The sequence below is a fragment of the Jatropha curcas genome, chromosome 10 (assembly GCF_041381405.1).
Source record: "Jatropha curcas cultivar XTBG-Jc1 chromosome 10, XTBG_Jcur_1.0, whole genome shotgun sequence".
In the NCBI taxonomy this organism is placed as follows: domain Eukaryota; kingdom Viridiplantae; phylum Streptophyta; class Magnoliopsida; order Malpighiales; family Euphorbiaceae; genus Jatropha; species Jatropha curcas.
Window position 1 is genome coordinate 7,576,885 of NC_143160.1, and position 118,951 is coordinate 7,695,835.

A 118,951-nucleotide genomic window follows, 5' to 3' on the forward strand; every position below is an offset into this window, starting at 1 on the left:
AGATTAGGATTTAAGCAAGACATGTTATAAGGTGTAGCAAAGGAAGATAATTCAAAGAGGTAATTGAGTTCATTAAATGAAGATAATTCAAGATAATTCTTTTGCCGTGGCGAAGGAAGTCTCATCTGTTCTTGCCTTGCTCAGAAGCTCCCCTAACTTGCAGAAACTTATAATTCAGGTCATTTGAATATTTATTTTCCTTTTTATCTTTTGGTGTCTCATATATTTGAAAGACTTAGGTTGATTTGGTTCCTTTGCTTATATTCTTATTCCAGGTGTTCCAAAGCAATGATGCAAACCTGAATGCCTGTCAATCCATTGAACTTTTAGAAGTTGAAGAACACTCAGAATTTTGCTTGAACCAACTTCAGGAAGTATATCTACAAAGGTTCTATGGCAGTAGGCCCGAAATGGAGTTTGTGAAGTTGCTGTTAGCAAAATTATGCCCACTTAAAAAGATTATATTCAGTTTCCTGCTGAGATGTCTGCTGAAAATCAGATAAGAACTTTGAAGGAGGCTGTTCGATTTCCACGTGCATCGGCAAAGGCATAAGTTATATTTGAAGATCATATTCGTGGGCAAAGCTATGGAATGCGCAAGTCAAGGAGAGCAAATGTTTAAAGTAGAGCTGGAATTGATTTGAGGATTTGTCTAACAAATACAAAATTTTTTTTTTTTTTTTTTTGAGGAGAAAAAAAAGAGAGAAAAGGTGGCAATTCCCTTTCACAAAACGTGGTTTCTCCATTGATCAGATGGCATTAATTTTATGATTTCTTCCTGGACTTCCAAGCATTTAGATCCTCCATAAATCCTCATTTTGATTGACAGTAACTAACCACTTATACATCAATAAGTTCATTGGTTATTTAGTACTCTCTATTTCAAAACTATCTCAAAACAAAACATAAGTCATTTAAAGTTTTTACACAGATTAAGGAATCAATTAATTCTCTTAGATTATAACAAATTTAAGGGTAATTTGACTAAATTATCATTTATCTCAAATCAATAATTAATTGTGAAAGTATTTATTATATCTAATGTAAATAAGAGTAACATTGGAAAAACATAATTTATTTTTTATATGTTAAGATAAAATAATCACCTAAAAATGACTTATATTTTGAGAGTTAAAAAAAATGCAAATATATTATAAAATAGAATATAATATGCGACATCTAGAATGACATAACTCTGGCCAATAGTACTCTCTCAATAAAAATAAAATAAAATATATAATGGAAAATTGGCTCTATATATATATTATCCACAAATAATATAATCTATATAGTTCTTGCTTTGTGAATGTAATAACATCAATGACACAAAGATTATAATTAACAATGAATATATTCAAAATCAAACAAACATTACACTCAGAGATTGAAAATAAAAGAAATGGAAGTATTAATTTGCTTGCTATTCATATACTACTTCCACTACAAGGAAATGAGCGATTATTAATGGAAATTTCCATTAATAATCAAATGAAAGATAATTAAAAACTCAAAAAAGAAAAAAAAAAATAATAAGAGAAAGATAATTAGAGTTACCGATGGATTAATGACCACTTAGTAGTTACGGACCAGCATTCCATCGGTAGATTGCTCTAATTCAGTAGGTAAATTAAATGGTTGGAAAACAGCCAATTAATGTCCGACGGTGTTTCGTTGGCAAATTATTAGTACGTCAGTAATCTGTAAAATTGTTGGGTATATCGAGTATACTACCACGTTAGCTATAAACTAATTCAATGAAATAAAATCATTGGAAACTTGCTTTTTTTCTAACGTTTTCCACATTAATTTTTTTCAGATTTTCATTTGTTGTGAAGTGATGTGGGACAGAAAAAAAAGCAAGCTGCTGATGTGACGTTATTCATTAAAAGAGTAGAAAGTCTATAAATAATGTGGTAGACTGAGTTTACCTAAAAATTTCTCTAGTAATCTGTAGTTTTTTCCATTAATAAAGCAGTTGGCAATTCATCGATACTTGGTCCGTGTTTATTAAGAAGACGCCTGTCCCATCAAAACAGTGTATGAGTCTTGCAATTCATGAAAATAAATAGCTTAACTTTAGTAAATATGTTCAAAATAGAAAAATAAAATTAATGTGACCACAATATTAATCTGTAACGAAATTATTTAGAAGAAAAGAAAAACTTACATACATACTTTAGAGTGCCTATCGACTTATGAACTCTATCCTCCTTCCTAGTATGGGTGTCATGGAATACTCGCCATCTAAGGCTCCCATCCGAACTCTTCATTCAATTTATTAAAACTACTAAAATCCATTAGAAACCTAGCAAAAATAAGGCTATGTTTGATTAATGTAATCAACTATGCAATGGAACAGAGATTATGTTACATCGTTGATTGCCATGTTTGGATGATTTCTTTTTCTCATTCCATAATGTAATGAGTATTATAATTATATTTACCATTGCTTAAAATAATATAGTAGCCACTCCATCAAAAAACTAATGTAATTTACGTTACAGTCGCTGAACAGTTAAATCGTAATTAAACTCCACCTCAAACTAGTTCACTATCACCTCCACCATCACCACCACTACTACCAAGTGGAGATTGTGGTGGTGTTGGTTTTGTAATTACATTACATATTTATAAACAACCATAAAATGAAATGGTGATTATGTTCCATAAATTTTTTCAATTACATGACTAAGCATTATAATGAAATGTTAATTGCATTCCATTGCGATGCATTTTTCATTGTATTAAATCTTTGATTACATTACATCAAAGCCTAAGTGATAAAAATATGGTTATTGAATCTTACTATATACATCTTAATTTCAAAGTGTGTGATGAATTCTCTTGTATGGCACAAGGGACTTGATTTGTTACCTAGATTCTTGCTTTATCGATTCTTAGGCTGCTGAGCAGTAAGGCTGTAAACGAGCTGAGCCAAGCTTTGGTGAGCTCGAGCTCAACTCGATAAGGATGTACTTGAGTTCGAGCTTGGTCCAAGTTCATTTTGAACTCGAAAATCTGAGCTCAAGCTCGAGCTCAACTCGATAACTATAAACAAGACGAGCCGAGCTTGAGCTCAAGCTCAAAATCTACTAACCAAGACGACGTCGTTAGGTTTTAATTGATTTTGGCTTATTGAGCTAGCTTGTGAGCTTGACTCGGCTCGATAAGACTAACTTGGGAGCTCAACTCGTTAATTAAACGAGTTTAATAACTCGACTCGAGCTCAACTACATGAGATTATTGAATGAGTTCGAGCGAGCTTTTATCGAGCCGAGCTTCGAGCAGCTCACCGAGCGGCTTGTCTCGTTTACAGTCCTGCAGACTTATGTATTACTTCAAGGGTTTTTTGAAATTTGATTGCACTTCTTTTAGACATTTTCTTTAATTTATGTTAGTTTTTCTCAACTCTTTACATCATGCACCAAATCCTTGTACTTAGCAGTGACCTTTCCCACGTTATCTTTATATGAGCAACAATTGCCTCCTTTAGAAATTCTTTTTGCATTTGAAAGAAAAAAAGACAGAGTAATAGTTCTACATCAAATTTAACATAAAAAGTATCATGTTAGGAACATCTTTCAGAGTTAACAAGGTATTGATATATTCCAAAACTTAACCATAATCATAGCCAATATTAGTATAGCATATCAATCTCAAACATAATATGTCAACAAGATTTCTCCATTATAATATGGATATGCTTGGAAATGCTTGAAAAAAAATTTATATAAAGACAATATGCTTACTTATTAAGTCTTTTTCTTAATAAGCATAGGGAATTAAACTATTGGAATATAGATAGTTTGATTATTTAGTCTTTGATTATTTGGCCTTGTTTACAATAACATGTAAATTTAATGTGAACAAGTGTCACGCCCGACTCCAATCACTAGAGGAATCGTCCGGTTTGGATCAAGCCAATTCCATCCCATACTGGATTGACAAGACCCGCACGGTTTCGTTCTGCAGGTGAAATGGAAAACTTCCCAAGAGATCACGCATCCTAGGATTTTCGTTAAGCGATCACGCTTAATCCTGGAGTTCTTCCAACTCTCCAAGCCATTCCACCAAAAGGCGCCTATGATGATTAGTTTTTCTCTTTTCGATATATGATTCGATTCGTTCCTATGTGTTGCATGATGAAATTTTGGAAGGAAGAATGAAGGTGCACAAGATGATTAACAATGTTTAGCACTTCATGTTTTGCACTGCATTGAATTAACAAAAGAATGTGCCTATTTATAGGCTTACAAGTGAATCAAAGAATATCTAAAATACTCCTAAAAATCTTCAATCCTAATAACAGAAATATCAAATTCTATGCAGAATATCTGCACTAAATAAAATTGAAATCTCAACAGATTTTTCATAATATTATTTTAAATTAATCCTAACATTCTCTCTTAATTCAAACATAATATTTTTATTACAATAATTAACAATTAAAATTTTAATCTAGCATTTGAAGCACTTCTCTTCAATTAACTTTGTTGAAGCACCTCTCTCCAACTCATCATTTTGATGCACTTCTCACCAAATATTGATGCACTTCTCATCAAACTAGCAATTTTTTTTTTTTTTTTGAAGCACTTCTCTTCAAATATTGATGCACTTCTCATCACTTTCTTTTATTTTGGAGCACATCTCTCCAATGTTCTCCTGGAGCACATCTCTCCAATACTCAAAGAAGAGTTCTTTCCTCTTGCACAAAATTTGATTGATGAGTTCCTTCCTCATGCACAAAATTTGATTGATTTTTATACCTGCGATCTTTTTGAATATGAAGGCAGGTTTTTGCTTTGAATTTTTTGGCTTTTTCTTCGCTATGATTCTTAATTTGAACCATAGTTGGGTTGGATGGCAATGAAGGAATTTTTTTTTCTGTTTCAACATGCTCCCATAAGTTATGAGCTTGTAAATAAGCTTTCATTTTAACAGCCCATAGCTGATAATTTTCAACAACAAAAATTGGAGGGGAAGAAAATGGAATAGTGTTTGTGGCCATTTAAGAGACAGGCTCTGATACCATGATGAAATTTTGGAAGGAAGAATGAAGGTGCACAAGATGATTAACAATGTTTAGCACTTCATGTTTTGCACTGCATTGAATTAACAAAAGAATGTGCCTATTTATAGACTTACAAGTGAATCAAAGAATATCTAAAATACTCCTAAAAATCTTCAATCCTAATAACAGAAATATCAAATTCTATGCAGAATATCTGCACTAAATAAAATTGAAATCTCAACAGATTTTTCATAATATTATTTTGAATTAATCCTAACATTGCATTCCACTACCCATAGCTAGCCTACCATCCTAGAAGCTAGCCAGGAGTTTTGCTCTACCCGCCCTTGTAGGATCGCTTTGCCAGGTTGGGATGTCACAACAAGTCGACTTAGTCACTTGGAACTCCCTTTAATATTATCCTTGGTGGCAACAATGACAACTTTCTAATTCATTCCACCCTCAACGAGGTGCTTTTTGAATATCTTTTGATTTGTCTTAAAACATTCACTAGACGACTCCAACTTAGTATCAACATTCATTAGTATAAAATTTTTCATTAAAGTTATATAAAGCAAATGTAATAATACTCGAGTAATAGAGATATAAGAATTTGATATATAGTTTGTTCTTGACGGCCGTTGTTCACTGGGGCTTCGGTCGTCGGCTCCCCTGTCACCAGGTCACCAACTAGAGGCATTCTAACAGAAGGCACCCAACTAGATGTGAAAGATAGCTAGGATCTATTTGTTGATGTTCGTGAAGGTGGTAAAGGTGGAGTGGATGGTGCGATGAGCGGAATATATGTGCTCGTCCTCCACTAAGATCCTCTATTAGGGTGGGATTTTTCCTTGATCATTGGTTTCATGAAACCTCCCTATAATCATAAACCTGTATATATCCCAACATTTATGTTACTTTATTATGTGTTTGATACAAATATTTAAAATGAAGCACATAATAGAGAATAAGCTATAAAGATAATTGGGTAAACAATATTATTGAGACTTACTCAAATTTATATTAAAAAAGTTAAAAAAGGTAGAGATAGTATTAAATAAAGAACACATTTATGTATAGAAATATACTTCAATCATTCTCATATTTATCAATTATATTAGTTATCTTCTGATTCATCGTTTCACATAGAATATATACACACACACATAAGGATTTTTTTGTTTGCTCTCATCTGAATTAGTAATTTTGAACTTTAGAACCATTAGGATTGTGCAATACTTCTAGCAAATCCTCCTCACTCAACTGTAAATGCGATGTCTACATCATCCTCTTGGAATATAAAATCATCCTAGTGGTGATTACATAAGTTTCAAGAATTTTTAACATATGCCTAGGTAATTCATCCTACCAACATGTGGACTATCATCGACTTTTTTCCCACCAAATTATCTCAGTTGCTAGCATCAAAATAGCGACCAATTTTCTTCATTAAAAATTTTCACTTTTCACACATCTATTACCTTGCATCTCTAATTCATTGATAAATTTTGGTGGAAAACATCCATCAGTAGATGTCGAATCCCTTATTGTGTTCCAAGGGAGCAAAAAAGGGAAGATCTAAAAAAAAGATATAGTTATTGACTGATAGGTATAGAAAATGACAGTATAACCAATTATGGAATATTGGACCACAATCAATTAATAACTTCAATAGTATTGAACTCTTTCACTAGTTTGATTTATAGATTTGAACTGCTACATACTTCATATATAGGTGCAGTTGCTTTAAAAACTCTTGACTTAAACTGCTAGTGGCACTAGAACCAAAAATTTTAGTAGTAGTAGTGTTATTGTTACAAACTGGTGTATGCAAATCTATACCATTTTTTTCTAGTAGTACAACTATTGCTAGTTGATATATACAAATTCGTGCTATTTGGTGAAAAAGGTATGAATTTTCTAGTAGTACAACTAAGCTTTTTTACCGACAATTAGAGTGTGTGCTCACACAAAAAATAAGTGCGTTTAACGTTTTCTTTCATTACTCCTTTAAAACGATGTCATTCCACTATATTTCCAACCTTCTTAGATAAAACCCTAACTTTTCAAAAAATGTGTCATTCATTTCAAGCTCTCTCATAATTTCAAAATCTATTCGTCCTCTTCTTTTTGTTCTCATCAATTCCAAATCCTAGGGACAAACCAGATTGATACTCTTCACACTTTTTGCCCTATAAAACCATGAAACGTAAAACCCACTTCAAGAAAACACCCAAAAACAACACTCAAACTAAAAAAGCCAACAATAATACTCTTAGCCAAATTCTCATCGCGGACAATGAACTTAACGTTGATGCTGTTGGCAGTTATGGACGCATCATATTACTTTGTTATCGGGTCTCAGTTCCAAGCAGTGTGTTAAGCTTCTAGAAAAAGCTAACACGAATTTGAACAACTATGATAATAGTGGCATCTAAATGGCAGCTGAGTATGTCCAACCAAGTTCTATTAAGATAGTGGATCTCAAAGTAGATCGAAAGTATAAGATGATTGAAGATTACTTTGATGGAGGGATCAATAATGAATAATAGGGTAACGATAATTTGGACTATCATCAGCTATTTTCCCACCAAATTATCTCGGTTGCTAGCATCAAATAGCGGTCAATTTTTATCATTAAAATTTTTCACTTTTCACATATATGTTACCTTCCATCTCTTCATTAATAAATTTTGGTGGAAAACATGCAACGATAAACGTCGAATCTCTTATTATGTTCTAGGAGAGCAAAAAAGAAAAGATCTAATAAGAGAAATAATTATTGAGTGATAGGTACAGAAAAATACAGTTGTAACTAATTATGAAATATTGGACCACAATCAATTAATAACTTCGATAGTATTGAAAATGAACTCTTTTACTAGTTTGATTATACATTTGAACCGCTACATACTTCATGTGGGGGTGCAACTGCTTTAAACTCTTGACCTAAACTGCTAGTAGCACCAGAACAAAATTTTCGTAGTTTTAGTGATATTGCTGCCAGTTGGTGTATGCAAATCTATGCTATTTTTTTTTTTTCTAGTAGTACAACTACCAAATTTGTGCTATTTGGTGAAAAATGTGAATTTTCTTGGGGAAATCAAGCTACCCAAAGAAGTTAAGAAATAAAAACAGAGCTTAAACAATAAAATGGAGTTAGTACTGTTATTATTAATGGAATCTTCGATCGATAATTGTCAAATTCTTTGTGGTGAGAAAAGTAGGGGTTTTCACTTTATTTGCTTGTAAACTAATGAATTTGTTTCATTTTGTTTAATTGAATAATTATAATTCATTGGTTAATGTAAGTTGGTTTTGTTTTTTGTTTTTTTTATGAAGCTCTTGTATTCTAAACACTGAGTTATCATATTATCTGAATTAAATAACTATCTTGATTTGACAAGTACAAATAAATTGGTGGTCAAACTATCAATTTTTTTTATCAGCAAAATAATTTTTATTAAATTATATTGTCCAAAAAAAAATTTATTTTATCCAGGTACTATCTCAAGCCATTAGGCTCCCATTTACATCCAAACTAACCTAGATAATTTATGTCACGACCCATTTCCATGGGCCGGACCGGCACTAGGGCCCAGGTAAGCTTAAGGCCCCCGAGGCCCGTAGTAAACCTGAAACACTACAAATTTGCTATCCCAATATAATTTTAAACATTAAGCCCAAATTTATAACATCTTAAACATTTACGAATTTCCCTGCTTACAATACACTATATTTATAATACAGGCTCATAGAATTATTCCATCTAAAATAATACACAACTTAAAAGTATACAAATTCTATAACTGCGGAGTTCACTGACGGATGTCTACATATAAGTATTCGAACATTTATCTATTTAATTGATCAATACTAAAATTAGCGAATTTCTTTTTAACAGTGAAGAGTAGAGTTATAGCTGGGATTTATAAAATGCTACTTCCTGAAAGATTTAAACAAAAGAGATGTGAGTTTATTAATGAATAATAATTATTGCATAACACACGCATTCACACAATTGTATAAATATATCAACCTAGTCATCCGACTAGGTATATGCTCACACAGCCAGTCACACAAATGGCATATCACCAGCACTCACAATCATAAACATCTTCATATAATCACATCACACGGAAATTAGTCGGTGGCGCCACCTGAAACCCCAACGAGCCGTCCTCACACATGGCTCGCCCTCTCATACATGTGCACCAGGAAGCCGATCCCCCATACGGCCAACTGGTCTAATCCTCACTGACCAGTCCTCTCATTGTATTTCCATTCTCTCTTTTCTTTTCCATACCAATAGGAGGCAACCCGGTGGTCTCCATCCAATCTAGATCATCAAGTGCTCACAACAGGAGGCCACCCTGCGGGCTACAATTAAATCTAGATTATCAGGTGCGCAACAAGAAGCCATCCTGTGGTTTTCCACATAATCCATATCATCAGGTGCACACGGGGGCGCCGATCTCCCATTTTCCCGGCCGACGATCAAATATCATATAATATTCGGATCCATATCACAGACCGTCCTCACAAACCAACGGTGGTCCACTTCATCCCAATTCCACACAAACAAAGCATAGCATTATCACAACACAATTAATCAAACATTGCAATCAAATGCAGACATATTAATCAATTAAACATCGTAATGCAATGCACAATTAAACATCCAAAATCAATGCAAATAAATAAATAAATAGTATTAACAATAATAAAATAAATAAATAAATATGTAAATAATTAAATGAGTAATAAAGATAATAAATAATCAGAGCACTCTATTTATTATGTACCAAGTTATAGAATTAATCTAAATGAACTTATTTAATCACGTCATTCATTAAAACTAGTCTAGGTCCTATTGAAATTTCGGCAGCACATCCCCTAAAAATTGGACTATCTACCTGCTCAAATATCACAATATTACTATATATTTATCAAATCAATGCACACAGCCCATCCGCTGGGCAATCAATCAATTTAAAATCCCATCCTCCTTCCAAAATAACAATGTCAACACTCAACCATTAATTTACAACTTACAATAACCTCCAATTATGTTCCAATGATAATACCAATCATTCTTTACTTCATATAATTATAATTAGCTTCCATAGCTAATTGCCAAACAAATGAAAGCTTTAATACATATATAATTATAATCGAATAAAACTTGTATCATTAAGTTAATTTCAATTACTTTCATTTGATAGTTTCGTAGTGTCTAACTATTATAGTACTCTTTATCAAGCTCTCATTTCTTCATCCTTGCTTAAAGATAACAACCACATATTATACCTTTATTAAATTTTAAATTAGCCACTAAGAACAAATGCTTCAATTAAACTAAAATTTAACGAATACATCTACTAAGAAATCCAATTTTTACAACTTAAGATATACCAACTAACTAATTCCTAGCAAGAATTAAATCTACTACTATAAAAATTCCATATCAAGCAATAATCTATATAAATGATTGAAAATAACTGCTGCCATTGCCCAAAGTTTCTCAATTCTTATCAAACTTAGTCATTCGAACCTCTACATCCACAACAAGTTATGAAGAGCGCATTTATTCTAACAATATAAACTTGGGTCAAGCAAAAATCCATGATTTCCTCTAACTAGAAGTTGCCATTATATCAAAGAAATCTTAAGTTATTGATAAAATTCATACATTATATGCTACTTAACCCATTTCCCCTCAAAAACTTAATTTATAACTTCGTTTGCATTATACCACAACAATTATTCAAGCTAAATAGTTAAAATAGCAAGCTGCCATTTCAGGTTTATCAATTCTTTCACCAAAATCTGCATTAAACTAAATAATTTATTCACTTGTATAAGGAATTTCAGTTTATAAATCAATTTAAAGAGTAAATTCAAAGCTTCTAATTATTCACACTCAAACAGTAGCAAATTTAGGGATTTAAACTCTACCCAACTTGATTCATGCATCAAATTTATACTCTTGTTCAAACAATTCACTAAATGTATCAAAGAAGGTTGAAATCCGACTTACCCAGCTGAAAAACGCACTAAATACTGAAATTTTCCCGTTAAAGTGACCGGAAGCAGCTCCCTTGCTCAAAAACCATTTATATCGATGCTAGCTCGATTGGAAGTGAAGGGAACAATGGCTGAAGGAGTTGCACACCGGCTAAGGCAAGTGTCGTCGGAGAAACGAAAGAACAGGGCTGGTTGAGCTACTGTCCCGATGGGAACGCGAAACCGCAGTTCCTTGCGCACTGTGCCAACCGGAACGGGAAGAGAGCGAGCTATAGGAGCTTCGCCGTCGATGAGACGAAGCTAGAGTCAACCGAAGAGAGCTGCAGTCGCCGGAAGATCGAGGAGTGAGTTGCGACATAATTTCCCGATTGAGTCTCCTGCGGTTGCTGTGTTCGCCATAAAAGAAAAGAGAGAGAGGAAGAGAGGCCAGAGCTGCGGTGAGGCGGTAGCGTGGCAAGGAGGCGCTGGTCTCAGGCGGTCGGAAAAACGAGAGGAGGAGAAGGGGAGGGTGGGTCGACGCTGCTGCCCGAAGAAGAAAAGAAAAAGAAAAAAAAAAAAAAAAAGAAAAGAAGGAGAATTCTAAAGCTTCTAGACCATTCCGGTTCGATTCGAACCGGTTTGGTCTAATTCTAATGATTCGGCTCGACTTGCTTGGTTTTCGAGTTTTTCGCTTGGTTTTCGAAAAATCGAATTGGTTTACGGGTCCAGCTTAGCAATAATAAAATACTAACTGGTATAATTTCATTGGTTGAAATAAAAATTTTAGTTTTTAAATGAAAATTCTATGAAATTAAATTTTTGGGTTGTTTCAATTTAAGTAAAAAAAACCTAATCAAAATATCATGTACACCAAATCGGAAACCATAAGAAACTATCCAAAACTCTTAACACAATTAATAACTAAATTGTCACGATAATAAAAAAAATACAAAACTTGCAGCAAAGTGTCTCCACCACCGATCATATTAAAAAAATTGCAGTCCAAAAAATTTACATACTATAACCAAACAGGTAAATCTTCATGAGTTTCAGCTCCCTTTTTAGCCCACAAATCTGCAAAATGAAGATGTTATCCACGTGTATGTAAGAATTGAACCAAATATAAAGATTCACATGTGCTACCAAATCTATTGAACAATAGTCTCCATCTCTAAGGTCCTTTTTCTTTATTTAAAATCTAATACACAACAAATTTTTTTTCTTTATTTAAAATCTAATACAAAACAAATTTTGAATCAGATTTTGATGAAATCGATGAATAATAAATTGAAACGGTATTCGTGATTATTTTATATATATATAGCGAGAGAGAGGAATGAACCTAGACATGGCCACGGTTTCGGAACTGGCGGTTCCGGTTCCAGAAAAGCTGGAACCGGAACCGGCGGTTCCGGTTCCAGAAAAACTGGAACCGGAACCGAACCGAAATGGTCCGGTTCCGGTTCCGGTTCCGAACCGTTCAATTCCGGTTCTGGTTCCGGTTCCGATCCGATTACAAAACCGACGGTTCAGATTGGTTTTCCGGCGAATCGCATAATTTTAAATTTTAAATTTTGGATACCGGTTTAAAAAAAAATTTTATGTGAACATAAAAAATTGAAAAATACAGTTAAAAAATTTTAAAATATGAAGACCGGTTAAAAAAAAATTATTTGAACATAAAAAATTAAAAAATACACCTAAAAAATTTTAAATTTTGAAGATCGGTTTAAAAAAAATTATTTGAACATAAAAAATTAAAAAATACACCTAAAAAATTAAAAAATACTTCAATTAAATTTATTTTTTTAAAGACTTGAATTGTTGAGTGTTGAACATAATGATTTTTTTTAAAAAAATTTTGAACTGAATTTTTTTTTTTAAGTTTGAACAAAATTAAAAAAAAAAAAAAGGGCTTGAACTTTTTTTTTTTTTTTTGTTTAAAAAAAAAATTAAGCTGCCTACGTATCCTCTTGGGGTTTAGAGGAATCAAACCCACGTAGTTCTTACTTACCTTATATCAATTTCACCCCTTTTACCTTAATCGCTATTTGCACCACCGGTTGATGTTCCCGTTGAGGACCCATCGTATAAATTAAATAAATCTTCATTTTCTTTTGGATTTTCTTGGGCTCTTAGTTCAGCTTTGGTCCAATCATCCACGCACGCTTGTGCTTCTAATGAATCGGGTATCATACGAGATCGTGTTTCATCAAGTATGTTACCTCCTTGACTAAAAGCTTGTTCAACCGCAACAGTGGAGACCGGAGCTGCTACAATTTGTTTTGCAAGTAAAGAAAGAATTGGAAAAGTATTTGCGTGACGACTCCACCAATCTAAAATTGGAAAATCTGCATCTGCATAATTATCACCAAACTCAAAAGAAGTTGTTAGATAATTGTCAAATTCAGAAATAGAACTGGATTCCCTTGTTCTTTTTTGTCTTTGCAATAAAACTTGTTGAGCAACATCAACACTACTTACCCTTTGTGTTGAAAATTGTGGAATATTAGATTGAGAAGAAGTAGAAATAGAAGTAGATGAACTAGAAACTTGAACAAATTCATTATATAATTGCATAATATTTTGTTTAACTTCATGCACTAGTACATTTACATTAACATTATCTTCTACATCAAGATTTAATACGTCATAATAAATAGTCAAATAATCACATAAAACATCCATTCTACATCTAGGATTAAATACAATAGCAACAAGATAAAGATGTGGTATATTTTTAAAATAAGATAACCATTTTTTTTTCATTGAAAAAATACAATCTTTTAATAAATCATCATTTTGAAATTCTTGTAGTGCAGTAACAATATTAATACACATAGGTAAAAATAAATTAGATGTGGGATAATAAACCCCACTAAATTTATAGGTAGCATCATTAAAAATTTTTAAAATATCTAAAATTTTTGCACAAATCTCCCAATTTTGTGGATATAAATTAATATCCTCAATATTGTTAGTAACAAAAAAACATAATAATTCTTTATAAGAAAAAGACTCGTTTAGTAATTCATATGTTGAATTCCAACGAGTTGGGACATCCCTTGGAAAACGTTTTGGTCTTTTATTATTTTCTTTATAAAATTTAGCCCAACTTTTCATCACTTGGAGATGTGTCCATAAATATGAAATAGCTTTTTTAATTGGAGAAATAAAAGAATTAAGAATTTTCACACCATCTTGTACACATAAATTTAAAACATGGCATGCACATCTTATATGAAAAAATTTACCACCAATATTTGGTTCACAAATTTTTTTAAGTTCAATAATTGATCTAGTATTTGCAGAAGCATTATCAAATGAAATAGAAAATTTTTTTTTTGTCAACCTATATTCATCTAAAATTGAAATAATTACTCTATAAATATTATTTGCAGTATGTTTATCATCAAAAACACGAAAACCAATAATTCTTTTTTGAATTTTCCAATCATCATCAATCCAATGACATGTAATACCCATATAAGAATGCATTTGCCAATGATCACTCCAAACATCACAACAAATTGAAACACGAATTTTCAATTGAGAAAATAAAAGTTCTAACTCTTTTTTTCCTTTGTTATATAAAGAAATAATAGTTCGTTTTACAGTATTTCTTGGTACTCTTTTAACACAAGGATTTAAAGCTTTTTGACAATAATTATTAAAACCTAATTTTTCACCAAAACTAAAAGATAAATGTTCCATAGAAATCATTTTTGCTAATTCTTCTTTTTGTATTTTTTCAGAATATTTAAATAAAGAAAGGTTAGAAGCGCACCCGGAAATTTGTTGTTGAGACCGATCAACTCCTATTTTTGTTGGATGTTTTGCCTCCAAATGCTTCCAAAATGATCCATAGCCGCCCGCTTGTTTAAATTTATAAGATTTTCCATAATAATTGCAAATTACATCGTACATTTTCTCACCTTTGAATTTTTTTGTGAAATGAATGGAGAATATATCGGAACTTTGTCTTGCTCTTGTAACAATTTTTGCTCGTTGCTCTTGCTTTTCATTTTCTTGAAATTGCTCATTAAATTCGGATTCTTGAGTTGGAATATCCAAATTTTCATTTGGAAAACCTTCAAAATTAAATTGGTCGGGAATCATATCATAGATGTCGTTTGTAGGGATAGATGATTCTCCAATTTTTCCCTTGCCCTTACCCGAATTTGAGTTTCCTCCACTTGCCATTATATGATAATAAAATATAATTTGGAAAATTGAATAAAAAAAATTAGAGAGAATAATTACTTAATAAGAGATATTGTAAAGTAGAGAAGAATAAATGAATAATATAGAGTAGAGTGTAGTATATTGTAGAGAGAGTAAGTAGAGAGTGTAGTATATTGTAGAGAGAGTAATTAGAGAGAGTTGAGATTTTTTTGTAATGAATTTGTAAATAAAATGAGGTATTTATAATAAATCCAAAAATTTATTTTTCCAAAAATACCCTTAAAACTAGCCGTTATATAGCCGTTTATGGCTGTTGGGAGGGGTAATTAAGACATTTCACAACAAAAAAAAATTCAAAAATCCGACAGTTACAACGGCTAGAACCGCCGGTTCGAACCGGTTCGAACCGACGGTTCTAACCGGCCGGAGAACCGGCAGTTCCAGTCCGGTTCTCTGGAACCGCCGGTTCTGGTTCCTCATTTGCAGGAACCGGAACCGAACTGGATTTTTTCGGTTCCAATTCCGGTTCGTCCCGGTTCCGGTTCTCACCGGTTCCGGTTACGGTTCCGGGCCGGTTCGAACCGACGGCGTAATTTGGCCACGCCTAAATGAACCTGCTTTTTATGTTTGACATAAATAACTGTGGTAAAATAAATTAAAGCCGCACGCACTCATTGTCGGCAAATGATATGAGAGCCAAACAAAGTTCACAATTTTAAACGTTGGATATTGGTTGCTGACGTAACCCATGGAGACTGTAGCTTATATATATAGTGGTTATCTTGGCCTTTTAGGGCAGGACATATATTGTATACCATGGAGAGTCCTCTACCATACAGAGTACTTAGAAAAGGTGCTTGGACCCCTGCTGAAGACGACCTTCTCAGAAGCTGCATTCGAATACATGGAGAAGGCGAATGGCATAAAGTCCCTTCAAGAGCTGGTTCTCTCTCTTTGTATCTATATATCTTTTTTTATTTTTGAAAAACAACAATGTATAGCAAATAATTAAGATTAATCAAATTATAGGCATTTAAGTGGAAGTTATATGTATATAATTTTGCAGGTTTAAACAGATGTAGGAAAAGTTGTAGATTAAGGTGGTTAAACTATCTTAAACCAGGTATTAAAAGAGGAGAATTCACATCAGATGAGATTGACCTAATGATCAGGCTTCACAGCCTACTGGGAAACAGGTAACTCAACATCTAACCAGGTTAGGTCATTCTGTCTCATCCTATCTACATGAGTGGGATTCTGCTTCTACTTCTATTTCTTTGATTCTTTGGGCAGATGCCTGTGACATTAGTTTCTTAAGATAATATTTTTTGTCCTCTACTTTTTGTTACCAAAAAAAACTGCTTATGACTTTTAACTAGAGATTATTTTATGTGAATAGAATTGTATTGCTACTAAGTAATTGAATTAAATTTTTGTCTTTTGACAGCTTTTAGATTTTTCTGTTGAAAGGAGTAATTAAATCAGATTATTTCTGGTTTTATTGATGCAGATGGTCACTAATAGCTGGTAGACTACCGGGGAGAACAGCAAATGATGTAAAGAATTTCTGGAACACTCATATGCATAAGAAGCTGAGGCTTAGTGATCCTCATTGTAAGGAAGATGATGTGAAAGACAAAACAGTAAAAATATCATGGCCTCAACCCTGCAAATTCTCAAAAAATATATCATTATTTACTGCAACTGCAAAAGATAAATATCAGCATGAAAATGACAATGATAATGATAATCTTGGCAATGGCAAGGCTTCTGTAACCGTTGCATTTCCACCGTTAGACAGTAAAGATGACATAAATAATCAACCTAACACCACAAACCCTCTTGCAGGAGAAGGTGCCCCCACATTCTTTGAAGGGGAGGGCAGTAGTGACTATGGAAAATGATTGGTGGAGTGACTTTTCTTCTGATGAAGAAATCTGGAATCTTTTCTTCGGTGAAGAACAAGAAGTGATAATCTTTGACAGGATTGAGATATATATGAGAATTATGGGATGTCAAGATTTTGTAGTTTTTGCTGGTGTAGCTTGTAGTAACAACTTTGGTGTTTTTAAGTAAAACTAAGTACGAATATATTTGCAGATTTGGGTGTGGTTTTAGGGTTTGTGTTGGGGTTGGTTTCGTTTTTGTTTTGGTATAATCTGTTTTAGCTGCAAAATTTGCATGGGCTATATCAGTTTTTTTTTTTTTTTTTTAAGTAATGTATGTATTATTCAAGGTATTTTCACCTAACATTCTTAGTTAGGTTGGATTTTATGTGGATAAGACTGATGACTTAGATTTAGTTGCATTTGAATGTTATGTATTTCGTGGATATATTTAAAATTTAATAAAAAAACTTATTTTTTTTTGAAGTAAGTTTAATTATATTTAGAGGGCCTATTGGTTCAGATTTAGTCTTGAACTCTATTAATTAATAAAATAAAATTTCATTTACCATTTGAAAAATAGATACTTTTGTGTTTTATACATATAAATTTCTGTTTAGAATGAAACTCAATTTCATAGTTCTAGAAACAACACCAAATCAAAAAAATTAGAAGTTCTTATCTTACTCATGTTATATGGATATATCATCACTTAGATTTAATTCTAGTGATTAAGGGAGAATATGTATATAAATTAATAAATTTGCTTTTTTTTTTTTATCATGGATTTAACAAAAGGAAAACAATTATTATTATTATATATATATATGCACTACTCTGAAGGCTTGAAGGTTGGAAAAAGTTGAATGAAGACACCCTTGACCCTTTATAAATTATATATTAGTGTTAGACTAAGTTTTTCAGCATATTGTATACATATACAGTATCATTAGGGTTTGGCAAGAAGGGAAAATGATTGATAAAATGTATGCCTTCTTCTTTTTCTAATTGAAATAAATAAGTTTTATTAAAAGAGAAAAACATAATTAAACATCCATTGAGAAAATCTTTTATCATATTCATAAAAATTAATAAAAAAAAAATCAACAAATCAGTTTGATTGATGATTGAGTTTCTTCTCTATAACTCTTGTGATCATATATATAATAAATAAAGAAAGAACGATCTTTATGTCATGAATTTTCTAGTTACGTGGACCATATTTATGTATTTGAAATTTTCTGATTTTTTTCAGATATGATAATTGGTAAATATTACGAGTGACTGCGTATATACACACACATCTCCTTAATTATAATATTAAGGAATTAATTTTTTCTTCTCCCTTTTTCCCCTTTTGTGGTTATCCCAAACTTTCATTACACTCATTTAAATATTTTAATTACAAATAAGTTGTTAATAAAGAGTGCACATGTTATAAGTTTACCGGAAAAGTAATTCCAACAGCTGGTAAACTGTGTACTGATTTGATATAATTTTTACTGAAAATTATTTATAAATATAATCTTTAATATTTGTGCATCGATTATGTAAAATAACAAAACAAATTATTAAGGAGGTCAAGACTTTTAAATTATAACATTTTATTTCTCAAGTAAATAACTAATTTTATGAATATATATATATATATATATAATTGAGCATTGACATTATGATTTTAATCTTCTCCCCTTAACTATCTTTTATTGGGTTCTTTTTCGTTTATTTTGTTTCTAGAGCTGGAGCTTTGATTCTTATTTTGCATTTTTTTTTTTAAAATTGTTAAATTTAATATGTATCTAGTGTAGAATTGATTTGTCTCCATCTGACGTGAAATTTATTTGTCCTTCATTTGAAATTTACTATTTTTTTATAAAAAAATTGGTAATAAATAAAGATCCAAAAATTATAAATACGTAGTCTAAATTTTTCTTGAAAATCAAATTTAATATGGTGGACCCAACTTTTAAAATTAGTTATCCTGTAATTAATAATCATTTATAAAAATTTATAAAGGATCTTAATATATATTAAAAAAATTCATAGTACAAGCATATAATTTATAGTTAATTCTGATGTGAAAGTAAGTTTTGAAGTTATATTTTTAAAGCAATTGATTATGTCTATGGATTTTACAATAAAATTTTAAAAGCATAAATATTAAGTTTTGAAATTAAAAATTAAGGTGAACACTATAAATTCGATTATAAATCATTATATTTTAAATTTGTATTAGATAATACAATTATTATTGATGTGTTTGATTAATTCTATTACTGTTTTGAAAAATTTTTTTGAGTGTAAACCACTGGTATCCGGACCCCATTATTAGAACCGCCTAATTCAGCTTAAGGCTTAGTCATAGTTAATCGCTCCTCCAGGCAGGTGCGTTTGTGGGATCGAACTCGAAATCTCTTTGCACATACCTAGCCTGCGTATTATTGTTTTGATAAACTTGTTTTTATATAGAATCAAGCTTGTAATAAATAAATTCACAAAATTAAGTTTTTAAATTTTTTTTTGTAGATCACAAATAAAATTCAAATTTTAACAATTACAAATTACATAAATTATAAAATAATTTTAGTAAAAAAAAAAGTTGAGTTTTGGATATATTATAACTAACAACGTAGGAGTACATAAAAATTAAATTATAAATATATTATGATCAGCAACACAATAAACTTAAAATATTATTTACATAATAATCTTACAATGTAAATATATATATTTTTTTATTTCATTTTAGAAGCTAAACATTAGCTCAATAATTTTTAAAATTTAATATTTTATTTATTTATGAAAAAGAATATTTGATATTTTTCTTGATGATGAAATTCTCGTTTTGATGTCTTTTAGATTGGCGAAACAAGTTTTTTATGATAATAATAAATATACATAAATAATACAGAATAAGGGATTATCGGATTTATAAATAGCTAGTTATTAGATATTTTTAGATTTAATGACCCACATTTAGGTAATTTAATTATAATAAAAGATAACTATTTTTGTATCTATGTAAAATTTTTCATTTCTATAGAGTGATCTTACCCTACAAAAATATTGTGATTTAGAAATTTCAAAAGTTTTTTTTTTTTTTTTTTTTTTTTTTTTTTTTTTTTTTTTTGTTATAGGCAGAGCATGACAAATTAACTGGTACCATTTATTAATTTTTTACACCAAGGCCGTAACAAACAAAATTATTTTTATACTATTTTGGGGAAAATTATTACTAAATAATATTTGATCCACTTATAGTGTAGCAATTCTCACTTTTCACAAATAATTTTAAATTTATTTTTGTAATATTGCCTGATCATTAGAAGATTAAAATGCTCAAGAAACCATCGATGAGGTTTGCAGTTTCTTGGCAAAATAAATTTCGATTGTTTTTTCCGTTTTTAAGTTAAATGTAAAGGAAATTGTGAAAACCCTTGAGAAACTAGCGGTTAGAAGAATGATCATTTATTTACAGAAAGATTTATTTATTTCCGGTGTATCAATTTATACATGAGATTATATTAAAGATGTGTGAATATACATTTTTCAAAAAAAAAAGGAAAAACCCATCTTAGACATTGCAATAGGGCCTGAATTCTCTTGCTCAAGCCCAACTTCCTACTGCCCAAGTTCAGGTTCTAAATTAGTATATTACACAATGAGGCCATCGTATAACAACTTGGCGCCCTCGCTCATTGTACAAACAAACATAGAACCCAAAAAAAAAAAAAAAAAGCATAACAAATTCGAAGAACCCTAAGTAGCAAAAAGAAAAAAGAAGTTTGAACTTTGAGTTATTACGTACAACTCGGATCGAACTTTATGGGGTAACGTAGTCAGTTAAATGGACGGATGCAGTTCTGAACATCTCGTGATTAAAACCAATAAAAAAAACTTAACAAACTAAACATTTATGGGTAGAGTACTATTCAGTATACAATATTTGAACTTAATTACTATTTAACTATTAAGTATATTTTGAATAATTAATTAATTAATCCGTAATCTTTGGATCCGTTAAATTACTTAATCATTCATCTAAAAGTAAGCCTTTTGTCATTAATTTTTAAGAAAATAATGAAAATGACCCCAATTATTTTTCCCTTGCACTATTCATTGTCCCTCCAAATTTTTTTGCATTGTACACATCAATCGTTAAAACCTCCATAAATATCACTTCACCATTATCAATAAAGGCTAAACACAGATCTTGGCCCATGAACTATCATAAGTTTTCCTATTAACCCCTCTTTTTTTTGAACTTTTTCCTATTGAACCCTCCAATTTTATGCGTGGTGCATACTAAGCTTTTTTTACCAACAATTAAAGTGTGTGCTCACACAAAAAATATGCGCTTTTAACGTTTTCTTTCATTACTCCTTCAAAATGATGTCATTCCACTATATTTCCAACCTTCTTAGATAAAACCCTAACTTTTCAAAAAGGTGTCATTCATTTCAAGCTCTCTCCTAATTTCACAATCTATTCTTCCTCTTCTTTCTGTTCTCATCAATTCCAAATCCTAAGGACAACCAGATTGATACTCTTCACACACTTTTTGCCCCGTAAAACTATGAAACGTAAAACCCACTTCAAGAAAACACCCAAAAGCAACACTCAAACTAAAAAAGCCAACAATAATACTCTTAGCCAAATTCTCATCGCGGACAATGAACTTGACGTTGATGCTGTTGGCAGTTATGGAAGCATCATATTACTTTGTTATCGGTCTCAGTTCCAAGTCGAGTGTTAAGCTTCGAGAAAAAGCTGACACAAATTTGAACCGCTATGATAATAGTGGTTTCTAAATGGCAGTTGAGTATGTCCAGCCAAGTTCTATTAAGTTATAGTGGATCTCAAAGTAGATCGAAAGTACAAGATGATTGAAGATTAATTTGATGGAGGGAGCAATAATGAATAATAGGGTAACGATAATTTGGACTATCATCGGCTATTTTCCCACCAAATTATCTCGATTGCTAGCATCAAATAGCGGTCAATTTTTATCATTAAAAATTTTCACTTTTCACATACATGTTACCTTCCATCTCTTCATTAATAACTTTTGGTGGAAAACATGCAACGATAAACGTCGAATCTCTTATTATGTTCTAGGAGAGCAAAAAAGAAAAGATCTAATAAGAGACATAATTATTGAGTGATAGGTACAGAAAACGACAGTTGTAACTAATTATGAAATATTGGACCACAATCAATTAATAACTTCGATAGTATTGAAAATGAACTCTTTTACTAGTTTGATTATAGATTTGAACCGCTACATACTTCATGTGTGGGTGCAGCGACTTTAAACTCTTGACCTAAACTGCTAGTAGCACCAGAAGAAAAAATTTTAGTAATTGTAGTGATATTGTTGCCAGCTAGTGTATGCGAATCTATGCTATTTTTTTTTCTAGTAGTACAACTACCAAATTTGTGCTATTTGGTGAAAAATGTGAATTTTCTTGGGGAAATCAAGCGACCCAAAAAAGCAAAGAAATAAAAACAGAGCTTAAAACAATAAATGGAGTTACTACTCTTATTATTAATGGAATCTTCGATCGATAATTGTCAAATTCTTTGTGGTGAGAAAAGTAGGGGTTTTCACTTTATTTGCTTGTAAACTAATGAATTTGTTTCATTTTGTTCAATTGAACAATTATAATGATTCATTGGTTAATGTGAGTTGGTTTTGTTTTCTGTTTTTTTTTTTATGAAGCTCTCATATTCTAAAAACTGAGTTATCGCATTATCTGAATTAAATAACTATCTTGATTTGACAAGTACAAATAAATTGATGGTCAAACTATCAATTTTTTTATCAGCAAAATAATTTTTATTAAATTATATTGTCCAGAAAAAATTTATTTTATTCAAGTACTATCTCAAACAATCAGGCCTCCCATTTACATTCAAACTAACCTGAATAACTTAAGTAAAAAAACTTTGGTCAAAATATCATATATACCAAACCGGAAACCATCAGAAACTATCCAAAATTCTTAACATAATTAATAACTAAATTGTCACAATAATAAAAAAAATACAAAACTTGCAATAAAGTGTCTTCACAACCAATCATATTAAAAAAACTGCAGTCCAAAAGATTTACATATTATAACTAAGCAGGAAAATCTTTATGAGCTTCAGCTCCCTTTTTAGCCCACAAATCTACAAAATGATTATGTTATTACATATATGTAAGAATTGAACCAAACATAAAGATCCACACATGCTACCAAATTTATTGAACAATAGTCTCCATCTCTAAGGTCCTTTTCCTTTATTTAAAATCAAATACACAATAGATTTTGAATTAGATTTTGGTGAAACCGATGAATAATGAGGATGTTAAAATCCGTAAGTTTCTTCATACATGAGTTAATAAATGAAAGAATATTAGAGCTCGCGAACACCATGTGGAAGTAAATAGGCCTATCTACACATGGGGTTGTAGGTGAGTAAGTACTATTGAATTTCACTTGCAGAAAAACCAATTAGTTTATGATAGATCCATCACCTATTTAATTATAAATTATTTAGTTGTTTTATTATTATTACATTCAATTCGAGATGCATTCCACAAGAAAAGAATAATTATTTATGATACTGTCTCGAAAACAGTATCAGAAAAAATGACTTTAGTATATAAATCTTTAAATGAAAATATTTAAAAATTGTATGACAATTAATTTATTTCAAACTGAACAGTTGAAAAAAAATAGTACTTTTAAGGGTAATAATCAATATTTTGACTTCTAATTAATGAATTGAGATGGTATTTTATAAATCCGTGTATATATATATATAAAACAGAGAGAGAGAGAGAGAGAGAGAGAGAGAGAGAGAGAGAGAGAGGAATCAACCTATTTTACTTTTATTTTTAACATCAATAACTATGGTAAAACAAATTGAAGCCGCATGCAATCACTTTTGGGGAATGATATGAGAGTCCATGGACCCTATAGCTTATATATATAGTGATTGAATTGGCCTTTTAGAGCAGGATATATATTGTATGCCGATGGAGAGTCCTCTACCAGTCGGAGTACTTAGAAAAGGTGCTTGGACTGCTATTGAAGACCGCTTTCTCAGAAGCTGCATTCAAAGACATGGAGAAGGCCAATGGCACAAAGTCCCTTCAAGGGCTGGTTCTCTCTCTTTCTCTTTTTATCTATATATATATATTTTTTATTTTTGAAAAACATTAATGTATGGCTGCAAATAATTAAGGATAATCAAGTTGTATGAATTTAAATCGAACTTAGTATATATAATATGTAAAATATTGCAGGGTTGAATAGATGCAGCAAAAGTTGTAGATTAAGGTGGTTAAACTATCTTAAACCAGACATTAAAAGAGGAGAATTCACATTAGATGAGATTGACCTAATGTTCAGGCTTCACAACCTACTGGGAAACAGGTAACTCAACATATCTTTGGGCTGATGCTTGTAGCATTAGTTCCTTGAGATAGTTTTTCTTTTCCCTCTACTTTTTGTTACCAAAAAAAATAAAAAATAAAAAATTAAATTAATACTTGTCTATACAGATACAGTCTTGCAGTACTGCTAATGACTGCTAATTAGAAATTATTTTATGTGAATAGAATAGTATTGCTACTAATTATCATGAATTAAATCCGATCAATTCTCGTTTTATTGATGTAGATGGTCACTAATAGCTGGTAGACTACCGGGAAGAACAGCAAATGATGTAAAGAATTTCTGGAACACCCATATGCGCAAGAAGCTGAAGCCTAGTAATCCTTATTGCGAGGAAGACGATGAGAAAGGCAAAACAGTAAAAATAATAAAGCCTCGACCCTGTAAAATCTCAAAAATTATATCTTTATTTACTGCAAACGCAAAAGATAAAGATCACCATCAAAATGACGATGGTAGTAATAGTATTGACTATGGCAAGGCTTCTGTGCCTGTTGCATTTCCACCATTAGATAGTAAAGATGACATAAATAATCAACCTAACACCACAAACCCTCTTGCAGGAGAAGGTGCCCCCACATTCTTTGAAGGGGAGAGCAGTTGTAACTAATGAAAATGATTGGTGGAGTGACTTTTCTTCTGATAAGGAAATCTGGAATCTTTTCTTCAGTAAAGAACAAGAAGTGATAACCTTCGATTTGAAAGTTAAATTTGTATTTACAACTGATTAGGTCATTTTAAAAGTTAAAAATTACTCCATATTGATTGTATTAACTCCTTTTGTGTTTTAGTAAACCTAAGTGGGAATGTATTTGCTTCAGTTTTTTTTCACCTGACATTCTTAGGTTATTGCCTTTGAATGTTAGTTTGATTATATTTACAGAGCCTGTTGGTTCGTCATTAATCCTGAAAAATAAGTACTTTGTGTAATTTTATTTGCCCATAAAAAAATAATTCATACTTATGATTTCATAATTCTAAATACAACACCAAATCAACAGTTCTTGTTTTACCTTTTTTATATGGATACGTGATCACCTAGATTTAATTCTAGTGATTGAGTGAAAAGATGGATATGTGCAATTTTATCCTGGATTTAACAAAAAGAAAAGAATAATTATAATTAAAAATTTAAATAGGTATATGTGTACAGTATAATTTAGTGTTAGGCTTCGTTTTTCAGCAACATTAGGGTTTGGCAAGAAGGGAAAATGACTGATAAAATATATGCCTTCTTTTTCAGCAACATTATTGTTAACTATTTAACCATTATGTTTTGACTAAATAATTAATTCATCCGTAATCTTTCTTTAAATTATTTAATAATTAAGCAATTTCGTCTTTTTGTCTTCCTTATTTATTTATTTTTTTTTTTTTTAAGGAAACGATGAAAATGACCTCAATTATTTTATTATTATTATTTTTCCGTTTCACTATTGATTATGGCCTCCAATTTTTTGCATTGTACCCATCAATCACTAAAACCTCCAAAAATACCAATTCACCATTATCAATAAACCATTCCCATAGCCATGAAATTACCATCACCGAAAACGGAGCTTCACCACCGGTATCATATCCTTCTTTTCCCTTGGATTGATTCTTGGCCATTCTTCAAGAAACAACTAGAGTTTTAAATATTTTGGGATATGACAGCGAATATGCAAGATAATCTAAAGAACGTTGCATTGTCGGCTGAATAAATTTGCATCACCATGGAGTATTTACTGAAACTTAGTTTATCATTTTGTTTAATTTCAGTTTATTTCAACATATAATGATTTCTAATTCTAATTAATTCCTTCTTTTTTGGGTAGATGTTGACAGAAATTGGGGATCCTCAAAATGAGGATTTGAAATTCAAAACTGATTCATTGCTAGAGTTATTGCCATAAAAGCCTTTGTTCATCTAGCTATAGAGATTCAACAATTTTCTGTCTTGAATTTCTGTAATTTTGGTTGCTGGAGAAAGGAAAGAGAGATTGGTTTGAAGAGAAACATTACAGAGCTTTGCTTACCGGCCTCTTCTTGCCACCTTGGGTAAGCACAAGGCACACAGTTAGAGTTAGGATAATGTCAACCCCACAAACCTTTTACATCTAGCTAATTGGTGACTAAATGGAAAGTTCATGGACCTTATATATATTTCCACGGCTTATATTTTATGGGATCTTTTTCATTTCTCACCTGGTTGTACAGGGTAGCATCTATCCATTGGCGTATTGTACACAATGTCTGCTTTTTTAATTTCTCCCACTGCTTTTCTTTCATTTCTTCCGGCTTTGCACTGTCACCTTCAATTGGATCGTACAGAATTTTACAATTGAGGTAGTCCTCCATTCTGAATTTCCACATTAAATAATTCGAATCCGTCAATTTGATCATTGCTCCGTCGTTAGCCATGTCGAATTCTGAATCTGACAAAATTTTATTATTCACGAAATTTACTGTTCACGTGAATAGTAACTTTGTAGAAAACCGACAAAATTTATCAACCAAAGACTCTGATACCAGTTGTTGGGATTCTAACTGATCCCGAGTGGAGCCCGCAGAAAAATACCGGTGGTAAAAGTAAAATAAAATTACTATTACCACATATACCTCCAATAATTTCATATTGGATATTGACGATCGAATCCACTAGAAATAATAACCACGGTAAAAATCAAACAATTACCGTAAATGCCAGATAAAAAATAAGAACACCGAGATTTACGTGGTTCACCCTTCAACTTTTATAGGCTACGTCCATGGGACAAAAACTCCGAATAATTCTTCCACTAAAAATAATAGGTACAAAACAGATTACAAAAATAGTGGTACTCTAAGTGTTTCCCAAAAACACCTCAAAAATTACAATCCTCACTATTTTCTCTATTTCCCAATTTTAGGAACCCTTTCCTAAAATTCTCTACAATTAATTGTGTATTCCTATTCTATTTGTTTTTGTACCTAGTTTAGGAAAATCCTTCTCCTATAAAAGAAGGGGACGCGTCATTAACGTGTCCACCGAATGGATGCGTTAATCACGCGTCCAAAATTTCAACAAAATTTTTTTTCTTTGTTCGGTAGTCTTCTTTGACTGCCAAAACAAAAAGGTGTTGTTTTATTTTCTTCTTTCTTTTTAAATGTGTGTGGGTCCCACATGTTGGAGTGACCCCACAACAAAATATACATATGTGCTCGACCTCCACTAAGATCCTCTATTAGGGTGGGATTTGTCCTTGATCATTAGTTTCATGAAACCTCCCTATAATCATAAACCTATATATATCCCAACATTTATGTTACTTTATTATGTGTTTGATACAGATATTTAAAATGAAGCATACAATAGAGAATAAGCTATAAAGATAATTGGGTAAACAATATTATTGAGACTTACTCAAATTTATATAAAAAAAGTTAAAAAAGGTAGAGATAGTATTAAATAAAGAACACATTTATGCATAGAAATATACTTCAATCATTCTCATATTTATCAATTATATTAGTTATCTTCTGATTCATCGTTTCACATAGAATACACACACACACACACATATGGATTTTCTTGTTTGCTCTCATCTGAATCAGTAATTTTGAACTTTAGAACCATTAGGATTGTGCAATACTTCCAGCAAATCCTCCTCATTCAACTCTAAATGCGATGTCTACATCATCCTTTGGAATGTAGAATCATCCTAGTGGTGATTACATAAGTTTCAAGAATTTTTAACATATGCCTAGGTAATTCATCCTACGAACATTTGGACCATCATCTGACTTTTTTCCCACCAAATTATCTCAGTTGCTGGCATCAAAATAGTGACCAATTTTCTTCATTAAAATTTTTCACTTTTCACACACCTATTACCTTGCATCTCTAATTCATTGATAAATTTTGGAGGAAAACATCCATCAATAGATGTTGAATCCCTTATTGTGTTCCAGGGGAGCAAAAAAGAGAAGATCTAAAAAAAAAAAAGATATAGTTAGTGACTCATAGGTATAGAAAATGACAATTATAACCAATTATGGAATATTGGACCATAATCAATTAATAACTTCGATAATATTGAACTGTTTCGCTAGTTTGATTTATAGATTTGAACTACTACATACTTCCTGTATAGGTGCAGTTGCTTTCAACTCTTGACTTAAACTGCTAGTGGCACCAGAACCAAAAATTTTAGTAGTAGTAGTGTTATTGTTACCAGCTGGTGTATGCAAATCTATACCATTTTTTTCTAGTAGTACAACTATTGCCGGTTCATATATGCAAATTTATTCTATTTGGTGAAAAATGTATAAATTTTCTTAGAGAAATCATTAATTGGGGGGGGGGGGGGGATCAAAAGAAGCGAAGAAATAAAAACCGAGCTTCAAACAATAAAATAGAGTTCGTATTGTTATTATTAACGAAATAGTCGGTCGATAATTGTCAAATTCTCTACGGTGAGAAAAGTAGGGTTTTTCACTTTTATTTGCTTGTAAATTAATGGAATTTGTTTCATTTTGTTTAATTGAACAATTAAAATGACTCTTAGTTAATGTAAATTGGTTTTGTTTTCTGTTTTTCTCTAATAAAGCTTTCATGTTCTAAAAACTGAATTATAGTATTATCTGAATTAAAGAAATGTCTTGATTTGAGAAGCACAAATAAATTGGTGGTCAAATTATCAATTGATGAATGATGAGGATGTTAAAAGTTTATAAGTTTCTTCACACGTGAGTTTATAAATGAAAGAGCATTAGAGCTCACGAAACCATGTTAAAATCTATAGGCTATAAATGCTATTGAATTTCACTGCATAAAACCAATTGGTTTGTGCTAGATCCACCATCTATTTAATTATAAATTATTTAATTATTATATTTGATATGAGATTCATTCCACGAGAAAAGAATAATTATTTATGACATTGTCTCGAAAACAATGTAAAAAAAATAACTTTAGTCTATTACTCTTTAAATGAAAATATTTAAAAATTTTGTGACAATTAATTTATTTCAAACTGAACAATTAAAAAAAATTAGTACTTTAAAGGGTAATAATAATCAATATTTTGACATTTAATTAATAAATTGAGACGGTATTCGTGATTATTTATACAATAATATATAGAGAGAGAGAGAGAGAGAGAGAGAGAGAGAGAGAGAGATATGAGAGCCAAACAAAGTTAACAATTTTAAACGTTGGATATTGGTTGCTGACGTAACCCATGGAGACTATAGCTTATATATATAGTGGTTATCTTGGCCTTTAGGGCAAGACATATATTGTATACCATGAAGAGTCCGCTACCATACAGAGTACTTAGAAAAGGTGCTTGGACCCCTGCTGAAGACGACCTTCTCAGAAGCTGCATTCGAATACATGGAGAAGGCGAATGGCATAAAGTCCCTTCAAGAGCTGGTTCTCTCTCTTTGTATTTGTATATTTTTTTTATTTTTGAAAAACATCAATGTATAGCAAATAATTGAAAACAATCAAATTGTAGGCATTTATGTGGAAGTTATATGCATATAATTTTGCAGGTTTAAACAGATGTAGGAAAAGTTGTAGATTAAGGTGGTTAAACTATCTTAAACCAGATATTAAAAGAGGAGAATTCACATCAGATGAGATTGACCTAATGATCAGGCTTCACAGCCTACTGGGAAACAGGTAACTCAACATCTAACCAGGTTAGGTCATTCTGTCTCATCCTATCTACATGAGTGGGATTCTGCTTCTACTACTATTTTTTTGATTCTTTGAGCAGATGCCTGTGACATTAGTTTCTTAAGATAATATTTTTTTGTCCTCTACTTTTTGTTACCAAAAAAACTGCTTATGACTTTTAACTAGAGATTATTTTATGTGAATAGAATTGTATTGCCACTAAGTAATAGAATTAAATTTTTGTCTTTTGGCAGCTTCTAGATTTTTCTGTTGAAAGGAGTAATTAAATCAGATTATTTCTGGTTTTATTGATGCAGATGGTCACTAATAGCTGGTAGACTACCGGGAAGAACAGCAAATGATGTAAAGAATTTCTGGAACACTCGTATGCATAAGAAGCTGAGGCTTAGTAATTCTCATTGTAAGGAAGATGATGTGAAAGACAAAACAGTAAAAATATCATGGCCTCAACCCTGCAAACTCTCAAAAAATATATCATTATTTACTGCAACTGCAAAAGATAAATATCAGCATGAAAATGACAATGATAATGATAATCTTGGCAATGGCAAGGCTTCTGTGCCCGTTGCATTTCCACCGTTAGACAGTAAAGATGACATAAATAATCAACCTAACACCACAAACCCTCTTGCAGGAGAAGGTGCCTCCACATTCTTTGAAGGGGAGGGCAGTAGTGACTATGGAAAATGATTGGTGGAGTGACTTTTCTTCTGATGAGGAAATCTGGAATCTTTTCTTCGGTGAAGAACAAGAAGTGATAATCTTTGACAGGATTGAGATAGATATGAGAATTATGGCATGTCAATATTTTGTAGTTTGCTGGTGTAGCTTGTAGTAACAACTTTTGTGTTTTTAAGTAAAACTAAGTACGAATATATTTGCAGATTTGGGCATGGTTTTAGGGTTTGTGTTGGGGTTGGTTTCGTTTTTGTTTTGGTATAATCTGTTGCAAAATTTGCATGGGCTATATCTTTTTTTTTTTTTTTTTTGAGTAATGTATGTATTATTCAAGGTTTTTTCACCTAACATTCTTAGTTAGGTTGGATTTTATGTGAATTAAGACTGGTGGTTTGGATTTGTTGCATTTGAATGTTATGTATTTCGTAGATATATTTAAAAATTAATAAAAAAAACTTATTTTTTTTAAAGTAAGTTTAATTATATTTAGGGTGCCTATTGGTTCAGATTTAGTCTTGAACTCTATTAATTAATAAAATAAAATTTTGTTTACCGTTAAAAAAAATAGATACTTTGTGTTTTATATATATAAATGTTCTGTTTAGAATGAAACTCAATTTCATAGTTCTAGAAACAACACCAAATCAAAAAAAAAAATAGAAGATCTTATCTTACTTGTGTTATATGGATATATCATCACTTAGATTTAATTCTAGTGATAAAGTGAGAATAGTTATATAAATTAATAAATTTGCTTTTTTTTTTTATCATGGATTTAACAAAAAGAAAACAATTATTATATATATATATATGCACTACTCTGAAGGCTTGAAGGTTGGAAAAAGTTGAATGAAGACACCCTTGACCCTTTATAAATTATATATTGGTGTTAGACTAAGTTTTTCAGCATATTGTACACATATACAGTATCATTAGGGTTTGGCAAGAAGGGAAAATGATTGATAAAATATATGCCTTCTTCTTTTTTTTATTGAAATAAATAAGTTTATTAAAAGAAAAAAACATAATTAAACATCCATTGAGAAAATCTTTTATCATGTTCATAAAAATTAATATAAAAAAACTCAACAAATCGATTTGATTGATGATTGAGTTTCTTCTCTATAACTCTTGTGATCATATATATAATAAATAAATAAAGAAGGATCTTTATTTCATGAATTTTCTAGTTACGTGGACCATATTTATATATTTGAATTTTTCTGATTTGTTTCAGATATGATAATTGGTAAATGTTATGAGTGACTATATATATATACACACACATCTCCTTAATTATAATATTAAGGAATTAATTTTTTTTCTTCTCCCTTTTTTCCCTTTTATGGTTATCCCAAACTTTCATTACACTCATTTAAATATTTTAATTACAAATAAGTTGTTAATAAAGAGTGCACATGTTATAAGTTTACCGGAAAAGTAATTCCAACAGCTGGTAAACTGTGTACTGATTTGATATAATTTTTACTGAAAACTATTTATAAATATAATTTTAATATTTGTGCATGGATTATGTAAAATAACAAAACAAATTATTAAGGAGGTCAAGACTTTTAAATTATAACATTTTATTTCTCAAGTAAATAACTAATTTTATGAAATATATATATATATATATATAATTGAGCATTGACATTATGATTTTAATCTTCTCCCCTTAACTATCTTTTAATGGGTTCTTTTTCGTATGTTTTGCTTCTAGAGCTGGAGCTTTGATTCTTATTTTGCATTTTTTTTAAATTCTTAAATTTAATATATATATAGTGTAGAATTGATTTGTCTCCATCTGACGTGAAATTTATTTGTCCTTCATTTGAAATTTACTATTTTTTTATAAAAAATTGGTAATAAATAAAAGATCCAAAAATTATAAATACGTAGTCTAAATTTTTCTTGAAAATCAAATTTAATATGGTGGACCCAACTTTAAAAATTAGTTATCCTGTAATTAATAATCATTTATAAAAATTTATAAAGGATCTTAATATATATTAAAAAAATTCATAGTACAAGCATATAATTTATAGATAATTCTGATATGAAAGTAAGTTTTGAAGTTATAATTTTTAAGCAATTGATTATGTCTATGGATTTTACAATAAAATTTTAAAAGCATAAATATTAATTTTTAAAATTAAAAATTAAGATGAACGCTATCAATTCTATTATCAATCATTATATGTTAAATTTGTATTAGATAATACAATTATTATTGATGTGTTTGATTAATCATATTATTGTTTTGAAATTTTTTTTTGAGTGTAAACTACTAGTATCCGGACCCTATTACTAGGATGCCTAATTCGGCTCAATGCTTAATCACAGTTAATCGCCCCTCCATGCAGGTGCGTTTGTGGGATCGAACCCAAAATTTCTTTGCACATGCCTAGCCTGCGTATTATTGTTTTGATAAACTTGTTTTTATATAGAATCAAGCTTGTAATAAATAAATTCACAAAAACTAAGTTTTTGAATTTTTTTTTGTAGATCACAAATAAAATTCAAATTTTAACAATTACAAATTACATAAATTATAAAATAATTTTAGTAAAAAAAAAAAGTTGAGTTATGGATATATTATAACTAACAACGTAGGAGTATATAAAAATTAAATTATAAATATATTATGATCAGCAACACAATAAACTTAAAATATTATTTACATAATACTCTTATAATGTAAATATATATTTTTTATTTCATTTTAGAAGGTAAATATTAGCTCAATAATTTTTTAAATTTAATATTTTATTTATTTATGACAAAGAATATTTGATATTTTTCTTGATAATGAAATTCTCGAATTGATGTCTTTTAGATTGGCAAAACAAGTTTTTTATTATAATAATAAATATACATAAATAATACAGAATAAGGGATTATTGGATTTATAATTAGCAAGTCATTAGATATTTTTAGATTTAATGACCCACATTTAGGTAATTTAATTCTAATAAAAGATAACTACTTTTGTATCTATGTAAAATTTTTCATTTCTATAGAGTGATCTTACCCTACCAAAATATTGTGATTTAGAAATTTCAAAAGTTTTTTTTTTTTTTTGTTATAGGCAGAGCATGACAAATTAACTGGTACCATTTGTTAATTTGTTACACCGAGACCGTAACAAACAAAATTATTTTTATACTATTTTGGGGAAAATTATTACTAAATAATATTTGATCCACTTATAGTGTAGCAATTCTCACTTTTCACAAATAATTTGAAATTTATTTTTGTAATATTGCCTGATCATTAGAAGATTAAAATGCTCAAGAAACCATCGATGAGGTTGGCAGTTTCTTGGCAAACCATCAATGAGGCCATCGTACAACAGCTTCGCGCCCTCGCTCATTGTACAAACAAACATAGAAATATAAATAAGTTTTCCTATTAACCCCTCTTTTTTTTGAACTTTTTCCTATTGAACCCTCCAATTTTTTGCGTGTTGCATACTAAGCTTTTTTAACAACAATTAGAGTATGTGCTCACACAAAAAAATAAGCGCGTTTAACGTTTTCTTTCATTACTCCTTCAAAACGACGTCATTCCACTATATTTCCAACCTTCTTAGATAAAACCCTAACTTTTCAAAAATGTGTCATTCATTTCAAGCTCTCTCCTAATTTCACAATCTATTCGTCCTCTTCTTTTTATTCTCATCAATTCCAAATCCTAGGGACAAACCAGATTGATACTCTTCACACACTTTTTGCCCTATAAAACCATGAAACGTAAAACCCACTTCAAGAAAACACCCCGAAACAACACTCAAACTAAAGAAGCCAACAATAATACTCTTAGCCAAATTCTCATCGCGGACAATGAACTTGACATTGATGCTATTGGCAGTTGTGGACGCATCATATTACTTTGTTATCAGTTCTCAGATCCAAGCCGTGTGTTAAGCTTCTAGAAAAAGCTGACACGAATTTGAACCACTATGATAATAGTGTCGTCTAAATGGCAGTCGAGTATGTCCAGCCAAGTCCTATTAAGTTGTAGTGGATCTCAAAGTAGATCGAAAGTACAAGATGATTGAAGATTAATTTGATGGAGGGAGCAATAATGAATAATAGGGTAACGATAATTTGGACTATCATCGACTATTTTCCCACCAAATTATCTCGATTGCTAGCATCAAATAACGGTCAATTTTTATCATTAAAATTTTTCACTTTTCCCATACATGTTACCTTCCATCTCTTCATTAATAAATTTTGGTGGAAAACATACAACGATAAACGTCGAATCTCTTATTATGTTCTTAGGAGAGCAAAAAAAGAAAAGATCTAATAAGAGACATAATTATTGAGTGATAAGTACAGAAAATGACAGTTGCAACTAATTATGAAATATTGGACCACAACCAATTAATAACTTCGATAGTATTGAAAAGGAACTCTTTTACTAGTTTGATTATAGATTTGAACCGCTACATACTTCATGTGTGGATGCAGCCGCTTTAAACTCTTGACCTAAACTGCTAGTAGCACCAGAACAAAAAATTTTAGTAGTTTTAGTGATAGTACAACTACCAAATTTGTGCTATTTGGTGAAAAACGTGAATTTTCTTGGGGAAATCAAGCTACCCAAAGAAGCTAAGAAATAAAAACAGAGCTTAAAACAATAAAATGGAGTTAGTACTGTTATTATTAATAGAATCTTCCATCGATAATTGTCAAATTCTTTGTGGTGAGAAAAGTAGGGGTTTTCACTTTATTTGCTTGTAAACTAATGAATTTGTTTCATTTTGTTTAATTGAACAATTATAATGATTCATTGGTTAATGTAAGTTGGTTTTGTTTATGTTTTTTATTTTTTTTATATGAAGCTCTCATATCCTAAAAACTGAGTTATTGTATTATCTGAATTAAATAACTATCTTGATTTGACAAGTACAAATAAATTGGTGGTCAAACTATCAATTTTTTTATCAGCAAAATAATTTTTATTAAATTATATTGTTCAGAAAAAATTTATTTTATCCAAGTACTATATCAAGCCATTAAGTCTCTCATTTACATCCAAACTAACTTAGATAACTTAAGTAAAAAAAAAACCTGGTCAAAATATCATGTACACCAAACAAAAAACCTTCAGAAACTATCCAAAACTCTTAACACAATTAATAACTAAATTGTCACAATAATAAATAAAATACAAAACTTGCAGCAAAGTGTCTTCACGATCAATCATATTAAAAAAATTGCAGTCCAAAAGATTTACATATTCTAACCAAGTAGGAAAATCTTCATGAGTTTCAGTTCTCTTTTTAGCCCAGAAATCTGCAAAATGATTATGTTATCTACATATATGTAAGAATTGAACCAAACATAAATATCCACACATGCTACTAAATCTATTGAACAATAGTCTCCATATCTAAGGTCCTTTTTCTTTATTTAAAATCTAATGCACAACAGATTTTGAATCAAATTTTGGTGAAGTGGATGAATAATGAGGATGTTAAAATCCATAAGTTTCTTCATACATGAGTTAATAAATGAAAGAATATTAGAGCTCGCGAACACCATGTTGAAGTAAATAGCCCTATCTACACATGGGGTTATAGGTGAGCAAGTACTATTGAATGTCACTTGCAGAAAAACCAATTAGTTTATGATAGATCCATCACCTATTTTATTATTTAGTTGTTTTATTATTATTACATTCAATTCGAGATGCACTCCACAAGAAAAGAATAATTATGACACTGTCTCGAAAACAGTATCAGAAAAAAATGACTTTAGTATATAAATCTTTAAATGAAAATATTTAAAAATTGTATGACAATTAATTTATTTCAAACTGAACAATTGAAAAAAAAAATAGTACTTTTAAGGGTAATAATCAATATTTTGACTTCTAATTAATGAATTGAGATGGTATTTTTGTGTGTATATATATATATATATATATATATATATATATATATATATATATAAAACAGAGAGAGAGAGAGAGAGAGAGAGAGAGGAATCAACCTATTTTACTTTTATTTTTAACATCAATAAGTATGGTAAAACAAATTAAAGCCGCATGCAATCACTGTTGGGGAATGATATGAGAGTCCATGGACACTATAGCTTATATATATAGTGATTGAATTGGCCTTTTAGAGCAGGATATATATTGTACGCCGATGGAGAGTCCTCTACCAGTCGGATTACTTAGAAAAGGTGCTTGGACTGCTATTGAAGACCGCTTTCTCAGAAGCTGCATTCAAAGACATGGAGAAGGCCAATGGCACAAAGTCCCTTCAAGAGCTGGTTCTCTCTCTTTCTCTTTCTATCTATATATATATATATATATATATATATATTTTTTTTGAAAAACATTAATGTATGGCTGCAAATAATTAAGGATAATCAAGTTGTATGAATTTAAATCGAACTTAGTATATATAATATGTAAAATATTGCAGGGTTTAATAGATGGAGCAAAAGTTGTAGATTAAGGTGGTTAAACTATCTTAAACCAGACATTAAAAGAGGAGAATTCACATTAGATGAGATTGACATAATGTTTAGGCTTCACAACCTACTGGGAAACAGGTAACTCAACATATCTTCTCTGCATGTGTGGGATTCTTCTCCTAGTTCTATTTCTTTGATTCTTTGGGCTGATGCTTGTAGCATTAGTTCCTTGAGATAGTTTTTCTTTTCCCTCTACTTTTTGTTACCAAAATAATAATAATAATAATAATAATAATAATAATAAATTAAATTAATACTTGTCTATACAGATACAGTCTTACAGTACTGCTAATGACTGCTAATTAGAAATTATTTTATGTGAATAGAATAGTATTGCTACTAATTATCATGAATTAAATCCGATCAATTCTCGTTTTATTGATGCAGATGGTCACTAATAGCTGGTAGACTACCGGGAAGAACAGCAAATGATGTAAAGAATTTCTGGAACACCCATATGCGCAAGAAGCTGAAGCCTAGCAATCCTTATTGCGAGGAAGACAACGAGAAAGGCAAAACAGTAAAAATAATAAAGCCTCGACCCTGTAAAATCTCAAAAATTATATCTTTATTTACTGCAACCGCAAAAAATAAAGATCACCATCAAAATGAAAATGGTAGTAATAGTATTGACTATGGCAAGGCTTCTGTGCCTGTTGCATTTCCACCATTAGATAGTAAAGATGACATAAATAATCAACCTAACACCACAAACTGAACGAGTATGAACAGCCTAAGGGCCAACACCAACAGCAAAGCAAAGAAAGAAGAATCGAGAAGCTGCCGCCCTAACCCAAAGCAAAAACCCTAAAAATAAAACACAACATTTCCTATTTATATTAAACCCATATAGCATACCCGTTTCACTTAACCCAAATCCATGTAACAAACCCATCAACCCATATTGTACAGCTGTAATTTTAATTCAGTTACAATAGACAGTATACAATACAGTAGGGCCTAGAGTAAGCAAATACAGCACCCTTGTAAATATAAATAGTACTCATTGTACAAACTTCGGGGAATGAGAAGAGATATACAGTTTCTTCATTTTTGTTTGTTTTCTGTTCATGGTATCAGAGCCTCCTCTGATATTTGAAGTTTTAGAGCTTTCTTCAAGCTTCCTTTCCTGAAATCAATGGCAGAAATTTATGATCAAAACAATGAAAACACAAATGTGCAATCAGAGACTTACAAAGTTTCTGCATCTGAAAATTCAGCTTCAAATCTCATCAATATTTCCTTGAATGGCCGGAATTTCTTATCATGGAACAGATCCATGACCATAGCCTTGAAGGCCAGGGACAAATATGAATTTGTCACTGGTGAAGAACAAGAACCTGCAGCTGGATCTCCATTGAGAAAGAGATGGCAGAGGATCGACAATCTGGTAACATCTTGGATCTTGAACTCTATTTCTAAAGATCTAGTTGAAGCATTTTTGTATTATTCCAGTTCCAAGGATCTTTGGAATGAATTAACTACCAGGTATGGTGAATCAAATGGACCTATGATTTACCAAATAAGGAAAGATATTTCAATAACTGTGCAAGGTAACCAAACAATAGCAAATTACTACACTAAATTGAAAAAACTCTGGGATGAGTTGGCTTGTTTAAGGCCCATTCCCAAGTGCACATGTGGAATTGCAGAAAGGTGTACCTGTGGAGTTGTGAGAGCAGCCTCAGATCTAGATAGAGAGGAGAAACTTATGCAATTCCTCTTAGGACTGAATGATACATATGATAATGTTAAAAATCAAATTCTGCTTATGGATCCATTTCCAAGCATGAGTAAGGCCTATTCAATGGTACTAAGTGTTGAAAAACAGAGGGAGGTGAATACTGCAATCTATGACTCAAGTGAGAATAGCAGCGCAATGTATGTGCAAAAATCAAACTACAATAGTAGAAACACAAGTAATAGCTCCAGATCTAAAGTTGACAAGCACTGTGATCACTGTAATGGAACTGGCCACACTAGAGAGACTTGTTTTAAACTGACTGGTTATCCAGACTGGTTTGTTGAACTCAAAAAGAAAAAGAAAGCTCAAGCACATTTTGGACGAGTAGATGATGAACAATCAATTATTAAATCAGGAGACAATGAGAATGATGTATCCAGAATGGTGAGAATGGAGGTCCAGCGTGCAATCAAGGGCAAGATGCAGTATGATGATAAGGCAGAGGATACACCTGTAGCTAATGCAGTCAGTTTTGCAGGTATTGTTTCTCATTTTCATTATAATGTGCATGATAAGTATGATTTAGTTCCATGGATTGTTGACACTGGTGCAACTGATCATATGACATACATGCATCATCTGTTTCATACATTAACCAAATTACCTAAACCAAGAACAGTGACTTTACCCGACAACTCCACTAGAACTATAACACATGTTGGCAAAGTCATAATGCATGACAGATTGGTATTAAAGGATGTGTTATATATACCAACCTTCAAATGCAATTTATTATCTGCATCAGCCCTTGCAAAGGACAATGCACTATCGGTGAAAACACTACCTAACCACTGTTTGTTACAGGATTTGCAGACTGATGAAGTAGTAGCGATTGGCAAGTTGTTTGGAGGCTTATATTTTCTTGATAAGAAGTGTTTTGTACCCATTCCTACCACTAAAGCTTTACACACTTGTACCAAACATGATGACCATTTGAAACTATTATGGCACCTTAGATTGGGTCATATTTCTATGGCTAGACAAAATCATGTAATAAACTCAGATACAAACAGTGGTTCTTTTGAATGTAATGTTTGCCCCCTTGCAAAGCAACAAAGATTGCCATTTTCTCCAAGCTGCAGTATTGCTAAAGGCATGTTTGATTTAGTACATATTGACCTATGGGGACCCTATCCTATCATTTCTTTGACTGGTGCTAGATACATGATTACTATAGTAGATGACTATAGCAGATACACATGGGCCTACATGTTACCAAATAAACAACAAGTCCACTCAATTCTTGACCATTTTATTAACCTAATAGACACCCAGTTTCATACCAAAATTAAAACAATAAGGACTGATAATGGCACTGAATTTGTAAATCATATAGTAAAGTCATTGTTCCTTTCTAAAGGAATTATACATCAACTATCTTGCCCTTATTCTCCACAGCAAAATGGAAGAGTGGAGAGAAAACATAAAGAAATTTTGAACATTGGAAGAGCCCTCCTATTTCAGGCTAAGTTTCCTAAGCTTTTTTGGTCTGAGATTCTCCTATCTGCTGTTTACCTAACAAATAGAGTGCCATCTGCACTCTTAGAATGGTTAAGCCCTTTTGAAAAACTGCACCAAATACAACCAGACCTTAAACACTTAAGAGTTATTGGCTGCTTGTGTTTTGCAACCAATACTAACCCACACAAAGACAAGTTTGACCCTAGAGCTAAGCCATGTGTATTATTGGGTTATGGGGCTCAACAGAAAGGTTACAAGTTATATGACATGCACTCTAAGCAGATTTTCTACTCCAGGGATGTTGTATTCAAGGAAACTGTTTATCCTTTCCATCACAACACACCTTTTGAGTCATGTACTTTTACGATACCAGACTGTTTAGATAACACCAACCAGGAAACCCCAGAACACACAACCACTATACCTGAAACACCAACACCAACAACACATGACAACATGATTAATCTTGACCAAACAAGACAACAATTTCCAACAGCTGCTGAACCATACATACCAAATAACCAGACAGAACCTACTCAACCTTTACTACCAGAACAATCAATTCAACCACTTAGAAGAAGCACAAGAAATTCAAGACCACCAACTTGGATGACAGATTATATAACCAATTGTGCTAATTCAAATTCCACACATCCCTTACTCAACTCACCCTATTCACATGCATATGCATCTTTTGCATCTAATGTCAACAAAATCCATGAACCTTTATCATATAATCATGCTATTTCTGATGAAAATTGGGTACAAGCAATGCAAACTGAACTCAAAGCTTTAGAAGACAATGGTACCTGGATCTTAACTGAGTTACCTAAAGGGAAGAGGGCCATCGGATGCAAGTGGGTCTACAGAGTCAAATACAAACAAGATGGGACCATAGACAGGTATAAGGCTCGCCTGGTTGCTAAAGGGTTCAATCAAAAACTGGGCATTGATTACAATGACAGTTTTTCTCCTGTTGCTAAAATGGTAACTGTGCGAATCCTATTTGCTCTAGTAGCTAAAAACCAATGGACTCTTCATCAACTTGATATTAACAATGCCTACTTACATGGCTATATTGATGAGGACATCTACATGCAACCTCCAGCTGGTTATTCTAAAGCTTCTAAAGGCCAAGTGTGCAAATTGACCAAGTCACTTTATGGACTTAAGCAGGCTGGCAGAATGTGGAACCAGGAGTTGTCAAACACATTGATCCAGTACGGTTTTCAACAGTCAGTGAATGATCACTGCCTATTTACAAAAGGGGCAGATACTGACTTTCTAGTGCTTATTGTCTATGTGGATGACATTTTAATTGCAGGGCCTAACATTCAACTTATCTGCAACATTAAGGAGTTTCTCCACTCTAAGTTTACCATTAAGGACCTAGGTGATGCCAGATTTTTCTTAGGAATTGAAATCCTACGGTCCCCTGATGGCGTCTACTTATCACAGCAAAAATTTATTCAAGACATGCTGTTAGATTCAAACATACAGCAAACAAAACATGCATCCACGCCATTGGTACAAGGTCAAAAACTTCAAGCAAATATGGGCCCATTACTCACAGAACCAGACAGTTACAGACGTTTAGTGGGGAGATTGCTTTACCTCAGCTTCACTAGACCAGACATTACTTACTCAGTCCAGCAGTTGTCACAACACATGCAAAATCCTTGTCAGGGTCACATGATAGCTGTTTTTCATCTTCTCCGCTACTTAGCTTCCTCCACAGATCTGAAACTGTTCTTCCCCACTTCCTCTACGCTTGATCTTCAAGCATATTGTGATGCTGATTGGGGGGCTTGCCCTGACACTCGACGGTCTCTCACAGGCTATTGTATTTTCATCGGTTCCTCGATCGTGTCATGGAAAACAAAAAAACAACAGGTGGTTAGTCGTTCCTCTGCTGAGGCGGAATACAGAGCCATGGCTAATACAGTGTGTGAAATCATTTGGCTTGACAAAATATTAACAGATTTGCGGGTAAAAATCAAAAAGCCAGTACCTTTATTTTGCGACAACCAAGCAGCACTGCATATTGCCGCCAACCCTGTCTATCACGAACGCACCAAGCATATTGAAATCGACTGCCATCTCACTCGTCACTACATTCAAACAGGCCTTATCGACCCACAGCATCTTCCTTCCGACTCACAACTCGCTGATTTCTTCACCAAACTCTTACCCATCTCTAGATTTCGAATGATGACTGTCAAGTTGGGCTTGGTTTCGTTCCCCCCGCTCCAACTTGAGGGGGGCGTGAACGAGTATGAACAGCCTAAGGGCCAACACCAACAACAAAGCAAAGAAAGAAGAATCGAGAAGCTGCCGCCCTAACCCAAAGCAAAAACCCTAAAAATAAAACACAACATTTCCTATTTATATTAAACCCATATAGCATACCCGTTTCACTTAACCCAAATCCATGTAACAAACCCATCAACCCATATTGTACAGCTGTAATTTTAATTCAGTTACAATAGACAGTATACAATACAGTAGGGCCTAGAGTAAGCAAATACAGCACCCTTGTAAATATAAATAGTACTCATTGTACAAACTTCGGGGAATGAGAAGAGATATACAGTTTCTTCATTTTTGTTTGTTTTCTGTTCACAAACCCTCTTGCAGGAGAAGGTGCCCCCACATTCTTTGAAGGGGAGAGCAGTTGTAACTAATGAAAATGATTGGTGGAGTGACTTTTCTTCTGATAAGGAAATCTGGAATCTTTTCTTCAGTAAAGAACAAGAAGTGATGACCTTTGATTTGATTGAGATGGATATGGAGATTATGGGATGCCAAGATTTTTAACTTTCCTTTTGTAGCTTGTATGAAAGTTAAATTTGTATTTGTTGATTAGGTTATTTTAAAAGTTAAAAATTACTCCATATTGATTGTATTAACTCCTTTTGTATTTTAGTAAACCTAAGTAGGAATGTATTTGCTTCAGTTTTTCTTCACCTTACATTCTTAGGTTAGTTGCCTTTGAATGTTAGTTTGATTATATTTAGAGAGCTTATTGGTTCGTCATTAATCCTAAAAAATAAGTACTTTGTGTAATTTTATTTGCCCATAAAAAATAATCCATACTTATGATTTCATAATTCTAGAAACAACACCAAATCAACAGTTCTTGTTTACTTTTTTTTATATATTTAATTCTAGTGATTGAGTGAATATATATATATATATATATATATATATATATATATATATATATATATATAAATTAATAAATGTGCAATTTTATCCTGGATTTAACAAAAAGAAAACAATAATTTTAATTAGAAATTTAAATATGTATATATGAACAGTATAATTTAGTGTTAGGCTTCGTTTTTCAGCGACATTAGGGTTTGGCAAGAAGGGAAAATGACTGATAAAATATATGCCTTCTTTTTCAGCAACATTAGTGTTAACTATTTAACCATTATGTTTTGACTAAATAATTAATTCATCTGTAATCTTTCTTTAAATTATTTAATCATTCATCTAAAAAAAATAAGCAATTTCGTCTTTTTTTTTTTTTTTTAAGGAAACGATGAAAATGACCTCAATTATTTTTTTATTATTATTTTTCCGTTGCACTATTCATTATGGTCTCCAATTTTTTGCATTGTACCCATCAATCACTGAAACCTCCAAAAATACCAATTCACCATTATCAATAAACCATTACCATAGCCATGAAATTACCATCACCGAACACGGAGCTTCACCACCGGTATCATATCCTTCTTTGCCGTGGATTGATTCTTGGCCATTCTTCAAGAAACAACTGGAGTTTTAAATATTTTGGGATATGACAGCGAATATGCAAGACAATCTAAAGAACGTTGCATTGTCGGCTAAATAAATTTTCATCACCATGGAGTATTTACTGAAACTTAGTTTATCATTTGTTTAATTTCAGTTTATTTCAACATATAATGATTACTAATTCTAATTAATTCCTTCTTTTTTTGGGTAGATGTTAGATTAATTATTTTTGCTGTTTAATTGTTCATGCTAATAAATTGTTTGCGAAGATATTGACAGAAATTGGGGATCCTGAAAATGAGGATTTGAAATTCAAAACAGATTCATTGCTAGAGTTATTGACATAATTAGAGCCTCTGTTGATCTAGCTATAGAGATTAAAAAATTTTCTGACTTCAATTTCTGTAATTTTGGTTGCTGGAGAAAGGAAAGAGAGATTGGTTTGAAGAGAAACATTACAGAGCTTTGCTTACTGGCCTCTTCTTGCCACCTTGGGTAAGCACAAGGCACACAGTTAGAGTTAGGATAATGTCAACCCCACAAACCTTTTACATCTAGCTAATTGGTGACTAAATGGAAAGTTCATGGACCTTATATATATTTCCAAGGCTAATATTTTGTGGGTCCGCCCGAGTGCCTCGTTCAATCCACTAAAGAGATTGGAACACTCGTTGGATTTGAACTTACAGAGAAAACATATTTAATCTATATTTGCTTTTAAAAAAAGAGTCGTTACGTTTTAGTTTAATTTTTAGAAAAAACTTAAGGAATATTTTCAATTTTAACTCTAATTTATTTTTCCAATGAAAAATGCACTAGAACTCGAATCGAGGAGGACCTAGAGACTATATTTTTGGCTCAAGATTAAAGCATGATTTGATGAAATTGATTTCAATTGATCCATTTAATATTATGCATGTACATATAAAGATGTGTGAACAAAATAAATATATTTCATTCATAAAAATAAAGCAATAATTAAATTGAATTAAATTAGAAAATATCAATTCTAGTCCCTTTATGGAGATTTTAGAATGATCACAACTTCCCAAAAGTAATAAAAAATAAAATAAAATAAAAAAGCAAAAGGCGAGAAAGAGGAGAAGATTGTTTTTAGTTAATTTGGTCTTGAAGTTCTACTATTGCTTTTACCTAATCTTTAAATCCCACTTAATGGGGATGTAGCTTTCATGATGGTTAAGGATCGAGAAAAGTATGACTAAAAATTGGAAGGTTAAAATTTGTAGGGATCCATTTTGTTCTCAAATAATCATATAAGTTGTAGAATTGAGCAATCCAATATAAGTTTTACAAAACTCATTAGCTCTTAAATAATGGAAACTTATAGAATGTAGATATTTGAGCTTGTGTATGGATATTATTACACATTAAATATGTTTTATGTAATTATATTTAAATAAAAGTTGATTTTATTTTTATCTTTTTAATAGTATGTAAATAGAGAAAAGTAAATAAATTGTAAAATTAGTAATATATTTAACTAAGCGATTTTCAAATAGCAAAAAATTAGCCTTGAATTTTAACAAAATTTTTAATAGCAAGGGATTTTAAATTAGCAACTGACTTTCATAGAAAAATACATCAGGAAAGGATTTAGACACGGATTTAGCAAGGGATTATGTATCACCAACTGATTTAGGTATGGATTAGCAAAATAAATCAATGGATTAGATACCGTTATTTAGCTTGAAACTAGCAACAGAAATTTCTAAATTAGCAACAGATAGCTAAATCATTGCTAATTTATATAGAAATGATATTTAGATACATAAATGATATGTTGCTAATTTAATATTGGAAACATAATTTCTATATCTAATTAGCGACAGAAAAATCTATTGCTAAACTACGTGTTTCTTGCAGTGATAGGTGTAGAAAATGACAAATATAACTAATTAGATAATATTGGACCACAATATCAATTGATAACTTTGGCAGTATTGAACTGGAACCTTCTTACTATTGATTCTAAACTTGATAGATTGATTAGAGAATTCGAGATATAAGCTAATTGATTGTTAAATCTTTTCAGAATTAAGTTAATAATATATTGAGGCATCAAATATTGATATTCATTTCAACAAATCATGAAAGCTAGTAACTGAAATAAAAAACTTTATAATATTTTTACATTTATATCTATCAAAAGGGGATTGTTGCTTATTGTTTCCTTAGTAACTCTCATTTTATATCCTTTTTCAAAATATTATCAGTTTTATTTCTTTTTAAACATCAAATAGGATTAGAACGTTCAGGATTGGATATCATTGTATGTTTGTAACCATTCTTTTAATTTTAAATTGATTACTTGTTTTCTTGAGAGACGACCTTAGTTAACTCACTCAAAATTTCAATAGCCGCATATATACTTAGGAGCATTGTCTCAAAAGTGTAAGTTGAGAGCGTTAATGAGGTGATGATCATATGTTGATTGCACCTTTCTCTTCAACAACTATAATTTTGATTGTTTGGATTCATATTTTTATGATCATAAAATTTTTGAATGTTCTCGAAGTTCTACTATTACTTTAACCCAATCTTTTGATCCCACTCAATGGTGATGTAGCTTTCTTGATGGTTAAGGATTGAGAAAAGTATGATTAAAAATTGGAAGGTTAAAATTTATGGAGATCCATTTTGTTCTCAAATAATCATATAACTTGTGGAATTGAACAATCCAATATAATTTTTACAAATCTCACTGGCTCTTAAGTAATGGAAACTTGTAGAATATGGATATTTGAGCTCGTATACGAACATTGTTACACATTAAATGTGTTTTATGTAATTATATTTTATTAAAAGTTGATTTTATTTTTGCCTTTTTAATATTATGTAAATAGAGAAAAATAAATAAATTTTAAAAATTAGTAATAGATTTAACAACAGAATTAGCAAGGGATTTTCAAATAACAAAGAATTAGCCATGGATTTTAACAAAATTTCGAATAGCAACAACTTCCTTAGAAAAATATATTAGGAAAGGGATTTTAAATTAGCAATGACTTTCATAGAAAAATATATTAGGTATGTATTAGAAAGAGAAAGCAATGGATTCGATACGGATTGCAACAAAATTGATTCCTAAATGGATGAACTTTTTAGTAGAGATATTGGTTTGAAACTAGCAACGGAATATTCTGTTTCTAAATTGTCAATAGATAGATAAACCATTGCTAATTTGTCTAGAAAGGATTTAATGATATGTTGCTAATTTAAGATTGGAAACATAATTTCTATATCTAATTAGCGACGGAAAAATCTATTACTAAATTGCGTGTTTCTTATAGTGATAGGAGAAGAAAATGACAGCTATAACTAATTGTAGAATATTGGACCACAATATCAATTAATAACTTTGACAGTATTGAAAAGGAACCCTCTTACTATTGATTCAGAATTTGGATTGTTAGGTACTTTCTGTGTAGGTGTAGCTACTTTAAACTCTTGATGCTGCTATTAGCACTAGAGCTAGAAATTTTAGTAGTAATGCTGCAACTACTGCTAGCTGTGTATGCGAATCTATGCTATTTTTTTTAGTAGTACTACTGCTAGATATTGTATACAAATTTGTGCTATTTGGTGAAAGTGTGAATTATTTTTGGGGAAATCATTAATTTTACGACAAAGAAAAGAAAGCTAATAAATAAAATAGGGCTTGAAATCAATAAAACATAATTATTGTTATTATTGATAGAATCTTCTGTCGATAATTGTCAAATTTTTTATAGTGAGAAAAGTTGGGGTTTTTCACTCTATTTGCTTGTAATAAACTAATGGAATTTGTGTCATTTTGTTTAATTGAACAATTACAATGATTCTCAAATAATGATTTTTGTCTTCTGCTTTTCTCTAATGAAGCTCTTATTTTCCAAAAATTGAGTTATCATATTATCTAAATTAAAGAATTGCCTTAATTTGATAAATACAAATAAGCTGGTGGTTAAATTAGCTTGTTTACGAACATTGTTACACATTAAATGTGTTTTATGTAATTATATTTTATTAAAAGTTGATTTTATTTTTGACTTTTTAATATTATGTAAATAGAGAAAAATAAATAAATTTTAAAAATTAGTAATAGATTTAACAAAAGATTTAGCAAGAAATTTTCAAATAACAAAGAATTAGCCATGGATTTTAACAAAATTTCGAATAGCAACGACTTTCATAGAAAAATATATTAGGAAAGGGATTTTAAATTAGCAATGAATTTCATAGAAAAATATGTTAGGTATGTGTTAGTAAGAGAAAGCAATGGATTTGATACGGATTGCAACAAAATTGATTCCCAAATGGATGAACTTTTTAGCAGCGATGTTGGTTTGAAACTAGCAACGGAATATTCCGTTTCTAAATTGGCAATGGATAGCTAAAACATTGCTAATTTGTCTAGAGAGGATATTTAGATACAAAAATGATATGTTGCTAATTTAAGATTGGAAACATAATTTCTATATCTAATTAGCCACGGAAAAATCTATTGCCAAACTGCATGTTTCTTATAGTGATAGGAGAAGAAAATGAAAGCTATCACTAATTATAGAATATTGGACCACAATATCAATTAATAACTTTGACAGTATTGAAAAGGAACCCTCTTACTATTGATTCAGAATTTGGATTGTTAGGTACTTGTGCAGGTGTAGCTACTTTAAACTCTTGACACTACTACTAGCACTAGAACTAGAAATTTTAGTAGTAATGCTGCAACTACTGCTAGCTGGTGTATGCGAATCTATGCTATTTTTTTTAGTAGTACTATTGCTAGATGTTGCATGCAAATTTGTGCTATTTGGTGAAAGCGAGAAGTGTTTTTGGGGAAATCATTAATTTTACGACAAAGAAAAGAAAGCTAATAAATAAAATAGGGCTTGAAATCAATAAAACTTAATTACTGTTATTATTGATAGAATCTTCGGTCGATAATTGTCAAATTTTTTATAGTGAGAAAAGTTGGGGTTTTTCACTATATTTGCTTGTAATAAACTAATGTAATTTGTGTCATTTTGTTTAATTGAACAATTACAATGATTCTCAAATAATGATTTTTGTCTTCTGCTTTTCTCTAATGAAGTTCTTATTTTCCAAAAATTGAGTTATCATATTATCTAAATTAAAGAATTGTCTTGATTTGATAAATACAAATAAGCTGGTGGTTAAATTATCAATAAATGAATGATAAGGGAGTTAAAATCCATAGGTATGGATACATGTGGGTTTATAAGTGAGTGAACAATCAAACTTACAACTACGATGTTAAAATCTATAGGCCTTTATATCCATGAGCTTATAAATGAGTGTCAGATACCACTTGTATAAAAACCAATTGGTTTGTGCTATGTCCACCACCTATTTAATTACAAATCATTTATTTATTTATTCTTACTATGCTGAATGTGAGATTCACTCCATAAGAAAAGATTAGTCATGTATGAGATTGCTTTGAAAAGAATGTTGAAAAAATGACTTTAATATATTAGTCTAAGCCTTCGAAAGAAGTCCTACCTAGAGTTGTAAACGTGTCGAGCTGAGTTCGAATCTGTCAGGCTCAAAACTCGGCTTGAAACTTAATAAGCCTGACAATTTTAAGCTCGAGCTCGATTCGATGCTAGATGCTCGAATAAATTTTATATATATATAAGTTCGATAAAACTTGACGAGCTTTCGAACTTAATATCATTAAATTCAAGTTCCATTCGAGCTAAACTTTTCTAACTTTTTTTGAACCGAACTCGAACAGCTCGGGAGCTGGCTCTATCTCGGTTAATTTATACCCATAGTCCTAACATACCCGATGGCTAATAGTTCAATGAGTGGGTTCAGGTAAGACCATACTGATTTATCTATCTATTCATTACTCTCCAGAGAAAATAGAGCTACCTTACTTAGACGCTAGCTAAGAAGTACTTGTCTGCAGTCTAAGATCAAGGTTTTGTCTACCCGACACTGTTCTAGATACGTAGGAGTGAAGAGCAAACTCTAATTCTGTGCGAGTGTGAGGATTTTCCTCGCGAAGTACAAAAAAAAGTAGTACTTTTAAAGGTAATAATCAATATTTTGACGCACACACAGCCGCACTTGAGCCAAGGGAAGGAATGGGTCTCCCTGAGATTTTGAAAAAAAAAATAAAGAGAACAATTGAGTAATTTCTAAAAATGAAAAAGATAAACCCTATTTAACTTTTGTAACTTCATCACTTTCTTAATTATTGGTCTTCATAGTCGACTAACTCTCAATTTAATAATTGTTGATTTCTCATAATACTTTATAATGTAGGGAGTTTAAGAAATTAATTTTGGGTCATATTGTTCTATTTAATTGCATATTGTATCCAATCAAAAGTAGTATTTAATAAATTAATTAATTTTGCAATAGAAAGCATAAATTTTAAATTGCATCTAATGATAATATTTTTATTATTATAATTATGGAATGATATTTTAAAAGAAAATCATCATTGCAAAAAATCATCAGTATCATCAGTCAATCAAACTATTTAAGTTGTTTAGTTAGCATCACCTGAGCAAGTCATTGTTAAAGAACTTGAATTTGATATAGAAAACATTCCTTCTTATCCAAGATTTGTTACCTAACATAATGAGTTATTACTTGCATAATGTTAAAGATTAGGTACGTCTAGCTTGCTTACTAAAAGTTCCATGAACTGTCAATGGTTCTATGGTGACTTGCAATGAAATATATGTACTTGCAAGTATTGACTATGAAATTATTATAAGTAAGTTTCAATTAACGAAAATAGTCAACGATTATTATAATTCAATTATAACAGTTTACTTTTTTTTTAAAGAATTTTCATCACTTATATTTATGTATATTATTTTTGTAAATTATATATTTTAATTGGCCTTTCTCAATGAAGTTTCTGGCTATGTGACTATATTTATACATAAATATATAAGGAATGAATGTACCTATTTATTTTTTATGTTTAAATTCAATATAAAATTTATTATGACAAAACAAATTAATTAAAGCCGCATGCAAGCAATGTTGGCCAATGATATGAGAGCCAAAATTCATTGGTAATCGTACGCAAGTGGATGTCGTTGGTTCCAAAAAAAAAAAAAACTTAACCGACTGAATCTATTAATCCAACCATGAATCAAATTAATAAAATAAAAATTTTTATTAAAATGATAATATTTTTAACCACAGCTAGAAAAAAATAATGTTTTAAAATTTTCTAGTTTAACTGAATTCCTTCGTGAGTTGGCCATAAACCCTGTATAGAGAAGTATAATTCAATACAAACTTAACCATTTGGAACGCTTGATATTGGTTGGTGAAACAACCCATCAAGTCGAGACTACACCTTTTATATATAGTGGTTGTATTGGCCTTTTAGGGCAGGACGTATATTGTATACCCATGGAGAGTCCTCTAACAGACGGAGTAGTTAGAAAGGGTGCTTGGACTCCTGCTGAAGACGACCTTCTCAGAAGCTGCATTCAAATACATGGAGAAGGCAAATGGCATGAAGTCCCTTCAAAAGCTGGTTCTCTCTCTTTCTCTTTCTATCTCTCTATATATTTTTTATTTTTGAAAAACATTAATGTATGCCAGCAAATAATTAAGGATATCAAGTCGTAGGAATTTAACCGGAAGTTATATGTATAAAATATTGCAGGGTTGAACAGATGCAGGAAAAGTTGTAGATTAAGGTGGTTAAACTATCTTAAACCAGACATTAAAAGAGAAAAATTCACTTCAGATGAGATTGACCTAATGGCCAGGCTTCACAACCTACTGGGAAATAGGTAACTCAAATTTAATATTTGTCTATACAGTCTTATAGTACTACTATTCACTTTTAATCAGAGATTTTTTTTATGTGAATAGAATTGTATTGCTACTAATATTAATATTAAATTTGTCTTTTGACAGCTTTTTAATTTATTGTAGTGTACTTATGAATTAAATCTGACAAATTCACGGTTTATGCAGATGGTCACTAATAGCTGGCAGACTACCAGGAAGAACAGAAAATGATGTAAAGAATTTCTGGAACACCCATATGCGTAAGGAGCTGAAGCCTAGTAATCCTCATTGTGAGGAAGACGACGAGAAAGGCAAGACAGTAAAAATAATAAAGCCTCGACCCTGTAAAATCTCAAAAGATATATCTTTATTTACTGCAACCGCAAAAGATAAAGATCACCGTCAAAATGACAACGGTAGTGATAATAATGACTATGGCAAGGGTTCTGTGCCTGTTGCATTTCCAACATTAGATAATAAATATGATAATGAAATAAATAATAATCGTTCAAACACCACAAACCCTTTTGCAGGAGAAAGTGCCCCCACATTCTTTGAAGGGGAGAGCACCGGTAAGGAAAATGAATGGTGGAGTAAATTTTCTTTTGACGAGGAAACCAGGAATAGTAAATTTTCTTTTGACGAGGAAACCTGGAATTTTTTCTTCAATGAAGAACAGGAATAATCTTTGATGGGATTGAGATGGACATGGGAATTATGGGATTTCCAGATGTTTAACTTTCCTGGTTTAGCTTGTATAAAGTTAAATTTGTATGTATGATTAGGCTATTAGGAGTTAAAGTTACTTTCTTTTTGATTTTAGTAACTACTTCTATGTTTTAGAATAACTTAATCTGGGTGCATTGAAGTCCTATCAATTCGGGTTTAATCCTCGATTATATTAAGTTTTTTTGCTGGACTCTATTAATCAATAAATAAAAATTTATTTGCAGATAAAAAAAAAGCTTTTATATTATATTTTTTTTATTAATTTGAGATTCATTTTCATATTCATAATTTCATAGTTCTAGAAACAACATAAAAACAAATAATTAAGAGTTTTTATTTATTTATATCATATTGATATGTGATCACTTATTAATTGGAGTAGTTGAGTGAGAATATGTATAAAAATTAATTAGTCATATCCCGGAGCATTATGTGGATGAATAGTTATCTTGTTATTTAAAAAAATATTAATAATATCATTAGTTTCATTAATTATTAAAAATGATGTAACTGTTTTATTACTTTGAAACAATACATATTAATGATTTATTAATTATATTAATTTATTATTGAAAAATTGAATAACATGTCATTAATTATATTAATTCTAGCACGTTAAATTAGAAAATAATCAGAATTTTAAAAAAAAAAAATTAATGATGCTAAATAACATCATAATATACTAAGAATATGACTTAAAGGTATATTTTTTTATGATAAAAAGAACTTAAATATGTTTTTTTGGCTTATATATTTTGAATAATTATGAATTTGAAAATAAAAAAAATATTTTTTTTACTAAAATAGATATACGTTTTGAACAACTCAATTTATTAGAGTACTTATAAACGTGTTTAAAAAATTAATTTTATTTTTTTGTCAACTTTAAAAAAAATAGATTATTGCAGAAAACGTGAATTTGAGTTAGTTTTAATAGAACTTTTTATTGAAATAAGTTCGTTTTATTAGATTGAATTCTTGCAGAAAACGTGATTGAATTTGATGTATAAGATTGAATTCACGTCTTTTTGTGATTGAAATAAGTTAGTTTTATTAAAAGATCAACCTTATAAATCGTAACCAACCTTAGCTGGAACTGATTTTAACTTGATAAATTTGATGCTATAACTTAGAAGGCTACAACTAAGAATGACAATAGGATCAAATGAACCAGAAATCAAGAATCGGAGAGCAAACTCAATATGAGAGATAATAAAAGAAGACGACATCATTCGGATTCGAGGTTGAAAAAACAAACAAAGCCCACAAGGCAAACAGAAAAAGGAAATGATAAGAACAATATATTAATACCTTACAATCAAATATCAAATGGTTTGGAAAAGAGAAAAAATAGATAAACAAAACGTGCAATTCAAAATCCACCAAATCCGGTGTTGTTTTGATAACTCTGAGTTTGGTACTATTTTGAGTGATTATAGAGTTTTATTAGCTTTTAGGCTAAATATGGCTGTTAGATGGATTAAAGACAAGCGAATTTATTACTATGCTCATTTCCAAATATGGAATAACGTTACATATTGTTTGCTATCGTATTATGGCAATTAATGAAATAAGTTCATTTTTTTGCTTTCAAAAAAAAAAAAAAAATCCACCCAATCCATATGTGAACTGAAAAAGAAAAAATACTAGTAAAGAACTTTGATGAGATAAAACATTCTAACGGCTAGGGTGGATATGGCCACAGACAAGCCACTGAGCTCATTACAGGTCGAAGTTGGTACTCAATTCGAACAATAAAACCTTCGAGCCTAGCTGAGCTTGCTTGTTCAAGAAATGAGATAATGACTAGGGTTCAGAGAGAAGAGACAAGAAGAGATGAAGAAGAGAGTGGGTGGCGTGAGGTTTTCCATTGATGAAAAAAAAAGAAGATTTAGAAATGGCTTTAAGATTAGGTATTAATTCAATCGTTTTGCTTAACAAAAATTTTGATCCGATGGTGACTGCGTCTTAAATTTTAAATATTTTGAATAAGAAAACAAATTTTACAAAAACCCAATAGTTAGCCAGAATAAAATAAAATGAAAACACTTAATTAAATAGGATTCATGACACTACTTATGAATCAAATTATTAAAAATAAAAAATTTATAAAAATTGCTCGTACTTCATCATTTTTTCCTAATATTTGGTCAAAAATACACTTGTTCAAATAAAATTTTATATTTTCATTGATTTGGTAGATATGATAAAAGTATGGATTTGGTTTTTCTTGTAAAGACATTTCATGCAACTTGGAGAATTAAAAAAGGAGTAAGAAAAATATTTGCTTAGCCTGAGTCTGTGGGTCCATTTGTGGTCTAAACAAATAAGATTCTAAAAAGTGTGATGATATATATATTTTTTTAAGTATATGGTTAAAATATTCTCATTCCAGTAAGATGCTTTTTATTAGTTTGGTGGAACGTTGACCGGGGCTATCTAAAATTTTTGACATTTGAGAAAAATGTACCAACAATGGCCCCACTTATGGACCAGAGTACATTGGCAAAAAAAAACAAACTTCTGTCCCACAGTTATGTGGCGCGATTTGTGCCCTGAATCACTGCTTCAATGATAAAACAAATAAAACTGCAAGCAAACATTCTTGGCAAATAATGATTGGTAACTCGCAAGTGGTTGCCTTGGCAACACGTAAAAACAAACTTAATAATTTGGAGCGTTGGATATCGGTTGGTGACATAACCCACCGAGACTACAGCTTATATGTGTAGTGGTTGTTTGATCTTTTAGGACAGGACATGTATTGTATTGTATACCCATGGGGAGCCCTCCACCAGTTAGAAGAGGTGCTTGGACTCCTGCAGAAGACGACCTTCTCAGAAGCTGCATTCAAAGACATGGAGAAGGCCAATGGCACAAAGTCCCTTCAAGAGCTGGTTCTCTCTCTTTCTCTTTCTATCTATATATATATATTGAAAAACATTAATGTATGCCTGAAAATAATTAAGAATAATCAAGTTGTAGGATTTTAACTCGAAGTTATGTATATATATATAATATGTATAGTATTATTGCAGGGTTGAACAGATGCAGGAAAAGTTGTAGATTAAGGTGGTTAAACTATCTTAAACCAGACATTAAAAGAGGAGAATTCACATCAGACGAGATTGACCTAATGATCAGGCTTCACAACCTACTGGGAAACAGGCAACTCAAATTTAATACTTGTCTATACACTCTCATAGTACTTTTTTTTAGTGGCCGAATGAAGGAAAAAATTTAGCTTTTTCGGGAAACTAGACCCCAGCTATAAGACTACCTATTTGCACCAATCCAGTACTGGACCCGGCTTAAATGGTTGGGATGACTAAAAAATAATTTTACTAATTATATGGAGTAAAAAATAAAATATTTCTTTTTATAGAAACTTTCACACTAAAGATTTTAAATTTTTTTTAATTTGGGGGCCCACAGCCCCTCCCAGACCCCTTGGTCGGTCCCTGCATGCATCCTAATTTTGATAAACTAAATGAAAGAATCTGGAGAATCTCGACATAGATAGAAGAGTAAGAACCTTCTTGAGATAAGATGGTAATTTTTATAGTCATAAATAATTAGCCTAAACAAAATATAATTGATCCTCAATTATTCAAATTTTAGCAAAACCAAGAATTTCCACTGCACTGCCCTTCTCCTTTGCCTTAACCTTTCTTCTTCAATTTGGTAAGAGCAACTGTCTCTTGTCCCATAAATCATACAAAGCTGATGGCAAGTGTTAATCTATAGTGCGATCCTTTCCCGAATCGCTGACAAGGATGCTGCTATCTGTTCATTTGTTTATTTTTCTCTTTTTTCATTTTTCAGTCTTCACCACATCGGACCAATAAAAGCAAGCCCAAACCTGAGAGAGCCAAAGAACAAACCAAAAACACCATCCTACAAAACCAGAATGGGCAGCAAAGAAACCCAAACTGAAGAGTTATGTATACTTCTTCAATATTCGATATCAATTTTCTTTTAACAAATTCTCCCTACTAGGAATTTTGTTCATTAAAGCCTTCCAAGCAAATAAACGCAATATCGATGGGATAAAAGAAGTCCATAGCAATTTCAAGTTAAAAGAGGTAGGGAATCCACCTACTTCATTTTCTTCAGTCAAAGCATGTAACTTTTTTTAACAGAAAAAGTACATTTTTTATCATAGAACCAAATATACAGTCTTATAGTACTACTAATGACTTTTAATTAAATATTATCTTATGTGAATAGAATAGTAATCTACTAATTAAATTTTTTTCTTTTGACAGCTTTTAGATTTTTCTGTTGAAAGAAGTAATTCATTGTAGTGCACTTATGAACTAAATCTGACCAATTCACATTTTATTGAAGCAGATGGTCACTAATAGCTGGCAGACTACCAGGACGAACACCAAATGATGTAAAGAATTTCTGGAACACCCATATGCGTAGGAAGCTGAAGCCTAGTAGTCCTTATTGTAAGGAAGATGATGTGAAAGGCAAAACAGTAAAAATAATAAAGCCTCGACCCCGTAAACTCTCAAACAATACATCTTTATTTACTGCAAATGTTAGTAATAATCTTGACAATGGGAAGGCTTCTGTGCCTGTTGCATTTCCACCATTAGATAATAAGGATGATAATAAAATAAATAATCAATCGAACACCACAAACACTTTTGCAGGAGCAAATGCCCCTACATTCTTTGAAGGGGAGAGCAGTAGTAAGCAAAATGATTGGTGGAGTAACTTTTCTTTTGATGAGGAAATCTTGAATCTTTTCCACAATGAAGAACAAGAATTAATCTATGACGGGATTGAGATGGATATAGGAATTATGGGAAGTCAAGATCTTTAACTTTCCTGGTGTAGCTTGTATATATAGAGTTAAATTTGTAAGTAAAATTCGGTTTTTAGAAGTTAAAGTTACTTTCTTATTGATTGGTTGTAGTAACAGTATAACTGATCACTTAGTCTGGGAGCACGTGGAGCGCCTATTGGCTCGAGTTTAATCCTCGATTATATTAAGTTTTTCTTAAATTTTATTAATCAATAAAATAAAAATTTATTTGCCGATAAAAAATTACTTCTATATTATAATTTTTTTTATTAATTATAGATTTTGTTTAGAATTCATGTTCATAATTCTAGAAACAACACTAAAACAAATAATTAAAAGTATGCATAAAAAAACAAATAATTAAAAGTTTTTATTGTTGTGTGATCACTTAAATTTAATTTGAGTAGTTGACTGAGAATATGTATATAAATTAACTTACTCATATCTATGTGCATTATGCGGATGTACAATTTTATTATTATTTGGAAAGTATTATTTATTAATTATTAAAATGATTAAACGTTTTATTACTTTGAAACAATATAAATTAATGGTTTATTAATTCTATTAATTATTGAAACAAAATTGAATAACATATCATTAATGATATTAATTCTAGCATCATTTTAAATTAGAGAACCTTAAATTAGAAAAGAAACAAAAAAATTTTAAAAAATTTCATGATGCTAAGAATATGGCTTGAAAGTATATTTTCTATGGCAATTGGAACTTGAAATATAGCATCGAGGAAACCCTATTTGTTTCTTATAGAAAAGTTTAGCCAGAAAGAACGTTTCTAAGAAGAGAAATTGGTTGCAATCAACTTTGGAGAGACAACAACAAAATTATGGTTCTCAGAAGGATGCGAAAATAAGGTGAAGAAGCATCCTCAACCGGATTGGAGCAATTAGGAGGAGTTCCCATTTGAGAAAGAAGAAACACTAGAAATTGGAAAAAGATGAAATCGAAAGATGAGAATCTCAGAAAAACTTGTGAACAACAAGCAATTGAAACTAAGTAACCAATCAATCGAAGAGATCTACCAATCGACGAAGAAAATCAAACAAAGAACACCAATTGATCAACCAAAGCACTGGATACTTGGAAAAATCTCATTCTAAGAAAAGAAACTTAGAAATTCCAGTGGAAAAATCAGAATAAAGTTCGAAAAACAGGGAAAAGATTGATAATGGGAACAAGAAATGATCGAAAGTAAAGAACTTTAATGAGATAAAACATTCAACAGCTAGGATGGATATAGCCACAGACAAGCCAGAGAACTCGTTATAGATCGGAGTTGGCACTCGATTCGAACGGTAAAACCTTCGAGCCTACGCTTGATGAAGAAATGAGATAATGATTAGGGCTTCAGAGAGAAGAGTCAAAAAGAGATGAAAAAGAGGGTGGATGGCGTGAGGTTTTCTGTTAATGAAAAAAAAAAACCAGGTTAAAAATGGCTTTCAGATTAGGGTATTAATTCAATGGTTGTGATTGACATAAATTTTAATCTAATAGTAAATGAAGGCGAAAAGACTCTTGTCTTTATTATATTATATCCCCAGCAGGTTAACTGCCTCTTAAGTTATAAATAGTTTACATAAGAAAACAAATTATACAAAAATGAAGAGTTGGCCACAATAAAATAATATGAAAATATTTGTCTAAACCGCTTTTACGACTCTACCTATATATTAAACCAATGAAAATGAAAATTTTTTAAAAATTATTCATATTCTTTTCTTAATATTTGGTTAGAAATATCTTCTCGTTTTAACAAAAATTTTTATTTTTGTAAATTTGATAGAAGGCTATCGTGTCATAAAGCGTGATTTGGTTTTTCATCTAAAGACATTTCGCCGAGGGAGAGGATGCAGGACATATACGTAGGAAAGGAGAGAGAAAAATTTCCTACATATTTACCTCTAAAAATAACAAGGGTATTTAGGACTTTACATTGACAAAAAATATTGTGCCCTCAATGACTACTCCTATGATAAAAGAAATTAGGTTTGACTACTCCTATGATAAAAGAAATTAGGTTTAATGATAGTGGATGCCTTGGCTCCACCCAAAAACAAACTTAACAACTTGGAACGTTGGATATTGGTTGTATGGACCTTTTAGGGCAGGACATTTATTGTATTGTGTACCCATGGGGAGCAAGTTGGAGTTACGGGCAACTATCGGTTCATTTTGAATCGAAATTGAACTGTAATCAAACCGTATTGTAGATAAACTGAAACTGCATCGAAATAGTCGGTTCAAAATTTTGAATCAAAACCTGCGGTTCAACGGTCAGTTAAGGTTTATGTGAATGTTAAAATCTGAATCTGAACCATCTATTAACCGGCAATTTCGATCCGGTTCGAACCAAAAATTTTTTATTTTTATTTTCAAAATAATAATCACTTAGCCTATTTTATATATCTCTTAAAATCTCAATAATATTTTACTCAATAATATACTTTTACTTAAGTTTTTTTTTTTAAATACACTTTACTTTAAAAGTTAAAAATCTAAAAAGTAAAATGGTAAAAAAAGAGAACAATATTTAGTCTAAACTTATATTGTTTTTAACTTTTTTTTTTACCCTTTTAAATTGTTTGCTAAGTTTAAAATTACATTCTTTTGAAGCATTTTTGAAAATTTTCTTATAATTTATTTAATTAATAACATTTAAACAAAATAAAGTGATAACTTATTTAATTATTTTATAAAATTAATTAATTTTATTTTTATATGAGTATGAGCATTCTAAAATTTATTTAAAATAAAATTTCCTAATATTTTTTAAACTCATATTAATATTAAAATTACATTCTTTTGAAGCATTTTTGAAAATTTTCTTATAATTTATTTAATTAATAACATTTAAACAAAATAAAGTGATAACTTATTTAATTATTTTATAAAATTAATTAATTTTATTTTTATATGAGTATGAGCATTCTAAAATTTATTTAAAATAAAATTTCCTAATATTTTTTAAACTCATATTAATATTTTTGAAAGAAAGATGTAATGTTAGAACTAATTTTTTTTACAAAAAAAAACATATATCACTGGAAACCATGATCGGAACCGCATCGGAATCGGACCGAAACCGGCAGTTCAATGGCCGGTTCAAATTCACATTTTAAAAATTTTAAACCATCTGTTTCATGAATCAGAACCGGCGGTTCAATGAACCCGCTATACTTATTCGGAGTAGTTAGAAAAGTTGCAGAAGACGACATTATCAGAACCTGCATTCAAAGACATGGAGAAGGGCAATTAATGGCACAAAGTCCCTTCTTCAAGAGCTGGTTCTCTCTCTTTTTATTTATATATTTCTGAAAAACATTACTGTATGCCTGCAAAAACACCATAAATCCCTTTTCAGGACAAAGTGGGCCCACATTCTTTAAAGGGGGAGCAGTAGCAAGGAAAATGATTAGTGGTGTACCTTTTCTTTTGACGAGGAACCTTTTCTTCAATAAAGAACAAGAACTACTCTTTGATGGGATTGAGGTGGATATGGGAATTCAGGGATGTCAAGATTTTCAACGCTCCATTTAATATAAATAAATTTAAAATATAAAATTTATTTATAAATAAATTATAATAAAATTCATTTGTGAATAAATTTTCATGTTTGGTATCATTAATTTAAAATATATTATTCGATTGACTTCCACATAATTATTTATGCATTTATTAAATTCATAATTTAAAATTTATTTTCATTTGTTTCCTAATGGTTAGTCTATCAATTAGATCCTTTATCCATAGAATAAAGTATCTAGACATTTTTTCTTCATATTTTGATTCTTATAATTTCACAAAAATAAATAATAAATACCAATTATATTTATATTATGTTATACAATTTTTTATATTTTTATTAAAATAAATATATAAACAAAAAATATTAATAATTTAATTTAGGGGTAAATGTATATTTAACTCGAATCTCTCTCCTTAATAGTAAAAAAATGCTAAAAAATATTAAAATAAAAAACAATAATAAGAAAATATTTTTCTAAAAAAATAAAAGTTTTAAATAGTGTTGGTGAAGTTTGATAAAATAAATAAGTTAAATAAGTAAAAAATTAAAAAATTGACTTTGTACAAGTAGAAGGTAATGTTGTCATAAAAACTTGGAATTGCTTAGTTTTATTTCATTTGGAAATTTCACCTATTTTTATGAAATTTGGCATAATTATATTCAATTCTATAGAATCAAATTCCTAAAATTGAAATCTACATTTTTTTATTCCAAACACAAAAATATGGTTTCTAAACAAAGTCCACAAAATTTCTAGTTTAGTTTGTATAAAAATAAATTTGTATGTACAATTGGGTTATTAGAAGTTCAAGTTACTTTCTTGTTGATTTTAGTAAGTACTTTTGTGTTTTAGTATAACTGAGTTAGTCTGGGTGTGTGAAGTCCTATTAGCTCTGGTTTAATCCTTGAAAAGTTAGAGGTAAATTGGGTAAGAGTGTAGAATTCATGAGATGAAAATGTGTGATATAGGTTTACTTAGGTCAACCAAAGCTAAAAGGTTAGTATAGACCAATTAGTTAATTAACTTATCACTCTTATGTCCATTATGGATTTATTATTTAGCCAATGTGGAGAGCTTGAATTGAAACGCAGCAATGGTGAACTCAGGAATAACTGAACTGGGCTCGACCAGCTCTTATACCATATTACAAATTAAAATGGTGGAGGTAAATTGGATAAGAAGTTAGAACCATGAGATGAAATGTGTGATATGCGTTTACTTGGGCTTAGGTCAACCATTTTAACCAATGCTAAAAAATTAATACTAACCAATTAGCTAGCTAGCTTGAAAATGTTAATACTAACCAATTAGTTAGTTAGCTTGTCACTATTATACATATATTGTGGATTTATTATTTAGTCGACGTGGGATTCTTAGCATAAGAATGGCAATTAAACCAAATAAATGAAACAATAATCACACCAATAAGATCCTCCCAAATTTTGTTCAACTCAAAGAAATAATAATCAATAGATTTTGTACCTCGAGTGGTGGTACACAAAAGATGCTAAAGATGGCATACACGAGCATCATCCAGCATTATTTATTCCAAATTAATTTTGCTTCATCGAGATAAAACACAGTCGAAGCGATTAAAGACAAAACAGACTTCAGTAGCCAAGCAACAACCAAATTGTTGCACCTCGTCCATGGTAGATACAAAAGGATCATCCGGTGAAGGCCTTAAAAAATAGAACCGTTGAGAAACTACTATTTGTTTCTTATAGAAACATTTAGCCATAAAGAATGTTTCCAATGAGAAAAATTGGATGTAGTCAACTCTAGGGAGACAACAACATAACTATGGTTCGTAGAAGGATGCCAAAAATAAGGTGAAGAAGCATCCTCGACAGGATTGGAGAAATTAGGAGTACGAGTTCCCATTTGAGAAGGGAGAAATGATTGAAGAATAAAATTAAAAGGATTTCTATTTTGCGTCTTAGATGAAATGAGCGGACTAGAATTCTAGAAATTGGGAAAAGATGAAATCGAGAGATGAGAACCTCAAAAAAACCTGTGAAAAAAAACAATTGAAACTAAGTAACCAATCAATTAAAGAAATCTACCAATCGACGAAGGATATCAAACAAAGAACACCAATCGATCAACCAAAGCACTGGAACTTGGAAAAATCCCTTTTTAGGAAAAGAAACTTAGAAATTCCAGCAGAAGAATCAGAATAAAGATCGAAAAACATAGAAAAGACTGATAAAGGGAACAAGAAATAATCGAAAGTAAAATTTCTCTGGAGAAATCAAAAGATTCTTCGAATAACATAAAAAATTAAAAGAAACCGGAAGAGGAATCTAGAAAGAATAAAATCATCTAAAGAACACAATTACGATGAAAACTAAGAAGAGAGAAAAATGCTTCGATACCATGTTATTAAACAGAATAATTAGAAAAATGAATCTTACTGACTTCATTAATTGAGAATAACACGCGCGCACGTGCGCGCACACACACGCATATATATATATATATATATGTGTTTACAAAGCTAAGCTAAGTAATATGTGTTTACAACTTGTAGCATGTTCTTCTCTTAGCTTGATACAAACAAAGCCCCAAAGGCAACCAGAAAAAGGAAATTATCAAAATACTACATTAATACCTTACAATTAATCAAATAAATTGGGAGATAAAAATAAATAAAATGTTCAATTCAAAATACACCAAATGCATATGTGAGTAGAAAAAAATAGTAAAGAACTTTAATGAGATAATGTCGGATGAAGAGAAAAAGTAGGGATCAGAATCATAGTTCATCATTTCCCTGTCAACTAACCTGTACACACAGTAAAAGTAAAAATCATGTTAGGTGGAACTTTAGGAGTAATTAGAGCCGTAATTAGTGGATAGTTAGAAGCAGTTTGTATATTAAAACAATGTAATCTTTACAGAAAAAAAAGAACAATTTTTCCCTCTGTGAAACATGGTATCAGAGCTGGTGTTTTTCAGTCAGAACTGACTGAACACATTTAGCTCATCACCTACCTTCTGACTTACCTGAAATAACCAAATATCATCATGTCTGATGATAGTGTTCATACCTCGGGTCTCAACGACGAAGACCTGACAAGAATTGCAAACCTGATTAATACCCAAAACCAGAAACAAACCATTTCAGATAACCTCACCATCAATGTCAAATTAAATAGCCAAAATTATGCAATATGGTCACGTATGATGAAAGTAGCTATTGGGGGAAAATCAAAAAAATTGTTAAACCACATCACTGAAGCTGCTACACCTCCATCCGCTGGAGATCCACATTTTGAAAAGTGGGAACAAGAAGATTTGATTGTGTTCTCATGGTTAATTCAGAACATGGAACCACAACTAGCAAACAACTTAACAGAGTATTCCACAGCTAAAGATTTGTGGAATGCTCTTGTTATCACATATAGCAGTGGGAAAGATAAATTACAGATATTTGATCTACATACCAGAGCAAACAGCATGAAACAGGGATCATCAACACTAGAAGAATTCTGGCTCACCATGCAAGGAATATGGGGGGAGATCGATCGCAGGGAGCCTAATCCGATGACATGCTCAACAGATATCGCGACATACAACAAAGTCAAACAAGAACAAAAACTATTTCAATTCTTAAATGGAATAGATCACCTGTATGATCAGATCAAAAGGGAAATCCTCAGATCGGAGCATCTTCCCTCAGCTGAAGCCGCCTACGCCTCTGTTCGGAAAGAAGCCGCCCGATTGAACATCATGGGACCAGCTAACAGAGAATCGCTATCACAGGGCATAGGCGACGGATTTGTCATCATCGGGAAGAAAGAAGCAAGTGAAGCAACTGGTGTAGGACTCGTCGCGCGTGGCCAGCGGCGGTCAGAACCAAGAAACGATGGTTCATCATCCCGTCCAGATAAATCGAGACTCAAGTGCTCTTATTGTGGGATGAGCAAACACACAAAAGATCAATGCTTCGAATTAATTGGCTATCCAGAATGGTGGAACGAGAATCACCGAAACAAGGGCACAAAGACCAGCAAAGCAGCCGCCGCCGTGGGTAACCTAGAGGCTGCCAGCAGCGGTGGCGACAGCAGAGGAGGTCAGAATGAGAGAGGAGCGATGGGGATGGTGGCGGCACAAAATGAAAGGGCAGATGGAACCCTAGAAGGTGAAGGAAAAAGAATGGGGTCATTTAACATAAAACCCCAAGGAAAGTATGAGAAATGCCCCAAATCTTTTGAAAATAATAATAAACAGACAAGAAAAGATAATCGCTGGATTTTTGACTGTGGTGCTACTGATACAATGACTTTTGAGGCGGCTGACATAATAGCACCATTAAAACCAAAAAAAACCCATGTCCAAACTGCAAATGGGAGCACTGCAACCGTAGAAGGAGCAGGATCTGTTGAAATTTCACCGACATTAAAAATATCAAATTGTCTTTATGTTCCCTCATTGTCTCATAAATTGTTGTCGATTAGTCATGTGACAAAGGAATTAAATTGTACTGTACTAATGCATCCTACCTTTTGTATTTTACAGGATATCAGGAGCGGGAAGATTATTGGATGTGGCACTGAGCATCATGGATTGTATTATGTGGATGAAGTGGCCCAACACGGTAATGTAATGCTGGCTCACGGAACTACTGAACGGGAAGCTTGGCTTTGGCACCGACGACTGGGACATCCATCCATAGGTTATTTAAGTCTGTCGTTTGAAGAAATCACTTTATGGTCTTAAACAGTCTCCAAGAGCTTGGTTTGGAAGATTTACAATTGTAATGAAGAAATATGATTTTAAACAAAGTAATTCAGATCATACATTATTCCTTAAGCAAAGGGGTAATCTTATTACTTGTTTAATTATCTACGTTGATGATATGATTATTACAGGAAATGATGATGAAGAAATGTCAAAACTGAGAAGGAACTTATTCACTGAATTCGAAATGAAAGACTTAGGAGCACTGAAGTACTTCCTTGGAATTGAAGTATTGAGATCAACAAGTGGAATTTTTATATGTCAAAAGAAGTATACTCTGGATTTCTTGGCAGAAATAGGAATGGTTGACTGCAAGCCAGCTGACACGCCTATTGCAACAAATCATGGACTTCAGATAGTAGAAGGAGCAGAATCGGTTGATAAAGAAAAGTATCAACGACTAGTTGGAAAATTAATTTATCTTTCACACACTCGACCAGACATAGCATATGCAGTTGGAGTAGTAAGTCAGTTCATGCACAGACCTCAAACTGATCATATGAATGCAGTGTTAAGAATCATCAAGTACTTAAAGGGCACGTCTAGTCAAGGAATTCTGTTTAAACGGAATGGGCACTTGGATATACAAGGTTATACTGATGCAGACTGGGCAGGTAGTCATATTGATCGCAGATCTACTTCAGGCTACTTCACGTTTGTTGGCGGAAACTTAGTCACATGGAGAAGTAAGAAACAGAAAGTTGTAGCATTGTCTAGTGCAGAGGCAGAGTTTCGAGGAATAGCTCGTGGTCTAACTGAAATTCTTTGGCTAAGGAAATTGTTAAGTGAGATTGGTTTTCCTCCATCTGGAGCAAGTAAAATTATGTGTGATAATAGAGCTGCGATCAGCATTTCAGAAAATCCTGTTCAACATGATAGGACCAAGCACGTTGAAATTGATAGACACTTCATCAAAGAAAAACTAGAAGCAGGAATTGTGGAATTGCCGTTTGTTCGATCTGAAGACCAGTTGGCAGATATTTTGACAAAAGCAGTTAATGGAAATTCCTTTCATAACGTATTGAACAAGTTAAGTATTGGAGATCCCACTACTCAACTTGAGGGGGAGTGTCGGATGAAGAGAAAAAGTAGGGATCAGAATCATAGTTCATCATTTCCCTGTCAACTAACCTGTACACACAGTAAAAGTAAAAATCATGTTAGGTGGAACTTTAGGAGTAATTAGAGCCGTAATTAGTGGATAGTTAGAAGCAGTTTGTATATTAAAACAATGTAATCTTTACAGAAAAAAAAGAACAATTTTTCCCTCTGTGAAACAGATAAAACATTCAACAACTAGATATAGTCACGGACAAGCCAGAGAGCTCGTTATAGGTTGGATTTGGCACTCGATTCGAACAGTAAAACCTTCGAGCCTACGTTTGTTGAAGAAATGAGATAATGATTAGAGTTCCAAAGAAAAGAGTCAAAAAGAGATGAAGAAGAGGGTGGGTGGCGTGAGGTTTCCTGTTAATGAAAAAAATGGCTTTAAGATTAGGGTATTGATTCAATAGCTGTGATTAACAAAAATTTGATTAAATTTTAAATAGTTTATAGAATAAAATAAATTATGCAAAACGAAGAGGTTGCTAGAATAAAACAAAATGAAACTGCTTGCGTCTATAACTCTCTATGTTCTAAACTAATGAAAATAAGAATTTTTTAAAAATTATTTCTACTCAATGTGATAAGGGGGATCTTGTTTTTCATCTAAAGACATTTCATGGAGGTAAAAGACAAGGGAAATAAATACAGGGAAGGAGAGAAAACTTTCCTACATATTTACCTCTGAAAAATAACAAGGGTATTTAGGACTTTACATTGACAAAAAAAAAATCTTTTATGCCGCACTTATGTGGCGCAATTTGCTACCTCAAAATCACTACTCCTATGATAAAACAAATTAGGAATGCAAAGCAATCATATTGTTGGCTAATGATATGAGAGCCAAAAGTCATTGATAACTCTAAGGCAAAGAAGGATATAAAACGCGGCCAATGGGGACAGTTAATTCCATTAGTTTTTTTACACTGAATTATTGCTTTCGTGTTTTGCCAGATTTTCTAGATCTCTAGGCAAGTGGATGCCTTGGTTCCACGTAAAAACAAAATTAACAATTTGGAACGTTGGATATTGGTTGTTGACATAACCCATCGAGACTGCACGTAGCTTATATATATAGTGGTTGTACTGGCCTTTTAGGGCAGGACATGTATTGTACCGTATACCCATGGTGAGCCCTCCACCAGTTAGAAAAGGTGCTTGGACTCCTGCTGAAGACGACCTTCTCAGAAGCTGCATTCAAAGACGTGGAGAAGGCCAATGGCACAAAGTCCCTTCAAGAGCTGGTTCTCTCTCTTTGTACTTAAATATTTTTGAAAAACATTAATGTATTCCTGCAAATTATTAAGAATAATTAAGTTGTAGGCATTTTAATGGAAGTTATGCTTACATCATATGTACAATATTGCAGGGTTGAACAGATGCAGGAAAAGTTGTAGATTGAGGTGGTTAAACTATCTTAAACCAGACATTAAAAGAGGAGAATTCACGTCAGATGAGATTGACCTAATGATCAGGCTTCACAACCTACTGGGAAACAGGTAACTCAAATTTAAGACTTGCCTATATAGAATTACTAATGACTTTTAATTAGAGATTAACTCATGTAAATAGAATAGTATTGCTACTAATTTGTTTTTGTCTTTGACAGCTTTTAGATTTTTCTGTTGAAAGAAGTAATTTATTGTAGTGCACTTGTGAATTAAATCTGACCAATCACATTTTATTGATTCAGATGGACACTAATAGCCGGCAGACTACCAGGAAGAACAGCAAATGATGTAAAGAATTTCTGGAACACTCATATGCGCAAGAAACTGAAGCCTAGTAGTCCTCATTGTGAGGAAGATAATGAGAAAGGCAAAACAGTAAAAATAATAAAGCCTCGACCCCATAAACTCTCCAAAAATATATCTTTATTTACTGCAACTGCAAAAGATAAAGATCACCGTCAAAATGACAACGGTAGTAATAATCTTGGCAATGGCAAGGCTTCTGTGCCTGTTGCATTACCAGCATTAGATAATAAACATAACAAAGAAATAAATAATAAATCAAACTCCATAAACCCTTTTGCAGGAGAAAGTGCCCTCACATTCTTGGAAGGGGACAGCAGCAGTAAGGAAAATGATTGGTGGTGTTACTTTTCTTTTGATGAAGAAATCTGGAACCTTTCCTTCAATAAAGAACAAGAATTAATCTTTGATGGGATTGAGATGGATATGGGAGTTATGGGATGTCAAGATCTTTAACTTTCCTGGTTTAGCTTGTATGAAGTTTAATTTGTATGTTCAATTAGGTTATTAGAAGTTCAATTAAGTTACTTTCTTGTTGATTTTAGTAACTATTTTTGTAGCGACTCTCTTTTCCTTCTCCTAAAACATAAAATCTAAAAACTCTTTTTTCACATGATGCCACTGGTGAGCTCTCGCCGATGGTTACTCCTTTCCCCTTTTTGTTTTTTTTTTTTTTTTAAATTGTTCCCAATTTTATATATAGAGATTTGATTTATTATTGAGCAAATATTGAGATTTATTGTTACCCATCTATTGGATTTTGCTATCAGATCTAGTTTTGAATTATTGTTATTACCATTATAGTAATTTTGTCTAGCATTTTTGTTATTTGGATAGTAGAAAAAAATGCAATTCTCATCTCTAGCAAAATAAAAAAATTTGAATGTAATCAGATTAGGCCTGTAGAAAGATCATGGAGTCAAATAGCATCAAGTGGAGAAAGCGCTCACCTATGGCACAAATATTACGTTTTGTCAACTCGATCAGATACTTCAAATCAAAATTGTATTTTTTTATTCTTTGTATAAGTGATTTATTATTAGACTTCCTATAAAAAAATATAGAAATATATTAATTTACATAGTGTATACAATTTCCTCTTAATAAAATTTTAGTTTGATTTTTTTCTTAAAAAAAACTACTTTTGTGTTTTAGTTAGTGTGGGCGTGTGAAGCCCTATCAGCTCTTGTTTTTTGGATAAATTAAATTCAATTTTTGTTCAAAAAAATGAAAAATTATTTTATTTTAAAAGAGAAATTAAGAAATTAATAAAATTGAAATACATAATAAGAAAATTAAAAACTAAAAATAATAAAAGTTGATTTCTGATAACTAAGAATAGGTCAATTTTTTTATTTTTAATTAAATATGTTTAAAGTATGCAAAAATAAAAATAAATACATAAAACTATAAGATAATGAAAGTATACTGATATGAATACTGTTTTGATCTTGTGGCTCTAATTTATTTTCAATAAGTTGCCAGCTGGCATTGACGGTTATTTTTCTTAGTTTAAGAGCAATAGAGATCTGTATGAGAAATCATCTCTCTTTGTACCTGTATTTTTCGATTCTCTCTCAAGAAAATGATCTGAATTTTTCAGTTGATTTCTTCTTGACTATGATTGCCATGAATCAGCTCATCATGGTATCAGAGCATTTAGGTTACTGAAGGTTGATCTTAAATTCTTTTTCTTCTGCATCAATCAGAGCAAATGACGAATCCCGATGATTTGGAGCCAAACAGATCTCAGATTGCAAGATCAGAAGCTGAATTGACTAATGATCCTCTGAATTTAACTAATTCAGATCATCCTGGACTAAATCTAGTCAGTGTACCTTTGAATGGAAACAATTATCACTCTTGGAGCAGATCCATAACTATAGCTCTCAGAGCGAAGAATAAGCTGGATTTCATTAATGGAAGGTATGAGAAACCTAACTCTAATTCTCCTGTGTATGAGAAATGGATGAGAACAGACAGTATGGTAGTTTCATGGCTTTTGAACTCGATATCGAAAGATATCGTTGAAGCTTTTCTATATTCAAATTCAGCCAAAGAACTTTGGGATGAATTATTTCAAAGATATGGTGATAGTAATGGACCTCTTCTTTACCAGATCACAAGGGAGATTTGTAGTTTTAGCCAAGGAAATTACTCAATAACAATGTATTTCACAAAACTTAAACAAAAGTGGGATGAATTGGCTAGTTTAAAGAAGTTTCCTGTTTGCAGTTGCGGTGCAGCAAAATTCTTTATGGATTTTGAGAATGATTCAAGGTTGATGCAATTTCTTATGGGCCTAAATGATAGTTATGATCACGTGAGGAATCAAATTTTACTGATGGACCCCTTGCCGTCAATTAATAAAGCTTATTCAATGGTCTTGCGTGTGGAGAAGCAAAGAGAAATGAACCATTTTACTGTTGAATCTAGTGAATCTTCTGCAATTTTGCTTGCTCAGGGTAATTCAGGTTATAAGAAAAGAAATTTGAAGGATAGCAAGAACAATTATAAGAGAAGGGAGAGTACTGGAAAGGAGAACCAGTTTTGTGACAATTGTAGAACCAAAGGCCATACAAGGGAGACATGTTTCAAGATTGTAGGATATCCTGATTGGTATTATGAATTAAAGCAGAAGAAAGGTCAGTCACAGGCTCATATGGTTGACAATGCAGGAGAAACTCCTTTTGATGTCCAGAATGAAAACTCAAAAGGACCTACAGAAGAATGGAGTGAAAATCTCACTAAGATCATTCAACAAGAAGTTATGAAAGCTATGAAGGGCAAGCAGATGATGACTGTAACTGATGAAAATGTATATGTGAACAATTGTTCTTTTGCAGGTACTGCATCTAACAAGGTCTTTAAAGGTACTAATGATAAGAACATAGGTGAATGGATCATTGACACAGGGTGTACTGACCATAGGACCTATAACATTTCTTTTTTTGACACATTACACAAATTAGCCAAACCAAAATCTGTCAAATTACCTGATGGAGCCATAAAACTAGTTCATTATATAGGAACAATAAAGCTAAATGACAGAATTATTTTGACCAATGTCCTTTACATACCTTCTTTCAAATGTAATCTGATCTCAGTAACATCATTAACCAAAACAAATAAAATTGCAGTTAAATCCTTACCAAATTGTTCTATTTTTCAGGATTTGCAAAGTAACGAGAAGATTGCCATTGGTCATGAGCAAGATGGTTTATATTTGCTGAATAAGAAGTCTTTTGATATTGTAAGTAGTAAATGTATGACTACTTGTACTGAAAATAGTAGGAAAATACAAAAGTTTAAACTTTGGCATTCTAGACTAGGACATGTTTCTAATCAAAGACTGAGATATGCTGGTGTACTTGATCATGATGAATTGTGTGATATTGAATGCTCAATATGTCCTATTTCTAAGCAATCAAGAGTTCCTTTTCCTACAAATGTTACAAAATCAGAAAAATTATTCCAATTAATACACATAGATCTGTGGGGTCCTTATGGTGTGCAGTCTATAACTGGAGCAAAATTCATGGTAACTATAGTGGAAGATAAATCTAGGTATACATGGGTGTATATGATAAATACTAAGCATCAAGTTTGTTCAGTTTTAAGCCATTACTTGCAGTTAATTGAAACACAATTTGGAGTTAAAGTGCAAAAGGTTAGAACCGACAATGGAACTGAGTTTTTGAATACTCAATGTAGGGAATTATTTCAATCTAAGGGTATAATGCATCAAAGATCTTGCATATACACTCCCCAACAAAATGGTGTGGTAGAGAGAAAACATAGGAGTTTGTTACAAATAGCAAGGGCATTTATGTTCCAAGGTCATTTTCCTAAAAATTTCTGGTCTGAATGTCTATTGGCAGCAACTCATGTTATAAATAGAATACCTACTGTGGTTTTAGATTGGAAGTCACCTTATGAGGAATTGAATGGTAAACCTCCTGATATCTCATATTTCAGAACTATTGGTTGCCTTTGTTTTGCAACAAATACAAACCCTCACAAAACAAAATTCGATCATAGAGCACAACCTGCAGTTTTACTTGGTTACTCCCAAAACCATAAAGCATATAAATTGTTCAATATTAATTCTAAAACCATTTTTCATTCTCGAGATGTACTTTTTCATGAACAACAATTTCCTTTCCAAATTTCCCACTCCATTACCCATGATACACCTGTTTTACCAAATATACTAGAACCAATTAATGATTTTCACCATGATCTTGAAAATAATTCCTCTTTATCAAATTCTCCTTCTTCCGAACCTTCAAACTTGCTTACCCAATTACATGATTCATTAGATATTCAGGAGAGTCATATTATATCAGATGCACATAGTCATTCAGATCATGAAACTAGATTAGAACATATAGATTCTCAACCAGTCATTAGATGGAGTAATAGAGTGACACAAAAACCATCTTGGCTTCAAGATTTTGTGGCAGCAGCACATACCAATGGTACATCATCTGTTACTCAGCGATCTATCTCAGGTATTTCTACTCTCCATCCCCGTTCTGCACTTTTACCTACATCCTTATGCATTAGTTCATCATATACTTCTTTTGTATCCAACGTGTCAAAGATTCCAGAGCCTGTTTCTTTTCATCAAGCTAATAAAGACCTTAATTGGGTGCAAGCCATGCAAAAGGAACTTGCAGCATTAGAGGAGAACAAGACTTGGGTTCTAACTGATTTACCAAAGGGTAAGAAACCTATTGGTTCTAAATGGGTGTACAGGGTAAAGTACAAATCAGATGGGAGTGTTGACCGGTATAAGGCACGTTTAGTTGCCAAGGGTTATACACAATTATTGGGATTAGATTATACTGAAACTTTTTCCCCTGTGGCTAAACTAGTGACTGTTAGAATATTTTTGGCAGTTGTTGCTTCTAAAGGGTGGTCCTTGCATCAATTGGATATCAATAATGCATATCTCCATGGTTTTCTTGATGAAGATATATATATGATACCTCCAGCAGGTTACACAAAAGCCATTCCAGGACAGGTCTGCAAGTTACAAAGATCTTTGTATGGCTTGAAGCAAGCAGGCCGTCAATGGAATAAAGAACTTACCAAGCATTTAGGAGAGTATGGGTTTCAACAGTCCCAAAATGATCATTGTCTTTTTACAAAAGGTACAAACAATGATTTTTTGGCTTTATTATTATACATAGATGATATTTTGATTACTGGATTTGATGAAAAGTTGATTGTTGATGTCAAGCAGTTTTTACATGACAAATTTACTATCAAAGATCTAGGCTATGCTAAGTTTTTCTTAGGTTTGGAGATAGCTAGATCAGAAACGGGCCTATGTGTTACACAAAGAAAATATATAATGGATTTGGTACAGGAGGTTAGTATACAAGATGCCACTGCAGTACATACTCCTTTAATCCAGGGTCTAAAACTTAAACCAGATGACGGTGATTTATTGAAGGATCCTGAACAATATCGAAGTTTAGTGGGCCGCTTGCTCTACCTCAATTTAACAAGACCAGATGTAACTTACTCAGTTCAGCAACTGAGTCAATTCATGCAAGCCCCTACTACAACACACTTAAAAGCTGCTATTCATGTGTTGAAGTACTTGAAAACTTATCCAACAAAAGGATTGTTTTTTCCTGCCACCAATTCTTTTCAACTACAAGCTTTCTGTGATGCTGATTGGGCCTCTTGCCTCACCACTAGAAAGTCCCTTACTGGATATTCCATTTACTTGGGGAATTCCTTAATTTCATGGAAAACAAAAAAACAAAACACTGTTAGTAGATCTATTGTAGAGGCTGAGTACCGTGCCATGGCTGTTACTGTGTGTGAGTTGAAGTGGATTTCTTATGTGCTTCAAGATCTCCAGTTATCTTTGTATCTTCCCATTCCATTATTTTGTGACAACCAGGCTGCTTTACACATAGCAGCAAATCCCGTGTTCCATGAAAGAACGAAACATATTGACATTGATTGTCATGTGGTTCGTAATCAGCTTCAAAATGGGTTCATTACCACTGCTCATGTGCCGTCAAAACACCAATTAGCAGATGTGTTTACAAAGAATCTCAGTGCTTCTATGTTCTCTCGTCTTCTTTCCAAGATTGGGTTGGTTGATTTCCCACCAACTCCATCTTGAAGGGGGGGGGGGGTGAAAGTATACTAATATGAATACTATTTTGATCTTGTGGCTCTAATTTATTTTCAATAAGTTGCCAGCTGGCATTGACGGTTATTTTTCTTAGTTTAAGAGCAATAGAGATCTGTATGAGAAATCATCTCTCTTTGTACCTGTATTTTTCGATTCTCTCTCAAGAAAATGATCTGAATTTTTCAGTTGATTTCTTCTTGACTATGATTGCCATGAATCAGCTCATCAGATAATCTTGACTTTTCCATTAACGGGTCAAACTAAATTGATTTTGAATAATTATAATATTAAAATATAAAAAATTTATTCTTCTATTCATATTAATCTAACAACTCATTCCATTTTTTATTATTTTTAAATTTTTTTATCTTTTGCAAACATGGAAAAATATGAATTTAATTGACCCAAAAATAAAAGCATTATTTAATTTGGTCCTAAATTTAAAATTAGCTTTATTTGGAAATTTATGTCTCCTAATAAAATCATTAAATTTGTCTTAATTACAATAAATTATTGAGTAAATTATCTATATTACCCTTAATTTAATACTAATTATGTAAGAAAATTATTAAATTGAAGTAATAATTATTAGTCATATATAAAGGGTAAACATGAAAAAAAATATTTATTATTCCTTAAAACCACAAATATTATAAGTATTTTAGAATAAAATATTTTCTTAAATATAATAAATATTATGTAATGGAAGTACTAATTAAATAGACAGGTAACTGTTTTGGGATCAAATAGCTGTTTTGGGATCTAAGATGGTAAGACAAAAATAAAGCTACATGCTTGTCCCCAAGCCATTAAAATCGCAATTAATAAAAGTTTTTTTTTTTTTTAATTTGACGGTGGGTGCATGCCGACACCGGGCATAGTGTAGCTCCGCACCTGTTGCCCAGCCATTAAAATGACAGTCTATAATCCATTCCGGAACACAAAAACTTTCATCAAATAGTCCCTTTTATGGAAAACAAAACTAAAGTATTCGTCATTGTGGCGCACTTATGAATTAAATCTGACCAATTCACGTTTTATTGAAGCAGATGGTCACTAATAGCTGCCAGACTACCAGGACGAACAACAAATGATGGTAAAGAATTTGTGGACCACCCACATGCGTAAGAAGCTGAAGCCTAGTAATCCTTGTTGTGAGGAAGATGATATGAAAGGCAAAACAGTAAAAATAATGAAGCTTCGACCCCGTAAACTCTCAAAAAATACATCTTTATTTACTGCAAATGGTAGTAATAATCTTGACAATGGGAAGACTTATGTGCCTGTTGCATTTCCACCATTAGATAATAAAGATGATAATAAAATAAATAATCAATCAAACACCACAAACCCTTTTGCAGGAGGAAGTGCCCCTACATTCTTTGAAGGGGAGAGCAGTCGCAAGGAAAATGATTGGTGGACTAACTTTTCTTTTGATGAGGAAATCTTGAATCTTTTCTTCAGTGAAGAACAAGAATTAATCTTTGACGAGATTGAGATGATATGGGAATTATGGGATGTCAAGATCTTTAACTTTCTTGGTGTAGCTTGTATATATAGAGTTAAATTTGTAAGTACAATTAGGTTTTTAGAAGTTAAAGTTACTTTCTTATTGATTGTAGTAACAATATAACTGATCACTTAATTGGGTGCACGTGGAACGCCTATTGTTAGGATTAATTCAAAATAATATTATTAAAAATATTTTGAGATTTCAATTTTATTTAGTGCAGATTCTCTGCATAAAATTTGATATTTTTGTTATTAGGATTAATGATTTTTAGGAGTATTTTTAGGTCTAATTTGATTCACTTGTAAGCCTATAAATAGGCACATTCTTTTGTTAATTTAATGAAGTGCAAAACATTATTAATCATCTTGTACATTTCCATTTTTCCTTCTAAAATCTCAACATGGTATCAAAGCCTTGGATCCAAACTTGCATGAGAGAAGTTTTCGTTCTGGGTCGTACTTTGGTATCAGAGGAAGAAACTTTTTTTTGAGTATTGAAGAGATGTGCTCCAAGAGAACAATATTGGAGAGATGTGCTTCAAAATAAAGAAAGTGATGAGAAGTGTATCAATATTTGAAGAGAAGTGCTTCAAAAAAAAAAAGAACAATTAAAATTCATTTGGTAGTTTGATGAGAAGTGCATCAATATTTGGTGAGAAGTGCATCAAAATGATGAGTTGGAGAGATGTGCTTCAACAAAATTAATTGAAGAGAAGTTTTTCAAACGCTAGATTAAAAATTTTTAATTGTTAATTATTGTAATAAAAAATATTATGTTTGAATTAAGAGAGAATGTTAGGATTAATTCAAAATAATATTATTAAAAATATTTTGAGATTTTAATTTTATTTAGTGTACATTTTCTGCATAGAATTTGATATTTTTATTATTAAGATTAATGATTTTTATGAGTATTTCTAGGTCTTATTTGATTCACTTGTAAGCCTATAAATAAGCACATTCTTTTATTAATTTAATGAAATGCAAAACATTATTAATCATCTTGTGCATTTCCATTTTTCTTTCAAAATTCCACAATTATCAAATATGTAATAATTGGAAAAGTGAATCTTACTTCATCAATTGAGAATCATACATATAAACATTAGTCGATGTATGTTCATTTGAATAAGATAAATAGCTTTCACTTACTATTTACGTACAAAGCTAAGCTAAGTAATGACTATTTATAGCTTGTAGCATATTCTTCTCTTGCTTAGCTTGATACAAACAAAACACACAAGGCAAATAAAAAAAGGAAATGATCAAAATACTATATTAATTAATACCTTACAATTAAATATCAAATGAATTGGGGAGAGAAAATAAAATAAAATGTGTGATTCAAAATCCACCAAATTCATATCTGAATAGAAACAAAATAGTAAAGAATTTTAATGAGATAAAACATTCAACACCTGGGGTGGATGTGGCCATAAACAAGTTAGAGAGCTCGTTATAGGTCAGAATTAGCACTCTATTCGAATATTAAAACCTTTGAGCCTACGCTTGTTCAAGAAATGAGATAATGATTAGAGTTTCAGGGAGAAGAGTCAAAAAGAGATGAAGAAGAGGATGGTGGCGTGAGGTTTTCTATTATCGAAAAAAAAAGATTCAGAAATGGCTTTAAGATTAGGGTATTGATACAATGGTTGTGATTAATAAACTTTTTAATCCGATGGTAACTGCCTCTTAAATTTTAAATAATTTGCATAAGAAACAAATTATGCAAAAAATGAAAAGTTGGCCAGAATAAAATAAATAAAAATATTTATCTAATTTGAATTTATTGCTCCATTTATGAACTAAATTAATAGAAATGAAGATTTTTAAAATTTGTTACTATTTTTTTCTCAGTGTTTAATTATAAATGCTCTCATTTTAATAAAAAAAATTATATTCTCATTATTTTGGTAGATAGGCTATTGAGTGACAATCGTGGATTTGATTTTTCGTCTAATGACATTTCATGCAGCTTGAAGGGTAAAGAAAGGGGAATACATGGAAGGAGAGAGAAACATTTCCTACATATTCACCTCTAAAAAATAACAAGGGTATTTAGGACTTTGCATTGACAAAAGAAACTTTTCTGCCACACTTATGTGGCACAATTTGTGCCCCCCAATCGCTACTCCTACGATAAAACAAATTAAAACTGTACGCAATCATACTGTTGTCTAATCATATGAGAGTCAGGAGTCATTGGTAACTCTAAGCAAGGGGATGCCTTTGTTCCACCTAAAAACAGACTTAATAATTTGGAACGTTGGATGTTGGTTGCTGACATAACCCATCGAGACAATAGCTTTTACATATATATATAGTGGTTATATATAGCTTATTTATATAGTGGTTGTATTGGCCTTTTAGGGCAGGATATATATTGTATGCCCATGGAGCGCCCTATACCAGTCGGAGTAGTTAGAAAAGGTGCTTGGACTCCTGCTGAAGACGGCCTTCTCAGAAGCTGCATTCAAAGACATGGAGAAGGAAAATGGCATACAGTCCCTTCAAGAGCTGGTTCTCTCTTTATATCTATATATACTTTTTATTTTTGAAAAACATTAATGTATGCCTGCAAATAATTAAGAATAAATAACTAAGTTGTAAGCATTTAAATGGAAGCTATGTTTATATAATATGTAAAATATTGCAGGGTTGAATAGATGCAGAAAAAGTTGTAGATTAAGGTGGTTAAACTATCTTAAACCAGACATTAAAAGAGGAAAATTCACATTAGATGAGATTGACCTAATGATCAAGCTTCACAACCTACTGGGAAACAGGTCACTCAATTTCGATACTTGTCTATATAGTGTCGATAATGACTGTTAATTCGAGATTATCTTATGGTAGATAGAATAGTATTGCTACTAATTAAATTTTTGTCCTTTGATAGCTTTTAGATTATTCTGTTGAAAGAAGTAATTTATTGTAGTGCAGTAATGAATTAAATCTGACCAATTCACGTTTTATTGATTCAGATGGACACTAATAGCTGGCAGACTGCCAGGAAGAACAGCAAATGATGTAAAGAATTTCTGGAACACTCATATGCGCAAGAAACTGAAGCCTAGTAGTCCTTATCGTGAGGAAGATAATGAGAAAGGCAAAACAGTAAAAATAATAAAGCCTCGACCCCGTAAACTCTCAAAAAATATATCTTTATTTACTGCAACTGCAAAAGATAAAGATCACCGTCAAAATGACAATGGCTATGACAAGGCTCCTACGCCTGTTGCATTTCCACCGTTTGATAATAAAATAGAAAATCAATCAAACACCACAAACCCTTTTGCAGGAGAAAGTGCCTCCACATTCTCGGAAGGGGAAAGCAGTAGTAAGGAAAATGATTGGTGGAGTAACTTTTCTTTTGACGAGGAAAACTGGAATCTTTTCTTCAATAATGAACAAGAATTAATCTTTGATAGGATTGAGATGGATATGGAAGTTATGGGATCTCAATATTTTTAACTTTCCTGGTATAAAGTTAAATTTGTATGTACAATTATGTTATTAGAAGTTAAAGTTCCTTTCTTGTTGATTTTGGTAACTACTTTTGCGTTTCAGTATAACTGAGTTAGTGTTACACTATTTTTGTTTTTTGGATAAATTAAATTCAATTTTTGTTCAAAAAAATAAAAATCTATTTTATTTTAAAAGAGAAATTCAGAAATTAAAAAATAAAATTGAAATACATAATAGGAAAATTCAAACCTGCATTAAAAACTAAAAATAATAAAAATTGATTTCTTATAACTTAGAATTAGGTTATTTTTTCATTTTTAATTAAACTATAGTCTTTTTTATGAGGTGTGTTGCACTTAACATACTCGTTCTATACTTATTTTTTATACTCTTTTAATTTTTTTTATCTATATAATATTAAAGTATAAATTTTTGTTTAGATTAAAATAAATATAATTGTTTAATTTTTTATTGGACTTTGCTGTACAAGTTACTTATAATATTACTTTTTATGTACTTAATTCTATTTTTATATAATAAAATAGTATCAAAATAAAGTTCAATATAATCCTTACACATAATCCTTTAATCCCTAATTTATAAATGTAAATTCTTAAAATCCTAATAGGTTCTCAAAAAGAAAATCAAATCATCACTCAATCTCTAACACTCTGCCCTCAATCCAAAATTAATATCTACATACAACGATAGTGAAAAATAATAATTAATTATTTTTTGCTACTAGGTAATACAAAAAAAAAAAAAAAATTTGAAGATGATCTAAATTGATAATGGTAATCATTTTGACTATAGTGGCAGTACTACTTACCTAGGACATTAGAGAAAAATATATATGCACGTACAAATAAATTCTTCAAATCTTAAAAAGTGATCCAAAACAGAAATATATAGTTCTAGTTTTTTCTAATTTTATAAACACTATTTTCTTTCAGATAAAAAATATTCAAAATATAAGCAAAAAAATACATTAAAAATATTTAATCATCAAGTAGTCATTTATTTATTGCAAGTGAGATATAAATCTCTTATTAAATTAAAATAATCGTAGCTACAAATTAATTCAGTGACGAAAAAAATAATAAATAATAATAAATAAAAAAAAAACCTCTTTTCAGAACTTAACATATAACAATAAACAAATTATATTAAAAAAGTTACTAATTTAAATTTCAAAAATCAACTCTTTCTCCAACTAAAAAGACTACAATGAAATTTGATATTGATGGAAAAAAAAAATTAAAACTAAGTCAATAATGGAAATTACAAAGCAAATCATGCTAGCAAAGTGAGTAATGAATTTATTCAACTACTTTATTTCTTAACTATTCTAAGTTACAAATTTAAAATAAATAAATAAAAGCTTTAATTGTTTTGGTCCTAAAATTTAAAATTAGCTTTATTTGAAAAGTGCTGACAGATAATTAAATAGATAGATAAACAGACAGCTCTTTTGGCGTCATCTAAGATGGTGAGAGAAAAATAAATGTGCCAATAGTGACATATACAAGCTTGACCCCAGCTATTAAAACGACACAGCCTATAATCAATCCTGAACACAAAAACCTTCATGAAACTGATGTTTTGATCTATTACCCCTCACGGAAATAAAACTAAAGTATTAGAAAGGAAAAGAAATCATACCGTAGGAGTTTTACACGTATTAGGATTGTCAGTTTTATTTTAAAATTAAAATTAAAATTAAAATTAAAATTTTGGAAAATGAAATTTATTTAAATGTACGAAGTTTCAAGAAAATACATCCATTTTGAATTGTATCTTCAAATAATAATTTCGGTTTAAAAATGGAATATACGAAATTAAATTATACTTCTAATTGATAATTGAGTTTATTCTCGATCCTATAAATCAAAATTGGACATAATAATTAAATAAACAAAGAAAAATATCTATTCATGAGTTTTCAACTTTTCTGATTTCATTACTACCATGAGTGAGAGTGAGCAGCTAGCTGTATGTACCATCGTCTTCCTTTGAAATGTGGGGCTAATTGAATTCAAGTCCATCTCTTCGTTGTGTATAAAATGTGAACACGTCTCCTTAATATTAAGAAATTGACTTGTCTTCCTTCTTCGTGGAGTGTGTAATTCGCGGTATTAACTATTTTAGTATTTGATTCGTTTCAAAATATAAGTCATTTGAGTATTTTATTAAATGATGGTTTTTCAATATTACCCATATTTACATGAGATGCAATAAATACATCCATAAGCTATTTTTGGTTTTGACATAATAGGTAATTTGGTCAAATTACCTTTAGTTTTGTTATAATATAGGAGAATTAATTATTTTCTTAATACTTGTGTAAAAACCTTAAACGACTTATATTTTAGGACAGAGAGAGTAATTATTAGCTGTTATATTAACTGTTAGCTAAAACTATTAGCTTTTAGCTAATAGTTGTGATATAGAGTTGTTCAAATTAGAAGTGTTTAGTAAAAGACAATATTTGGCAATAACTTTTTAAGTAATATACTGTATACATAATATATTGTATACAATATAATTATATATGATTATATATACAATAAAGGATTTGAATACTTATGATTACACCACGTATACATAATATATTGTATAGATATTTTAACAAAGCTATAGGTCATACCATGTATTAGACAATATAAACTAGTATCAAAAAATTTCTTACTTTTCACATATAATCATATATAATTATATGTTAAAGATCAATATTAGCCCAATTGTTGAAATTCAAAGTTAGGTCAAAGTTAGGACACCAAATTAATTTGATGTCATTGCCTACATCATTTTAGTTAGGTGAAAATTAGGTAGTATTTCTTTAATCTCAATGGTCTAGATTAGTTTGTGTTTATTTTAATGAATGGTGTAGATTGATTCTTGTAATCTATAAATACCCCCCTTGTATTTGAGTTTTATTATCCAAGGATCAAAGCTTAAATAAAAGCGTTTTGAAAGCTTTCTTAAGTGTTCTTCTTCTTTGCAATTTTGTTAGATAGTTCTTAAGAGTGTTTTTCTTTTTCTTGATAAATTAGAGTTTTATTATTCTAATTTATTCAACATTTGGTATCAGAACCTAGGTTCAAGTTAAATACACAGATAATTTTAAGTAGGCACTGTGGTTGCAGCTTAAACCGATCTTCCACATCTGAAAGAAATTTTCTTGGTATTTTATTTGACTTAAGGCAAAAGATGGGTGATCTTCATGTCAGTGGAGGAATCAAGAAGCTCAACAACCAAAACTACAACATGTGGGCAACATGTATGGAGTCTTACCTACAAGGTCAAGACTTGTGGGAAGTCGTCGGTGGTAGTGAAGTTACACAACCGGCAGTAGAAGATGCCAACGGCGTCTTACGGAAGTGGAAAATTAAAGCAGGCAAAGCAATGTTTGCTTTAAAGACCACAATAGAAGAAGAAATGTTGGAGCACATTCGGGATGCCAAAACACCGAAAGAAGCGTGGGACACGTTTGCTACACTCTTTTCAAAGAAGAACGATACAAAATTGCAACTTTTGGAGAATGAACTTCTATCAATGGCGCAACGTGATATGACGGTTGCCCAATACTTTCACAAGGTGAAGACGATATGTCGCGAAATTTCAGAATTAGATCCGACAGCTGCTATTGGGGAAGCTAGGATAAAAAGAATAATTATCCATGGCTTGAGACCCGAATACCGAGGCTTTGTTGCTGCAGTACAAGGATGGCCGACACAACCATCTCTTGTTGAGTTTGAAAATTTGTTGGCCGGTCAAGAAGCTATGGCTAAACAAATGGGAGGAGTCTCGCTAAGGGGTGAAGAGGAAGCGCTCTACACCAACCAAAGTAGAGGTGGTTCAAAACAATACAACAAAGGTGGATCTAAAAAGGGTGGTGACAAGATGAAAAATCACCAAGGAAAAGGAGGCTCTCGTCCAGGGGGAGCTTCGAAGAATCGCGGCAGTAGTAGAAAGTTTGATGGCGAGTGTTACAATTGCGGGAAGATGGGCCATATGGCAAAAGATTGTTGGTCCAAGAAAAAGTCCGCTGAAAGTAATGCTGCTACTTCCAGTTCTAAGGAGAATATCGAAGACGATTGGGATGCCGAAGCATCGTTTGCTATGGAGGAAGAAGAATTAGCTCTTACGGTAACAACAGCAAAACGAATAGACTATAAGAATGATTGGATTGTAGACTCGGGTTGCTCAAATCACATGACGGGTGATAAACAGAAGCTACAAGACCTATCTGAGTATAAGGGAAATCGTGTTGTGATAACGGCTGATAACTCAAGGTTACCAATAGCTCACATTGGTAAAGCTATTATTACACCTCGATATAATCCCAATCAAGTTCCACTCGAAGATGTCTATCATGTTCAGGGAATGAAGAAAAATTTGCTATCCGTGGCTCAATTGACATCATCAGGCCACTATGTCTTGTTCGGTCCTCAAGATGTAAAGGTATATCGTTATCTTAAAATCTTAGAAAAACCGATAATGGAGGGGCAACGATTGGAGTCGGTCTATGTGATGTCAGCAGAGTCTGCATATGTAGACAAGACAAGGAAAAATGAGACAGCAGATCTATGGCACATGCGATTAGGGCATGTTAGCTATTCCAAGCTAAGTATGATGGTGAAGAAGTCGATGCTTGAAGGACTTCCTCAACTTGATGTGAGAACAGATACAGTCTGCGCAGGATGTCAATATGGTAAAGCACATCAACTGCCATATGAGGAGTCAAAGTTCAAAGCAAAGAAACCATTAGAGTTAATTCACTCTGATGTGTTTGGACCTGTTAGACAAACATCAATTGGCGGAATGCGGTATATGGTGACGTTCATTGACGATTTCTCTAGATATGTATGGGTTTTCTTCATGAAAGACAAATCTGAAGCATTCTCAAAGTTCAAAGAGTTCAAAGAGATAATTGAAGGAGAAGTGGAGCAAAAGATTCGTTGCTTGCGCACAGACAATGGGGGAGAATATAGCTCAGGAGAGTTCTCTCAATTTCTACGGGCATGTCAAATACGTCATCAGTACACTTGTGCCAACACGCCACAACAAAATGGTGTAGCTGAGAGAAAGAACCGGCATCTTGCAGAAATTTGCCGGAGCATGTTACATGCGAAAAACGTACCTGGAAGATTTTGGGGCGAAGCTATGAGAACTGCAGCTCATGTCATCAATAAACTTCCTCAACAAAGGTTGGATTTTGTTTCACCCTTTGAGAAATTGTGGAAAAAGAAACCTACAGTTAGCTACCTTCGAGTATTTGGCTGTGTATGCTATGTATTTGTTCCTGACAATCTACGTAGCAAGATCGATAAGAAAGCAATCAGATGTATCTTTGTGGGATACGATAACCAGAGAAAGGGGTGGAAATGTTGTGATCCAACAAGTGGAAGGTGCTACACATCACGAGATGTGGTGTTCGATGAAGCATCCTCATGGTGGACCTCAGAAAAGGGAGTATTGCCAGACTCAAAAGAATTTCAAGACAAGCTGCAACAGAATATGGGGGAGCATACTGTCCAAATTCAATCAAGTCCAGAAAAAGTTGAAGATCCATGGAAGAATGATGATGAACAAACAGTAAGCCAGAATCCTTGGCAAACTGGGGTATATCAACAACCAGATGAAGAAGATGGGTCCAGTGAACCGGAAGAATCAACTCCACAATCTCAACTCCGAAGATCAACAAGAACTAGAAAGCCAAATCCCAAATACGCCAATGCAGCTATAATTAAAGAAGAAGCTGTAACAGAACCTGAGACGTTTGAAGAAGCATCGCAGAGTTCAGAATGGATGACAGCTATGAAAGAAGAAATTACTGCACTTGAGCAAAATCAAACTTGGAAACTTATACCAAAGCCAAGAGATGTGAAACCCATATCCTGTAAGTGGGTTTACAAGATAAAGCGTCGTCCAGATGGGTCAATCGAGAGGTACAAGGCACGATTGGTAGCGCATGGTTTCTCTCAACAATATGGACTAGACTATGATGAAACGTTTAGTCCAGTGGCGAAACTTACAACAGTACGAGTCCTACTTGCACTGGCGGCCAACAAAGATTGGAGTTTATGGCAGATGGATGTTAAAAATGCTTTTCTTCATGGAGAGCTGGATCGGGAGATCTATATGGTTCAACCAATGGGTTTCCAGAGTCAAGATCATCCTGAATATGTGTGTAAGCTACAGAAAGCACTCTATGGATTAAAACAAGCTCCCAGGGCATGGTATGGTAAGATTGCTGAATTTCTAACTCAAAGTGGTTATTCAGTAACACCTGCAGATTCTAGCTTATTTGTCAAAGCCAATGGAGGAAAACTAGCTATCGTACTAGTGTATGTGGATGATTTGATCATAACCGGTGATGATGAGGCAGAAGTTCTTCAGACAAAGGAGAATTTATCAGTCCGTTTCCAAATGAAGGAACTTGGACAACTCAAGCACTTCCTTGGTCTAGAGATTGATCGTTCACAAGAAGGGATATTTCTTTGTCAGCAAAAATATTCCAAAGATTTATTGAAGAGGTTTGGAATGCTCGAGTGCAAGCCAATTTCGACGCCGATGGAACCAAATGCCAAAATGTGTACACATGAAGGAAAAGATTTGGAAGATGCGACGATGTATCGACAATTGGTAGGTAGTTTGATCTACTTAACCCTGACTCGACCTGACATTTCTTATGCAGTTGGCGTAATGAGTCGATACATGCAAAATCCAAAGAAGCATCATTTGGAAGTAGTTCGACGAATACTAAGATATGTGAAGAGTACAATTGACTACGGTCTTTTGTACAAGAAAGGTAAAGATTGCAAACTAGTTGGTTACTGTGATGCTGACTATGCAGGAGATCATGATACCAGGAGATCAACAACTGGGTATTTGTTTAAGCTTGGTTCTGGAACGATTTCTTGGTGTAGTAAGAGACAGCCGACGGTATCATTGTCAACCACAGAAGCTGAGTATCGAGCAGCAGCAATGGCAGCTCAAGAAAGCACCTGGCTGATACAACTGATGAATGATCTACATCAACCAGTAGATTATGCAGTTCCGTTGTACTGTGATAACCAATCAGCAATTCGTCTAGCGGAAAATCCAGTTTTTCATGCTAGAACTAAACATGTGGAAGTACATTATCACTTTGTTAGAGAGAAAGTTCTGCAAGAAGAAATTGAGATGAGGCAAGTCAAAACAGATAAGCAAATTGCGGACTTGCTTACAAAAAGCTTGAATGTTGGAAAGTTTGAACATTTCCGCTGTCAACTTGACGTAATTCAAAGAATGGGGGGCTAACATTGAGGGGGAGTGTTAAAGATCAATATTAGCCCAATTGTTGAAATTCAAAGTTAGGTCAAAGTTAGGACACCAAATTAATTTGATGTCATTGCCTACATCATTTTAGTTAGGTGAAAATTAGGTAGTATTTCTTTAATCTCAATGGTCTAGATTAGTTTGTGTTTATTTTAATGAATGGTGTAGATTGATTCTTGTAATCTATAAATACCCCCCTTGTATTTGAGTTTTATTATCCAAGGATCAAAGCTTAAATAAAAGCGTTTTGAAAGCTTTCTTAAGTGTTCTTCTTCTTTGCAATTTTGTTAGATAGTTCTTAAGAGTGTTTTTCTTCTTCTTGATAAATTAGAGTTTTATTATTCTAATTTATTCAACATTATATACATGACAAAATCTAGTCATGTATATCTTATTACATGGTGGACTATAAGGAATACAAACTGTAACAAAAACATGTACACAAATCTAAGGAGATGATATATGCAGATACAGCTGATCCAACTTTGGTTCCATTTCTGTTAGTCTATACATATGGGAATTTGAATGTTATTATCTCCTAGCAAAAATCTGAAAAAATATTAGCATTTTATATAAGATGTTACTCATTGAGTAAAAACCATAATAATAATTATTAATTATATGATTAATACCAAGCAGTACACTCCCAATAATACAGAATACCTCAAACTCCTCGGCAGATCAATGCTCGACATCAATCATTTTCAGATGATAATAATCATTCAACAAATCATTCATATCAATAGTGTGCAGATATCACTTCGATCTCATTAATAGAAATACAGATCACAGATATTCATGGCATCACAAATATGATACTACAGAGCATAATTCAAAAGTATAATGCACATGATTGTCAAATTATTTATGTTATGACTTGTCAAACCAAACTCGCCCCCGATATCAGATAACAGATCTTAGATATTAGATTTAGCTATCCAGCTTTCAAATCAGATTTTGAGCACCCAACTTCAAATTCAATTTTGAGCTTATAGCTCCAGAAAACATATTTATGAGCATGCAGCTCCAGATACAAATTATGAGCATGCAGCTCTAGATTCAGATTATAAGCACGCAGCTCCAGATTGAAGTCAGATTTACAAGTTAGTAATGACACTCATAACTTCCGGTTATCTCAAATGCATAATTAACAGAATTGCACTCACATATTAGGCTCACAAGCCTCAGAGGAATACATACCTCTTACTAGTAATCTTGTAATTAACAATCTCTTGCTAATATATTGAGATAGTCTTATCAATGTAATCATCAAACAGACATAACTTCTCATAATAGTCTCAATTTACTCACTTGAGTAACTCACTCTTAAACGCCACATACACAAATGTACTGAGAAACTAATAAGAGTGCAAATATATCCTCTGTATCTAAGGCAGAGTGTCAAAGTTCTTCAGATTCAGAATTCATCAAATTCATGCATTTGCATACTTATATTCACCAAATATCTTATGTGCATATTCATTATTAGGCATATCATAGCCGAATATTTGTCACAGAACAGTTGCAAATGCATGTGTATATACATTCATGTCATACATATCATATTCAGAAATACATATGTATGATCATGATAAGTTATTTTAGATCCAGGATGTACATAAGAAGTAACTAGAGCAGAGCTAAATTCTTTTAAGCTCCAACTTAATTCATTAAAAGTATATTTAAGCTTGAGCTAGATTTGTTTAGGGTTTATAGATTCTTTTATTTTTTACAAAAATTATCCATTCATAGATTCAAATTTAAAAGTTTACTCGTAAAATTTATCAAATAAGCTCAAATGAAAATTTTTTTTTCTAAGTTAGAGATTCGAAAAGCTTGCTAAAAGCTTGACTTATTTACAACTTTAGATTCCTACGTGTATCCAATCAGAAAGAAAAGTTTATACATAATTATCTAGACTATATAATTAGAAAAACTTATGAATATTTATTAATCTTTAAGAGGAGAGTATGTGGATAAATATTTTTATAATTTCACCATTTTTCTGATACATTAACACTCAACCTTATCGACAAGACTTGTTGTTATACCAGGATAGGCTAAACAAAAAGTCATAGAAGTTTCTCGCGTCATTAAATGTTCTGTTCATTTGCGGATCTAATAATAGATTGTTTGTTTGTTGGTGTGTCTGTTTCTCTCAGTGTTCATGGCCGTTGCAGACGATATCTTCATTAAATGTATCTGTCATATCTTCCTTGTGGACAGAACGCGTGCTGTTCAACGGCAACTGTGGTGTGGACAGTTGGCTTGGAGAAACGAATTTACTTGCTTGATTGACCTCTCACCTTTCGATGTGGACGTGAGATTTTTATTTAACAAGGAATAGGATTATTTTATCTGCAGATTTAAAATCTAGATTCTGATAAAAAAAATACATGTATGATAAAAAATAATAACAGAATAAATTATCCAACCATTTAATTTTAAAAGAAAAAAAAAAATGTGATGGCACCTTAAATTTTAAAATTGGCTTTGACACTCTTAGCTCCATTAAAACAAACTAATCAGTATATATTCACATCATATTTATAGATACAATCATTCATCAACCCGAAAATGATGTTCCTGAAAATATAGCATTTACTTGTACGAATCAACGTAGTAGCAGCAGTAGCAGTGTTTTATCAAAACAAACTAATTTAATTTCTGCTTGCTAAGTTACGGATGATAACAATGGCAGGTGTTTTTTTTTTATGTCCCACGAGATTAAATATATACCCCACGAAATTAAATATACACCTGCTTTATTAAATATCCTGTATTGGAGTGATGACAATTACAATTAGGTCCAGTTTTATTAAAATAATTTTTATAAAATAAAAAAAAACATATGTTTATTTTTTTTTTAGAATGAAAAAGAATACATAGGATAAACTAAAATCAATTAGTTTTTATTAAAATAAATTGATAATAATTCTTTTCAAAAAATTGGTTTTGAATTTTTTTTTTTGAATATAAATTGGTTTTGGATTTAATAAATATAATTTATTTAACCAACTATGTTATCGATAGCTAGTAGACATTATATCGGAATAATGAATATAACCCTTCTAATATTCAACTACAAATAAAATTACATACTTTCTAAATTATAACTACGTACTATTCACATCCTTTTCACTATTTTTATTTTTATTATTTCTTATTAATTCTATGAACAAATTTGTTAAATATGTTTCTTTGCTAATTAGATTGCACTGAAAGAGGCATTTACATTGCCAGACGAGAAGGAAGAAGGAGATATTGGGCTTCATTTCTCAGTCCACCAATAAAATTTACCGGATAGAATTTATCATCATTAGCAACATTTACCTATAAGTAAATTTTCTCTCAATGCATTTAAAAAAATTAAAGAAATAAAAAAAAATCTTGCAGCTAGTTTGTGGAGTAAAATCACAAATCTTCATGAACACTAGGAAACTCATCCTCCTTTTTAGGTCCAAAAATCGGAATGATATCGAATCAAGTAATATCAAATTTCTGACACCAAACTAAAATTTGTTATTAGAATTTCAAAAATTATATTGATAAGTGTTATTTTTATAGTATTTTTAATGTAATTTTTATTAAAATTTTTAGTATTTTTAATTACTTTATTTAGTTTTTATCTTAATTTTATTTATGTTTTCATATAGAAGCTTCCTTGAATCATAATTCACTTGATCTTAAGAAATTTGTAGGGTTTTTGCATAGAAAAGGACAAAATGAAGCAAAAATATTTTAGCACACCCAGCCCGTGCCGATCAGCACGACCGTGCTAAAACCAAGGAAAATCAAGCAAAGAGTCAGACCCTGGCACGCCCCAGACCGTGCGTCCAAGCACGCCCGTGCTAAATACCAAGTGCTGATTTAAGTCAAAATTTCCAACCATTCCTTATCATTTTCATGAGCTCACCTTGGATACTTTTTTGACATGCAAATCAAGTTCTAATCTATGCACATGGAAGAGACAAGATTGAGAGAAATTTAAGGCCTAATGAGAACTTTATTTCCTAAACAAGGTGGAATTTATTCTCTAAACAATGTAGAATTCTCTCCTAAGAAGTCTATATAAAGAGAGGAAGGATCCCAAATCATCCCATCCCACACATTACGCTACACTCCATACTCTTTCTCTCATTTTATAGCTTTGTATATAGTTTATTTTTAGAAGTTAAGTATTTAAGAGTTGTGCAAAGTTTCAAGGAAGTCATCCAAACAATCTATCACTAGTTCTTATTTCTAAACTCTTAATCTTGTTTATTTCTTTCATTATCCTTATTGATTATGGAATATTTATCAAGTATTATTGGGTTTTATTTAAGTACTATGTGTAACTAAATTCTTATACTAGGGGTTTGATGTAGCTTAATCTCTTTTCCAATTTATGCAATTAGATTTATTTTTCCTTATTCAAGTTATGATTTATTAATGAACTTAATGCTTCTAGGCAGAATTTTCCCCTAGATTGATTTATTTCAATTATCACTATCGGAAGAAGGATCTTTGATATGAAAAGGTTAATAAAACACATGAGAATAATAACTTGATGCGGAAACTATATGGTTTGACTCATGGGGGGTTTTTATGATTTATCAACCTTAAATTGTAAATTCATAAACAACTACATAACTTAATGATTTAATTCATATTTGATTGCGCTATTGGAAGATAGGTAATTAAATGGAATTAAAATAGCTAGCAATACATCGGAAGAGCTTGTTAGTGAATTCAGAGTTGTTTCCCCTACTTGAATAATTAAATTGATTAATGAACTAATGAAATAAATTGGATAGAATTAAGTGAAATCAAAACCCCTAATAGTTTCAATTCCTTGATTTCTTTTAATCAATTTTTGTTTACTTGACTCTTGTTTATTTTACATTTGTAAACACAAATTCTCTCATTTATTGTTTAAATAATAATGGGTTAACATAATTTTGGTACTTGGTATACAATTCCTGTGGATACGATACTATATTCATTCTATATTACTTATAGCGATTTCGTACACTTGCGAAAATCACTGTCATATATAATCAAATTTTTTAAAAAAATTAAACTTTATGTAACATTTGTTCATCCATTATTAGATTTTGAGTGTATAGGGAGTAAGAGGAAAGAATTTGCAAGAATTTAGTTATTGTTGGATGAAAACACTAAATTAGAATAAGATATGAAAACACTAAATTTGCAAGAATTTGCAACCTTCCCTCTTCCGCGTTTCTGCTTGATTGCTGAGTAAGTAGGAACCTTAACTTGATTTCACTTTGCACACTTACGATCGGGAATTAGTTTGTAACATGTTCAATTCCAATAAATATATCTATAATTTAGGGTTCTAATTGGATTATGTTACATGTTAGATTAGATTAGATTACAAGTTTTAAAAGTTATTAATGCGGTCTGATTGATTTTTTTATTAGTATGAGTAGAAAATGCATGTCTCAAGTTTAAACCTTCTCGATTATAAGAGTTTTCATCAATTTAGAGTAACAAGGAGAGAGTTTTCCCTCTTGTATAGCTATCATGTTTTATATATTTAATTGAAAACAGTAGTAAAGGTGATCCATCAAAATAAAAAAAAAAAATAGAATTATTTGAAAAAATAAAATAAAATGCTGAATAAAGACAAAAATTTTCTTTGTTCAGTTTTTTTATATTATATATGGAAAAAAATTTTATTTATTTATTTTATTTAGCAGTGAATATTGTAAGCTAGTTTTCGCCTACAATACTGAACACAAGCCGCCAGTCTCATTGAGGCACAAGGAGAAGGATTCTAACGTTCACTTTATGTTCTGTTTTAGTTAACTAAATAGATAACTAATTCAGTTCGCCGAAAAGAAGGAATTGCCCATTTTAGGCATTAAAATAGCGCCTGAGTTCTCCTGCCAAGCCCATCTTCATACAGCAGTTTCGCGTCCTTCGCTCATAGAACAATCAACATATAACCAAAAAAAGAAAGAAGACTATTAGAAAACAAAATCGAAGAACCCCAATTAGCCCAAAAAGAAAAAAAAAATTAGGGTTTGAATTTGAACTTTGAGCTATTGCATACAACTCGATTGGACTACAGGCCTAATGGTTGGTTATATTCGATTATCTTTCCTTTTCCTCTTTTATTTTGTGGTTCCAAGAATGCTATGTACATGTAAACAGAGTATGATAAGTTCTTTAGGCTTTTTGTTCATTAATTAAGCGTCTGATCTTAATTTTGAACTTTCTAGCAAATTCCATTTCTTGATGAGTTCTAATTCTGTGTTCTTGATGATTATGATTTTGAGGTTCTTGGATTTCTCTATACCCTCTTGTGCCTTACTGCATTTTTGTCCTTTGCTCTTTTAATTACTATATACTATCAATGTGTTTATGATAAAGAAAGATTGTTTTTGCTTTCATTGGTTATAAAAACCTAACCGCAAAATTAAGAAAAAACTGTTGCATAATTAGCAATTAGTTTTGAGCTTCCAAAATTTTGGGTAACTGTTGAGTACATAATTCCAATCTTTCCTCCTGAAACTTTATGTATAGAATGAAATATACGTAGTATGTATTTGACCAAAGAGAGATGATTATTGATCCTTCAAAGTTGGATAGAATCAGTGATCTACCAGACAATGTCATGCATATAATAATGACGTATATACCAATACGAGAGGCAGTAAGAACCAGTATCTTGTCAAAGCGTTGGAGGTATAAATGGGCAGATTTTCCTCAACTTAAGTTTGATGATACTTTTCTTAGTGATTCACTAAAAAGACAACAAACAGAAAGTAATAAATTTGTGTTGATGACTATATATGAAGTGGCATTACTTCATCGCGGACCGATACATAGTTTCTGGCTTGCTATTCCTGGATTGAAAAGTTGTCCTGAGATTGATAGACTAATTCTGTTCTTGAGTAGGAAAGGTATCCAAGATTTCATGCTTTCTTTGTCAAGTGCAGAATACCATAAATTGCCTTCTTACATATATTCGCGTTTGCACCTAAGACGTTTGGTTCTAGGTTCCTGTATATTCAAACCTCCATCTGGATTTAAAGGATTTCGTATTTTGGTTGATCTAAGATTTAAGCAAGTGCAGTTCACACTTGATTTTAAAAGTTTTATCTCTAACTGCCATTGCTTGAACGTCTAGTATTGGTTTTGTGCACTGGTATTTCTTGCCTGGAGATCAATGCTCCTAATCTTGAATTCCTACATTACCATGGGATTTTCATATCTATGCATTTTGAAAATGTGCCTCGTCTTGCAACTGTGATGCTTTATGAGAATCCCAATGGGTATCCAAGATTCGTAAGTGTGACTAATTTTTTGACTAGTTTGCCAGCTATGGAAGAGCTCACGGTGAATTCCAATTTCCTTAAGGTAATTCATTATTTCATCCTTCTTGTAATGTACCTAAGTTGTTTAATTTACACATTGCTGAATCTTCCATTTTGTTCTTGTTGCAAGTCTTTTTCTGTTCAGGACGAATCCAAGAGGCTTCCATCTCCTTTGAACCATTTAAAAGTACTTAAAGTTGCTGAATTATGTTTTGGTGTAGCAAAGGAAGTCTCATCTGTTCTTGCCTTGCTTAGAAGCTCTCCCAACATGCGAAAACTTACAATTCAGGTCAGTTAAATATTTTATTTATTTTTTTCGTCCCACACACACGCACATATATATATATATATATATATATATATGAAAGGCTTAGGTTGATTTGGTTCCTTTTGTTTATATTCTTATTCCGGGGGTTTCCATGCAACGAAGCTAACTTGAATTCCTATCAAGGGATTGAACTTTTGGAAGCTGAAAAACAGTCAAAATTTTGTTTGAACCAACTTCAGAAAGTGGTGCTACTAAATTTTTATGGTAGTAGGTCTGAATTGGAGTTTGTTAAGTTTCTATTAGCAAAATTATGCACACTTAAAGAGATGTATATTCAGTTCCCTACTGTGTTATCTGCACAAAATCAGATGAAAACTTTGAAGGAAGTAGTTCGATTTCCCCGAGCATCGGCAAAGGCAGAAATAAAATTTGAAGATCGTATTCAATGGCAGACCAGAATTTAGGATTAAGGGGTACAAACTATTGAATGCATATGTCAAGTGGAGCAAGTGGTTAAGAGCCCTCTAAAGAACATGTCTTGACCATTTTCTTTTTGATGATAATGGGTATGAGTTTTAACATGTAAATTTTATCTGATTGTGTTCATAGAAGACTCAACAACATTACAACTTTCACAAAAACAATTTGTGTGCAAGCTGATCGATAGATGTAAAAGATGAAAAACTTGGAGAATACTGGAAAATTGGATTAATGAGAATGTGTCTCTCCTAAGGTTGAATACAGATATTTATAGTATTTTTACATATTCTAGCAGGAAACAAAACCACAAAATGCCGAGCAGGAATATCGGATTTTAATCCATAGCGAGAATCTCATAGGGTTCTCTCTCTTCTAAAATAATGGAGTTAGGTCATTGTAGGATTTATCAATTTCACATATTATAAATTTTTTTTTAAACCAAATGAAAGAATCTGAAAAATTTATAAAATATATAAATTCCATCATTTAAATCCTATTAATCCAAACGATTTCTAAAATATGTGTATTTATTTAGTATCGGGGAGGGGGAGAATTTATATAGCCCAACGGGATTTTGATCATGATGTCCATTGAGAGATAGTTTGGCACAAACACCAATTAAAAAATAGGGTTTTATATGAAATATGAAGAATATATATTAAATTATTAGTATACAAAAAGAGCAAATAAAATAAAATTTACATGTCTAATTACGGGTGTGCAAATCATCTATCTGATTCCGTGGGAACCTCTAGGCCTAAGGTTCAATTGTCACGTATGTAAACATTTAAGTATAATTTGTATTTTTCCCCTTGTGAGTTGTAATACTATTTAATGTACTTGATAATGGGTTATACTGTTTTTGATGAGCTTTAAGACTATTGTAATTGTTGCCAGTAGTGCAGAGTGTATAATAATTATTGTTTAATTTTCCATCCAAGTGTTAAAATATAATATCAATTCATCTATCTCATCTTTTCTTATTTAAGTATAGCACGGTATTTATAATTTCCTTAAATTTATCCATTTAATCTTATCGACTCTAGTTTCTCAGGTTGGCACAAGGCCACTTGGTGTTATTATCTCAACCTCAACTAATATCAACTAATAACTGTACATTTCACTAATTTAATAACTATTCTCGAACTTTCCTCTTGAAGTTTAATTGTTTAATACATTTATGGGTTGTTTACATCTACTACTGTTATCATTTTCAGATAGCCCCCAAATCAATTTAAGTCAAAGTATTGTCTCATAGATGGATCAACTTCGAATGTTCTTTTTTTTTTTCTCTACCGACAACCATCCTGTCAGGATTTAAATTTATTAATTTTAATTTTTATCGAAGAGCCCGGAAAAATTAATTGTCACATATTTAAATTGTATTGTATTAACATATCTTTTACTCCAAAACGTCCTCTAAAGTAGAACAGTTTTCTTATGATTTCGTAAATTACCTAAAAATTTAACCTTTTTAATTATGTTTTGTCGTAATTTACTACAGTTAAAAAGGTATAGTACGAAAAATATCAATTCTTAATGTATCTATTTCTAAATTTCACCGTTTGTATATCGTATTCCCAAGTTAATTTCTACCTCAATAAATTCATTTCTTTTACTGATGTCATATCTCTTTTTCTTAAGAAAGGTTCTATGTCAATGGGTTCATTTATAATAATGGTCTACAACACTCAAGCATTTCATCAAATGTGTCTACTAAGGATTTTTGAGCAAATTAATTCTTTATTTACTAATATTTCCAATATACATTGTTTCACTGATATAAATTGTTAGATTAATCGTTTATTCAAAAATTCGACTAATGAGTTAACAACTACAGCCTAGGTTGACCGTCCTATGGATAACTGGCTATTTAAAAACTTTCAAAATGATTTTCCCTTTCCGCTTTTAAAAACATCGGCATGTCACTCACACAAAACCTTGAAATTCTTTTAATAGAAATTGCATTTACTTTTATTTCATTTCAAAACCAATATCAATCGTGGTATAAAAATATTTTCATGAAGTTTGAAAATCAATACTCATTGTATTTTTTGAAACCTTTTGAATTGTCTATCTCCACGAGAACAATCCTTAAATCATCTAGTTCCAGTCTACTGTTACATATTACATCCCTAAATGATCCTCTTAAACCAAAAATATTCTAATCTCCATCATTACTATTCCTTTCGCTATTTCTAGTCTGTCAAATAGATTGGTTCACACCTTAATTTTTTTGTAGAATGAAAAAGAAAACATAGGATAAACTAAAATCAATTAGTTTTTATTAAAATAAATTGATAATAATTCTTTTCAATAAATTGGCTTTGAATTTTATTTTTTTTGAAGATAAATTGGTTTTGGATTTAATAAATATAATTTATTTAACCAACTATGTTATTGATAGCTAGTAGACATTATATCGGAATAATAAATATAACCCTTCTAATATTCAACTACAAATAAAATTACATACTTTCTAAATTATAACTACTATTCACATCCTTTTCTCTATTTTTATTTTTATTATTTCTTATTAATTCTATGAACAAATTTGTTAAATATGTTTCTTTGCTAATTAGATTGCACTGAAAGAGGCATTTACATTGCCAGACGAGAAGGAAGAAGGAGATATTGGGCTTCATTTCTCAGTCCACCAATAAAATTTACCGGATAGAATTTATCATCATTAGCAACATTTACCTATAAGTAAATTTTCTCTCAATGCATTTAAAAAAATTCAAGAAATAAAAAAAAAAAAAAATCTTGCAGCTAGTTTGTGGAGTAAAATCACAAATCTTCATGAACACTACGAAACTCATCCTCCTTTTTAGGTCCAAAAATCGAAATAATATCGAATCAAGTAATATCAAGTTTCTGACACCAAACTAAAAATTGTTATTAGAATTTCAAAAATTATATAACCAATTTTTTTTAAAAAAATTAAACTTTATGTAACATTTGTTCATCCATTATTAGATTTTGAGTGTACAGGGAGTAAGAGGAAAGAATTTGCAAGAATTTAGTTATTGTTGGATGAAAACAATAAATTAGAAATAAGATATGAAAACACTAAATTTGCAACCTCCTCTCTTCCACGTTTCTGCTTGATTGCTAAGTAGGAACCTTAACTGGATTTCACTTTGCACACTTACGATCGGGAATTAGTTTTTAACATGTTCAATTCAAATTTAGGGTTCTAATTGGATTATGTTACATGTTAGATTAGATTAGATTACAAGTTTTAAAAGTTATTAATGCGGTCTGATTGATTTTTTTATTAGTATGAGTAGAAGAGGCATGTTTTAAGTTTGAGCCTTCTCGATTATAAGAGTTTTCATTAATAAGGAGAGAATTTTTCCTCTTGTATAGCCATCATGTTTTATATATTTAATTGAAAACATTAGTTAATCGTGATCCATCAAAATAAAAAAAATTAGAATTTTTTTAAAAAATAAAATAAAATGCTGAATAAAGACAAAAATTTTCTTTGTTCAGTTTTTTTATATTATATATGGAAAAAAAATTATTTATTTATTTCATTTAGCAGTGAATATTGTAAGCTAGTTTTCGCCTACTATACTGAACACAAGCGGCCAGTCCCATTGGGGCACAAAGAGAAGGATTCTAACGTTCACTTTATGTTCTGTTTTAGTTAACTAAACAGATAACTAATTCAGTTTGCCGATAAGAAGGAATTGCCCATTTTAGATATTAAAATAGCGCTTGAGTTCTCCTGCGAAGCCCATCTTCATACAGCAGTTTCGCGTCCTTCGCTCATAGAACAATCAACATATAACCAAAAAAAGAAAGAAGACTATTAGAAAACAAAATCGAAGAACCCCAATTAGCCCAAAAAGAAAAAAAAATTAGGGTTTGAATTTGAACTTTGAGCTATTGCATACAACTCGATTGGACTACAGGCCTAATGGTTGGTTATATTCGATTATCTTTCCTTTTCCTCTTTTATTTTGTGGTTCCAAGAATGCTATGTACATGTAAACAGAGTATGATAAGTTCTTTAGGCTTTTTGTTTATTAATTAAGCGTCTGATCTTAATTTTGAACTTTCTAGCAAATTCCATTTCTTGATGAGTTCTAATTCTGTGTTCTTGATGATTATGATTTTGAGGTTCTTGGATTTCTCTATACCCTCTTGTCCCTTACTGCATTTTTGTCCTTTGCTCTTTTAATTACTATATACTATCAATGTGTTTATGATAAAGAAAGATTGTTTTTGCTTTCATTGGTTATAAAAACCTAACCGCAAAATTAGGAAAAAATTGTTGCATAATTAGCAATTAGTTTTGAGCTTCCAAAATTTTGGGTAACTGTTGAGTACATAATTCCAATCTTTCTTCCTGAAACTTAATGTATTGAATGAAATATACGTAGTATGTATTTGACCTGCTATCTGTTCAATTCTTGCTCTTATCTGATTCATTTTGCAGAGTAACGATCACCAAAAAGAGATGATTATTGATCCTTCAAAGTTGGATAGAATCAGTGATCTACCAGACAATGTCATGGATATAATAATGACGTATGTACCAATACGAGAGGTAGTAAGAACCAGTATCTTGTCAAAACGTTGGAGGTATAAATGGGCAGATTTTCCTCAACTTAAGTTTTTTGATACTTTTCTTAGTGATTCACTAAAAAGACAACAAACAGACAGTAATAAATTTGTTTTGATGACTATATATGAAGTGGCATTACTTCACCGCGGACCGATACATAGTTTCTGGCTTGCTATTCCTGGATTGAAAAGTTGTCCTGAGATTGATAGACTAATTCTGTTCTTGAGTAGGAAAGGTATCCAAGATTTCATGCTTTCTTTGTCAAGTGCAGAATACCATAAATTGCCTTCTTACATATATTCGTGTTTGCACCTAAGACGTTTGGTTCTAGGTTCATGTATATTCAAACCTCCATCTGGATTTAAAGGATTTCGTATTTTGGTTGATCTAAGATTTAAGCAAGTGCAGTTCACACTTGAGTTTAAAAGTTTTATCTCCAACTGCCCATTGCTTGAACGTCTAGTATTGGTTTTGTGCACTGGTATTTCTTGCCTGGAGATCAATGCTCCTAATCTTGAATTCCTACATTACCATGGGATTTTCATATCTATGCATTTTGAAAATGTGCCTCGTCTTGCAACTGTGATGCTTTATGAGAATCCCAATGGGTATCCAAGATTCGTAAGTGTGACTAATTTTTTAACTAGTTTGCCAGCTATGGAAGAGCTCATGGTGAATTCCAATTTCCTTAAGGTAATTCATTATTTCATCCTTCTTGTAATGTACTTAAGTTGTTTAATTTACACATTGCTGAATCTTTCATTTTGTTCTTGTTGCAAGTCTTTTTCTGTTCAGGACGAATCCAAGAGGCTTCCATCTCCTTTGAACCATTTAAAAGTACTTAAAGTTGCTGAATTATGTTTTGCTGTAGCAAAGGAAGTCTCATCTGTTCTTGCCTTGCTTAGAAGCTCTCCCAACATGCGAAAACTTACAATTCAGGTCATTTAAATATTTTATTTATTTTTTTCGTCCCACACACACGCACATATATATATATATGAAAGGCTTAGGTTGATTTGGTTCCTTTTGTTTATATTCTTATTCCAGGGGTTTCCATGCAATGAAGCTAACTTGAATTCCTATCAAGGGATTGAACTTTTGGAAGCTGAAAAACAGTCAAAATTTTGTTTGAACCAACTTCAGAAAGTGGTGCTACTAAATTTTTATGGTAGTAGGTCTGAATTGGAGTTTGTTAAGTTTCTATTAGCAAAATTATGCACACTTAAAGAGATGTATATTCAGTTTCCTACTGTGTTATCTGCACAAAATCAGATGAAAACTTCGGAGGAAGTAGTTCGATTTCCCCGCGCATCGGCAAAGGCAGAAATAATATTTGAAGATCGTATTCAATGGCAGACCAGAATTTAGGATTAAGGGGTACAAACTATTGAATGCATATGTCAAGTGGAGCAAGTAGTTAAGAGCCCTCTAAAGAACATGTCTTGACCATTTTCTTTTTGATGATAATGGGTATGAGTTTTAACATGAAAATTTTCTCTGATTGTGTTCATAGAAGACTCAAGAACATTACAACTTTGACAAAAACAATTTGTATGCAAGCTTATCGATAGATGTAAAAGATGAAAAAACTTGGAGAATACTGGAAAATTGGATTAATGAGAATGTGTTGTTAGGAATCAGCTCTGATACCACTTGTTGGGCATCAGCTCTGATACCACTCGTTGGGCCCTTTCAACCAATTAAGAGAAAATTAACGCAGCGGAATAATAAACTTGTGACACACAGAAATTTACGTGGTTCACCCTCAACTGTTTTAGGGCTACGTCTACGGGACAAAATCCGAATCATTCTTCCACTATTAAAATAGTAGGTACACAACGAGAGTAATACAAAAATAGTGACACTCAAAGTGTTTCCCAAAAACACTCCATAATAATTTCCTCACTATTTTTCTCTCCCCTAAGTTTAGGAAACTCATCCTAAAATTAGAAAACTCTCTCGCTACATTTTCTCTCTTCTTTCTTCTGTGTGTATTGTGTGTTCTGCCTCTGCCTCTATTTATAGGCAGGTTAACGCGTTTAATGAGCCGTGTACAACTTATTCAAGTCACCGCCCATGTACACCAATTCAAAGCCATCACTGTTGAACTGGCTGCTCCTATTTCTTTCTTACTTTCACACATAACACGTTTTGCAGCCAACTTTACTTCCTTCCGTTTTTAACTTTAGTTCGTGGGTCCCACTTGAGTGGGCACACAACCACAACATGTGTCTCTCCTAAGATTGAATACAGATATTTATTGTATTTTTACATATTCTAGCAGGAAACAAAACCACAAAATGCCGAGCAGGAATATCGGGTTTTAATCCATAGCGAGAATCTCATAGGTTTCTCTCTCTTCTAAAATAATGGAGTTAGGTCATTGTAGGATTTATCAATTTCACATATTATAATTTTTTTTGTTTTAACCAAATGAAAGAATCTGAAAAATTTATAAAATATATCAATTCCATCATTGAAATTCTATTAATCCAAATGATTTCTAAAATATGTGTATTTATTTAGTATCGGGGAGGGAGAAAGTTTATATAGCCAACGAGATTTTGATCATGATGTCCATTCAGAGATAGTTTCGCAGAAACACCAATTAAAAAATAGGGTTTTATATGAAATATAAAGAATATATATTAAAATATTAGTATACAAAAAGAGCAAATAAAATAAAATTTACATGTCTAATTACGGGTGTGCAAATTATCTATTTGATTCCCTGGGTACCTCTAGGCCTAAGGTTCAATTTCCCTTGTGTAAACATTTAAGTATAATTTGTATTCTTCCCTTGTGGGCTGTAATATTCTTTAATGTACTTAATTATGAATTGTACTGTCTTTAATGAGCTTTAAGACTATTGTAATTGCTGCCAGTAGTACAAAATGTATAATAATTATTGTATATACTACCAAATGAAAAAGAAAAATCATCTATTTGATTCAATATCAACAAGTAAACCAAGTTAAAATCCAACTTTTAAAGTGAAAACCGACTTGAGCTAAAATAGAGTTCAGGATCAAACTAAATCAAACTAGTATGATCAATTTAATTATTTTTGTAAGTATTTTGCATGTGTATTAAAGAAACGATTAGTTCTTTTAAATTATAATAAAATCAATAGTAATTTGATTAAATTATCTTTTTTTAAAATCAAGAATAACAATATATGAAGATAGTTATTATATTTAATATAAATAACGGTAACATTGGAAAAACACTATTCATTATGACTTAAAATTCTCAAAACGACTTACATTTTGAGACAAAACAATCATCCTAAAATGACTTATATTTTAAAACAAAATTCTAAAACGACTTATATTTTAAAACAAAATGAGTTAATAGAAGTGAAAAAGACAGAGAGCTTGAAAGAATATTAGAAGTTTGATTGATTGCAATATGTACTCTGTAGGTTGAGTGGTTGAGTACAAATATTTATAGTATTTTCACCTATTTTAACCAAGAAGACAAAGCGATAAATGTCAAGTAAGTACACGAGTCTTTAACACCGATCAAAAATCTCAAACATTAATTGTATTTTTTGATTAAACATTATTATTGTTTGAATTAGTCCAAATAATGCTCGGTAAATACTACTAAATTCTTTTATCAAGAGTAATAACTACTTTTACACGTTAATTTTGAATTTGAGATATAAAGAGGATAGTGTTTTTTTTTTTTTTTTTTTTTTTTTTTTGGTACACAATGTTGATGAAAATGTGGATATATTGCGTGCATTATTTACTGGCCCATATATATTGCTGAAAACACCAAGTGGATTCTTTTTTGTTTTTCTCTTTATATATATATATATATATATATATATATATATATATATATATATATATTTATATATATATATATATTTCATTATAAGTAATTAAAAATGAATCTAAGAATATAATTATTTTTTATTAATTCAGCACTGACTCTTATAAATTTGAGTAGCAAAAAAAAAAAAAATCATTATTCAATTTCCAATTACATTGATCTACAAGTTTTCTTTTAAATTTCTTTTCCCAACCTTATGTAGTAAAACTCATACTTGCGTAATTTTTCACTACTGAATAATATCTATATATAATGGCTAATTGAAAGGTAATTATTGACAAAATAAAGAAAAAATTAAATTGATATGCTTAATGTTAAATTGAATAAAAAGCCGAATTAATTAAAAAAAAGTTGAAAGAGAGAGAAAATATGAAAGTTACGTTGACAAGAGAAAAATCATGAAAAAAGAAAAGGATGAAAATGGTAATGACCTTTCCTGGAAAGCAGAAACATAGAGATGCATCTAGCTAAATATGGATAGGTAAAAAAAATATTTAATTAGGATTTTATATATTTTAAATATTAGAATTTTAGTATTGTTATCTTTTAAAATTATAAAAATTTTACTTTACATATTATATGAAATAAAAATATTATGTTGTTCAATAGAGATTTGATTTAATTATTTAGAATGGATTGGGCCTTAGAAAGACAACGAGCATTATAAGTCACGATGTTTTCAGAAATTAAACTTTTACCTTTTGTTTAGAAAGGAGAGAAAAGAAGATAATAGAAGAAAATAATGGGCTTTGTTAATCTCATAGTTATTTTCCATTATCATGTTTGGATATAATGAAATTAATTTTCTTTATTTGGAGAAGGCAAAATTTTAGAGAAAAGAAAATGTTATTATTGAAAATTAACAATTGTGCCTCACTTAAATAATGCGATATTTAAGAAAGGGTTAAATTTTATTAATTAACTAGTATTAGAACCCGCGCGATGCATGGAGCAATATTAAATGATAAAATAATTTTTTATAATTTCGATACAAACACAACATGAAAATTAGATGGTTGGCACAAACACGTCAAGTTTAACCCGCTGAATATCATAAACAAGTTTAGTGAGTCGTGTAACCCGCTCAATGTCATAAATAGGTTAAACGGATGTGTTGACCTACATACGACTCACTTAATTTGCTTATAGTATTTTTAACTTTTAACGTATTTAACTCCAATCATATTTAAAAATAAATTTTCACACGTAAAATGTATAAATTGTTCAAGATTCATAATTAAAATCAGAAAGTAATACAACAATAAAATTTAAATAGGTATTAATTGGAATATTTATATCTAACACTAAAATTACCTCTTTACTCTTAAATAAACGGCTGGCCACTCGCCTAACCCGCATGTCAACCCGCGACACAACACATCTATATTCATGTCATAAATGGGTGATCGTTTATGACATGAACTCGTTTAACCTTAACCCTAACCTATTTATTTCGCGTGTTAGGCAAATTGTGTTCGTGTGTCGTGACTCATTTTAACACCCCTGATATGACTTGCATAAAAAATTACAAACACACTCTTGATATATTTTTTAACAGTGATAATAATTTTGAGGATTTAACTAATTATATATTGAAATAAGATATTTTTTTATTTTATGTTTATGATTTATTATAAATGATTGTTTATTTATTTGAAATATTAATGTATTATACTTATTTAGTGTAACGTATCCTAAATGTATGAATTTCCTATTTTTTAAAATTGATGTATCCCGCACTTTCCCGTATCGCGCGATGAAGTGTTTTTTAATTTATTTTTATATCTTTTTATTAACAAATAATCAGAAAAAATGAGATTGGACTAAATTTTTTTTCGGAAAAACTTTTGTTATTTATTTTTTTGATATAAAAGAAAAATAAAATTAATTCTTCTTTACAAATTTATTTTATAGTTTTTTATTTTCCTTCTAATTTGAAGAGAAAATTATCGAAATTCTTTCACTTATATTCCTTTTTTATTTCCAAATAAAGTTATTTTTGCTTATTAATATTAATTTAGTTTTTTTTCCTCCTATATGATATTATCAAAAAATATAATTGCTTTTTTTCCCTTATAATCTACATGATAAGCAAGGTAATATTAAAAGATGAAATAGTACTTTATAACATCATTTAAAAATAGTAAAATTAGATAATAAAATGATAAATTATATCTTATTGAGATATGTTGAAAAGTAGCGATGTTAAGATATGCTTCTTAAGCATCATGTGAAGTTTTTCATAAGGTATACAATAGCAAAACTCATGCATGGTATAACCTACATAAAAAAAATGCATACACACTATTAATATATTTTTCAATAGTGATAATAATTTTAAGAATTTAACTATTTATATTGAAATAAGAAATTAAGTATTTTTTTATTTTATGTATATGATTTATTATAAATGATTGTTTATTTGTTTGAAATATTAATGTATTAATTATTTAGTGTAGTGTGTCCTAAGTAATTCATGTTTGATTACGCTATTGGAAGATAGGTAATTAGACCGGGTTAAAATAGTTAACAATACATTGGAAGAGTTTGTTAGTGATTTTAGGGTTGTTTCCCCTACTTGAACAATTAAAATTGATTAACGAACTAATAAAATAAATTGAATAGAATTAAGTGAAGTCAAAATCCCTAGTAATTTTTAAATCTTGATTTCTTTTAATCAAATTTATCTTGCTTGATTTCTTTTATTCTCTTTAATTTGTTGAATTTGATTTCTTAAAATAAATTCTCTTATTGCTGTTTAAATAATAATAGGTTAATATAATTTTATTACTTAGTATACAATCCTCACGAGAATGATAATCATTTTGGCAAGGCTTCTATGCCTGTTGAATTTCCACCATCGGGTAATAAAGAAGATAAAGAAATAAATATATCGAACACCATAAACCCTTTTGCAGGAGAAAGTGTCAGCGGATTCTTTGAAGGGGAGAGTAGCAGTAAGGAAAATGACTGGTGGAGTAACATTTCCTATGAGGAGGAAATCTGGAATTTTTTCTTCAATGAAGAACAAGAACCAAACCTTGATGAGATTGAGATGCAGATAGAGATAATGGATTTTCAAGATCTTTAGCTTTCTTAATTTCCACTGTCGCTTTTACTGTAGCTTGTATAAAGTTCAATTTCTATGGCTTGAATCTTGATTAGGTTATAAAAGTTTCAAGTTACTCATTTGTTGATTGCAGTTTGTGCCTGGGCATAGAGTTACCCATTCACCTAACGATCGATTGCTATTTGGAAAAACTTTCTTAATCTTTTACTAGTTTGTCTTTTTTTTACCTAGTAAAAGACAATAATACCTTGTCTGCATTAGATAAATTTATGAGATTGACTTGGTGTATGACCACCCATGTACCATACATAGTTAAGTCGTTCTCGATAAGTATTCTCTGTTTTTTTTTTTTTTTTTTTTGAAAATGAATAATATTATTAATAGGAACCTGAAAAAACTTAATAATGGAGATCAATCGTAATACAAATTAATAGGTCTACCACATACAACTAACATCCAACTAAAGTTGTCAATATTAATTGAATTAAAAAAACATGGATAAAACATCAAAAAGAAAAAGTAGGGACTCTCTCCATTGATTCAAACCGTTGATTCAAACCAATGTAGAATAAATCAAATCGCAATTTTCAGTTCAGTAATTGAATATCCAAACTTTTCTCATCTTAAATTCTTAATATTAACTATAATCTGAAATCTAGGTTAAAACGTAAAGGATGTAATTGCTGCAAAACGATACTGCATTGTTTCAATTTTATTCACAAAATTTTTTTTTTTCAAACCAAAATTTCTTCAACTAAAAACTGCGTCCAAACCAAAGATTAAAAAAATGATCAAAATAACCAAACTACATTGGTTCGGTTTGATTTTTCAGTTCTTTCCAAAATTTCCTCACCCCTCAGAAAAGGGGTAAATTCATTCCTGTCTTTATATATGTCATGCACTTACTTAATTGATCCCTTTTTTTTTTTCGGTTATTGACCTTTCGCGTATAAAAATGTCTTCATATTAATCCCGGTGAAAAAGATTTTTAGATCGAGAGTCTGTTCGGTAAAATTAGTTATTTGGAAAGATATTAGTTATTTGAGTATCTAGTAGTTATTTTAATAGCTTTTCATAAAAACTAAACGTTATAGGAGGCAGTTTTTTATAAAACGTTACCTCAATCTCTAAAAAGCTAGTTCAAAGACTATGTTACAGAACACTATAGTAAATAGCTTTTAGCATACTAAAAACTACTTAAAAAATTAAAATTCCATCCTGTTGTGGATACCTTCTTAGCCACTATATTTGTTTGTGGTCTCACCCACAAGATAATCTAGTCATTGCCTTGACTTAAAAACTCTTGAGAGTTACTAACAATTTGTCCAGATTCAATTTTTGTCCAAATAACACAAAAAAAATATTATTTTCACATTTTAAAAAATAGAGTGGGTATTTTAGAAAAAAAAAACTAATTATATTAACAATTTAAAAAATCGCTGATCATTTATTGTTTAATTTTTTATTATATCTCTATTCTCAATTGTATAATATTCATTAATAGAGGGGTATTTTAGAAAAAAAAAAACTAATTATATTAACAATTTTTTCTTAATTTATGTGAAAGTCAAACGAAACTTTTATATATATATATATATATATATATATATATATATATATATATGGAACGAAACGGGTAATATTTCATAATATCTTTAAAAAATAATTACTTTTCATAAAAATTTTTTATACAATAATAAATATTTTTTCAATATTTTATAATATTTCTTAATATATCTCGTATAAGATGGATGTTTGTTATAAAAGTGACAATTTACAAAATAATAAGCATAATTATAAATGTTTCCTAAGAAAAAGTATAGTTGTAAATATATTGTAATATTTTCAAATATTTTGTGAAAGGTAGTAGCTATTCTTTTGTAAAATTACCGAATTGCAAAATAATAATTGTAGTCACTAATATTTTATAATAAATCTTAAAAAATTGTAAAAGTACATATTTTAGTGTGGCCAGATTACAAAATAATAGCTCGAATTACTTATATTTGTAATACTTTCTAACAATTTGTAAAAAGTGATTCATTATTGTAACGTTGTTCGATTACAAATTAATAGGTTTAATAACCAATATTTTTGTAATACTTTTCAATATTTTATAAAAAGTGATTTTTTTTTATGAAGTTATCAAATAAAATAATAATAATTTTAATTGTCAATATATTGAAATACTTCTTAATATATTATAAAATGTGGTTATATTTTGTAAAAGTTGATGGTTATGGTTCTCGACATAAATATATGTAAGTACTTTGTAAAATAATGTCATTTTTTTTAAGTTGTCGGATTATAAAATAATATTTTCAGTTGCCATTATTTTGTAATATTTCTTAAAAATTTATAACATATGGCTTTTTCTTGTAAAAGATAATGATTTACAAAATTAGATCTATTTATAAATATATTGTAATATTCTTATGTATTTTGTAAAAAGTGGCTATTTCTTTGTAAGATTACGGAATTATGAAATAATAATTTTTTTTTAATTCAAGATAAAAGTAAGGAAATTTTCCTTGAGTTTCCTTAAAGGCATTCTAGCAAGCCCTTTGATTGAATTCTTTTAGATAATGATAATTTTAAGGTTTGAACATGTTTAACTTGTCGGGTCACTCAAATGTCTATAAACTATTTTTATTATTTATATTTTGGTGCTTTAAGCTGTTAATAATTCTCTTTAATTAAATTATGTAAGTTAATAATGCAATATACATATATACACACGCGCATTAAGCTATAGCTTTTAATTTATAATATTAATTAAAAGAAATTTATATGAGATATATTGAATTTATAGCTTATCTAGGAAAAATTTTTTATTAAAAATATTACAAATGTCATAGTAAAAATCATTGCTTAAGGTCCTTGCACGTGATCAAGGAAGTAATTAAATGAGCTAAATTAAAAGAATCTTAATTTTATCTAAACACCATTTTTAATTATTTTGATCTGAACAACTCTCTCCATTAATTTACTACTAAAATTAAAAAGAAAAAAAAAGGGAAGAATACAATGAATTTTAGGAAATAATAGAAAACAATTGTTGTGTTTAGCAGAAATAAGGATGAAATTATAAAAAAAATTAATTAAAAAGTTTTCATCAATTTAGTGAATTTAGTGAATTAAAGAGAAATGATGTCATTGTTGCGTAGTCTGCAGTATTATTTCAACTCATTAAACCTCTCAACAAATAAAAAAAATAACTTTTGAAAAATAGTAATAAATGCGGATGAAGGAAATGTAGAACTCTATCGTTTTCTTCTTTCTTCTTTTTTTTTTTTTTTTACTTTTAAAACTTTCACCGCAACTCACCTTCTCTCTTTCTTTTTTCATGGATGGTTATCAGTGAGCTCTCACTAATAATCACCAAGTTTCCTTCTAACCTAACCTAAATGGGTGATCGTTTATGACATGAACTCGTTTAACCTTAACCCTGACCCATTTATTTCGCGTGTTAGGCGAATTGTGTTCGTGTGTCGTGATTCATTTTAACACCCCTAGTATGACTTGCATCAAAAATTACAAACACACTCTTGATATATTTTTTAATAGTGATAATAATTTTGAGGATTTAACTAATTATATTGAAATAAGATATTTTTTATTTTATGTTTATGATTTATTATAAATGATTGTTTATTTATTTGAAATATTAATGTATTATACTTATTTAGTGTAGTGTGTACTAAGTGTATGAATTTTTGATTTTTTAAAATTGCCTTATCCCGCACTTTTCCGTATCGCGTGATGAAGTGTTTTTTAATTTATTTTTATATCTTTTTATTAACAAATAATCAGAAAAAATGAGACTGGACTAAATTTTTTTCGGAAAAACTTTTGTTATTTATTTTTTTATATAAAAGAAAAATAAAATTAATTTTTCTTTACAAATTTATTTTATAGTTTTTTATTTTCCTTCTAATTTGAAGAGAAAATTATCGAAATTCTTTCACTTATATTCCTTTTTTATTTCCAAATAAAATAGTTTTTGCTTATTAATATTAATTTAGTTTTTTTTCCTCCTATATGATATTATCGAAAAATATATTTGCTTTTTTTTTTCCCTTATAATCTACATGATAAGCAAGGTAATATTAAAAGATGAAATAGTACTTTATAACATCATTTAAAAATAGTAAAATTATATAATAAAATGATAAATTATATCTTATTGAGATATGTTGAAAAGTAGCTATGTTAAGATATGTCTTCTTAAGTATCATGTGAAGTTTTTCATAATGTATACAATAGCAAAACTCATGCATGATGTAACCTACATAAAAAAAATGCATACACACTATTAATATATTTTTCAATAGTGATAATAATTTTAAGAATTTAACTATTTATATTGAAATAAGAAATTAAGTATTTTTTTATTTTATGTATATAATTTATTATAAATGATTGTTTATTTATTTGAAATATTAATGTATTACTTATTTAGTGTAGTGTGTCCTAAATATATGAATGTCCTACTTTTTAAAAATTATCGTATATGTATGCTCCTGTATCTCGTGTTCTGTATTTGAGCAACCTAGCTCCTAGTATATGAGACTACTCTATACACCAAGTTAATCAACTAAGATTTTTTTTTTTTCATTACCAATAAAGATAAAGTGTTTTTTTTTTTAATTTGCTTTTGTGTCATTGAAATAAAAAATTTAGTGTTATTTTTTTATTTTATGTTTATTATAAATGATTGTTTATTTATTTAAAATGTTAATGTATTACTTAGTCAGTTTAATGTGTTTTAAGTGAGTGAATGTCATATCTTTTTTAAAAATTATTGTATCTCGTATCTTCCATATCTCGTGTCTCATGTCCATACAACTTATTTTACAGCTTGAGTTATTTATATTTTAATTAAATTTTAATTTAATGTAATGCGGGTTTGATTGTCCATTTTTTTGATATGATATGTAAAGCTTCTTCCGGATAATTCAAATCGAAGCAATTGGATGTTCGACTCAGGCCCATATGACATGACCGATCAATAGAAATATTATCTTGATGGGAAGTAACTAATAGATATTATTATGATAAAAATATTATCTAAAAATATAAAATACCTTATCTTCTTACAATTGCTGTCATTACACCTATCTTCTTACAAGCGTACTAAATAATTATTCTCCTCATACTTAGTAGAGGCTTATACTTGGCTTCCATATAATCCAAAATGCTCTACTTTTATATATATATATATATATATATATATATATATATATATATATATATATATATATATATATATAGGATATTTTCATAATTTAACAAAAATGAATGAAATTCTGACTTTTCTCAAATTTAGTGAGGGTGGGAAAATTTCTTCTCAAATTTCAATAAAATAAATTTATCTGTCTACCTATAATTTAGAAATTGTAAGGCTTAAACATTAGTAAGAACAATAACTGATAATTTGAGTAGCAAAAAAAAAAAATCATTATCCAACTTCCAAATATATTGATGTACAATTTTTCTTAAATTTTTCTTCCCAACCTTATGTACTCACATAATTTTTCACTTTTGAATAATATCTATATATAATGGCTAATTGAAAGGTAATAAATGACAAAATAAAAGAAAAAAATTAAATTGATATGCTTAATATGTAAATTGAAAAGAAAGGCTAATTAATTAAATAAAAATGGAAACAGAGAGAAAATATGAAGTTTAAGTTGACAAGAGAAAAATCATGAAAAAAGAAAAGGATGAAAATGGTATGACCTTTACTTGAAAGCAGAAATATAAAGATGTATCTAGCTAAATATGGATAGGAAAATAATTTTTAATTAGGGTTTTATATATTTTAAATATTAAAATTTTAGTATGGTTATCTTTTAAAATTATAAAAATTTATGGTTATCTTTTGAAATTATAAAAATTTTGTTTTAAATATTATGTCTTTTCAGAAAAAATAAAAATAAAAATATTATGTTGTTGAATAGAGATTTAATTTTAATGATTGAAGAATGGGTTGGGCCTTAGAAAGGAAATAAAGCTCGTAAGTCATGATAGTTTAATTTTAATTTTAGAAGTGGAAAAAAAGACGAAAACAAATAATATAATTAAATTTTTTTCAAATAAACCAAAAAAAAAAAAAAAAATTCTTTAGAGGGTGGCACATGCCCATACTAGACACAATGTACCTCTGCCCCTGGTCAGGTGTGCCATTTTCTTTTTATATAGGATAGTACTAATTAAATTCCAAAATTATTTGAGAAATTAAACTTTTACCTTTTGTTTAAAAAGGTGACGAAGGAAAATAACGGGCAATTGTTTTTTTTTTTTTTTTTCATAGTTGTTTTTCTCTTGTGTTTAGATATAATGAAGGAAAGAAAACAAATTAATTTTCTTTGTTTAGAGAAGGCAAAATTTTGGAAGAAAGAAAATATTATTATTGAAAATTAATAACTATGTCCTCACTTAAACAATGTGGTATCTAAGAAATGATTAAAGTTTATTTATTAATTTGGGATATTTTTATAATTTAATAAAATGGGTTAAATTCTCGCTTTTTTTCAAATTTAGTTAGCGAAGGCAAATTGGTTCTCAAATTTCAATACAATAAATTTTATTTGTCTAGCTCTAATTTAGAAATTGTAAGTTTTAAATATTGGTAAGAACAATAATTGATAATTTGAGCAGCAAAAAAAAAAAAACATTATCCAATTTCCAAATATATTGATCTACAATTTTTCTTAAATTTCTTTTCCCAACCTTATGTAGTAAAACTCGTATTTACATAATTTTTCAGTATTGAATAATATCTATATATAATGGCTAATTAAAAGTTAATCATTGACAAAGTAAAAGAAAAAAATTAAATTGGTATACTTAATGTGTAAATTGAAAAGCAAGACCAATTACTTAAAAAAAAAAAAAAAAGTTGAAAGAGAGAGAAAATATGAAAGTTAAGTTGACAAGAGAAAAATCATGAAAAAAGAAAAGGATGAAAATAGTATGACCTTTACTGGAAAGCAGAAACATAATTAAAGATTTATCTAGCTAAATATGGATAGGTAAAAAACATTTAATTAGGGTTTTATATATTTTTAATATTAAAATTTTAGTATGGTTATCTTTTAAAATTATAAAAATTTTGCTTTAAATATCATATAAAATAAAAATACTATGTTGTTATAAATAGAGATTTGATTTAATGATTCAAGGATGGGCTGCGCCGTAGAAAGGAAAAGGGGCTCATAAGGCATGATGGTTTGATTTTCTATATATTTTTATCTATATTATATGTAAAAATGAGAATAGTGGAGAGGAATAATGAGATTTTCTATATTATTTTTGTAAAATTTAAGATACTCCAAAATAATCTCAGTCATAGCCAATTAAAAAATTTTAACATAAAAATATATATAATATCTTTATAACTTGATTGGATATGTTTTTAAAAATTTTTTTAAATAGATAAATACATATAGATAACTAAAAATTTAAAAATTTTACTATTATCATCTTATTATGTCAATAATTATGTTTTATTGCATTATATTATTATATAAATTAATAATAATAATTAAATAATTTCAATAATTTATTATTATTATTATTATTATTATTATTATTATTGTAATTTATCCTCAACATTATTATTTTAAGTGAATATGTGTAAATGAGGCATTTGAAAATTTTTATTTTTTTGAATTTATTTTAAATAAATGTATCTAGATAATTAAGATCTCAATTTAAAAATTATATGGTTAAATTTCTTTAATTATAAATTGCATTCTAATTTGGTTGGTCAAAAAATAAGATAAAAAAAATATTATTTTTAAACATCTTAAATTTGATTAATTATTTTGATATCTTATTTAATTCAAATCCTAATCTTTCTATCAAGAAATATAATATTATTACTAAATTTTTTAAATGATTTCATGACTTTGATTGGCTAAAAAAATAAAAATACAAGTTATTATTATTTATAAATATTTAATTTGATTTATTAGATTAGTTTCTTATTCTATTATTAAAGTATATTTATTTACTAAAAGAGATTATAGTGAAAGTTATTAAAAAAATATGCAAGTTAATTATAAAATATAAAATAAAAGCTATATGATGATTTTTATAAATTAATTTGGTACTTAAACAAAAAAGTAAAAGCAACAAACGTATAATAAAAATTATACGAATCAGTATGTTGAAGAGAATATAAATAACATATTTCATATTTAAATTGCTATTTTAAAGGAAAAAAATATATCAATTTTTTTCGGTGAGATATTATAGTGCAAGATATATAATTAAAAAAATATTTTACCTAATATATAAAAATTATTATATTTATTATAATCTAAATAAGAATCTATATTTTAATTATATAAATAAAAAAATAAAATTAATATAAAAAATAATCATATATCCAATATAGTCATCGTGTATTACTCGTCATAAAAAAAACTAGAAATCCTAGAAGCGAAGAAGAAGACAAAAACAAATAACATAATTAAATTTTTCTCTAATAAACCAAATATTTTTTTTATTTACGGGTGGGCACATGCCTATACTAGGCACAGTGAAGCTTTGCCCCTCGTTAGGTGTGCCATTTTCTTTTTATATAGGACAGTACTAATTAAATTACAAAACTAATTGAGAAATTAAACTTTGACCTTTTGTTTGGAAAGGAGAAGAAAGAAAATAATAGAGGAAACTTAGGGTTTTATATATTTTAAATATTAAAATTTTATTATGGTTATCTTTTGAAATTGTAAAAATTTTGCTTTAAATATTATATGAAATAAAAATATTATATTGTCGAATAAAAATTTGATTTAATGATTCAAGAATGGGTTGGCCCTTAAAATGGAAAGGATGGTAATTTATGATGGTTTGATTTTAATCCTAGAAGTGGAGAAGAAAATAAAAACAAATAACACGATTAAAATTTCTTTTTTTTGATGAACCAAAATTTTTTTTATTTGAGGGTAGGCACATGTCTGTACTAAGTGTGCCATTTTCTTTTTATATAGAATAGTACTAATTAAATTAAAAAATTATTTGAGAAATTAAAATTTTACCTTTTGTTTGGAAAGAAGAGGAAGGAAAATAATGGACAATTGTTTTTTTTTTTTCATATTTATTTTCCACTCTCATGTTTACATTTAATAAAGATATAATGAAGAAAAAAAAAGAAAATAAATTAATTTCTTTTATTTAGAAAATGCAAAATTTTAGAGGAGAGACGTTATAATTATTAAAAATTAACAACTATGTCCTTACTTAAAATGTTGGGGTATTTAAGAAAGGGTTAAAGTTTATTAATTACTTTGGGATATTTTGATAATTTAATAAAAGTGAGTGAAATTCTCTTTTTTTTTTCTATTATTTTCTCTCCATACCTAGGAGATTCAAAATATGTAAGCCTAAATAAAAATAAATAAGAAAAAAAATGCATTTCTTAGATATTTTCTATAATAATGTTCCTTTTTTTTAAAAAAAAAAAAAAATTCTCCCATCCAGACAAAGGTTTAAAGTGTAATGCCATGCGAGAATAAGAAAAGAGATGTAAATCACAATCACATAATATAATATGTTGGTTCCCATTTGGATAGATGCACAAATCACAATCACAATCCCATTTGGTTCCCATTCACAAGATTTTTAGGCCATCATACTTGCACTAATTAATATTTACACAGTTTTTGACATGGACTAGGTCCCATTGGTACCCTGCATTTAGTACTGCATTGTTTGTTTTCAATAACTTGGCACTCATTTGTATTCATTGCAGTTGGAAATTTGTCTACAAAGAAGTGTGTATGATTTGTTGTACAAGTTTTGGAAATTTTCAAATAAATAGAGGGAAACTTTGTTGAAATTATGTAGGAATTACGCAAATAAATGTATAATATGAGAAAGTTACATATTTAGCTTTTTACAGATATGTCGTCGAGACGAAATGAATATTTAAGTAGAGTTAAGATTAATCATTCAGATGATGGATATATCAAAAGAACGATTGATATACATGCAATGTTGAATCCATTGTCAGTATGCATGTCGCTTTTGATTTTAAGATCGATGCTAAATACTCCGCAACAATTTAGACTATAACTTTCTTCACATAAACATCAGGATGACAATGATGCCACTAGTCTAAGACTTTAGATTTATAGATTAGCTTGGTAAATAAGACAATTTATTTTTTTTATTTAAACTAAGCTTTGAATTTATAAGGTGTTTATATTAATAACAAAATTATATTTATTAAAAGTTTGACTTTACATAAATACATTGTAAAATTAGTAATGGATTTAGCAAGAAATTTAGAGAGATTGTAAAATAGCAATGGCTTTAGCAACATATTGCATATGGATTTTAGTAAAATTCTGATATATTTAGCAATGGTTTTAGTGATAGATTCTAAATAGCAACAGATTAGCCAGGAATTTCAACAACATTTCAATATAATTAGTATCGGATTTAGCAAGAGACTCAAATAGCAACAAATTAGCCTCGAATTTTGATAAACTTATAATAAACTCAATAACGGATTTAGTAAGGCATTTTCATTAGTAACAAAACCAACAATGGATTAGCAGCGAATTTTTTATCTAATATTATATTTGGCTCTGGATTTAGATAGGACTTAGTAAGGAACATAATTAGACATGTATTAGCAAGGGATATAGTAATGAGTCAGACGCGGAAAGACAATAAATTTGGTTCATATACAGATATAATTTAGTAAACGGGTTGGATTTGAATTAGCAATGGAAATATCTTTTGCTAAATTAGCAAGGGATTGCTAGTCCGTGGCTTATTATAAAAAAAGACGATTTCTAGAGAGGGAGATGATTTGTAGCTAATTGTAAATTAGCAACGGAATAAATCAATAGTGAATAAAATAATTTCTAATAGATATGAAAAAAACTTTTCTAATGGGTTATAATTCTTAATTAAAATATGTCAAATTTTAAAGTATGACAAAATAAATTATAATTCTTTTCTTTAATCAATTGAATTATAATTCTTAAAGATATTTATTAATATAAATTTGGTAGAAATATTTTGTCAATCTCAATATTTTCTTCTCCATTTTCACTATATATATTTAATCAAATTTTTTATTTTTCAAATATTCTCTCACGTAAATATCTTTTTAATTATATTATTTATTTTCTAAAGTATTATAATACTCCTGACAAGACATTTAAGGAGATTTTTCGACCACTAAATGTGCATTGCCACAGGCAGATGTGGATAATGATTGACAGTTATCACAACTTCTAAAATTTAAACATTTGTCGGGTTGATTCTTGATATGACTTCTAAGGGTAATATTCACTCGTATGCATTCTTTAAAATAATAAAATTACATATCCCCCTTGATGGTAAAAAAATAATAATAATCAAATAAAATTATGCTTTACGGTTTTAGATTTTGTGGTCCTAGGATTTATGAGTTTAAGATTTATAAATCTTGCATGTTATTTATAAATGAATTATCAATAGAATCTATCTGTAAATGAATTTTTTATATCTGGAATAAATTAGAAAATTGAATTCATTTACTTTAATTTTTAAAACATCCTTGATATAATAATTTTAGGAAACTAAGAAAATGAAGAGTTTTATCATAAATGTCGATTAAGTTTGTAGAATTCATTTAAAAATTTCACATTTATTTGCAGATTTTGTTTTAATTATTTCAAATCCGTAGAACTGAATTTGTATAATTTAATTCTTCATCTTTTTTAATAACAAATAAAAAATTTTGGATCTATAATAAATAAATTCTATAAAATTTTATGGAATTCACTTATTTCAGACAAGGGGTTAAAGTTGAAAGTTTAAATTTTAGGGTTACAAGATTTAGGGTTTCAATTTATAAGATTTTAGAGTTTATTGTTTAAGGAATTTTTAGAATTTCATAAAGTTTTATAGTTTTAGTATTAATACATTAGAGTTAGAATACAATTTAGGATTTAGGCTTAATAATTGAATGTAATTTTATGATTTTTAGTAATATTTCATTTGTCGGGGATCTCGCTATGTAAATATATTCTATATTAAAAAAATGA

At 30.4% G+C, this 118,951-nt stretch overlaps 7 protein-coding genes and 3 pseudogenes across 8 annotated transcripts; all 10 read left to right on the forward strand.

The window, feature by feature from the left end:
• Positions 1 to 553, forward strand: part of LOC149493007 (F-box/FBD/LRR-repeat protein At1g13570-like) — a 3,177-nt pseudogene extending 2,624 nt beyond the window's left edge.
• Positions 554 to 16,018: 15,465 nt separating this feature from the next.
• On the forward strand, positions 16,019 to 30,894 carry LOC105640795 (uncharacterized). The gene is made up of 6 exons (XM_089726837.1): positions 16,019 to 16,145; positions 16,269 to 16,398; positions 19,470 to 19,481; positions 24,762 to 25,143; positions 29,814 to 29,912; positions 30,502 to 30,894. The coding sequence occupies exons 1-6, from the start codon at positions 16,019 to 16,021 to the stop codon at positions 30,892 to 30,894; spliced, it is 1,143 nt and encodes a 380-aa protein (XP_089582963.1).
• A 6,154-nt stretch (positions 30,895 to 37,048) lies between these two features.
• On the forward strand, positions 37,049 to 38,398 carry LOC149493008 (transcription factor MYB114 pseudogene; annotated as a pseudogene).
• Positions 38,399 to 51,760: 13,362 nt separating this feature from the next.
• Positions 51,761 to 53,069, forward strand: LOC105640720 (transcription factor MYB114). Its single transcript, XM_089715386.1, has 3 exons — positions 51,761 to 51,892; positions 52,025 to 52,154; positions 52,342 to 53,069. The coding sequence occupies exons 1-3, from the start codon at positions 51,766 to 51,768 to the stop codon at positions 52,838 to 52,840; spliced, it is 756 nt and encodes a 251-aa protein (XP_089571512.1). The 5' UTR covers positions 51,761 to 51,765; the 3' UTR covers positions 52,841 to 53,069.
• A 2,555-nt stretch (positions 53,070 to 55,624) lies between these two features.
• Positions 55,625 to 57,933, forward strand: LOC149493009 (transcription factor MYB114-like). The gene is made up of 3 exons (XM_089715387.1): positions 55,625 to 55,781; positions 55,923 to 56,052; positions 57,238 to 57,933. The coding sequence occupies exons 1-3, from the start codon at positions 55,664 to 55,666 to the stop codon at positions 57,719 to 57,721; spliced, it is 732 nt and encodes a 243-aa protein (XP_089571513.1). The 5' UTR covers positions 55,625 to 55,663; the 3' UTR covers positions 57,722 to 57,933.
• Positions 57,934 to 64,180: 6,247 nt separating this feature from the next.
• On the forward strand, positions 64,181 to 65,916 carry LOC149493010 (uncharacterized). Its single transcript, XM_089726686.1, has 2 exons — positions 64,181 to 65,398; positions 65,776 to 65,916. Exons 1-2 carry the CDS (start codon positions 64,282 to 64,284, stop codon positions 65,811 to 65,813), a joined length of 1,155 nt encoding a protein of 384 aa, XP_089582812.1. The 5' UTR covers positions 64,181 to 64,281; the 3' UTR covers positions 65,814 to 65,916.
• A 2,298-nt stretch (positions 65,917 to 68,214) lies between these two features.
• LOC149493011 (transcription factor MYB114-like) lies at positions 68,215 to 69,553 on the forward strand. The gene is made up of 3 exons (XM_089715483.1): positions 68,215 to 68,345; positions 68,471 to 68,600; positions 68,795 to 69,553. Exons 1-3 carry the CDS (start codon positions 68,228 to 68,230, stop codon positions 69,309 to 69,311), a joined length of 765 nt encoding a protein of 254 aa, XP_089571609.1. The 5' UTR covers positions 68,215 to 68,227; the 3' UTR covers positions 69,312 to 69,553.
• Positions 69,554 to 78,762: 9,209 nt separating this feature from the next.
• On the forward strand, positions 78,763 to 80,083 carry LOC105640721 (transcription factor MYB114). The gene is made up of 3 exons (XM_012225116.4): positions 78,763 to 79,050; positions 79,187 to 79,316; positions 79,515 to 80,083. Exons 1-3 carry the CDS (start codon positions 78,918 to 78,920, stop codon positions 80,002 to 80,004), a joined length of 753 nt encoding a protein of 250 aa, XP_012080506.1. The 5' UTR covers positions 78,763 to 78,917; the 3' UTR covers positions 80,005 to 80,083.
• A 13,809-nt stretch (positions 80,084 to 93,892) lies between these two features.
• On the forward strand, positions 93,893 to 95,625 carry LOC149493012 (F-box/FBD/LRR-repeat protein At1g13570-like; annotated as a pseudogene). Its single transcript, XR_016318526.1, has 3 exons — positions 93,893 to 94,692; positions 94,780 to 94,942; positions 95,080 to 95,625. The product of XR_016318526.1 is annotated as an F-box/FBD/LRR-repeat protein At1g13570-like (transcript).
• A 3,377-nt stretch (positions 95,626 to 99,002) lies between these two features.
• On the forward strand, positions 99,003 to 101,467 carry LOC110010178 (F-box/FBD/LRR-repeat protein At1g13570). Its single transcript, XM_089715560.1, has 4 exons — positions 99,003 to 99,328; positions 99,848 to 100,669; positions 100,757 to 100,915; positions 101,024 to 101,467. Exons 1-4 carry the CDS (start codon positions 99,326 to 99,328, stop codon positions 101,342 to 101,344), a joined length of 1,305 nt encoding a protein of 434 aa, XP_089571686.1. The 5' UTR covers positions 99,003 to 99,325; the 3' UTR covers positions 101,345 to 101,467.
• Positions 101,468 to 118,951: the final 17,484 nt, after the last annotated feature.

Coding starts and splice junctions, on each gene's coding strand:
- LOC105640795 (XM_089726837.1), top strand. CDS start 16,019: ATGGAGAGTCCTCTACCATACAGAGTACTTAGAAAAGGTGCTTGGACC. Junction 16,146..16,268: donor TAAAGTCCCTTCAAGAGCTG/GTTCTCTCTCTT, acceptor ATAATTTTGCAG/GTTTAAACAGATGTAGGAAA. Junction 29,913..30,501: donor TACATGGAGAAGGCGAATGG/CATAAAGTCCCT, acceptor TATTGATGCAGA/TGGTCACTAATAGCTGGTAG.
- LOC105640720 (XM_089715386.1), top strand. CDS start 51,766: ATGGAGAGTCCTCTAACAGACGGAGTAGTTAGAAAGGGTGCTTGGACT. Junction 51,893..52,024: donor TGAAGTCCCTTCAAAAGCTG/GTTCTCTCTCTT, acceptor AAAATATTGCAG/GGTTGAACAGATGCAGGAAA. Junction 52,155..52,341: donor CACAACCTACTGGGAAATAG/GTAACTCAAATT, acceptor CGGTTTATGCAG/ATGGTCACTAATAGCTGGCA.
- LOC149493009 (XM_089715387.1), top strand. CDS start 55,664: ATGGGGAGCCCTCCACCAGTTAGAAGAGGTGCTTGGACTCCTGCAGAA. Junction 55,782..55,922: donor CAAAGTCCCTTCAAGAGCTG/GTTCTCTCTCTT, acceptor GTATTATTGCAG/GGTTGAACAGATGCAGGAAA. Junction 56,053..57,237: donor CACAACCTACTGGGAAACAG/GCAACTCAAATT, acceptor TTATTGAAGCAG/ATGGTCACTAATAGCTGGCA.
- LOC149493010 (XM_089726686.1), top strand. CDS start 64,282: ATGTCTGATGATAGTGTTCATACCTCGGGTCTCAACGACGAAGACCTG. Junction 65,399..65,775: donor GGCAGATGGAACCCTAGAAG/GTGAAGGAAAAA, acceptor TGTATTTTACAG/GATATCAGGAGCGGGAAGAT.
- LOC149493011 (XM_089715483.1), top strand. CDS start 68,228: ATGGTGAGCCCTCCACCAGTTAGAAAAGGTGCTTGGACTCCTGCTGAA. Junction 68,346..68,470: donor CAAAGTCCCTTCAAGAGCTG/GTTCTCTCTCTT, acceptor ACAATATTGCAG/GGTTGAACAGATGCAGGAAA. Junction 68,601..68,794: donor CACAACCTACTGGGAAACAG/GTAACTCAAATT, acceptor TTATTGATTCAG/ATGGACACTAATAGCCGGCA.
- LOC105640721 (XM_012225116.4), top strand. CDS start 78,918: ATGCCCATGGAGCGCCCTATACCAGTCGGAGTAGTTAGAAAAGGTGCT. Junction 79,051..79,186: donor TACAGTCCCTTCAAGAGCTG/GTTCTCTCTTTA, acceptor AAAATATTGCAG/GGTTGAATAGATGCAGAAAA. Junction 79,317..79,514: donor CACAACCTACTGGGAAACAG/GTCACTCAATTT, acceptor TTATTGATTCAG/ATGGACACTAATAGCTGGCA.
- LOC110010178 (XM_089715560.1), top strand. Junction 100,670..100,756: donor TGAATTCCAATTTCCTTAAG/GTAATTCATTAT, acceptor TCTTGTTGCAAG/TCTTTTTCTGTTCAGGACGA. Junction 100,916..101,023: donor TGCGAAAACTTACAATTCAG/GTCATTTAAATA, acceptor TTCTTATTCCAG/GGGTTTCCATGCAATGAAGC.